This window comes from Tachypleus tridentatus, chromosome 6 (assembly GCF_004210375.1).
Source record: "Tachypleus tridentatus isolate NWPU-2018 chromosome 6, ASM421037v1, whole genome shotgun sequence".
Classification (NCBI taxonomy): domain Eukaryota; kingdom Metazoa; phylum Arthropoda; class Merostomata; order Xiphosura; family Limulidae; genus Tachypleus; species Tachypleus tridentatus.
In genome coordinates this window covers 145,757,692-145,901,870 of record NC_134830.1, presented here as the reverse complement: position 1 = coordinate 145,901,870, position 144,179 = coordinate 145,757,692, and the positions used below count along the sequence as shown (strand labels likewise).

The following is a 144,179-nucleotide window of genomic DNA, read 5'->3' as shown; positions in this document are numbered from 1 at the left end:
GTAATTGCTTCCTTTATGCCACAGAAGAAGTTCATATAACATTCAAGACATGTTTTTTTAAATACAAGTATGAATTTGAAATTTATTATTTAGAAAATTATTCGTATAAGAAGCATTTTATTTTTTAAAGAATATATTATGTAACAAAAATGTTTATAATTAGAATAAATTAAAAAAAAAGAGGAACATTTTTGCGAGTTGTAGTCCAGATTCTTCCCAGCAGCGCCCATATAAGGTGATTACTGATTTCGTACGGTAGAGTAGATAGCTTCCGTATGAATCAATTGCAAGTTAATACGTCATATTTAGCTGATACTTAAAAATTAATTTTTTTGTAAACACATATCTGGAAAGCACTGCTTCCCTTGCTTCCATGGACTGCATGTTTTTATTCTTCTCCCTGTAAAAATGGAGTACCGCTTCAGTACCTTTCAACGTGTAACAGCGTAGCACTGTTCCTATAGCTTAAATATCAATTACAGGGAGGCAAACAATTACAGGGACATGTGCGTAGTTGTCGCCGTATAACATTTTGAAACCATGAGAGTAAATAATTGGAATTTGAGAATAGGTAATTCATTAGCATAAAATAAACGTTTGTGAATTGATGTAACAGTTACTAGAATACATCGTAAGATTAATGAGTTTCAGCATTTGTACACATTGTGAGTTGAGGTGGTAACTAGTTCATATCTTACCCTGATCTAAAGTTATGCAGAATTACTAGCAACTTGAATGAAAAGATAAACTACTACATTTTTTGACATATTTTAAACGCTACTGTAATTTCGCGAGAATGGTTGAAAATGTTTTTGATTATTTTTTATAGAAAACAATTTATAAAAGCTTCCAATGTTTGTCGTGGTAGGTTAATAACTATACAGAGTAAGGCTGTGGTTTGATTTTGTGTAACTACAGTGTCAATGAGAGTGTTGGCGTGTTTTGATGATGGTAAATTTGCTATTGACTTAAACAGATTGTTAATTTAGTAAGGTTGAAATAACTTTTATGATATAAAATTACACTAAAGCTGGTGTTTACTGCAAAGAATGGACGTCATGGTAACTCAAATAGAATAAAAATTGTTATTAAATTGACAAAGGCTAAAAGAGGAAACAATCGTACTATTGCGATATATGATATAGTCGTTGGCAAACATTTTGTTATTTTGTAACGTTCGTCAGTGTTTACAAGATAATGTACAAGTTTTTGAAACGATTTTTATTATATCAATAGATATATGGTGTTTTAAATAAAACAAGTTAGATGACATTGTCAAGTGAAGCCAAATTTAAACTGTAGGTGGTATTAAGAAGAAACGTTTGTATTAATACGATGTCAAAACGTTAGAACGTATAAGGAGTTAGATTCGATGTGTGCTAAATAGCAAGAGAATGCAAGAAATTTGTATTTTAATAAAATCTAAGCTTTTACTCTGTAGTTTATAAACTAGGTAATGTTTTCTTCCAAATAAACCCCTAATCTATTTGAAATCTACTGTTGAAGTGCGAGAAAAATATTGATTATTGATAATGAATTGTTTTTGATGTTGCATTGAAGTAGTAAATTGCTTGTTAGTCACAGAAAATTAGGTAGTGATATTCTCGGCTGCATGATCTGTAACGTAAGGTTTGGTAACATTCAGTTTTCTAGATGTGTAGTAGCTATACTGTGATAATTCATACCTATGAAGGTATATAAGACACAAGTTCTTAATATGATAATAAAAGTAGATATTAAGATTTTGTGATTTCAGATAATACGGCATGAAATGAAGGTATAACATAATGGCGTGAACCAAACGTAATTAGATTTTGTAATTAGTTATAAACGACTCTCATCACAATTCCAGTGAATATGTGGTGTAAGAGTTAGAAACGAAAAAAATAAAATTAGCGATTGCAAATGAAAAACATGAGTGATTTAAAAGAAACTTGTATGATCAGTGGAAAGCATTAGGTATTTTGACTAGAGGTGTCTTTGATTGAATAATATTATAAGGAACGCACGCTCACTTGAGTGAAAATGTACTTTGAGAACGTAGTTATTGAAGATCAGGAATAACGGACAGTACAATTAGTGCTGTGTAAGAGTAATAATTAAAACTTTCTTATGACAAAACATGGTCAGTAGAACGCTTGAGCATTCATAAACCCACTAATTATGAGTTGATGTCCGTTCATAAGTTACTGTGATCGATGTAGTATTGTATAGGTTAGTTATTCATATGATTAAAAAAGGAGAAATTTATAATTGTGAATATCTGGCGTATTATCATGAATACATTAAACAATTGTGTATCAATAGATATATTGTATTTTAAATAAAATAAGTTAGATGACAGTCATATAGAGCCAATTTGAAACTGTAGTTGGTATTTAGAAGAAACATTTGTATTAATACGATATCAAAACGTTAGAACATGTAAGTAGTTAGGTTGGATGTGTGCTAAATAGTAAGGGGATGCAAGATATTTGTATTTTGATACAATCTACGATTTTACTCTTTACAGTTTTTAAGCTAGGTTATGTTTTCTAAATAAACGCCTAATGTATATGAAATGTGTTGAAGTGCTAGAAAAATAATGATTATTGATAATGAATTGTTTTTAATGTTGTTGCATTGAAATAGTAAATTGTTTGTCATTCACAGTAAAATAGGCAATCATATTCTCGACTGCCTGATATTTTACGTTAGGAAAACGATGCTCGTTTGGGTATCATGTAGATTGTTTGTAAAGTTTAATATATGATTGTGTAACTTTTATATGATTTTTAATGATGATGCATCAGATATTTGAAATTTTGCTTTTGTTTTTTCTAGTAATCTGTAAAATATTTTGACCTATATTATATTAAGTTGAATGTAAAGCTTTTGATTTTTTGTTAATAATATGACATTTTGAGATGCGTTTTTTTTTTTTTTTTTTTGTGGGAGGATCGGCTGGCTACAAGGGGTGATGTGGAGGCCAGTGTTAATTTTCCTGGAACTTGAAATAAAATGTTTGAAATATTGGAAAGTTTTAAATGTTTTAATCGTTTCTATTTTTGTAGTTTTTGTGTGGAATTCTATACTCCTTGTTTATAATGACGATTATAATAGTATATTTGAAGTAAAATTGCATCATTGCTAAAATGTTTAAATATTTTGCTGTACATTGTAGTAAAATTGACAATTTTATTTTAATTGATTCTGTTTCTACGTGTTCGTACATTGGTATTACTTTTTATAGATTCTTATAGTTGTAGGAAGTAAACGAAAATTAAACTTATTCTTTGTTTTTTTTCTAAATTGCCTTGGATAAATGTTATACATTGAGTTGATGTAAATCGTACAGTTAGTCCATTTTCACTGCTTTGACGAAAGATTGTTGAGGTTTGTATGGCTGTTGTTTTTTTTAATATGAACTTTTGCCATATTTCTGCATGACCTTTAGTTACACGTTTAAACTTGTACTGATTACAGTTTAGTTATTTGGAAGTGGAACACTGTGTTTAGTATCATTATAAGTCTTAACGACAGAGTTCTGTCGATAATAACTGTTTCTAGAATATTGTATAGCTGTTGTTTTTTTTAGAATCGTCCACTAATATTGTTGTACGAAGTAGTAGTTATATTAACAGGAATTCATATTTTAAAATTATATTAAATTCAATTTTATCTTTTTAAACTTGATGTAGCGGGTAATTTCAAAATTCAAAAAGCTTTAGTTTGAACAGAAAATCTAATAAAAATAATAATTGAAGTTTTCTAACTGTATTGTTTTGATGTTGCTAGAAGAGAGATTAAGGAAGTTAGTAGTCGTTGTTAACAGTGAAGTAAGTTTCCATGCAGTTTGAGGACTAAATGGTAAAATTGAATACTTTATGGTAATAAGTGTAAATGTTATTTTTCGTGTGGAATTTTGATGATGCTTATTATTTTTGTTATTTCTAAATGCAGTTTCGAATGATGAAATGAAATTTATGCGACTGTTAACATTTGGATTAAAGGTTTACACATTGTGGAAGTAATAAGGTATTTGAAGTTTTTAAAAATATTATCCAGACATGGGTAAAACGCTATTAGATATCTCAGTTTGGAATAATAGTTTTGTTTTTACGACTATAACGTCAATGAAACACGAGGACGAACCTCTAAGTCTAAATAAATCCAGTTTGTGCAAAACCGATTTTTGTCGACCTAGAAGCTAAGCTGAATGAATAATAAAGCTTGATGAATATTAGATTAATACAACAAACTAAGCTTTTTCCGTTACTTTCGTCTTTTTTGGCGTTAATGCATTGCTATAAAATAACAAACACTTGGCAATAACAATGCTCTAAAATTATACAAGTATATCACAATATGATGTTGCAACGCATTCATGTGATGTAATGGAGAAAATGGAAAAGTTGTATAAATGCTAGCAGTTATTGTGATATAGTATCGTGTCAGTTGTTTACATTCTTTTGAAGACTACTGCAGTAAAAATGAACTCTGTATTTACACTTTTTGTGACAACTTTTTAGAGGCTCCGAGGTCTTTTATACTGAATACCAAATAAGAGGCGTGCTTTAAGATCTGGGGTAGGAAGCTGTTTATTAAGATGTGTAAACAATTCTGTGAACAATGACTACATAATCTATGAAAAGTAGTATAGGAAATTACTGAATATCAACAAGCCATTATCTTTAGGGTGGTTACTTGTTACGCATGTAAGATATTCCCTTAATGTTCTTACTGGCAAACAAGGCTTAATAAATTTAAAATTATTAATGGAAACGGAAATATTGCTTGTGTTTAGGTTTTAGAAATGTGATGTTCTCGAATAAACTTGTCCCACTTTCTACTGCAGTAAGAAGCTGAGAAACAAAAACCACTGATTTTGATACTTATGTCCAACAATCGATTTTATACGAGACATTTCTTGCATAGATTTTTTATCTATATATCAGGATTGAATAAAGTACTGCCAGTCTTATCAACCATTTTGAACACTATTACTATCATGCATTATAAACCAATAAATTGTGAGGGCAGACAAGTAAAGGTAGACATGTAACTGGTAAACAAGAAGCCCTTTTATGAACTACTGTTTATTTTCATATGTCATCAATAATGATACAAGCTTCAATATCATATTACCTTCACATAAATCAACTTTTGTTTAAACCAAGTAATACAAAACGCACAATACATGCATATTTTTCTTGTATAAATAAAATCACGTTCTGATGCTGCTCATATTTCTACATGTCTACGTACAAGAGCACTATGACTACATGATTGTAATCATATCATTTAATGTGTTACGGTTAAGAAGTACATCTCTTTTGCGAGTGTTTCTGTGAACAACTGTCGGTAAAGTGCAGGTGTTTTGTGGTCAGTAATTATCACTTCACTTTCTGTTCTGATTTATCTCTACTTGACTCTCATAGCGTTGAACATTTGCGTTATGATTGTTTACAACGCTCGTTAAATTAGTTTGCTAGTAAAAAGTGTTTAGGGAAACCGAAAAGTGTTCTGTAAATATTTGATTTTTAACCTAGCTTGTATTGGTTTTAACTAAGGCATTACGACAAACTGACTTTGCTCTTGATTATTTAGAAGGAAATTTTCTTTTGTCAACACAGTTTGTTATTGTGGTCATGGAACAACACTCAAGTCAGATTGGATTTACTCTCCAAGATTATTTACTTTTCGTTTAGAGTACTCTCTCTTAAACTGTTAAGTTATAGAGCATAATTTTTGCTCGAGATAAAATAAGGTCTGTGGACTTTTTGAATGGTATTTCCAGTGAAATGTTTCAATGCTTACGTAATGATGCATCGAGCATGTATTTTGCAAGGTTTGAGTTGAGTTTCATACAGCAAATTGTGGATAATTTTGGAGAATTGTTAACAATTATAAACAATAAATGGAGTAATCATATAAGACCTGCTTTTGGTTTTCGCGTGTGCTAATAACAACAATAATGAAAAACGCACAGTGTGCTGTGATATTACCATTAGTCACTCTTTCTTCTACATGTAATTGTTTGTTATATAATATATATGCACTGCAATTTTTTTTACCATTTGTATCTGTTATTTACTTCAATACTGAGTTTCTGTTTTTTACCTTTACTTTTCATACCAGCAGCAATATTTATTGTTCGTTTAAACCTGTGTTATATTAATACTAATACTATGCTCGTAAATGTAATAATCAGAAGCAACTAACAGTGATAATTATCACCCTTCCAATTTACTGTTCGTAATATAACCATGCACTCTTGTTTTTGTTTTTCTTAGTGCCCACATGGTAACTGTAATTTATATTAATTATCCTTTGTTTTCGTAGTATTTCTTCAAACGGGTTTTTCCTGTGGCTAATTATTATTATTATTATTTGCTCTTATATATATTTTTTACTCATTGAATTTTTTCATCAAGAACAACATACCCAGTTGTACGTCCAGTTTTATTACAATGTTGTATATTTTTTCTGTTTGTGTAGTTTCGAAATCAAACTCCACGAGAGACCGTACTTTGTTGTTACGTGTATTTATCAACTGTTTTTCTGTCTGGAGAAAATAGTAGAAAATATTTAATTATTTGAAAGATAACTTACTATGACCTAGTATTTATTATGGCAGTTTGACAGACTATAGTCACGTTATTGTGTTTTCTATAATAGCTTGTTTGGCGGTTTTTGTTGATGGGAAGTTGGCTACGGATTTCATTAGAGCAATTAAAATTTTATACTACTTAATATACCTGAATAAACTGAGTTGCACCTTGAATATATTACAGTTGCACTAAAATTATTTGTTGTTTTGTACCTGTGACGTTTTTTTTAAAATTTAACGTTCAAGTTTCCTCATGAACATTTTTGCATCAATAAAGTTAAGTCTTGCAGTATACACTGGAGTTGAAAATAAATCTTAACAATGCCAAGTATACTGATTCCAATAGTGGTCTTAACAATACCAAGTATACTATTCCAATAGTGGATGTGACAACAGATATCAAAACAATTCTTGATGACGAGAAACCCACTTGAAATCAAAATGTACAAATTACTATAGGTATAAAGGTGTTCCTTTATACTGATTTAATTCTGGTTTTAGTTGTTGTATAAGTAAGGCTTCTTTGATTTTGTGTTTGTTTATATTTGTTTCCCTACTTAGTATGTGGGTGCTTTCTACGGTTATGCTGTGTTTACTTGATTTACAGTGTTCAAAAACGTGTGAAGGTTTGTTTTTGTTTTCTTTGAATTTAGTTTCAATTTTTCTGCTTGTTTCTCCAATATAAAAACTGTGGCAGTTGTTGCATTGTATTTGATAAATTATGTTGGTGTTATGTTTGTCAGTGTAGTTTTTACGTAGTATGAACTTTAGTTTTGTATCTGGTTTTTGAATAAATTTAGTGTTTACTGGAATGTTGTGTTTTGTTAAGTTTTTTTCCAAATGTTGGTTATTTTTTCGCTGATGTAGGGAACATATGGCATACAGCAGTGTAAGGTTTTGTAGTTTGTTGTATCTTGATTTATTATTGTTTGTTTATTGTTGGTGTAGGTGTGTGCGTATAATTTTTTCCACGATTTTGGAGGAAATTTGTTGATGTTGATGAAGTGTTGTTTTATATTTTTAATTTGATCTTTAATATTCTTGGGTGAGCTTAGTTTTATGGCTGTATTTATTTCGTGTCTTAATATGTTGAGATTTGTTTTGTTTCATGTGCTGAGTCCCAGGGAATGTGTGTATAATCCAGTATGGATGACATTTTTGTGGATTTCTGTTTTGAGTTGTGTATCGGTTCTAGTGATCTTGAAGTTAAGAAATGGTATTTGGTTAGTTTTTCTATTCACAGGTAGCTTAATGTTGTGGTTTATGGAGTTAACGTGGTTAAAAAATCTAAGTGTGTGTTCTGTACATGTGAATTCAGAAACTGTATCATCAACATACCTGTACCAGTATGGTGGTGGGTGTAAAGATGGAATGATCGCTTGTGATTCAAGGATACAGATGTCAAAAAATACTTATGATTTTGAGGAATTTGAACGATCATATAAAACACGGGCCAGGGTTTTAAATTAGCTTCTAAAAAGGATATTTTACGCAAGATGAATGGATGATTGAAATGTAGTAACAAATACAACTTAATTTTTAACATTTCTCGTGTAACTTGTTGGCTAGATTTATAATTTATATATTTATTATTGATAGCTATGTAAAATTTTGATTATTTCCACACAATGACTGTGCATATTGTGAAGCTATATTGAATAATATATATGCCAGTCCGTCAGTAGTACTTCATAGTGGTTAACAATGCTTGCTGTTGCTATTGTTTGTTCAGGAGTCTAGAGTTGTTGAGGTTCAAAGATGTACTGATTATATAGTTGTAAAATGTATTAAGAAATGATATTAATAGCTAATTGTGGAAATATGTGACTAATGATGGAATTGGGAAGCTGTTTGATAACTGAATATTTAACGTTAAAACAACAGATGCTACGAAATGCCAACAGTTACACCTAAAACAATGGCAATGCTAATATTGATGTTCTCGTACTCTTCGTATAAATAAACTTTTATTTAAACTATAAATAATTTGTTTGGCGAAAGCACGAAATGAAATAGTACATTCTCTCTAAATTCGGAAATCGTTAATGCTTGTCTTGACATTAGTGGCGTGCTACTTATTGCTCACAACTTTTTATACATTTGTGGATTGATATTACAGAACTATGTTACGTATTACAATTTCAAATAGCCTAAAACTGAGTTTAGTTGTAATTTAGATGATTGATACACACAGTTTTTTTTTCTAATACAATTATATTTTAATATACAAACCATAATACCATAACGGTTATTACAGATAATGATCTATATACAAATGTTTTACAAACTTACATACAGTATCAAGTCTTCTTTATGGTCTAGAACTTCCTTGATATCTTATCGAGGGCTAACGATTAGCGAGTTGATTTTGAACTTTTAGTTTTTCATTCCTGAAGCTATATAATGTCTTCGTAATAATTATAATGTCCGATGTGAATTCGCTTAGGTTATATGATTTGTAATGTTTGAAATCTATAAATGTGCCTTATCAGATATATGAAGTTTCCGATAAATAAGCGTTTATCACAGTTATAGCTTTCAAGGTTTATAGTACACTAACTACACCAAACTAATAAAATACATATTGTATTTTGGCGCGTCGAGTTGATTACGTTTATAGGCGTGAAAAAACTTTCTAGAAATTTCAGTTTGCACAACAATATAGACGATACAAGTGTTTACGTATACAGAAATTGTTGATTCGTACACTCGAGAACCTTCGAGAATTTTGTGATACAGCTTTAACAGTACAAGTTACCACAGATAATACAATCAATAACATATTCCATAACAATATCCAAGATCGACTCTATTCTAAGAAACATAAGACTGAAGACGTTACTAACACAGTACAATCAGATGTAAGTGCAACACGTTTATATAATAGTTATAGATTTAAACTTAAAGGCTTCTCCGAAATACGAAAAGATTTAAACAGAAATCAAAATAGAGGAATATTTTTATTGTATAAATCTGACCTTAGTCACGTCACAAACGCATGTATGACAGTAGATGTTGTAATCGTAAATAATTCTACAGTAACGGTAGCAGGAATATAAAGTCGTGTTCAATGTCTTATTCTTCAGCGTCATCCTTCCTAAGAATAAGCTCCAGATTTGTTGTTAATTTCTACTAAAATGTTTATTTAATGTAACTGAAGACTATAATGTGACAATTAGTTAAATATTGAAAGTAATTCCTTAGGCTATAAATAAATAACTAGTGGTATCCAATAAATATAGGCGGTTAAAGCGAAAAGGTTGAATTTGTATTTATTTACACTGCAATTAAAAACAAAATTGAGTAGTTTTAGGATTAAGTGTGACGGTTTTTTCTGATGTAATCTTCTTAGAAACTAATGCACATAGTAAGATTAACAGTTTTCTATTTTCACTTCTATGACGCCATCGGGTAGCAAATAACTTACAAAACAAAAACATCACATTTCTTCCTTTGTTTTAAACCAAGGAGTTAATTTTCCTTCTTACTATAAGTGAACTTGTTTCATTAACAGTATATATCCTAAGCACTTTGTGCTTTTGTTTTTAAGAATTCTATACTTTTCACGTCGATTATATCCGTGTTTTTTTCCCTTCGCTAATCATCTAATTATAGCGTAACTTTGTGTTTCTTAAATAATTGTGGTTTTCGTCTCTCCTTTCATAGTTTTCACTGCAAAAACTACTTGCATTGCTATTATTTTGCAAGTTTTTGTTAATATCCTGTAGTTTATATAAATACTATAAATTCCGTACCCTTTATATCTAAACGTTCCCAGCACGTGTATTGAGTAATTACTGGCAGTTAGTTGACATTAGTTTCTCATGATACCATTGAATACAGTATGATCAGTATGCCTTCTCAGGGACATTTATTAAATATAACATAAGTTGCAATATAACAGTATAAAGTATACAATATCCGTGATGGGGAGTTGGAGAATAAATAGAGGGAATAACTTCCATTTTAGTTTTACATATCTTGTGTTGGAAAAGAACGGATCGGCTCCAAGGGAAAGAGGAGGCTGATTTTAAAATTATTTACCAATTTAGAAGTGGTATCTTGATTTGTTTAAGTATGATGTGTATTGTTCCCCTAGCATGTTTTACTGTATTGGAGTTGGAAGTAAATTACTTTTTCGAATGTTGTTAAGTAGTGGCAATATTTGAATAACAAACATAAACTGAAAATAATGCATAAATATCACTACTTTAGGGCATGTTTCATATATTTGAAATTTTGTAATGTTTTAAATCGTTAAAAAATAATTTGCTTATGAAAAAGTAGTTAATTTTGTACTTTTCCCTGTTCTTCTTTCTTTTTTTAACTGCTGCACATAAAGTATTTTATATTTTGAAGGAACCTAAGTATACCAGGAATATTAAACTAAAAATAGAAAATACAAAAATAAAACAAACATTAAAAATAGGAGAGGAAAGGATCAGCTGTGAGGGGAGGAGGAGGCTGATATAACTTAACTTTTGTCTCTGAATTAAAGCTGAGTTTTACATTTAACTGTAAAATAACTAGAAACATCAATTAAAATAAGTGTATGGAAACGGATAAGTAATGTTAACATAATTTTTAAAGTAACACTAAATAATACATGACGATTTTTCTCAGTCATGTAGTTGTGTATTTAACAAGTTTGTAACAAGAAATATAATAAAGAATGGATTTTTTTCTATTCATTTGTGTTTGTCTTGTATTTTAAGATTCCAAGAAATTAACTTTTTTGAAGCAGAAATCCAATAACACGATATTACTCTCCCCCCCAAAAAAAGTTGACAATAAAATATTGTTAGTCTTTGAAAGATCATTTAAATCAGTGATAGACTGAAAAAAGTTCAATTAGTTTTTAATGTCCATGTTAAATCATAGGGTTCAGGTTATTAATTTAAATTTGAAAAGTACGAAATATAAACTAAATATCTTTAATTTCAAGAAATAATTCGCAGTCAAGTTTGTCATTATAAGTTTTGGAGATATTAAAAGTTCTTTATTTCAAACCCTTATGACTGTCAACTACACTTTAAACTTCTAAGTAAAACGCAACTCCTGAAAACACTGTTAAATCAATAAATCCACTGGTGTAAATGTGTTTCCCAAATACCATGATACTTCATAGGATATACAAGGTCCACTCAGCTACTGAATATCATGATACTTCATAGGATATACAAGGCCCACTCAGCTACTGAATCACAGTCACTAGAATGTGCTTTCATTGATTTGTGATTATTATCATAACCGAGTAATCACAATAACAAAAAACTTTAGTATTTAACCTTTATTTGTGTAATTGTACATTACACTTTTAATATTGGTGTTTAAAAAATGGTGAGCGACGCTAACATGGCATCTGATTTGAATTTATTTTGGTAAAGAGTTACAGTACATTTCAAATGTGTTCAGGAAACAGTTGTAAGCGTTATATAGTTGCACGATGTAGAATTTCCAAAATACTTGTAAATAAATGTGTCATGAATGCAAAATAATAGTACACCTCTAATTTTGAGCTATTGACCAAAGGAAGACCAGTCGGTCAGTCACTAGCACCCCACTATTCAACATTCACGCTAAAAAAAGTTGCTTTTCAACCACAAGCTGAGAAATTAAATTATAAATGGATGTGATCTGGAACCACGCATAAACTCAAAGGTCAGCGGAAATATACGACGTTAAAAGGCACGTGAAATAAACACGCAAAAAATGGGGACAACAGTTTTACAATATATATTTTAAACAAGAAAAAAGTGAAAAATACTATTTCACAATATACATTTCAACCAAGCATTGCCTAGGAATTTCTTAAAAATAAAGTATACTCTTCAAAAAAAGAAACGCAAAAGGCAAAATTTGAGACAAATTGCTAACAAGTTTATTCCCGGTAGTTCTGTATGACATGTGTGAAACTTTGCACATTCACTGCTGAACATCCAAAGTCTGCAAAGGCGAAGTCCACGCTCACTAGGTGAAGTTTAACGTCAATAACGTGAGCATCAATATCTGCTTGGCATCTCCTGCCCATGGAAGCGATGAGATGACGAATCACATCCTGTGGAATGGCTGTCCACTCAGCCTGCATAGCTGCTGCAAGCTGAGGTAGAGTCTCAACAACGGTTGAGGTTGTCGCCGTCGCAGACGTCGGTCCAACTCGTTCCAAAGATGTTCGATGGGGCTTAAATCTGGTGATCTGGAGGGCCAGATCAAGTCTCATGTGCAACCCATCATGGGGCCTAAAAATCTCGTCGATGGTTGCGTACGGTCTGATCGGAAATCCTACGCAGCCCTGGTATGGTTGAGGCAGTAGACGTCGCAGTGGTGGTCCTATCCCGAAGGTGACGTAACCGGATGTAGCGATCTTGTGCGGGCGTGGTCACACGAGGTCTGCCAGATCGTGGACGGTCACGAGTTGATCCATGTTGTTGGTGACGATTCCATAGCCTTGTGATGGTGCTTGGGTGGACATTCACAGCTCTGGCAACATCTGATCGAGATTCGACTGCTTCCAAGCAACCAATGGCATTGTTGCGTTGTGCTTCAGTCAGTCTTGGCGTAACTATATTGCGTGTCGGTGACTTAACACTGAGCTATGGAAACCGAGAACCCGTCACTTTTATAGGGATTTTGCACATGTAGCACTTGCAAAACATGCAGATCTCTCAAACAAATTTATTAGACACGAATGAGTTTTGGCGAAAAATCCGATGTTTTCCTCCGTTTTCAAAGTGCACAACTTTTATTGTCATTTTGGTCTGACAATCAGTGCCTTAACACGTGTATCACATACTCTGAGCTTGTAATGTTATTACATATATTTCTCTTTAAAATAAAAAAAATATCCCTTTTGCGTTTCTTTTTTTTTTTTTGAAGAGTATAGTAATATCAGTGGAAAACCACGAAGGGTGCACAGATCGATGTGGGACAGCGGTGAATCTTCGGAGTTACAACTAAAATCAGGGGTTGGATTCCCCTCGGTGAACACAGATCGTCGATGTGACGTTGCTATGAACAAAACGCAAACAAATACACAAATCGATGTATATGATAGACTCTTACTCTCAAGATTAATTACACTACTAAATGTTCATTAAATTTTAACAGGTTTACTTAGATATCTACAAATTAACTTGAGATGTCTTAAGATCGCAAAACCGAATTCACAAAACTTTTCTCATCAAAGATATAGTATCTTATTATACAAAATAGCACCATATCTGAAACCAGTTTAATACTGACAATATTGCTGCTGTCGCTTATGAAATGGCATGCAGTACTGGTCTAAGCTTTATAGGAACACATCTTAAAAACAAATTTTATTCTTTGATCTAGGTAATTTTTGAAAAGAAAGATATTGTTAAACTTCAGATCTAATACAAGATTTCTCACCTTTTTCTCTCAATAATAAGAGCGATATGTGTTTAGACCACAGATTTACTGATGTCTAACGGAAAAACGAAAGGTTCCAATAAAATGCAGCTTCAGAATGGTTTAGGAAATAGTTACAGGATCAAGAACAATAAAGTAAAACAAAAACAAGTGTAGTTTAGAACATCATTAGTTTATTTAACACAAAAACTCGCCAGTGTTCCTTCGTGTCAGTCTGAGTGGTGGGTTAGATAACTGAAGGAGAACAAAATGGAGTCCATTGATTTGCCACTGGTAAATTTACGTACAGATGACACTGAAATCCAGTATTCAATTTTCAATGGTGAACATAATACACATAAATCGTATTATGTAGTGTTGTGGATATGTTAACACCTGAAATTGTAAAATCTAAATGCTTCTACGTGTTTCAGTAGGTTACCAAAATCAAATTAACTCTGTTATTGTATGTAACTTCCTTTACAACTTGAATTTGTCCGGTGATTTTTAATTATACATTCTTTCACTGAAAAACCCTTAGGACAGATGTCTCCATTTTTTTTATTCAGAAGGGTTTAGAAGGGCTTGCTGGCTCACCTAAATCGGTAAAAAATTACAGCCTGGAGACATTTTAGAGGAAACAGCTTCATCACAACATTCCAAACTCCTCTGGAAGAATTCAATGTAGAATGAGGAGTAACCTCAATGGGTATATTCCCAATGGCCTTCGACTTCAAGAACACCAGGGTTTCGTGAGCACTATGCCCAAATACCAGCATCAGACACCATGCCCACAACACCTGTTGAGAACATCCAACGCTGGAACTTAGTTGACCCTAACCCAAGTGGACCAGCTGACTAACCAAAGGGAGAGCCAGCCCCAGGGTTGAGAGGGATTTAAAGACAATTTCTGAGTCAGTGATCTTCACAGGTTCCACCAGCCAAGGCGTTACAACCGTGCGCCGAATTTTTACTTGTAGAGACGGGATTATAGAGCCAAGAAATGTTCTAATATTAAAATTTACCACATCACTTCCTCTTACCATGATCAAAGCAAGATATATGAATTATAAACTAGGCCTTGTATTCCTAACCCTGTTAGATGATTTCATTGTCAACGATTTGGTCACTCAAAAACATCTTGCTGTGGTTCCTTGACATGTGCTTGTTGTGCTGATAAAGACCATGATGCTTTTGAATGCCAACTAGAACCACATCGTATTAACTGTAATGGTCCACATCCTTCCTATTTTACTTCTTGCCCTAAATGCGTGGAAGAGAAAGAAGTACAACATCACAAGACAGCTCATAATATTACTTATTTAGAGGGTCATAAATAACTATTCCCAATTCCATCTCGGACTTATGCTGCTGAAATCCATTCCACTACTAGAGTAGGAGTCCAGACAAATCTTTCTGTGCCTCCTACAGAATCCTTAACAGCGCATCTTAATCTTGTACCCTTCAAAATCAAGAAAGTTAATGAATCAGCATCTACTTCTATATCTGTCGTTACCACATCTTCCAGTCTTTGCCCAACGTCACCTTGTTCATGGAAACACCTGAGTGGTTCTAGTATTGATATGAGGGGTCGTGCTATAGAGCATATGCTCCTGAATCACAACCTGTCTCTCTTCAATACTGGCTCTTACACTTATTTTCATGCACCCAGTCAGTCATTTACTGCTATAGATCTTTCTATCTGCTCCCCTTTGCTTTTCACTTGCTTTTATTGTGAGGTTGACATCAATCTACGAGTGGTTCTAGTATTGATATGAGGGGTCGTGCTATAGAGCATATGCTCCTGAATCACAACCTGTCTCTCTTCAATACTGGCTCTTACACTTATTTTCATGCACCCAGTCAGTCATTTTCCTATCATATTAAGAGATTGGCCGTGGTCAGTTCCACCTGACCCGTGTGTCTCAGTGAAAGATGGACCAGGCCAACTGGCCCCCTTTCACTGCTCTTTTGGAACTTGATCCTGCCATCTTATGTAAATCATTGATAGATTATTGTGCAGCGGCAGCTAACTGTATTGTCCAAGCAGCTGCTCAGTGCGTCCCCAAAACTTAAACATTTTTCCCACTCCATCCCCTTGGTGGAAGTCTGCTTGTTCTATAACACAAAGAGCTCAGAAACGTGTTTGGGATAAATTTCGTGGTTATCCCACGCTTACAAACTGCATTGCATTTTAGCATGCCCATGCACAGGCTCAGGGAGTTAGATGTCAAAGCCAGGAGGAATCTTGGATTAAATATACCTCCAGCATTTCTTTAACCACCAGTTAAAAAGTCATATGGGACAAGACCCAGAAGGTGTATGGACGGTATACTACTGCCTCCTCCATCTTCATATTTAATGGCCATGAAGTTGCTGATGTTCAGAGCATTGCTAATTCTTTTGGTGAATGTTTCTCTCATGTATCTAGCTTTTCAAACTCACCCCTTCCTTCGTAGCTAATAAAACAAGAGTTGAACATCTGCCTCTTTCCTTTTCGACTGATCATCCTTCTGACTACAATCACCCTCTTAAACTGGTGGAACTCAAACTTGTGCTTCATCAGTCTGGCAATACATCATTTGGACCTGATGATGTACATTATGAGATGCTCTGCCACCTTTCTCCTGGCTGTCTTTAACCAGATATGGCAGGAGAATGTCTTTCTTGATGCTTGGCGCTAAGCTATTGTACTCTGTATTCTCAAACCTGGAAAGGATCCAAAGATTTCTTCAAATTACTATCCCGTTGCTTTGACGAGTTATCTCAGTAAGACCATAGGGAGGATGATTAATGCTCATCTTCTTTGGTTTCTTGAATCAAACAACCTTCTCTCACCCACTCAGTGTGGGTTCTAAAGACAATGGTCCATGACAGATCATTTAATTTGCCTTGAAACATCAGTTGGAGAAGCCTTTTTGAAGAAACAACGTCTTGTTTCTATTGTTTATTTAGAGAAAGCTTATGATACAACATGGAGATATGGCATCTTGTGAGGCCTTCACTCATACAGATTGCGTAGCAATTTGCCACTTTTTATTAAGTATTTTTCACTGAACCACCGATTCTAGGTCCATATGGTCCAAACACTTTCCCGTTTTTTCCACAGGAACTTGAAGTCCCCGAGGGCTGTGTTCTGAGTGTTACCCTTTTCATCATAAAGCTTAATGCCAATAGTGAACAGCTACCCCTACAATTGCAAATGGTCTTTTCGTTGATGACTTTCACATCTCATAAATCAATCATATACTTAAGTGGACTACAGCAAATGGTTTTCAACTTTCTCTCTCTTAAACTGTTTATATACATTTCTGCTGCCAACAGGGTGTTCATCCAGATTCAGAACTTTGTATTCATGATGATGTGCTTCCTATCGTCCTTGAGGCAAAGTTCTTGGGTCTTATATTTGACTGTAAATTAAACTTTATTTCCCATATCAAACAACTTCGTGTCAAATGTATAAGAGCACTGAACATCCTCTGTGTCCTCACTTCCACCTCTTGGGGAGTAGATTGATACTCCATGCTTAAAATTTATTGTGCCCTTATCTGATTCAAACTTGACTATGGGTCTATGGTTTATGGTTCTGCCAGAACCTCAGCACTAAAAATTCTGGATCCTACTCACCATCAGAGACTTCGCCTTTGCACTGGGGCCTTTCGTACCTCTCCAGTCCAAAGTTTGTATGTGGAGTCCCATGAATCTTCTCTGTATATATCGCCATTTGCAACTGTCTCTTATGTATGCTTCTAAACTTTGCTCTCTACCACAGCATCCTACTTGGGGTGGTGTTTTCCATTCTCAGTGGGCCACACTTTTCTATGATAGAAAATCTGCTGTTGTTTCTTTTAGCCTTTGTATCCAGGCACAATCAGAAGAACTGGATATATCTTTGAAAAGCATAGCAGTATCAACAGTTCGGCCTCTTCCATCATGGCTAATTACTATCCCCAACTGTGACCTGTTGGAAATATCGCTCTTTATTTGCTGAACATGTTTCAAACAATCCATCCATTCCCATATATACAGATGGTTTAAAATCAAGTGACTCTAGGTTCTGCCATGGTTGGTTACAGTTCGGTTGTAGCACACAGAATTCCCTCTACAATTTTTGTGTTCAGTGCCGAATTGTATTCCATTTCTCTTGCCCTGAATCATATTGAAACTATGCAATATACGAATTATACGATCTATACTGATTCATTCATGCATTCGTAACATTACATCTTGCTCTATGTAATTTATAAAATTGTGTTCTGTGTGTGCTTTATAATATTATATCTAATTTTTACAATTGTGTCATTACATTCTGTGTACTTCAAGAGAGCAGCTCTTGGGTCTAACTTGACAAGAATTCCATTTTAAACATTTTTGGCTTGGAAAAAGAAAAAGTATTTTCTGTCTATTTACACTTCAATACAAGTTTACTTATTGAATTTCATATTTTGTACTCTTGTCTTCCTCTTTTTTATGTTTATGAAGGATAGTATACTTTTAAAATATTTTCATAAAAATGTACACAAGTTGGTTTTGTTTTAAGTTGTTTAGATTTTTTATACACAAGACTTTATTGACTTATAACAATTTAGATCTTTATTACATTCTTTTAATGAAAAAGTGTGTAAAGTGTAACAGTTAATATATAAATTTGGGAAATAAGTACATACACATATATGTAAGTATAAAAGGCATCGTGTACAAAAATGTTTATTTTTGTCTAATTACATGTATGTTCAATATTTAATTGAAATATATTTTGTAAGCATAGTATCAACAACAACATTATTTTGATTTGTAGATAGCAGAGAAGAAGGAAAAAGTTCAAGTGGAACAGGACAGAAAAAAAAAAACAGTGTTTAAAGCTGGTCATCACATTAGTGTAAGTAATATTGTAAAACTGTGTGACTGCCATCATATGATGAGTATTATTAATAAGTTAAAGTTTGTTGACCATCATCATGGTGTAATTATAATAGATGAACTCTACTGGTCACCCCTTAATTCAATGAAATATAAATACATGTTATCATCATAATGTATCATCTATTGTAAATATTGATATTGTTTGATTGACATAAGAAGTAAGTGATCAACAATTTGTAAAATCATTCTTGAAATTACTGATCATTGCTGTGATATAAATAATAATATATTTATTTTCAACATAGCTTCTACTTTGCTTAAGAAGAGGTAAGCTAACCTTAAAAATAGCAAGACAACTTGATGTAGAATTTTAACATTATATAGTACAAAATGCATTATTAATGAGTGTTGTCATTGAGCATATTTAAACTTGTAAAGTTTATTCTTTTCATTGTTAAGTATGTTTATCTGAAGAGTAAACTAGAATCTTCATAGTTATGAGTCTTCAAACAGCTCAGTGGACGAGAGATGTTTACATTCAACCCAGACTTGGCTGTAGAAGGCCGGATGGGTGAGTCTTCAAACAGCTCAGTGGACGAGAGATGTTTACATTCAACCCAGACTTGGCTGTAGAAGGCCGGATGGGTGAGTCTTCAAACAGCTCAGTGGACGAGAGATGTTTACATTCAACTCAGACTTGGCTGTAGAAGGCTGGATGGGTGAAGATGAGGCAGCATATGATCTATTTCCTCGAAGATAGTGAGGTATTAATATTTCATCTATTATCAAAGCATGAGGTCTTGTTTGTATGCTATTTTATCTCTTAAAGATTTTCTTGGAAATGTTATTAAGGAATGTTGCTTAATTAAACAGTATGTGTTTTATCCAGTTCATCAATATCATTTGATGTCATAATTTGTTTCTTCAAACAGAAAAAAAAAAAAAAAAAGTTGTACAGTGAAACATTTATATATTTTTATTTCTGTCTCCACATTACAGGCTGTGGTATCACAAGGATGTTGGAAGAATTCTCTTTATACAAAAAAGACATAATATTCATCTCTCTCTTTTTTGATTAATACCAGCAAACTTGGTTGTTAGTGTTGACACATCAGTAAACAGTTTTGTGTCTTTTTGTAGCTGGGAAATTGAAAATTGATTTTAAAATTCTTTTATAGTTTTGGAGGAAATAAAAAATACACATTTAAACTCAAACCAAAAATTTAAAAAATACATATTAATTTGCTTTCATGGTTAAAAACATGAAATAAATACCTCATTTAAAATATTTTATGAAAAGTGAATGAAATAATGAACAAAACTGCCTATGGATATTGTATTAAAGAAAGGACATTAGGTGTTTAATGAGTCCGTTTACAAGCATTGTAAATAGTGAACTTTCTTCATTGAATGTGAAGTTTCAAGTCAAGTTCTAGAAAAGTTAATTACTTATGAAGAATCAGTCCCAGTTCCAGATTTTTCTTAACTGGAAAGGGGGGCAGTGAGACATATGCTGGGATTAAATCTGAAATTATGGTAAAACTAAATTTGTGGACAATAGTAGCTTTGGGGTTGGAGAACTATTTTAGCCCCCTCCCACTAGTGCTAACTCTGTTATATTAATTCTTCAATTATATTTCTTATATAAATGTTACTTTTAAATTTTGTCTATGTCAATGCTAATGTAGATCAGATGTATTTATCATAAAATTTGAGGGCATTGGAACATATAAAAATTTAATCTTTGTAAACTTTCTTTGCAGTTGCACAACTGTGATTCATATCTGGAACTAACAGCTGAGACCCTTATCCTGCAAGCAAATGTAGGATTAACATTGTTACCTAATCTTCATGAAGTGAACAGAAGAAAAGCAAACCTATATGGTAAGGAGATGTACTGAGTATGTATTACATTAAGAAAGTAACTGTTATAGTTGTGCCTTAAATTTAATTCAAGTGTCTGTTGAAGTAGGAAAGTTATAGTTAAGGTTTAATATGAAGTATCTATTTTAATAAGAGAATTGTTGACAAAATTTTAAAATGTATATGTTATAATAATATGAAGTTGGAACATAATATAAATTAGCTGTTAAAGTGAGATATTGTTAAAAACCATTATTCTTAACTGATAATTTTGTATTTAATGCTTATTAATTTAAAAAAAAGATGTTGTCTTATTTAATGAAACCACAAATATTTCATTTTTAGAAAAAATTGACATTGAAAATGTTAAAAGAAAGGTCTGTCTGTGAAAGGTAGTTTGCAAATTTATTTACAGATACTAAAAAGCCTGAATGAAGCTTATAGCTAATAAGAATTATAAATGTATTGATATATGTAAAAATTATATATTTGCTTTGTCAGTTATTGTCAATGTTTTAAAATGTATTGAGAAAAATCAGGACAGATTGTGTTGATTAAATATCATATAGATAATTATAGCAGTAATTGTTGGTATCGTTGTTAGTGGTATTTTGTACTAACGTGGTGTTCATTATGATTGTTTCATTAAATAAATTTGTAGGAGAGGAGGGGAAGCAGCTGGTTGAGAAGATCATGTTGCTGCTACAGTAGATGGAGAAGCTGTTCCAATCAATGAAAACCTATTTGATGAAGATCTCCAAGAATTAGATGTGGAATAACCAATGCATAATAAGTAGAAATCCTATAAAGTTACAATGTCTGAAACTTAACTGTAGTGTGTGTAACTGTACATTGGCAGTGACTTGTGTCTCCCAGATTCTTCTTAAAGATAATTTCAAGATTGTTTTACAAAGTGCTAATGCTTTACCACAGGTATGATCTGTACCACTAGTAGATGTTTGCTCTTCATTTATTTATTACTTACCTACATATAGCTGAACATTTTTTGTTAATAGTTAAAAAACACATTCTATTGAACCTGATGTTTTACCTTTGTCATTTTGTTCAAAGCAAGTTACCAAGTTTGGTTTAAGCAATTTATTGCTCAATGCAGTGAATAATATAGTGTTTCTAGAATTGAAATGCTAAAGTTACCTTAAAAACAAAAATTTCATAAGATTGATAAAATGTTTTAAGTAAAACAAGATATAACAGGAGTAAATATGATTTTTTAAAGAGCAATAATTTTTCTATCTTTAGGAATTTTGTTGTGAAATGTATATTTTTCATTGAATATCTCATAAATATTCATTATTGCAAAATATATGGTGAAAAAAATGAAGCAGTGTGAGTTTAATTCATTGATTGGCACACATCAAATAGTGTTTTTAATTTTTGTAAATGCATAGTTGTATTTATTGAATACAAAAAATATTTAATCAACTTTCTACCAAATTCACAGAAGGATATAAACAAAAGTAAACATAATGCATTTCTGACAGTTAAATAGAAATAACAAAAAGTAAAAACAGATGTATTGATATTTAACCTACACAGTGTGTCTGCACTGAATTACTAAGCTCAGATTTAGACCTTGACCAAAAAAAGTGAGAGTGAGCAACTGATGAAACTACATTTTAATCATAAAAGTAATGTGGTCTGAACACTATATTTAGTTACCTGTGCTCATAACTAGGAATGTTTTTATTTCTTATCTATGTAAAAGACTTGCTTTGATCATAAGTTAATATTAATTCTATACCAATTTCTCGTGATATCCTGATCAGTTTCTAATTTAATTATATTTATGATAACATCAAGTTAATTCATACATATTTTACAGATAATTGAGTGTTACTAAAAGTTATTTCTGGTCCATGTTCAAGGTTTGAAACTGCACCTAATCCCCAAACTAAGTAATTCAGTTTTTTAAATGTACAAGTAGTTTTTCTGTATATTTTTATTTTAATTATAGAATTTTAAGCACAATTCTAAAATAGTAAACTGTGAAACCTGAATACATTTATTTTAATGGTTTGTCTTATTTTATTGCAAAAAAATAACTACCAGATGAAATAGTTTCAAACTTCAGAATTATTTTTATGAATTGTATAACTTGTCCAAATAAAAGTTAACATTTTTATACTGAAACTGTATTTCAGACAGGTATTTACCTCTTCTCACCTCAAAGCTGTTTCAATCTTGATTTGCTCTCTAAACATTGCCAAACAAACACTTTTCACCTAGCTCATCAGTCTTTTAAAACATGTACTGATCATGCAACTGCCTTCCAACAATCCTACTGTACCATCTGTACCAGCACAACTAATGCAGTCTATTATTCTAGCATAATCCTCACTCTCAAGAACTATCATATTCAAACTAGAAACACTGGCAAATCATTGGGGAAGGAAGTGGTTGAAGTGAGGCAAGTATGTATCAAAATACATTGTCAGGATTAGAAAATGTGAACTTATGAAATGGTCTCACTTCTTCTCACCTCACTTTGAAAAACTAGAGGGGCAGATGAACATGCAAAAAAACAAATTCAAGCAGAAAGTAACCACACTGAAAGAACTGGTGTGCAAGATTAAAAACAGAAGTCACATCTGTGTGGTTTTGAACTATTTCTCAAATGGATATGTTCTTTACTGGGTAAAGAACACTTGCATTGGGGAAAGACATACAGTACCAAATCAGTATAAGTGTTGGAGAACAAGACTTGGATACCATGACAAAGTTGAAAAATCTAATGTGTAAGTGATAGCAACTCATATAAGTGCCAATTGTACATCTTCAGGTTACACTGAATTATGACAAGTGCAATCTATCCAGTTGAAACACCTCATATGAGATACTGTAAGCAACAAGTGCAGCTTATCTTGTCAAAATGCTTTGTATCAGATATTGTGAGCAATAATTGCAGTCCATCCAGGCTAAACAGCCAGAGAAAATACCTTTGACGTGCAGCTGTGTTATGAGGATACATATAAATATAAATACATATATATATATATATATAAGTGTGATCAAGAGACCTGTCATAACTAGCTCATTGTCAGCATACATATCCTACTTATGCAGCAAACCAAAGTACCAAACATAATGACAGTGAAACATAAAGGTACAAGAGAGGCTATGAGTAAAGGACCATGAAGGGTACGTGAACAGACCAAGTACAGTCTGCCCAGGCAGAAAACGTTCAGGGGAAGTGCCTTGGAATACAACAAATAATGCCAAGTGAAGTACATCTGGGCAAAAACATCCAGTGGAAGCACCATGCATGAGAATTATTTGATCAACAAGTGTAGTCTGCCCAGAGAATCACCTTAGATGTACAATACTGTGGTCTACAGGGAAAGGCATCCATGGAAAGCACCTTAATATATGTTGAATTATGCCAAGTGCAGTCCATCCAAGCAAAATTCTTCCAGTGGAAGTGCTTTGCATGAGAACTATTTGATGAACAAGAGTGGTCTTCCCTGGTAACAACCAGGAGGTAGCACCTTTGGTATAAATATGGTCTGGTCAAGTGCTGGTATAAAAACATGCAGGGGAAGTGTCTTGGGTTAAGACAGATTATGTCAAGTGCAGTCCATCTGGACAGAAAATATCCTGTGGAAACACCTTTCATAAGAATTTTGTGAGCAACAAGTGCAATCAGCCTGAGCAAAAATGTTCAGGGGAAGTTTCCTTGGATCCTGATTGTTATATTACAGTGTATCATTGTTCAGTATCACAGTAAGAATAACAATGCTTGCCCTCTTGTTGTTGAGTGGGTACACATAATCTACAAATTCAATTTTAGTTTATTGTACAAAAACTACTCAGGAGGAATCTTCCTTGGTTCACCACTCCAAGAACTGGAAGTGGAAAGGACTCCTCTACTCCACTAGAAGAAAAGGGAATAAAATACATGTTGGGGAGTCCAGAGGAATGACATAGCAGATACAGTGCTATGGGTGTCTGCAATTACCTATACGGAAAAACCCTAATTATAGAAGCCAGGAGTCAGTAGGGATAGGCAAAAATCCTTATCTGCTTTACTCAACAGACCACAGTTTTCCAGAAAAATAACAAACCTATAAACTATGAAAATGGACTTAAAACAAAAAATAATAAGCAACACCTAAAGTACAAAACCACTAAATGAACTGAGAAGGAAAAAGATAAATAAACATCAAATTTGTTAGTCCACTCAAAAAATACCAAGAACACAAAAATAAAACCTATCCTGAAGAACATGAGAAGAAGTTAATAATAATTATTTTTAAAACTCAAATCCAATCACAAATTAGATGCGACTGGTAGTAAGGAAGAAGCAACTTGGAAACATAAACAGTGAAAGGAAGTACAAATAATGAGCCAACACACCCACAAAAGTGGCCAAAGTTATAATTACCCAAACAGCAATGATCCTGCATAACCTGGACATGTATAGAAAACTAAACAAAAACAATGTAAAAGTGAAACAAAACAAATTGAAACTAAAGTATCTGAGATGATAAAAGAACTATAATAATCCAACTTACCAAATACTGAACATATGAAACATGAAAGAGCAAACTAAAAGAGTGGGAAAATTAGACCAATCCTAAAGCTAAAATGACTTTCTCAATGTGGATATACCTACTGGGAGGGAGTAAAACTTACCACAGACCTTTTGGTAAGAATAACAACACCTTACCCAGGAGATTACATGAAGGTATAAAAAGTAGGAAAGAATAACAGAAAAAAATCTCCACACAGTAGTTAGAACCTTTCTACAAAAATCAAAGCCTGTGTTTCCCCAACAGACATCATCAACCCTGAGAACTGGACATTGTGTCAAAACCATGGCTACTATGGATGGAGATTCATCACCTGCCATAATAAATTTCATATTTATATGAAAAATTAGAATTTGGAAAATGGAATTATTTCTAAAACAAATGAGTAGAAACAGCAGAAATTAAACACAGGAAGTTAAAACTGATAAAAATTTGTGATTAAGCATAATCCAAATTTTGTAGTCACATGTACAAATTAAAAACACATCTATACACTACAGGGTGACCCATAAGTCCCTACCCATCCATATGTTATGTTATATTCAATTACGCATGTATTATAAATTTGTTTCTTTTTTTAGAGAAATATGGCCGATGTAAGCCCATTTACACTTGAAGAGTGTATTGTGACAAATACATTGGTACATGAGTGCAGTGAGAATGAGGGACAGCACACAGATACATAAGATATATGGATGGGTAGGGACTTACAGGCCACCCTGTAGAATGCTGATCAAGAAAGTGTAAGTTGTGCTAGAATAATAGAGTGAGCTAGCTGTTCTAGCACAGATGGTGCAGTAGGATTGATAAGGGTAGTCACATGACCACCTCATGTTCTGAAGGTGTGCAAAACTGTTGGGGTATAGAAGACTGCCATGCAAAAAGAAAAGTTTTAGCAATGCTTAGAGGGTAAACTAAGATATCGAGAGAGCTTTATTGGTGAGGAAGTAAGACCATCTAGAATATTTTATTATATATATTATATATTATATATAATATATTATATTATATGTGTGTGTGTATGTAATATTTGTACAAATTTGTAGCTTTGAAATTTCAAAAAGATTTCATTATAATACATTGTTTTAAAGAAACAATTCATCTCCAATCTCTGTCATGAAGGGTAATTACATAACCAGAAGTGTATACTTTATGCTAAATCAGTCTATCATGTATAAGGTTTCACCTTCAGCATAAGGAGCACATAATCCTTCTTTGGCAATACTGTACATATGGTATTATACAATGGTAGCAGGAATTACATGTAGCTAATTGAAAACAATGGTTAACAAATGAGATTTTAACATAAGCTTTAATTTCTTAATATCAAAATGAAATATTTAAATTAATTGTCAACAATACTTTATAACACTTTTTTGCTCCAAATTTCACAAATCAGATAATCTTTTTAACCCTATTTCAACTCTTCAGTTTTAATACTTTTAATGCAGATTAAAAACTTTTATTATAAATACTGCTAAGACAATATATTTTTTATAGCCAGCAATTACCTTGTTTTACTCAGATATAAATAAGTCTAACCTACACCCAACGCCCTCTTTTATTTAAAATATATTAAAATATACATTCAGGAAAGTACTAAAAACAGTCCTATCAAAAATTATGGTCAACTTTTAAAGATACTTCAAGTTTGACTGCAAAATGTACAAGATCCACAAATAGTAAATTACTTCATTTCTTCTGTATTTTTTACTTGTTGTTATAAGAGTGACTAAAATGTAAAAAATAGAAAACTGTTTGGATACAGGAATATCAATGAAAAAAAAAATTGATTAATTTATGCAAGAAGAATGCAAGCAAGAAGCTATTCTGCACCATAATTTGAACTATATATATGTATATACTGACTAGGTGATTTCTAGCTTGTTACACGGGTTTATTGGTTACATATAGTTCAAACAGCAGTAAAATAATAAAATGAAAGAAAATAAGATGCAAAGTGTTACAAGCCTGAGGCTGTTTGTGATAACTAATTTATGCATCATTCTAGAAAGAAAAAAAAAAGGATAATTTATATTTATTTTGCAATTTGTGTGGTAATTACAAGGTCAGTTAACTAAATGAACCCTATTCAGTGTTAGGGTAAACCAAATAACAAAAATATAACGTTTTATGCAAAAAAATACTTCTGATATTCATGTAAGAACTTCTAAAGGTTATGCAAATGAAATGTGAATATTGGTAAGATGAAAACCAACTTTAATCCTGACATAAAATTACTTTTACTCAGACTAGTCTAAGTCATATTCTGACTCTATAAGTTCACACAAATTCCAGTGAAATGTTTCCGTATAGTTTTTTCCTACAAAGGTAACGTTTTCTGTTGGATGTGTATTGCCAAAATATCATCTGTTCTCTAAGTTTGTAGAAGATTCTCGACACCAAGAATCAACTAAGTAAGTGTTGCAGAAGATATAGAGTGTTGTTTAATTGGGTGCTTAAAGTGTGTGTTGCAAAAAATTGTTTCATTTACGTTTGATTTTAAAGTACCTTCTATCATGATGAGATGTGATATTTCTATACTAAAGTAAACGATTATACCTATGCTGTTTTCAGAGTGAGGAATTTTTGGAATTTCGCACAAAGCTACTCGAGGGCTATCTCTGCTAGCCGTCCTAATTTAGCAGTGTAAGACTAGAGGGAAGGCAGCTAGTCATCACCACCCACCGCCAACTCTTGGGCTACTCTTTTACCAACGAATAGTGGGATGGACCGTCACATTATACACCCCCACGGCTGGGAGGGCGAGCATGTTTAGCGCGACGCGAACACACGACCCTCGGATTACGAGTCGCACGCCTTACGCGCTTGGCTATGCCAGGCCCGGAAAGTTAATGATCTTGGAAGGTCTGACGATTAATATAGGCATAACGGTTAATATATTACAGTGAGTGTTGAGAAAAAGTTAAAAATAATCATTTATTTCGTCAAAGGGAGTTCTCAGCATAGATTTATATCTTTGATATTTTAAAAAACAAAGTTTTGAGCTTAATTTCTGTAACACATATCTTGAAAAAGCCAACTAAGCCTAATGTTACCATTAACCGACTTAAGTCTTACCGAAAGAATCTGACTGTTATGGCGAGATAGCAAAGAAAAAAATATTTTATTGCAAAGAAATTGATGAAATTCAAAAAATATGCTGTTAAGTTTAACGTTTCTAAAAATGTTGAAAATGAGAAAAATTGACACCAACCTTCCTTAAGGTAAAAGTAAACCAAAAAAATAAAATATATCATTGAAAAATCCTAAACAAATCGTTTAAAACAAACTATAAAAGAGAATCACAGAGCTGAAATTTCTCTACAAAAATGAAGTGAATTTCCAAAGCAAACTTACAAGTAACTTCTTCTGACGATTAAACTTTCGTCAATACATAAAACCAACTACTATAAAGGCTTAGCTATCAATTGGAGACTAGACAGAGAGCTGGAAAATCTGTCCGTCAATTCAAAAAACAACAAAAAATCCAGACACTGTAACGAACAACACAATCAGTTTACGAACTTTCAACTCAATGAGCCTCACAGTACAGTCCTAAATAAATGTGTAAGCTACGCAGTAACTCATTTCACCATTCCAGTGTTAAATTAAAAAAAAACAGCCTTGAAGACCTCTGCAGAAAAGTAATAATAGAATCAAATCGTAAATCCAATCAACAACAATCAAAGACAAACAGTCAAAGACCACAAAAAGAATCTGCGTCTAATTCATCTGTGGACAAAGAAGAGCCATCAGAAACATTTAACATTCCAAAAAACAAGAGTTATTTAATGAGCAATTTCCATAACAAACCAAAAGCAGGTCTATTAATAAACTTTATTGATTAATACAGTGAAAAACTTCATAAATACCAAACAAAAGTAAACCTATAAAACAAAATTTAACATCAGAAGAAAGAAGAGGCTTAAAACGTTTTAGGAACAAAGAAAATATTGTCATTCAAAGAACCGATAAAGGAAATTCAATCTTTATTTTAACAATCAAACAGTGTTGTTCCTTAATGGAAAATATATTGAATGATACGTATAAGTTTGTTCAGTCAAATACTGACACTAACCCAATACAAAACAAAAGAACCAGAAATCTACTTAAAATGTAATTAAAAGAAAAACTATTAAACTATTATTTTTTGCATACAAACCAAGTTAGAACAAAAGCAACGGTTTACTATACGTTCATAAAACATTACCCCAAATCATGTATTATTATAGCTTTCTAAACTGCAACTTTCCTAAACACTAACTGTATTTTAACAAGTTATTTTTCCAAAATAAGCACCCGATTAAACAACACTTCACGTCTTCTGCAACACTTACGTAGTTTATACAGTAAGGTTATTATGTTTAGCTTTGATGTCTTAAACCTATTTCTTCAAACCTCTTGTCACGAAGCAATGCAACTTTGCTGAAGAAAACATTTCACAAGATTTCAAAAACGAGAATCAATATAAAACATGAACATCTTATTGAAATGTTACGACTAGCCACATTTATTTATTTTCAATACAAAAATTCGTACGTAGTTCAGTCACACGGAGAAGCCGTGGGGAAATACATTGTCCGGTAGTTGACCGTTTCTTTCTTCTATCACATAATTGTATAGCACGAATCAGTCACTTCCAAATAGAAACCTGCAATTTTGTTTAGATATACAGATGAAGTTTTCTTTGATTTTGTTTGTCAAGATGAACAAACATATTTTCTCTAACATAAACAATCTACAAAAAAAAACAAATATTTCACAGAGAAAAACGATACGATTAATACTTCAAACATTAACCTCACACGACCCCCTCAATATTTCACCACTAAAATTAATAGAAAAAACACATACAACGAAAATTACATAAACTGATTTTATAATCATGTAAACCACCAAAATATAGGCACTTTAAAGGTCACTCTAAATTTAGGATACACTATGTACACAACAGAAAAGATCGATAAAGAAATTATACACTAAACTAAATGTTTCATTAACGTTAACTACAGTAGTTATTGAACCTGTTAATACATTAAAAACACACACATACTTGAATGTCAGGCCAAAAGAACAACAATAAACACCTTCCCACGTCCATGAAAATATTACTAAAAATAAACAGTTTTTTTGAACAAAACATCACAGGACTAAAACGTGATCCTGACACTAACAGAAGAAAAATCGAAGAAACTTTATTTATAAAATCAAACAATCTCACTGTTAAAAAGACCCAAACTTGTCTCTATATATCTTTAATAGTTCTTCCTCATATGTTCCTCTGTTTATGTATTTTGCATAAAATATTACACACATTTTATATTGATTCGTCATTCTATTGTTTTTGTTTAACCATACCGAAATAATTTTTAAAATTCATGGGGATTAATATTTATTTGACAAGAAACTCACTTAAAATAAAAATGTATCTCAGGACGGCTGATGTGGGTGTTAACACTTTTACAAAACTGTTCTGAGAGACATTAATATTTACATGAATAAGTAACTACAATCAGTTCTATAATTTAAACACGTTGTTAGATTTTCAGTATTGATTTAAATACTAAAACGTTCTTTACTATAACAACTTGTCTTCTTTATAATGATCGCAGCAGTGATCGAAACATTGTACCTGTTCTAACAATTAATATTACTATGAAAGTTGTACTAAAATATACTTTATCAGTAAGTGAACGTAAAATGAAACTAGTAGTATATTCAAATTCAATGTTTTATTTCAAAATTTGTACTGTATACAGTACACATTTGGATAAAAATTTAGAAAAAACTACATTATACACTTTGTCCTTTACACTTGTCTCCACAACACGCAGTTGTCGTTCATTCTGCAAAGTTTAATCAAAATCTACCTTTATACTCCAGATATATATGTATTATTATTATTAATCGATAGTTTGACGTAACGTGCGTTCTATAGTATATGCACAGAGTAAAAAACAGAGATAGCTCTGATCACGTGACTGTGTGACGACATGGGGAAGTCGCCGCCATTGTCAAAACGGGAAAATACATTCGAATATTACTGATGGTTTGTTTGCTTGTTTTGAATTTTGTGCAAAGCTATTCAAGGGCTATCTGCGCTAGCCGTCCCTAATTTAGCAGTGTAAGACTAGAGGGAAAGCAGCTAGTCATCACCATCCACCGCCAAATCTTGGGTTACTCTTTTACCAACGTATAGTGGGATTGACCGTAACATTACCTCCCCACGATTGAAAATGTGAGCATGTTTGGTGTGACGATTATTCGAACCTGCGACCCTCAGATTACGAGTCTAGCACCCTAATAACTCGACTATGTCGGACGTTCTGTTCTAGAAGTGTTCTCTCTGTCAGTCTGTGAATACAATAAAAATATTTCAAAACGTTTATTTAAAAGATAGCTATAAGTGTTCGCGTTTTCATTTTTTATTTTTCTTTACAGATTACGAGTCGAACGCCTTAACCCACTTGACCATGCCGAGCCATCACTGACGGATAATTGCCAACTTCTCAAACAATGCCCGAGAGCTGTTATTGTTTTAATTGCACAAATAAGTGTAAAAAGGCCTCAGGAATCTCCTTCCATGAGTAAGTATTCATATTTACGAACTTTTCTTTCAAAATGAAAGCTTTGAAGCTCGAGCAGTTGCAAATTGTCGTCTGCTTTGCATCTGTCAAGGCCCAAAGAGCCAAACTGTATTGTAATGTATTAATTTATACTAGATCTACTAGGCTATACACCGTAGGCCTAATTAAGGTATTGGACGTCAGAAATGAATTTGATATAATACTGATGTATACTGAGGTATTACATATACCAGTATTTAGGTATGAATAAGCGATCAGGCAGCCAAATCATGAATCACAATGGCCGCTTGTGAAAATTAGGCGCAGACTAAGCACGTGTTTGGTCCTAATGCTGTTTTCTCTTGTCCAATTTTAAATTTGAAAAGAAGATTTTAAATAGATGTAGCAGAGAGATATCGGAAAGTGTATCCTTAAACTCAATTACAGTACAATTTTATTTTTAGGTTCCCTTCTGATGAAGCAGTTCGTCAACAATTTTTGAAGAATGTAAGTCGTGAAGAATTTCTTCCATCACAGGGTGCGCAGTAAAACCTTTCTGGCAAAATGAGAGGTACAAAACTACTTGGACAACACTGTCAATACTTATTAATATTTTTTAAAAGAAAACTCATATTTTTATTTTTGAAAAATAAGCTCAATGACTTTATAAGATATATAATAATGACTGCCTATGTTTGTTACTTTATAAGATATATAATAATGACTGCCTATGTTTGTTACTTTATAAGATATATAATAATGACTGCCTATGTTTGTTACTTTATAAGATATATAATAATGACTGCCTATGTTTGTTACTTTATAAGATATATAATAATGACTGTCTATGTTTGTTACTTTATAAGATATATAATAATGACTGCCTATGTTTGTTACTTTATAAGATATATAATAATGACTGCCTATGTTTGTTACTTTATAAGATATATAATAATGACTGTCTATGTTTGTTACTTTATAAGATATATAATAATGACTGTCTATGTTTGTTACTTTATAAGATATATAATAATGACTGCCTATGTTTGTTACTTTATAAGATATATAATAATGACTGCCTATGTTTGTTACTTTATAAGATATATAATAATGACTGCCTATGTTTGTTACTGTTTACAGGACACGTATATTTAATTTTCGCTCTGTTTAAAAAATGAGATAACAAACAACCAATGGCCTTCCTTATGAAAACCTGCTTAGCTTAAAAAAATAGTTTTCATCTATTTCCAGGAGTGCACCCAAGAAACATAAAAGAATCATGACATATTGAAGTCTGAACTGAAGCCTCTGGCAGTGCCTACAATCATCCCAGGTCATCCTCGATATAAGCAAGTTGTACAATCACAAAGTAGACCACTTCCAAGAAAACGAGTTCCTGAAATCAAGCTAACATATCCAGTTCCTGCCAAGAAAAAGAAAAAGGCATCATGTGACGAGCATTCATACTGTTCAATTGTCCCAGTGGAAGATCAGCTTGAAGCAGTTAAAGACAAGCTAAAAAAGTACAAAACGATTAAAGAGTATCAAGCAATAAATGAAAAGGAAAACTGATTCTATCGCAAAACTGCTACAAATTCTAACATGATTCAAGTGTTCGTCTGTCTGTCTTCGATGATCTGACTGAACATTGTGCTGATCATGATCCACAGGAGGAAGATTATCACGTCACACAAATTGTCAGGTTGATCAGTGGACTATTTGGCAAAATACTCGTGCATCATCATGGTCGTTCGTTTACAAATCGATTTGTCCATAACAGAGAGGTCTTTCGTCGTCATTAATTGACGAAGACTATTTTATTCTTCCATCAGTGATGAATCTGCATTTTCGACAGGATAATGATTAACAATTGTCTACAGTATTTCATTTGTTATATAGATGTTAAAATCAAAACTGGATGTTGCAATAATTCTTTTTCTATTGTTGAAAAATGTTATAATTCGAAGACCTCCAAAAAGAGCAAATATGAATATTTTGTGTGTGTATACCAAAATAATTACTATTATGTATTATGATCAGTTAAACTGTTAAAAATGCTATACATAATGTATTCCTTTTATGTATGAGGCCCTGAGCTTATCATACATTTACATCTTATTCTATTAATTTATGTAAAAATTGTTAAACCGTGTATGTCTCTTTAAAGTTGTTATATATATATAATACTGCACAATAATGTGACACTGTAACTCAAAGTTATCCCTTGCATCGTTTTACGATATACTAAACATGGCAGGTTTCCAGTCCGGGTAAGATTTCCAGAAAGGATTTCCGGGTCATAACAGCGAGGGCAGAAACAGCACTGGCAGCATATTAGTCTATCATTTTTTTATCTTCTTGTTCATTTAATATCAGCTTCTACAAGATGAATGGGAATTAGCACGCAATGAACGGAAATAACACCCAGTCGCACATTTTGAAGCTAACGAGCCATAGGGCCTAAATTCGCAACTGGATTTATAAAAGTCTGTAGATAGGACATTTCAATGTGGAATTTGAACATTATTGTATTCCAGACTGCCTACAATGCTTTTCAGTCACAAAAGTATGGGAAATTTATATGTTGAAATATATATAAACTCATTGGCGAATTTAGACACTATGGCTCGTACTCATACGTAAATATAGACTGAATTTCCACGGAATCAGGTACGTTATGATGCCCACTGGCCGTTATTCGACAATAAGGCTGGCTATTAACTGCGCAAGTTTACTTCATGCACGCAATTTGCTTCATAATTGCTATAATTGCAGACATGTTAAAACAATTATATAGTTTTCTCAGGTAATTCTCACTCCCTTCGAAACTCACACGTGCTAGTGTGTTGTTGACATTGTTCCTGTTTTAGCGGCCGTTTTGAAACCTCTATTACGTCACAGTCTGTGATTGGTCAATGTGTGAGAGTGCTCTCTCTCTCTCTCTGTGTGTCTGTAACACTATGAATATGCGTATTATATTTGGTTTGTTGTTGTTCTAACATTAAAGCACAATTGTAATACTAACTATATAGTTACACTAACATATTACGTATATAACTATTTTATGAGATACAAAAATAGTGAGGACTACAGTATATTTTATGATGAGCTTTAAAAATAAATAGAATGAAAACAGAAGCTGTCAAGAAACAATAATAATTGAAAATGATAAAAGACAGTGTTAAAAATAAATTGTGAGACTGTGTGATACTCCAGAATATGAAAGTGCAAAATAGTTTCAGGCCTATTGGTATAATATGTTGTTTCTTGAATGGTAGTTTACTTTTAAGTTCCATCCATTGTCTCTGTTCATTTATGAATTTCTTTTTATCCAAGAGTATAGATTATATATATTTTCTCTCTTTAAAATATTTGGTTGTTTGTAAGATAAAAACTTTAAATGTAGGTTAACGTGCACGTGTCACGACGTTTGGAGTGTTATTTTCAAAAGTTTTATTAAATAACATTTTTACCACTGAAGTCAATGAGATTGGCAGCAAAACGTAGTTTATAATTTGAATTTTAAAATTATATACGTTTTAATATCTTAATTTAGAAGAAAATATATAGAAAAAATTATCGGTTATTGTGTCACATTACGCATCCAGTTGTCTTACTGCTCAGTTTCTAGTTATTACGCCCACCGTATAATATTTACAAGTACCGGAGGATTTAGAAACTCGAATATGAGATATATACAAGCTAAATACAAAATAAAAACCTCCCGCCTCAAAAGCGAAAGAAAGAATTTTGCCGAAACTGTAGATGTGTAATGAAAAATTCGTTGCTCTGAATAAGAATGGGATTTTTTCAACCCATATATACTTTACTTAGAGACCGTACTAAATTACAGGGATTTTGAGGATACTAATTCAGTAATTAGATATATTTTTCATTTTTAAAAAGTTAATGTTTGAAGCCTACAAATATGATCTCCACACTCTATCCACAAGGCTAAACAAGGCTTAGAAACGCACGTGCTGTTGTTCTATGCACGAGCACAGTATCTAGAAATAATGTTTTTCAATGCATTTATCACTTGCTTTCTATGTTTTAAGAAATCTAATTAAAATTTAAACATTTATGATTAATTAGTAATATGTATGTTTATACATGTTTTCTACATACGTGACGTACGGTAACCGAAGTATTACTGTAATTTCCAGTATTCTTTTGTAAACTAATTACATAGTTACGCTTACTGCATTTGTGTTATTCTAATTTTATAAACTAAGGTAAATTTAAAACCACGTTCGAAAATTTACAACTTTAAAATAAGAGGATAGCAAATTTTATAAGTACGTGCCCAAATACCATCTTCATACACATGCGCTGCGAAGTTCGACAGACATTAAATAGCTGAGCAGTAGTACTGAAACACCTGCTTAATATTATATAAACTAATTTCTTGAATATTCAAAACCAAAGATATACGTCTTAGACACTATAAGACAAACACAAGAGCATTGACGTCATACCAGTATTTGTAGTTCATAAATTGTAGTCTGTTAGGTTAATCTGAATGAAAAATTTACATTAAAATGCCAAAGCTGGCAAAGCATAAAAAACTACTAACATATTACAAATCGTGTAAATTGCTTACGCTGCTTGTTCACATTCACCTTGATTTGTTCATCCGTTGCAGTTTCAAAATCAGGATTCAGTGGCATGTAAAAATAGTATTTCATGTTCACATGTATCTTTTGCCCGCCACAAATGGGCAATAACTCGCGGAAGACAAAAGAAAATCTTAAATATTACTTTTCTTACAAATCAAGAAAAACATGGGAGCAAAAAAAACCATTTACAGTTACATTATTTTTATCGCTAATCCCAAATTTTACGTCCAATAGAATTAATAAAATTACAAATAGTAATTAATACTACCGATGCCATAATTTCAATTTAACATTATATGTTCTTAATTTTGGCCGTTGAGAACATAACTACAAGATTTGTTCTTGAATTTGTAATTGTTAAGCATTTATTCCATAAAAATGCTTAAACAAATATAAATAATAAACTTTTGATAGAAAATTCTTACCTTCCATTCTCATATTTCCCACCACCCGTTCATCTCGAAGTGTTTTGACATTAAAGGGTGAAAAAAACGTGTCAATGAAAAGGAAAAACATATACACGTACGGCGCTCCCTTTCGGTAATTAAACAAAATTCAAATAATTTGTTTTTCATATATTAAATAATTTTTATGAAAGTACATTTATTTGTTAAAACAATAATTAAGAATCATGACGTTACAATATCAACTAAAGAGGAATCATATTCTATACAGCAAGATCCACACTAACAGAAATCTATTGTGTCTATACCACCCTTACACTTATGATTTGTTACACTGCACTAATGGTCATTATAAAAATTGTGAGTAACAAATATTCAGATTAACATGAAGATTTAAACAATAATCCATATATTGACCAGCTGATAGAAGGAAACGAGGTCCAACAAGATGATTACATTAATTTTGAGCTTCTTAAGAAAAAATTGAGAAGTTTAAATAACGATAAGTTAACAGTGTTATGAAAGAAAGGTATTTTAGTGTAATAGATAATCAGTCTCTGAAGTCTTTCAAGATGTGTACTGCTGCTAGTGGTAGACAAATAAAATTTTGATTGTGTTTACAGAAATATTGAGTACAAGTCTAAAGTGTTTATAATTCCATTGTATAAGTCACTGGTTATGCCACATTTCGAATATTGTGTTCAGTCTTAGGCTCTTTACCTCAAGAATTGTTTGAATAGATTCATAAAAAAGGTTACTAAAATATTGCCTGAAATGGAAGGGTTGTTATGTGATGAAAGGTTGAAATTTCTCAAATTATTTTATCTTTAAAAAAGAGGAGTTCGAAGGGGAGGTTTGAGTGAGGTATTTGAGATTTGAGTGTTGATGCGTCATCATTTTTCATACTTAATAGTGATAATATTAGGACTAGGGGAAACAAGTAAAAATGTTGGCAGAGTAGGAGTCATCTTCAGCTAAGAGAGTTCAATTTTTCTAGCAGGGTGGCTGGTCTTTGAAATAGGTTGTCATTGGATGTTGTAGAATCAATAAATTTAAGTGTGTTTAAGGAAAAGCTTAATAAGTATATGAATGATAAAGGCTGCCTTTAAGACTTTTTAAACCTAGTTATTAATAGTTTTATTTTAGTTTAGAGGATAGAACAGCTGAGTTGAGATGAGCCAATAGGTCCGATATTGTCCCAAAACATTATGTCATGTTATAGTTTTCCATTTACCTTCATTCCAAGTCGGAGAAACCTCTTTCAGGTTTTAATAAATATTTTAAGCATATGTTATATTGCTAAACTAACAGGCACACTTTGTTCCTTTAAGTACCGATTTAGGCTTATTACTAACAATTTTTATTGCAGATTTTTAGATGCGGTTGAACGGTTCATATAACAGTTGAAAGCTTTTCGTGTTTTTTTTCTGGAATACATTTTTAGCTCATAGCCGCATCACATCTTCACCAGTTTGAGATCTAATTATAGTTTTGGACTCAGGACGTCAAACTCTTTCGATTTATGTATTTGACCACACCCACGGTCTCATAGATTTTTTAATTTTAATTCTGCTTAAACAAATCCCAATTTGGGGGTAGGCTGGTAGAGATCCTGCTGAGTAATAAAACAGAATTAGGTGTATATCTATCCCATGTACATCGAGCAAAAATACAGCTGATATAAAGGCAATCAAAGATCTCATAGATTAATTTACTCTAATCCTGCTTAAAGGAACTTCAAGTGCTGCAGCTATTGAATATTTCCTTTTGCTTTTTTAAGAGCTACTCTAATCGTTTGTTTTTTATTTGACTTTTTTCTACTTAATTCACTAGCTCCTTGGAGACTGAGCTATTAGAAAAGCCTAAGTGAATATGGAGTCTGAACTTCACCCTTATACATTTTACTACTGCATACTTCGTCACATAGTATTGCTGGAAAGCTGTGGTTATTATACAGAAATGTAAACAACTTCATAAACTTATTAGTTGGGATGCATTTCCACTCTGTTCCTAACTACTCTTAAGGCCTCAGCTGTTGGTATATTTATGAATAGGCTCACACCATCAAAACTCACAATTTGTATGCCAGATGTTATGTCCTTGAATTGATGAAGTTGCTGGAGTTCTTCATGTTTGACGATAACTTCGTACTCAGGAAATTGATTATCTTGACCAGAAACTGACCTTATGGATAACAAGTTCACTCCCATCAGCTGGCATTTGTTCTTAATGAAATGGCAGTTTTATGTGTTTTACTAGACTATATATGTATGGTAGTTTACTGTAATGTTAATTCAACTCTTGCTGTATCATTCAAGTATCCTTTATCTTTGTTCAGGATCTTGTATATTTTTTCAGTCACATACGTAAGATCTCTCTGCTGGTTCGTGTATGCCGCATCACTCAATAGGGTTTTGATTTTGTGAATATACTCCTCTTTGTTCACGAGAACAGTAGCATTTCCTTTGTCAGCTAGGATATGTGATATGACTGTGTCAACATTTTTTAGTATCTTGACAGCTGCTCATTCTTCTTTGGACAAATTCACCTTTGGAGTTTTTGCCTCTTCTAGTAGTTGCTTTACTTTTCAGCATAGCTACTACCCTTCTTCTCTCCCAACCACGTTGCTGTATCTTCTATAGGAGCTACTATGTCGAGGTAATTAAGTTGTTTGGTGATGGTTGCGAAGTTCAGCCCTTTGTTGAGTATTGGCTCTTCATACCATCTCAGCCACTTAGATTTACCACTGCCTTTATTTTTTGGTATGTTGACTTAGTGATTGCTCAGCTCATGAGTATCTCCAGTTTTTATATGTGGTTCTTCTTCACCCTTTGTATACGATTGTATGATGACGTTTAGCGTATGATCAAAAACTCCATCTAATGTTACTTAGAATCTGAGGGTTGATTCAGGATTTGATGTTGATTTCTTACATACTTTCTTACTTTGACAACGGAAGCCAATACAAGGAGTTAGTACCACTAATGATATAATTATTTGGAGTATTATTATTTTATTTATTATATGTATTATTTTTTCAGTTTTTCGAACAGTGATTTCTTCGGCCATTGTCAAGTATTATATCAGACACTTTTGTGTGCATCAGAAAACTTCCATAAAATAATCAAGATTCAAACCTGCCAACCTATGATCCAAGTACGAGCATTCTAACTATTAAGTATTAGGAGGACACTCTTTGAGATGGTTTGGAAGTACCTCTATATTTTTACCTCTAGGAATTTTTGGTTTTTCTCTCAACCAACTGACATATAGCATAAGTTTTATAAAACTGAGAAACGTCTTGCATAAGTTTTAGGTTAAAGAAATGTCTCATAATTTTATCACATGTCATGGAGTTCGTCTGCAATTTCAGCACGATATGTTTTAGGAACAGAGATATGATAAACTATAGCCTAATCCTCTGAAGCTGACACATTTGGTGGTCTCCATTTCCTCACAAAAACACCAATTTTTTTAAAAAAAAAGTTTAACGTTTTCAACAGCTCATTTTTTGTGAGTGAATATTTAAATAGTTAAAAGATCTGTGGATTCTCTTCTTGCTCAGCGATCAGTTTACTTTTAGCAAATGGAACTTCACCTGGTAAACCAGATACATCATACCCATCATTATCAGTCACCGAGAAATCGTCAGCAGGACAACCATCTACAAGATACTCGCTGGGTCAAAAATATGTAATATCGTGTCTATCGTTTATTTTGGGCTTAATTTCTTACCCTGAGCTCGACTCACAGCACAGTCGGAGCATAACTTAATAAAGAATATATATATACATTGGTTATGTGTTATGATTTACCTCGGATGATCCTCCAATTTTTTTATGTTACGTATTATGGTTTCATATATCCTGAACCTGAATTTAATTTTAATTTAGAGCTTAATTACATGACGAGATGTATCAAATTTATGATGTTTCACAACAAGATTGATGCACACAGTTTAATACAAATATATTTCAATATACAAATAATAATAATACAATTTATAATAACGATTTAATAAAAGTTTTTATTGCGTTATTGCATTTAGCTATCTAAGATATATTTACTTCACAATATATAGTAAAAGTAGCAAAGCTAGATACTGCCCTTGATGTCTGTGGGACTGTCGGAGAAAAAAGGCCATAAGTGTTTAGGCGAAAACATACTACATGATTTAAAATAACCCTCGAAAGCCATCTATCAAAATCTCAACACACTACCCTATATTGCAGTAAAACCAACTTCTTTACATAAACGTATGTGAAGTCTAAAAATGGGTACTTTCTCTCGAATGGGGCTTACGAGCTTTGATGGAACACTTCCCATCATGCTTACATTTGGGAAACCGAAAGAACGTTAACACAAAGACAGGAGGACATATTTACTCTAGTTATGAAAAATAACTTAAAAGAAACGTAAATGCAGATAACTTTTAATTACTTATGAACAAATAACACCTTACATTGGTAGCTCCCCAGTGGCTCAGCGGTATGTCTGCGGACTTACAACGCTAAAAAAAACCGGGTTTCGATACCCGTGGTGGGCAAAGCACATATAGGTCATACTTTGTGCTTAATTCAAAACAACAACAGTTTACATGAATCCTACATTCTAAGTACAAAGCTTTACCAACTGCACACACTTTAGATTTAAAGACACTTTTTTCACCAAACAACTACAATCATAGATAACTAGGGACAAAGAATGGCGCCTATAGTACTAATTATTTTAACTTTCGTTACTTCGATCTGTAACATAGATAGTACTTTTAATACTTACATATAGTAGTTTACTATTTCAGTAATAAGATCTACTAATTATTATGTCAAATGCACTCTGTAAAAATGGACGATATAAATTTGATTATAATTTATCATTTAAACCAGATGAAGATTTGTACTGTCAGTTGTGGTTTGTGTTTTAGACCACACTCGGCTAAGCGAAACGTTTAGTGTACAGTAAAAGAAAAATAAGAAATTTGATGTTGCAAGGTCGTTTATTACTCGTATTAAAATATATTTTATAAAACATTATGCACTACAGAAATTAAATAATCAAATTAAGTTTTTGTTGCCATTCAAAATTTGGGTATTTACATATTTTGATAAAACAGAAGTCATATCCAGGATGTTTGACCAACTGTTTGAATCAGGTTTAAAGTATATTTCAAATACTAAAAATCTATTAGAAAGATACACTATTGGAGCAAACAATATGCGCTGACTCCATTTGATTTTCATCAGGCGGAGACGACTTTTACCCATACATACGTATAGAAGAAGGCATAGATAGTATCTTTAACTTCACTTCCTCGCTTGACCAACACATTTCTGCAGCAAACATCACGTTAAAAAACACCCGCACAATGCTCAATTTTGCCCTATACAACATTTATTTTAAATCTGATGACACTTTATAAAAGAAAAAGAGAGAGAATGGCAAAGGGTAACAGAATAGCAATCACATTCACTAAAAATATTCACGAATACTTTAGAAACCAAAGCCCGAAAACATGTGAATAAAAAAAGGTTTAATACCAGAATTGTGGTACAGATACATCGATGGCATATTTAATATATGGAATCACGGAAAATAAACATTACATATTTATACGCCTATAATTCGGGTTTATATTCCCTGCGGCGGACACAGCAATGATTTCAATATGGCTTTAAATTAAGCCAACACACTCTTTAGGAATTGTACAAATAAAATGAAATTTTATTTTAAGAAACACAGTTTCAAACTCTAATCAGCAGTTATAAAGAATAATGTTTAAAAATTTAAACACGGGTTTTTTTCACAATTATAAAAGCAACGTAATATACTTTCAATGTAAGATATTAATGGATACTAATTTTCCCAATAACAGAAATTTACAAAAAACTGTGTTATTAATTAATTAATATAGTTGCTACATTGTGAAATAAAAAGTCCTTAGAAAGACTTGTGTTAGTCACTTCTTGTATTATTTAACATAGCGATAAATTCTACTTGTTGATAAAATGTTTTAATTATTTTTTTTTATAAAACAAACACAAGTGAATTGATAAGAGAAGTTTACAGAACGTAATCAACAAAAACAGAAGAAGGCTTATCAAAAACAAGTGAGATCAACGTTTTAAATTTTCAGTTTAAATACTTTTACTCCAATTTTCGAATATATATATATTGTACTCCGAGATGTTCAACTTGCAACCTAAGTAGCCGCTGGGGATGTGACCACAATGAATTTTGAGACCGCTCGTGTGAGGAAAATCCGTCTATTAAGCATTACTGACCAGTCTGTAATGCCAAAGGAAATCCTGAGATTAAAGAGAACCTACGAACGTATTGAAACTAGTTTCTTTAATATCAAAAATTTTGACAGCTTTTTCCATTTCCTGGGGTTTTACCTGAATGAAGCTTTACATATATATGCCAAGGTCAAAACCTTAGAAAAACCCTAAATAAAATCTGCCTAATAGGGGAAAGCTTCAGCTTGAATTCGGAAATTCAATAACAAAAATAAACCCAAGCTGTTCACCTTTTGTACCTTGTACGCATGATTTTTGTATCACTTACACTCGAACACAGGGATGGGAAATCCCTGGGTTATTACACGAGTCACTGAGAGAAAAGATATCTATATTTTTTATCAGTGACTCGTGTAAAAAAACAACAACAACAAATTCTTTAAGACACAGCGGTATGTCTGAAGACTCACACCACTAGAAACCGAGTTTCAATACCCATGGTTGACAGAGTATAGATAACCCATTGTGTACCTTTGTGTTTAATTCTAAAAAAGCTTTCAGAAATCACATATGAACTTGTGGTTTTTCTGTGAATATTTTGCAAGAAAACACGCTTAATAGACAATTAAAGGATCTAGTCCCGTGTGTAGATAAAGTAACAAAAAAAAAAAAGATATGTTGTTTACTTGAGCGACTCTCTGCGTCCAAATTTAACTGAAAGAAAATTAAGATTTTAAAATAGGGGTTAGCGAACACCTGTTACCGTTCTATAGTACAGCACTCTAAATATAATTGAGATCGCGTGCAAATTTTAATCGCAGCTGTTGCTTTTTGCAGTTTTAACAGACGACAAATTCATCTACTGTGTCATGATCAATTACATTATATTCTTCTTAGATTCGTGTTTTGAGGACGTCTTAGAGAGTCACATAGAGAAAAGATGCTTCCATAATTTGTCACCCATTTTTCCTGACCAGCTAGCTGCAGAAAGAAATATATGTACTGTGAGTTTTAGCGAACTTGGGACAGATTAACTTTGAATTTCGAGGAAAGAAGTTCGTCCAGATCTGATACTGCCAAGATTCACTTGTAGAAATATTATATTTGTCTCAGCGCATTTACACCTGCTAATCATTCGTTTCGTCTGCGTTAGTCCTACTATTTAACTAATCATATATGTCCAGTACATCGAGGCCCGGCATGGCAAGGTAGGTTAAGGGGTTCGAATAGTAATCTGAGGGTCGCGGGTGCGAATCCCCGTCGCACCAAACATGCTCGCTCTTTCAGCCGTGAGGGCATTATAATGTGACGGTCAATCCCACTATTTGTTGGTAAAAGAGTAGCCCGAGAGTTGGGGGTGGGTAGTGATGACTAGCTGCCTTCCCTCTAGTCTTACACTCCTAAATTAGGGACGGCTAGCACAGATAGCCCTTGAGTAGCTTTGCGCGAAATTCAGAACAATTTTTTTTTTTTTTTTAAATGTTTTTTTTAAAAGACTCCTTCTTGAACAATTCGGTCTTCGAACATATTGTTTGAGAAAAAAATGTCTCGGTTGTCGAACATAAACTCGGTTTCCGAACCAAGCTGTCGTTCGTGGCCCGAACCCCCGAAATAACTCGACTGTTGACCCGAACGACCCTTCGACCATTTTCGGCCCAAAACATTTTACCTGCATCTGTCACTCAGTCCACATCCCCGCTAAAATCTGCTGTGAACGTTCTCGTTTTTCTTTCTTTCTTTTTTGTTTTTCTAAATATTCTGATTAAATAAGCCACCATGGGGTCAAAGAAGGATAATGAAAGTAGCAAACCAAAACGAAAAGTTGTTAGAGCCACAATAGAGGTGAAAAAAGATCTCATAGCGAAGTATGAGAGTGGTGTTCGCGTGTCTGACCTTGCTACACAGTTTGGTATGGCGAAGTCTACAGTCTGCACCATACTGAAAAATAAAGAGGTCATCAAAGGAGCTGATGTGCAAAAGGAATGACAGTGTTTACGAAACAAAGATCACAAACAATGAAAGAGGTAGAAAAACTTTGTTGATTTGGGTAAACGAAAAACAGTTAGCTGGTGATAGCAATTCTGAGACTATCATTTGTGAGAAAGCAAAGCAGTTGCATGCTGATCTCCTGAAAGACACCCCTGGAACGAGTGCCGATACAAGTGATGCCTTTAAGGCTAGTAGGGGGTGGTTTGAAAAATTTAGGAAGAAAAGTGGCATACATAGTGTGGTGAGACATGAGGAAGGTGTCAGTTCTAACTACATTTTAAAATGCAGGCAGAAACAAACCTCAATAGACAAGTTTTTAGTAAGAAATAGGTCCAGTGAGTCTCAAGCAAGTTGTAGCAGTGCAAAGAGACAGAAAAGAGAAAGAACCCCAGAAGGAGAGTTACCTGACGTTTTTATGGAAGGTGACTCTCCTTCCAAACAATAATAACCCTCCTACTCTCTACGTTCCTCACCACCTTTTACTTACCTTATCAGCTCTCCTTAGCACAGATAAAGTGCAGTTAAATTTTCATTTATTGTTTTTTATTGTGTTTATAGTTTTAGTGGTTGACTATATGCATCTAAGTATTATTATACAGGTATAAATAAGCAATATTTTTGCTTAAAATGCTTCATAATGCTTAATTTTTGGAGGTCTGTAACGGATTAATTTAATTTCCATTATTTCTTATAGGAAAAATTGATTCGGTTTTCGAATAGCCTTCTGGAACGGATTAAGTTCGAGAACCGAGGTACCACTCTATTACATATATAATGTATGAAACGATCCAGCCATAATCTCACGCAGAATTTGGAGCCACGTGTTCAGTGAAGCACTGCCTCATAGTAAAGTCATTTTGTTCACTTTGATGGTCTTTGTTGTAAATTAAGATTACTTTTAATTTTGTTCACATTTTCTTTAGTCTTTTTCTTTCATCAAAGTAAAAACAAAAATGCTGTTTGCTTTTAACATTTTAATAAGTTTTCAATTGAACCTAAAAATAGTTGAGGTTACTACAGATATGACTGGAAACCAGTAACTTTTGAAGTACTACAATTTCGCTTTATAAGTTTAATTAATTTTCTAATATGTTTTATTGTTGAATATGAAAATAAATTGTGTAAAATTAATAACAGTTAACCATCGCCAAAACTTTAACTTGTAATGCCTTCTAAGCCTAAAAATTTTAAATACATTCATTTACCTTTTATTTCACCATTATTGACATTGACAAAACTTATTACACTCATTATTTCAGTATTGTAGTGATTGCCTTGTGTCTTGATATAAAAGACTATTTAGTGTAAATATTGATAATTAGTTTATTTTGTGAATGAATATTTTATTATTGTTTACTTTTTATTATAAAAGAGTTAAAAGCAGATGATTATTTAAAGTTCTATTTGTAACTTACTGATGTTGAAAATATGTTGCAAAAAGACAGTTAAGTAATAAACATATAAACAGTATGAGATGACCGATAAAGAGCAGACAGACATAGCCAATAGCAGAAAAGAGTAAATTCACTGCTCAGGAAATGTTCGACATGAAATTAAATTCGGTGGAAATGATAGGCTTAACGCTTAAGGTATTGGAGTAAGACTAACAGTAGAAAAAAGAATATGAAGAATTTGATTCCGTCAGAGCGTAATTCTGAAGTAATTAAACCTACCTAAAAACATTTTGACAAAAGGAAAAGATAATTTTTTTGAAGTACTAAGACAAAATTATTGCTGGAAGAGCTGTACATGACTGAGGTAACTGGCGTTACAATTGTCAGAAAATTACACAAGGAATATTAGTACGATAGAAATAGAGAAATATAGTTTGGTTTATCAACTGAAATTATAAAGCAATTGAAAAGACCTGGGTGGACTTGTGGCAAGAAGAAGAAAACTTATGTAATGTTTAGGATATGTTCTCTATAGTATAAAGAACGTGTTGTACACACACTTAAATATTTCGAATATATCTACACTCAGTGGCCACTTTATTAGGTACACCTGCTCTTTAACGCAAATAGCCAAACAGTAAATTGTGTGGCTGCAACTCAATATATAAAACGTGCAGACATGGTCAAGGGGCTCAGTTGTTGTTCGATCACACATTAGAATGGGAAAGATGCGTGATCTAAGAGAATTTGACCGTGGAATGATTGTTTGTGCCAGACGTGGTGGTTCCAGCATCTCAGAAACTGCTGACTTCCTGGGATTTTCACGCACCACTGTCTCTAGAGTTTACAGAGAATGGTGCGAAAAACAAAACAAAAAACAGAATTCAGTGAGCGAAAATGTTTTGATAATGAGAGAGGTCAGCGGAAAATGGCCAGACTCGTTCAACCTGACAAGAAGGCCACAAATACTTTAATAACCACTCCATTCAACAATGGTGTGCAAAAGAGCATATCTAACACACAATGCATTAAACATTGAAGCAGATGGAATACAGTAGCATAAGATCACGCCAAGCTCCACTTCTGTCAGCTAAGAACGAAAAGATGAAGCTACAGTGGGCACAGAATTACTAAAACTGGACGATTGAAGGTTCTAAAAACGTCGCCTGGTCTGACAAATCTCGATTTCTGCTGCAACAGGCAGATGATAGGGTCAGAATTTGGCGTCAATAGCATGAATCCATGAATCCTTCCTGCCTTGTGTCAACAGTACAAAATTATGGTGTTAGTGTAATGGTGTGAATAATGCTTTCTTGGTGCACACGAGGCCCCTTAATACCAATTGAGCACCATTTGAATGCCACAGCGTACCTGAGCGTTTTGCTGATCACGTGCATCCATTTATGGTCACATTCTGTCCATTTTCCAATGGCTACTTCCAGCAGGATAATGCGCCTTGTCACAAAGCATATCAAGATGATCCACGAACATGACAGTGACTTCAGTGTACTCAAATAACTTAGTAATTCTTCTCTAAACCCAATAATTTAAGGTCTTTCCTAAGGTAAGAAGCTCAAGACTGAACATAATATTCTAAATGTAGCCTAACCAGTAACCTATGCAATAAAATTATACTTTTTTGGACCTCTATTCAATACTTCTGAAGATATAACCCAAAATGCTATTTGCCCTGCCACTAGCAACAGAACAATGTTTGCGTGACTTTAGAGACTGATCTGGCGTTACCTCACAATAATTTGTTGTGACACTATTAAGGTTATTTCCATTCAAATTATACTTGTACTTCAAACTATGATAAAAACTGAAGAAAAATGGAAGACTTTCGAAATGCCATTCTTACACTTTTGTTTCTACAACAGGCAGTTATCGTCCACTCATCTTAGTTTCATAATTATGACAACCCACATACATTATCTTGCATTTGCCATTTATTTTCCCAACTCACTAAATGATATAAATCCTTTTGTAAAGCAGCTGTATCCTCTTCATGGGTAGCAATACCCAAAACTTTAATACCATCTGCAAATGTAAGTAGCTTTTTAATCATTCCTTAATGTATATTATTGATGTAAGTCAAAAAGAGCAAAGGTCCTACGATTGAGCTCAGAGGCATCCCACTTGTGACATTAATTCAATTTGCCTGAACTTTATTTGTGACGAAACTCTGCTTTCTTTCATCAAGCTACTTTTCTATCCAATCAGCTAACTTATCTTCCACACCTATAGAGACTGTTTTTTACGAACCTTTTATGTGGCGCCTTGTCAAATGCTTTCATAAAATCTAAATATACCAAATCTACACCCTTTCTCTCAACTACATAACTAGCAATGTTTTCAAATAATATCAAAAGATTTGTAAAGCAATATTTCACCTTAATGAAATCTCCCACTGGGACAGCGGTAAGTCTACGAATTTACAATGCTAAAATCAGGGGTTCAGTTCCCCTCGGTGGACACAACAGGTAGCCTGATGTGGCTTTGCTATAAAAACACACACACACATACACCCTTAATAAAACCATAATGATTATCCAAAAAATTCTAAACTTTCTTAAATGACTTTGAAAGTAATCTTTTATTAAACTTTCCACACAACATATGTAAGATTAATGGGTCTATAATTACTAGGACAATTTTTATCACCTACCCAAAAAAGAGGAAATACATCAACCAACTTTCAATCCTCTGGTACCTACCCATTATTCAAGAACTGAGAGAAAATAGTAGCAATTGGATCACGTATCCAATTCTTCACCTCCTTCAAAACTAATTGAGAAATATTATCTGGCCTAGGAATCTTATCTTTCAGATTTAATGCAGTCATCTTGTTCGATCTCATTTCCATCTATTATCTGGTCAAGATGTACAATACAGTTTAAATCTTTGTTAGTAAAAACAAAAAAAAGCAATATTTAATAACCCAGCCATCTCTTAATCATTGGATACGACTATTACTTTATCATTTCTCAAGGGTTCTACAACCATACTAACATTTTGTTTACCCTTAATGTATCTAAAAAAATCCATACTGATAACGTTTACATTTTGAGTCAACTTTCCTCATACATTCTTTTTGATGCCCTAATTTCTCGTTTAACCAACTTTCTTGATCTTATGTAATCTTATAAATCTCCTGTCATACCAGTCAATTTAAATTTCTTAAGCTTGTGATGCTTTTCTTGGATTTTATTTCTTATATTCTTTGTGAGTCAACCTGGTTTTTACTTGTAGCTATTCTTTTCTTCCCATAAGGCATATGTTTAGCTTAAATATTTAAAAATTTTCCACATTTGATCAGTGTCTCCAAGTAATTCAGCTGCCATGTTCACTATTGTCTCATCCGTTTAAAATCTGCTTTATTGAAATTTATATCCAAAATATCATTATTTCTTATTTCTATATGCAGCAAAATCTTGAACACCATTGATCACTTGCGCCCAGATGCTTGCCAGTTTCCATGTTCTCGATCATTTCTATATTTCAAGTTAACAATAAATCTAAAATAGCGTCGTTCTAGTAGATTCCTTGACTAATTGCTAAAGAGAGCCATTTTGAACAGTTCCAACAACCTTTCTCCTTCATGGTCTGACTCTAGCATTTCCAAATCTACATGCTTGAAATTAAGATTACCCATAATTATAACCTCATTAACCGATGAAATCAGACGAAATTATTGAAATAAAATCATCATCGCGTTTATCCATAGATGACTAGAGATTTTCAAAGTAACTAAAGGCCATTCTGTTTTTATTGCTGGCCAGGTGGTTAAGGCACTCGACTCATAATCCGACGTTTGCGAGTTCGAATCCCCGTCACACCAAATATGCTCGCCCTTTCTCCGTGGGGATGTTATAATATGATCGGCAATCCTACTATTTGTTCTGTAAAAGAGTTGCCCAAAAGAGTTGGCGGTGGGTGGTGATGACTAGCTGTCTTCCCTCTAGTCTTACACTGATAAATTAGGGATGGCTAGCGTAGTTAGCTCTCGTGTTGCATTGCGCGAAATTCAAAACAAACCAATTCGAGCTCCCATTTTAAAATTAGTAGGAAATCTAATAAGGTTTTCCAGGGCTTTTTACTTTTAAATTTGTCTGATAATATTTAAGTCATGTTTTTATGTGTATGAACACTGTTTTATGGAAAAATTAATGATAATAGGAAATTTATTAATTATTAGTAATTAATATTTTTTGATAAATCATAATAATTGTATGTTGTGCTAGGTTGGTGGCGTGACTGATAAATCATTGATTGATATTAAAAAAATTGTCCCGAGATTTTATTAATAATAATATTTGTTAAATTATTAGGCCTTTTAATAATGTGCTATTTAATATATTTAAATACAATTGTTATGACTATCCATTATAAACGGGATGAGTGTAATTCAGAATCAAAAATTTAAATACTTAAGTAAATATCGTAAAGACTGGGAAAGTTTAAACTTCTTAAACTTACAAGATTGTGGAGTTCATAACTCTTTTCGGGCATTTGATTGTCAGCGTTATTAGACTTTTAGCTCTAATAGTTTATCTGTTTTAGCACAATTTAGTACATTAATAGCATAATATTAATAGTATTATTTACTATTATTTACAGTATGCATGATAATTAACACTTGGCGATAGTACCGACACTAGCAACAGTTCGTATTACGTTGAATGTTTGTTGTGTAGGTCTTGGGACGTAAATTTTTACTTGCTGTCTACCACGATATTTGATGCTAAGGCTGAACTGTGTTTAACGTTAAACTTAATACTGTGACTTTTGGGTCTTTACATTTTCTTGCTTGACACAGAATGTTGAAAAGGTGTAACTGTAAAAATCACATTCAATGTCCAGATTCTAACGATAGTTTAAACTTTTGATGTGATTGTGTCTTAGTATCACTGCCACTACAGTTATGTGCAGTAGTTAACTAGTTTGTTTCTTCATTGGTTCTCAAGAACAGGATTATTGTGTTCACAGAAAATTATGGGTGATAACTCTCTCAAAGGACCTCTGAAAGGTAAGCATGTTAGATTTTCATTGAAACAAGCATGCTTAAGTTTAGTGTTAATACTTGCAAGTAGTTTACTATGATTTATGTTTAACATCCACATTAGATATATTAGTAATACTGCAAATGAAAGCTGGATTGGAAAACAAACAGATAAGGTGATGAAAAGCTACTTAGCCCATTGAACATCACCCCCAGTCACAAAACTAGCTAACCAGAACATCATTCTTAAATGAATTGTAGCTTGGCTTCATGTCTGTACACCCAAATTGATTAACAAACAACATATGTAAGGTCATCAAGCAAAATTTTCCACAGTCTTATAATTAATCAAATGTATTTGTTTAAGGAACATCCAAAACTTTCTTACTTAATATTTAATTTTCCAGCCTTTTCATTTATCACTGGACATAACCATCTATAGGAACACTTTTAAACTCCTTAACACCTGAATCAACTCTCTTAAACCTATAATTCTTGAAAATTGAGCTCAAAGATACAAGACTATCTATGTAGCTTGAGCCTTTTAAATCATACTTTAATGGTATATGTCAACATGTCTTACTGTTATTCTTCCTGTTGTAAGGAGATTGTGTCTAATAAACATCAGTTGAAATTTATAAAAAAATTGTCCTGGATTTCCAGGATTGGAGTACAAGAAACATAATTATGAATTATTATGTTCATTTTTCTACTAATTTAAAATTTACTCAACAGTTTAGAAAATAAAGTTGGGAAATATTTTATTTTTAAGCACTTGTCTTCCTACCTGTAAAACTTGGAATAAAATAATGTACAGACGTTTCTGATTCATACGTTAGTTTTAGACTTGTGTTTATATGGTGATTAAATTGAACAAGTGTTGAGTGCTGATGTTTTTATGTGGAAATTTTTATATGTATAATTGTTTCTTGAATTAAAGCACAACTCCTGAAATAACATTTAGAGTTATGACTCTTAGTTTCTTACCTTGATGAAAGTTGCTTTTCATAGTTTGAACAATATTAAAAATTTGGGAAAGTGTGATGATCATGATTTAACTCAAAATTGAAATGGGAAAATGGCCATTAACTTAGAGGTGAAATAGTAGTAAAATATCACACTTGAAAGCAGTCACAATATGAAACCTCCCTCGCTCTGTAAAGAGAAATCAGAACTGGGTTGAAAAAAATCATCCTTGGTACACGTTAGATATAATCATCATTTAAGTAAATTGTAACTTATAATTATTTTAATTTGACCAAGTATATGTGAAACTTCTAGCAATTTCACATAGATACTTCCAATTTCTAGTATTAAAGTACAAACATTTAAGGTTTTTGATATTCAGTCTCCCAGGTGTGCTGATTTGACACTTGTTTGAGGTGTTTTATTAACTTAAAAAAGTACTGTATGAAATTTTTTTAAACTAAATATTCAGTTCAGTAAAAATTATATGGATTTAAAAAAAAACCTTTTATATGTGATATTTGTATGAACTTGTGGCTTTGGAGTGTCAGAAAGATTTTAATTGGATTGTTAATGTATGATTTAATAATATTAGTTGTACCATGAATTTTTCTGCCTAGAGACAGTTTATTATTTTATTTTTAATGCAGGGTAGCAGTAAAACAGAATTATTAAATGTGTAATTTTAAAATAAAATTTTGCAAGTGTATATCAGTGGTTCTCAACCTTTTTTAATCTACAGAACTCTTCTGGAGTCAGATTTGTGTTGCAGAACCCTTTAAAGTGTTAATTATAAAAAACATTACTGCCATACTATATCAACAATTTCAGACGTTGTATAGATGTTTAATGCAGCTATATATCCACACACATACATGCAAAGCAGTAAAATTTTATTGAGCTGGTTACTCAGGTATACATACATAATGAGAAACAAGCTCTTTCAAATAATGAAAGTTTACATGGCTAGAACACCTCTTTGTACCTGGTGTTGCTCACTTATTTAAGACAGTGCAGTGACTTACTGTTGTGTTCTTATGAAAACTACTATACTAATAAAGAAATATGATGCAATCAGATTGCAATTATGTGACTTGTAAGCTTTAATGCATTAGAATATGTGGAACTCTTGCATTTTGAGGAACATTTAGATGTGTCAAGGAATCTGTTTCACAGGATCCTGGTTGAGAAGCACTGGTTATATGAACTATAATTTCTTTGAAACAATGCTTCATTTAAATAATGGCATATCCAAGATATGCATTTATATATTTTTTTATTAATAAAATAATTATCAGTATATAAATAGCTTGATTACTAATGTTTCTTACTTTTAATTTGAATATATTTCAAAATAAGCTGTTAATATGATTTGTATTTACTTTCATTTGGTATAAGTAATGAGATAAAATAATATCAAAGACAAAATAATGGTAAAACATTTTCCACAGCAGTGATGCTGCTGCTAAAGGGTTGCTACTCTTGTTTGAAAATGGGGTACTAAAATGTAAAAAAAGAAAATTGAAATAAATTACCTTGTACGTTAAAGTCAGACAATACAGTAGGCATATGTATATATATTGTGTAATATCTTTGTACAATTGCCCATAGCAGTGAAAGGGAAATTTCTTAAGTTTAAATTTATGATTAAAAGTCACATAAACTAGAATTTTTAAACAGTCTTGTAGGTTATGTGCTAGTAGTGTGCTGTTTTTTCTGCTGCAATTGAAGAAGAAGGGTTGTTTTTGTATTTTTCTGTTTGCTATCAGAACTTGTTTTCTGAGTTTGGCCTACATGTAATTGTCAGAAGCCAGTAAGAAATGTTACATTAATTATTATAGGTGTGTGTCTATTATTCAGCAGTGCTTAATATCAAGGTTACAATAATGTTTTTTTTACATATATCATATAAATATCAGATATAAATTGAATCAAATACAAAATTAAGAATGATGTATTTACTAACTTGTATGGGAGGGAAAAAAGGAGTTAATATTAAGATTTCTAATGAGAAACATTCAATGCTTCTTATATGGATGGAATATATCCAGCTTAATTGCAATAAAATTAGATATAATATTTGCTAACTTTCTTTGTACAATGTTTTTTACTATTTGATTTTGTTTTTTGTAGTTTTACCCTGGCACTACATTTTATCAAATAGTTCTCTGGAAATACCATGGAATTTTAAAATTATTTCCTCGTAAAATTGTGGAAAATTTTTCATTTGGAAATGTGGGAATGTTGTGTACATTGCCTCAGTAAAATATATTTGAACATTCATTGAATGTGTGTCATTGTCCACCTATTATATTCCAAAAAGAAAAAAACTTTGCAAGTATTAATAGAAGAAAGGTGTATTGCAAGAACATTAATAAATATCAAGAGACAATAGTTCAGAAAGAATCATTACTGACAGAAAAAAATAAGTATCAAAAAGAATGGTTTGAAAACTAGTAGTAACACCAAAGGGTTTACTATGCACATTCCTTGATACATTCAAGAGAATTATATCAAAAAGTGTAATGGAAACAACTCAATAATTTAAAAGTGATTAGCATGCAAAAGTTACAATGATATCTTCAATCAAATTATATTATGTTACTTCATATATTTATATAAGACTAACACTACTTGAAAACAAAAGTTTGAGTGAAAAACACTTCAAATTTACTGGGCATGCATGATTTTATGTACCAGTGGACTCTTTTTTTCTATTCATTAACATAAGTAATTCTAAAAACAGAAACAATTGAACAGTTTAAATGTGATGATTAACACACACAGTTAGTTCAAGGACTGTTTATATGAATTGCTACAGTGGACAGAAAGTTGCGATACTAGTGTTGACCATATCATGTCAGAATAATCTGTTAGTTGAATACAACCTACTAATAAGTCTTATTACTAAATTACTTGGTTACTTTGTAACCATGATTTGAGAAACCTCACTGGCTAAACTAAATCAATAGCTTGCATTAAAAATGCTAGTTGTAGTTTTCCTTTGACATTGTTTAGCTAATATAATAACATTTGTATAATTTTATAAGTCATTATGCTTTTATATCCCAAGTAACTTTATTTATAGAAAGTTTAATGAAACAGTATTATAATTTTTCAGAATTTACTGTCCAACATTAGGAAGAATTCATATAGATGTGCAAAATCTGAAACAAATTAAAAAGGTAATAAAGGAAATATTTTCCTTTTATCACATACAGAAAAAGAAGGTTGATAAGATAGAAGAATCTTTTTGAATATATTAGTATTTGCAAAAGAAAAAACTAGAAAGAGATTTATTGGATTTTTTTACTTCTTTGTGACCCTTTTGGTACCTCTCCTAACCACCTAAAAGTCATAACTCTCTATTTGAGGAAAAGCTGTTCTGAAACATAATTTCTTCAATAGGCTTTATTAATTTTGTACTTTAAGATCAATCTCTTTATAAATATTTTATTTGTTAACATGTAATTTAAGAGTATCAGCTATTAGTACTTATCAAGTTACATTAAAATCTTGTTTGATATCTATTTGTAAATACAATATTTACAAGATCAAGTTTAATATCAGAATCAATAATAGTGCATGAATTTCATTTACAGTTAATAAAGTTATAACAAATATAAACGGTCACCTTTTGTATATTTGGCTAATTTATAAGTTTGCACAAATGGGTAGGAAAGAAATTTAATGAAGGTCTGCAAAATCAATACTTGTAGATCAGTATAATGATTCATACATTTAAAATGTTTTAAGTTTGACAGACTCCACCCTATGCAATTAGGAACATTGATTTTTATAATACTTGCTAATTTTATATACTTTTCTATATTTTGGTAAACTTGTTTTGATTTGTTTTGTACAGACTATCCTTATCTACGTGAAGTATATTTATTTGGGAATCAATGTTTTAAGGGTACAAAGTGGTTAAAAGCTGCTGTGGTCTTTCAGCCATAAATATATGTATTGATATTTTGTTATGGTAGTATGTGTGTGTGTATATATATAAAAGCGTAGTGTGTGTTATTTATTATGTAGTACTGAAACTACTGCAATTTACTGTTTGCTTTCCAAGAATCATTCAAGGAAGCAGATTTACAGACAGCCTGCTTTATTTGCCCTCACATGCCAGCTTTCACCAATTCAAGGGACTTCTGTCATCATCTTCAAAACTGTCATTGCATAAAGAACGGGGGATCATTTATCTGCCAGTATGGTAAAAGTGGAGTTTGTGCTTTTCTACCAGCTGAAGGAGTTTGTAGCCAGGATTACATCGAGCATGTCATCAAACATCATTTGATTCAAAAGGGTTAGTGAATGGAAAATATTATTTATTTTGGAATTTATTATCTTCAATAAAGCATGAAATGTAGTGGAAGAAAAATATATACATATAGAAGCCAGGTGTGAGAAGATGTCACTCAACTTTTTCATCATTTACTGGCAAACTAAAGTAGGCAAACAATTAACCAATTTTGATATATATCTAAAGTGTAGATTCTGGTTAGTTATCTCTATTGTTAAAACTCTTCCCTAGTTAGGTTATTTGAATTTAATCATATATTTTAAAAGACACATGGTATAAACACTACATACTGTTAGCAAAACATTAAGATTTAAAAATCAATTTAAGACAAAAAATATTAAACCTTATTTATAACCCAAGCTCCTTCAAAATTCCTTCTATATTAGGGGCAAGCTGGAAATGCATACATAACCAGTGGCTACAGTTATTACTGAATTAAAATATATTTGTAATTGTTCATAATGTACTTGGAATACTATTTTTTTTATTAATTTTTTACATCTTTTTTTAATGGATTTTTTTTCTTTATAAGCATTCTGTCAAATTATGTTGGATAAAAATTTGTTGATTATTTTGTCACATTATGACCAATTTTTCTGTAATTTTTATATTACCTGATCAATTGAGGACTTAAACCTATTTATATTATGACCTATTTTTACCACATTATTGTAAATTCTTTTAAATGAAATCTGATCAATTGAGGACTTAAAGCTATTTATATTATGACCTATTTTTACCACATTATTGTAAATTCTTTTAAATGAAATAGTGACAGCAGACTGTTAATGGAGTTACTCGTAAACCTTAACTTCTGAAAAGGTTCAGTAATTGAAACTGAGGTTTCTGATATGGTGTATTACTTCCACTCACATAACCCCAACTTTATCTTATCCTGTTGACTCTCCTATTGTACTTGTCTACTACCCACCTCCTTTCTGAGGTAATCCACAGAGATTTTGAGGGTTTTTTTAAGAGATTGCCTCTCCCCAGTTACTTCCATGTTGGCATTTTTGTCTCCTTCATCTCTAGCCTTACACATGTAGTTTCTCAGTTCTTGGAATCTCCTGGGGAGGAGTGCAGCTTTGGTCCAGGTTTGTTTACTCCCTCCTTATCTCTGAGACTTTCATATGGCCTCTTTTCTTCAGCAAATTTTTTTTTTTGTAATACTCTTGAAACTTTGCAATTTTCTTTGGAATTGGTGTGACATCATAGCACCCTTTCATCTTTGTTGAGAAAATAATTTGTCGCTTTTTGAGCTTAGACATGCCTGTATTACTGTTTCCCACCCAGCTCCTTCTCAACTGTGTTCCTCATCTCATCATTTTATTTGATGCAAATGGACATGCCACCCACAGTACTATTAGGGTTTCCCTTGTTCAATTTTGTTTCCGTTTGACAACCTTTCACCACAGATTTGTGGGTGATTTTGGTTTTATTTGAGGGACTCGTCATCCACTTTCTTTTCCATTATCTGAGATACCCATTTCCTTTTCATTGCCATGTTACCCCACCACCAGTCAGTATCTGTCTGAAGCACAATATGTTCTCTTCCAGCATGCCATCCAATCTGTCAATTATTCTTCTCCAGGATTTTTTCCTGGGTGTTTGAAAACTGGAGACTTATGGCATGTGATATATTTGACCCACCTCAATTTATGGTTTTACCCTGATTTATTATGGAGTCTTTTCTCCTCCTCAGGTGGGCTTTTTCTCTAGGTTTACTTGCCTTCATATTCCAATATCTCATCACTCTAGACAGTACCTTTGGTTTGTTCATCATAGGGTATATTACCAATTTTGCACACTGTCATTGGGACTTGCTATTGTCCTGTATATTTTGTGTCAGGCAGTCAAGGCATTAAGCTGACATTTACATGCTTCCATCATTACATAAATGACTGGCTTCTGTTAGCTCCTTCCAATCAGGAGTCTTTCCATCACATTCATTAGCTGCTCCTGGAAGCAGCTCATATAGCTTGGTTGATCAAATTGGAAAAATAATTCCTTATACCTACCCAATATCTCGTTCATTTGTATATTTTGTTCAACACTCATTTCTGGCAGGCCTAACATTCTCCTCTTTGACTTTGTTCAATGGAGCTTTCAGTTCTCCATGCCCTTACTGTTCCCTCTTTTACACTTTGTAAAATGCCCAGCAGGGTCAGGTGGTTAAGGTGCTCGACTTGCAATCTGAGGGTGGCAGGTTCCAATCCCTGTCACACCAAACATGCTTGCCCTTTCATTCATGGAGTGTTTTAATGTGACAGTCAATCCCACTATTTGTTGGTAAAAAGAGTAACCTAAGAATTGGCAGTGGGTGGTGATGACTAGTTGCCTTCCCTCTAGTCTTACACTGCCAACTTCGGGATAGCTAGCATAGATAGCCCTCATGTAGCTTTGCACGAAATTCAAAAACAAACAAACAAACACTTTGTAATGTTCTGTAGCTTTTGGGGATGTAGTCTTCCATGAAAGCCCTTATCCCTCTGGGTAAGACACATATGTGGTCCCTTCAGTGGGCTCTGCATGACCAATGGAATTTTGTATAGGAACCATTTGAGGCTCCGATTTCACCTCCTCCTTCTCTTGTAGATAATTTGTATTGGTGGTTTGACAAAACTTACACTTTGGTGGGTGTTTCACTTCCTTCCATTCATTAGGATTTACATATTACAGATGCTTCCTTTCAGGGCTGGAGGGCATGAGTTGATTAGCAGGGAGCTTCTTGTCAGTAGTCTCTGACTGAAAGATCTTACCATATAACCTATTATAACTTCTGGCTATATGTCGTGCTTTGGATCATTTTCTTCATCTTGTCAGGAATTATCTGATTATGATCCATTCTGTCAATTCTATAGTCATGGCTTATCTCAATCAACAAGGCAAGATCCATTCTCCTTCCCTTTGTGGTCAGACCTTGGATTTTTTTTGGTCCCATGTACTTGGTATTTTTGTCATTGTGTGTCATGTACCAGGTGAATTCAATCTTTTTGTGGATCATTTTTTCCCCTTCAGAAAAAAATGTATCAAACAGAGTAGTCTCTCAATCCTTTTGTTTTCCACTAGCTGTTTTCAGTGTGGTTCTTTTTACTTAAATGCATCTACCACATCTCTCAGTACTAACTTACCTTTGATTTGGTCCATAGTTCCTCATACTCTTGCTCTGGTTGTCAGTGCTTTCAGACAAGTTTGGACCAACAATACCTTTATGTGTATCTTCCCATCCTTCTTCATAGGATAATCTTGATTATCCATGCTGCACTGTGTTAAGTCCTTCTGAATGTTTCTTACTGGTTGACACAACTGTGGTTCCCATGATTGCTTCAGTTCCAATATGCCCCACCACTATCTCTTCCTCATTTCATACGTTACATGGCAGCCTTGGTCAACTGGCATTTTGTCCAGTTCTTTCTATCATACATCCTCACATCTGTTTTTTTTTATCCAATTCTTGGCAAGCAGATTCAGTTTGTTCTGAAGGGTAACTTCTTTTTTTAGCTTCTTCCATTTGCCCCTTTATCGAGGGATGTTTGTCATGTAAGTGGAATGTTTTCCACCATTGGTTTTTGGGTCGGGTGTTCACCCACTTGACCCATGGTTCCTCATATTATGGACTTCTTCACTTGACTCTTTGATCAGGGATCTTCTGTGTCCTTAGTTGAATGTTATTGGACTGCCTTATCTCACACTTTTTCTTATTACCATGAAGTTCTTACCTTTCCTAACCTTTGTGTTTTTTCTGAATTAGTTGTCCATCTTGGCATGATGTCCTTTTGGATTGAGATGTTAATGTGGTTCATCACCGCCTCTGTTTGAACTGCTGTCCTTGTGCTTGATTTTTCCTTAAGATCAATTTCCTTCTCTTCACATCATAGGTCACATTTATTTGCCATTGACATTTAACATGTTCTGTATTATTCCATTTATGTTCTCTTTTATATCAAGATTAATATTTCTTTCCCAAAACTTCAGCTGTTCGGAAAACTAATTCCTCCTTTTTACAGATTTCCCTTCTTTCTATTTCCCACCTTTGTTCTTAGTTGGATTTGGATAGGCTACTGTGCCCTGCTCATGCTTTTCAGTAAGTTGCTTGTAAGGTTTCTTTTCATGGTGCTTGTTTCTAACTGCTCATTTCTTGGCAAACATCCTTTGTTCTTGACCTTTCTTCTTCCACTCTGTCCAATTGGATTTGGCTTTTAAATCTCTTGGCTTATTATTCCTTATTGTCTTCTTCCCATACTTCCTTCCAGGTGTCTGCTCATGAGATCAGGTACTTTATCCCCTGACATCTCATCTCCATTGTCTCTAAGAGGAAGTTCTTCATCCAGGCATGTGGACCTTAAGAACATCCTTTAACTCTCATTAAAATGATGTGCTCTAAGGGATTTAGATTCCAATATTATATGACTCAAATCTCTATTCAACCATTGTTCTCTTCCTTTTGGATGTGCTCCTTCCATTTTCTGGGCAAAGAGTACATGTGGTACAGAAGTTGTGCAGTTTTCTACACATATGATCCTTCACTGTAGGTATCCTTTGGATGCTTTTGAAGGATGCATTTTTCTTTCCATTGCACCAGTTCCTCCACCTATTTAATATGGAATTCTAACTATTTATATGAGGGGGAAGTAATGTACCATATTGGAAGCTATAATTTTCCTATGCTGAAAATATATTTCTGACAGCTACTTGTCTCTCACACTTGCCATCCTTCCTTCCCACTAAAAACTGGTGATTACATTTTCTGCCAAACATTTACGTAATAGTTAGGTAGAATTAAATAGAGAGAGCCACATGCATTAGAAAAGTGTGTTGCACTCTTATTGGTATAGGGTTTATGCATGATAATTTACATGCAAGATGCATTCAAATCAGATATGTGGGTGCTTTAGGCTTGTGACGTGCAGAGCATTTTGAGCATAGAAAGGGCAGCACCGAATGATAATGGCTATTTATGAGACAAATACCTACCAGAAATGTATTTTCAGTGTAGGAAAATTATAACTTTAAAGACTTCAAGAAATACAGATGACTTCAAGTGTTTAAGATTGTCAAGAGTGTGCATAACTTGCCCATGTGTATGCTGTATGAGTAGTCCATAGGAAATGTTTGAATGAATAGGTTGAACATTAAAAAATGAATATTAGGGTTAGTAAATTGAAACTTCAAAAATTTTGATTCAATTAAATTTATGGAGGAAATTTAATGATGGTGTTAGAGTGTGTTGTAATTTTAAAATGTTTTCAGTGTTGGTTAAATAGACCTACATTTTAGTGTTGGATCTGGTAAAGATAAGAATAACCTTCATAGAATGGTTGTTGTGTAATTAATATCTTTAGAGGGTGCACAAATGATTATTGTAAAGATTACTATTGTTATTTTGAATAGAAACCATAAACTATTGTCTTAAGTTAGCACCATTATCAGAACATTTTGTTCAACTCACCTTTGATCACAATGAAAATTGACCATGTTTGTTAAAGTGAGTTTTGGTTAAACTATACCAATATCTTTTTAGAAAGATACAAGTGAAAAGTATTGCTTTCAATCAGACTGTTTCCTCATGTAACTGTCTTTAGTATATTTTATGTTTTCTTTAAAAAGTGATGTCTTTTGCATTTGATTTTAACGAAAATTATTTAATGAGCTTTCACATGTACAATGTAGACTTGGCTTAGCTATGTCTTTAGCTCCAGCTTTGTCAGTACCCTCATGACAGATCATAGAAACTATATCCTATGAACCAGATTGTGAACCATTTGGGTGTTTCTTGTGATTATCAAAACATTACATTGAAATTTGTATTAGTATTTGTATTAGCCACTTTTGTTAAAATTCATGGAAGTATGCAATTGACAACATGAATTGATATTTCACAGAACATTCAACTTGAAATGTGTAACCTTTCCTTTATTTAGTGGGAGTTTTTAAGCACTTCTGTTCTACAACATAACTTTTGTAAGAGTGTCACAAATAAAGAAATGTCTGATTGAAAGTAACTGCAATGTCCATCCACATCTGATTTAAACAAAATCATTATTTCCAGATCTACATAATCTTAAATTTTTGCATTGAACATAATTACATAAACTTACAAGATATAATTTAACAAATTCTAGCAACACTACATTCGTATGTTGATGATCATTAGTTTAAACTTATGGATTGAAATCCATCAGTATTAAACTGTACAATGCCTTGATTTGCACATCTAAGTTATAGGTACTATATTTACAGAAAAATTTCAATTTTGAAATCTTCTATATTCTTTGTTTCTGCAATTTAAAAAAAAAAGGAAAGAATAATATATTGAGATTGTTGTATTTACATCTCCACAGATCAAATAGTGAACTACTCAACACTAAGCTGAAAAGTTGTTGAACATGTACCAAGCCTTGGACCCTCTGCACATAACATTTATTGTACTCATTTATGATGCACTCATTATTAAGTTAAACCATTCCATCAATAGGAAGCTGACCCAACCTTCTTATGCAATATTCTCATGAAACCTTTGTGTAAATTAAAAGTTAATATTTTTCCTTGGCACTTCAGTGTGTAGGTGTGTTATTTTTCAAGCTTTTGTGAAACAAATTTTTGTGTTGCACCTGACTTAAATTTAAAATAATTTGTTAGACCTTTAATGAGAACTGTTATTTTTCTTGTATTACTTTTGTTTCTTCACATAACTGAATCACTAGACTTGACAGAAATGTTCAAGATGCTGAATATGGTTTCCTTGAAAGTAATATTGACCTTGATAATTAACCCTCTGATAAGGTTTGGACAGGAGCTTTTAACAATAATTCCAATTAATTCAGTTTTGTAGATATTATTTAATAAGGATTTTTATATACCACATTTCTGAAGTGTCCTGAGATTCAGAAATGTATTAAAAGGGGTTTTTGTTATTTTACTTTGCTTGCAGTTGGAGTTACTTTAGCATTGAACAATGTTACTGCCTTTATACATAATTTCGTAAAGTGGTTGGTTTTATCCCACATTCTTTTTCTTGGGCCCAAGATTCTGTAGTTCCTGCTGAGTCTGCCATCTCTTTGGATGATTATCTGCTCTTTCCTTTTTTGCTTTGCTTTTTTCTTTTTTAAATCTCTTATTTGGATCAGTTAACCCATCCTTTATCTTATCTTTACATCTCTTATGTGGATCAGTTAACCCATCCTTTATCTTTTGCCATTCCAGTAATTCAGTTATATGAAATTTATTCTATCACTCCACTTGTCTCTCATATTTCATGGGTGAACTTATTACAAACATCCCCAAACTAGGAATTGCTGTTTCAACTCTCTTCCTCCCACCTTAAGCTTCCTTTTGTGCAGATCTTTTCTTCCTCAGCTTTGTGTTGATTATCTGTTGTTAAATTCTGCTTGATCTCAAGACTTCACTGTAGTGTATGGTAAGGAACCTCTTTTTTTTTCAGAAATTCTATTCACCTTTTCATACCACAGATAACTAATATTTTGTGTCACTGAAAGAAGGCTTTGAGCAAAAGTCCTACCACTCTTTGTTAAAACATGTATCACACCAATGTATGATGGGAAAACATCTTACATGCACAGTAAGTTTTAGTTTTATAGATTTTAATTAATATGATTTATCATATTTTCTTGGTCTCTGAAATTAGAGAAGTCCAAAGTCTCCTCCATAGAAATTTTTATTTTCCTTAAATAATAACTGATTTTACTTTATTGGTAAACATTGTACCTGCTATTGTATATCACATGGCTGTTTCTATTCTGTATTTTTCATTTTGGATCCAAGACCCATGCCCTCCTGCTTTTATTACTTTTTCTGAGCCTGTTTTGTCTTTGAATGACTTTGACTAACACTTTCCACAACCTGCTATTGCTTCTGGTTCTTCTATCCCTGACAAGTACTAAGTAATGCCTGTCTTTGATCTCCACTATGATATTTTACATATGTTTCTGCTGGTTCTCAGTTGAACTTGTTACATACACCCCAACTTTCTCATTTACCTGGTTGTTGCATTACTTCAGATTTTTTGTGTTGACTTTCAGTTGTCTTGACCTCTTTGGCCTTAAGTCTCTATTTCTGTTGTTTGTGATTGGAACTTTTCATCTTTTCTAGTGTCCTTATTCCTGATATCTGTTTTACCAGCTTGGGTATTGTTTCTCCTACTTTGACTCTCTTACCTTCAGTTTGCTCATCTTTGTGTTTTTCTCACTCACCTTAACTTTTTATCTAAAACTCTGCATTACTACCTTAACAGCTTTACTAGAGAAAGTCATACTAACCTGTTTTTCAAGTTTCTTATATCTTTAGTCAGTGTTTGCTGTTAACTTGCTTTTTTATTTCTTAGACTTGCTTTATTGAGTATTGGGATGCCTTATTTTTTGAAGTTAGACTCCCTCTCTTGTATCTGTTCTTCCTATGGAAATGTGCTTTTTGTATATTCTTCACTGGATCCCATCTGGGCAGTATTATATACCTGTTGATCCATTGTCTTCTTTCTTTTCTGTACCTTAATCTCTTTATCTCTAAATGTTGTAGTGGTTCATACATTTCTACACTACTCTTACCATCCATATTCCTTAGCTCATTACTTCTATCAAGAATGTCTTTTTAGCCGAGTGGTATGTAGTTCTGGATATTTTCAGTGTTTGGTCTTTTGTGGAGTGGTCTTTCCACATTAGTGCCTCTGAGATCTGGAAAGTTCAGTGAGCATGACACCATTTTTTTTTCTTCTTAAAACTGTCTGGAAACCTATTTTAAGCTATTTAAACTCCAATGTCATTTTTTATATTGCATAACAAAGAGATACTTCGTATCAAAATCTCAGTTTTCTCATTTTGAAGCTCTACTTTTGGTCTCTTAACTTTAACAACCATTTGTTGAATGCACATTATTAGAGCTGTGAATTTAATAGTAGATTGGTTGTCTTGCTCAGACTGTCTTTCAGACAAAGTCTTTCTTGCATTTCTTAATGTTTCTGTTTTTTCTCATTTTGGGAATTCTCTTTTTTTAGTGCATTTGTGATTATCCACTGCATCAAGCTACCTCCTTTTTGCCCTTCACTCTGAGACTTCATGGCTCTGGTGTTATTCCATCTGAGTCTGTGTTGAATTCACCATCTTTTTGTATGTTTGTTCTCTTCTTTGACTTTTTCTAAGGTACTGCTTTTAATTTACAGCTCCTTGTCACCATATTCTTCTCATCACCCAGATTCAACCAGCAAAACTGTGGTTTACATTCAATCACCTCTTGGTAATCCTAGGACTTCTGTATCATCTGCCTCAAATGTCCATCTACTACTATGATGGTTTATGATCTTTTGTTCAGTTCTTTATAAATGGATGGTTTGTCGATGTTGATCCATTCATTACTTCCTTTAAGTTGTCTAATTGTTCTTCATCTCAGTTCTTTTTTAACCTAGCTTCTGAGAGTGGTCTATCCATTTCTATGATTGCTGGTTACAGAATGGCTTTGTCTGTGTCTTCTTTTACCTAACCACTCTCATCATCTTTTTCCAGTCTCAGTGGACATATTTTGAATTTTTATTATCTGTCATCCACTTAATTTTCACCACATCTGAGTAAAGTAGGGAAGCTGTAATTTTGTTTGTTAGTATATATAGTTGTTCATTAAGAAATGCTAGTTTATTCCATTTTTTATGTATTTTATATTTATGTGTGTATTTGTAAATAGTGCTTTTTTTTTATAATTTCACTCAAAAGGATGCCCTAGTGATGGATTACCAAACATGAAGTCAGATTATGAGCATCATGATCTTCAGAAAGGTGAGCGTCTGTCCAATATTGTAAATGATTACAACAAATGGACTGTCCACAACAGTAGCCAGAATCTTCCAGCTGTGCTTAATGATCTTAGATGAAGCAAACGTGAATTAGATTTTTTTATAAAGACATGGGGAGACTCTTTTGTTGAACAAGGTCCAATTCCTTCATCTCCATACATTCCAGAAGTAACAAGAAAACATTTTGATACCTACTTGAGAAGAATTAACAAGGTAAATATATTACTAGAAGATGTAACAGAATTTATGGAAAATATTCTAATTTTATATGCATTTCAAAAGATTCATATGATTTTGTATAACCACAAATGATAAAGGCATGATATTTTGATTCTTTTGACTTCTAATGGACATTGATCCTTATTTAAATAAAAAATGGAGTAGTTAAATAGTTGATATTTTCTGGATGTTCAGATTATGAGTGTAACAGTTTTTCTATAACCATTAAAAGGCTAAGTAATTCAAAACAGCTGGGCTAAAATGTAAACGCTGAATTATATATGTATGTACATAAGCACATCTAATTTTGTACATAGGTAAATTTGTTAAGTACACCACGTTTCCAAATGATTAAATGTTTAGTTTAATTTCAACATGTTTATAATTTTTATAGGTAAACATCTGACCCAAATAAATAATATATTGTCTTGAAGAAAACATGAATTATCTGAAATGGAAAATCAGTCCAGAAACTCAAAATTAAATTTCATGTAATATACATGTAAACCTAGAAATGTGTTGGGAAATATTCATACATCTTACATTAAATCCATCGTCATTTTTTTTCACAGGAAATTAATGTGTGTGTATGTGTGTTTATAAGATACTAAAATGTAATCCAAATAAAAAAAAATACAGAAATAAAATCAATGTCAAAAATCTGAGTCACTTCATTGTTATGTGGTTGCTGAAAACTTTTGTTTTCTAACACATGATGTTAAGTTCTTATTTTGTATGATTATTAGTATATACACACACACATCTATTAATTATTTTTGAGGAAAAAGTATATGTGATAGTTTGCTGCTTGCATCTGGTCAATATGTCTTCCAGGGTCTTCATGGACACCAAATATTTTATAAACATTTGCACAGACAGTTTGTTGTTCTCAGAAGTTTCAGCTAGTTTGTGTTAAATTATTACACTTAGTGTAGGTGATAAAAAAGAAACAAGTTGTACCCTGGAAGAGTGACTGGAAAATATTAACAGAAGGTTAAAATAATGAGATTTTGTTGTGAGAATTTATGTAATTTTTACATGTTTAAATGTTAATGAGAAAACTGCCCAGTAAAATGGTAAGGAGTGTTTACTATTTCACGCATGAGCAAGTTAACCTCTTGCTAGAGGTAAGTTGGAGTGCTCATGCCATGACTTTTTACAGTTTCATGCAAAGCTTGAATCAACTTAACTTAAAAACATAGTTATTAATCTTAACAGTATACAAGTTTTTATTTTTTAATTTTAAAAGGAAATAATTCAATGAATATTCAAACTTACCATGTTTGAAAATCTTGATTTTTGTTCCCTTGCCTATTCTCTAATATTGTTACTACCCATCTGAAGTTACAAAGTTGAATGTAAAGTTCTCATTACCATACAGGTATTACTAAGGCAGAGTCAAATTTTTATTGCATTCAATCTTCTTTGTTTACAAAGACATACTAGAATGTCATATCCACTTGCCATACTCATCTGTATTGTCTGTTTCATCTTCAGTTTGAAAGTTTTTCACACACTGTTCAGACCAAGAAGCTTAGAAAATTGTTTAAGACTCTTGTGCATTAGTTAGAAAGCCAGTTAAATTATAATAGTTATAGAACATTGTTTTGTGAATACTATTAGTTTGTGTTTTTAGATGAATTGTTTAAATAAATAAATGATCAGTGTACTAGTACCATCAGTATAAAAAAAAAGATCAAAGGTAAGTACTATATTTGATGTTTTTTTTATCTACATTTGTTATTTATATTAACTAAAATATAAAAATTAGATAAATTATTAAATTAGATTAACTTTTAAACAGCAGGAATGTTGTAGGTAGCAGCATCAGTTGATGATTGCTGCTATATAAGGGTTAAGTAAGAAAATGAAAACTAGTAACAGCAATAATTATACACAAAATATTCTTGTGAGTACCTCAGAAGTTATGCCATTCAGCAAGGTAACTAGAACTGTTCGTTTACCAAGTGATTTAGGACTTGTATACAAGATTATTAGATAGGCATGAACCAAAGGGCAATAGAATAATAAAAGTAGAAACATAAACAGATGAAAACAGTTACAATGCTTCAGATATTTAGGATAAACAAATATAGTTTTCTGTTGCAATCTGCAGTCATTCTAGAAAGTGAAGAGGGGAAATATAGATTTATTTTATAATGTTTTTTTATGGTGGTGGAGTTTGGTAAAATCAACTGGCCCTGTTCTGACATATGGTAGAAAAGTAAGAGAAAAAAGATAAAGTTTAGCAGAAAGATAAAAAGTTTTACATTTATTTAGGAGGTTTCAGAGGTTACAGAAATGAAATTTGAAAATTTTCAGATGAAGAATTTTTTTAAAATCATAATGTGAATATTACTCACTTGGAGCAGTCAACACGGTGACTCCATATATTCACCTACAAATCTTTAGTAAAAACAATTAAAAATTGATTTTTTTTGTGTACAGAAGATTTGTGATGTTTAAAAGTTATAAAATAGGAAATTCTAATGGTTACATTGTATTATAAGATTGGTTGGTGTAATATGCCAACTCTGTATGGAAAGAGCTAAGGAATTAGAGAAGAAAATTACAAAATTTAATTGGTAGATGATCATTACACTGTTTTTATTAAACTAATAAAAAAGGATTAAATACCAAATAAAATTTACAGTGAAACCGAAAACAAAAGAATGGGCAGAGAACAAACATTTGGAAAATTACTAGAGTTCATGAAAACTGTTTTTCTATTAATTATACAAATATAAAGGAAAAGGAAGAGCAAAATAAAGTTACTTATTAAAAATATATTTTATAGAAAGTATTACTTCAAAACTTTTGAAGTTTTTATTGTATGTTATTTTTCATTCAAAGTTTATATGTGCTTTTAACCTTCTTACCATGGGTATCCTTTACTGCTTATGACACAAAGTTTTAGTGTCTTACATTACAAATTTTAGTAAATTTCTTTTTGTTTATATTACACAAATTAGTATAGAAAAATATATTAGCAAATAATCCACATTTTAATAACATATGAGTTTCAAGTTCTTAGTTGTACAAGGCAATATTAAAAAACAATCCTGAATTTACCGTAAAGTGTCACAAATGACATATTTTCTGTAAACGTCTTGTCTTCCCTATTTCATCCATCACCTCTTAAGAAAGTACAAAACTGAGTTTCAGTTACTAACTATAAAATATTCATTGCCCAGACAAATCATATTTTTTAGCTTTTAATATTGTTTGATTATAGAGTTATCAAATAGAAAATTAGATCCCCTCCTACCAACTCACTTGTCACATACTCTCAGAATTTGGTAATAGTTCTCTCTTACACTTAATTATATCTTACATATAAGGAACAGATAATCAAGGTTTTCATCTATCAAATCATGCATTGTATAATGTAGTGTTCTGAAAAGAAAATCATTAACTTCACTCAGAATACGACCTTTGTTCCCAAGAGAAAGTTAATGACTATGTTTATTCTTTATTTGTTAATATAAAAGTAACTAAAATGTGAAAAAGGGATCTTTTTTTTAAGTTAGTTAAGATTGGATTAGGTGAAACAAGTAATTCCTGAACATGGTGAGAGAACCTTCCAGAGAAAGTTCTATAATTTCAATTTACCTTCTTTGGGATCTGAACATCCACCCATGTGTTTGCCATCTGTGGTGGCCTGTGAAGGGGAGTAGAGGATCCTGGTGGTTGAGGGTCTAACCCTAACACACCACTTTGGCCTTGAATTCCTGTAGATGAGCAGCCTTGGAGTGGCCTCTTCAGGGTCAGTTATCTGGATCACTTGAGCTAGGATCAACCAAGTTCCAGTGTTGGACATACTCAACAGGTGTTGTGGACATTGTGCTTGATGTTGGTGTTTGTATACATTGCTCACGAAACCCTAGCATTGCTGCATAGTTTTTGTTTGGCAATGCATTGTGCCTTCTATCCATTGTGTGGACACTGAGCACTGAAATATTCTTATTTTATTATGGATATCTCTATTTATAACAAAAAATAAAAAATGAAAAACAGATTATTGGAAAATAACCATCTATGGATGACTTATACAATCACTATCAAAGTCAGACTCAACACCTCATTTTCTCATGCTGCATTCATTATCCAAGAAATCTTTAGGGAGATGTCCCCTTTTCATTCAAAAGGGATTAGCGTGGCTTACTGGTTCCTCCAAGTTAGCAAAAAAGTTATGCTCTGGAGACATTTTCACTACAACACACTAAAGTCCTCCTGAATTCAAAGAGCATTGGGAATATACCCATTGAGGTTACTCCCCATGCTACCCTGAATTGTTCAAGAGGAGTTATTGTTGAGAGGGACGTGAAGAATATTTCCAAGGCAGAGATCTTTGCTGGTTTTGTCAGCCAAGGCATTTCTGTGGTTTGCTATATTTATGCCTGTAAAGACAGTATTTATATGTCTACTGATGTTCTAATTTTGACATTTACATCACCACGTCTACCTGCCACAGTCAAGGCATATTATTTCAACTGTAAGGAATGGCCATACATTCCCAACTTTCTCAGATGTTTTAGTGTCAGCTGTTCAGCCACTTGAAGACAACTGCCATGTTTTTTAACATGTGCTCTTTGTGGTGGCAAAGACCATAATGCCAGTGAATGTAAACTGGAATCACACAGAGTTAACTGTAATGGTTCACACCCCTCTTACTCTAGTTCTTGCCCTAAGTGGATGGAGGAAAAAGAGGTGCAATGCTTGAAGATTGTGATCAATATCTCCTTGTCAGAGGCTCAGAAGTTTTTTGTCCTCCACTCTGTTTCAGACATATGTTGATGCACTCCCTTCCACTGCCATAGTGGGAGTGCAGACAGATCTCTCTGTGCCTCCAACAGAGTCATTTGCAAAACATCTGAGGAGTCTTTTGCTCTCCATGATTAAAAGAGTTGACGATTCTACGCCCACTCTTATCTCTGTCCCCACCACTGCTTTCAGTGTCTGCCCAGGTCCATCTCCTTCGGCTTTGGGTTCTGGCACTTCCTCAGTTCCATCTTCTTTTCCAGCCCCTGAGATACAAAACGATTATTCATTCATTCCCTCAATCGCTGGAATCTTCGTTTACAGACAGAGAGCTGCATACTCGACCCAGGCAGGGTTCATGGAGATGGATAGACCTCTGTCCAGTAAAAACAAAAATGTCTAAGACAAAAGAGCTCACCATCCCATTCTCCTCCACATGAATGAAAATGGCCATTTTGATATAGTGGGACTATCAGAGTTTTATTCAAATATAGATGACATTAAGGATTTGATTGATTCTTATCATCCTGTGTGTCTCTCCTTACAGGATATCTTTCTGAAACCTGCCAACAGGACATTCACTCTGACCTTGAGTGCTGTCTCCATTAAGTTGTGTTTCCTATAGTCCCAGAGGCAAAGTTCTTGGGGCTTATATTTGACCGTAAGCTGACTTTTATTCCACACATGAAGCAGCTGAACATTAAGTGTACAAGGGCACTGTATGCTTCTAAATTTCAATCCTTACCACAGCATCCCACCTTGGATTGTGTTTACCTTCCTCAGTTGGCCATGCATTTTCAGAATAGATGGTCTGCCATTGCTCCTTTTGCCTTTTTATACAGGCACAATTGGCTGAGTTTGGTCTGTCCTTGGATGATATTGTTCTTTCCACAGGTCAGCCCATTCCACCATGGCTTATTACCATCTCCAAGTGAGACCTTTCTTTAAGTTGTCTAAAGAAGGAAGATACTCTCAATTGGAAGCACCGCTTCTATTTGCCAAACATCTTTCGAACCATCCTTTCATTCCCAATTTATACAGATGGTTCAAAATCAGATGACTCTGTGGGCTCTGATATTTTTTGTTGTAATTCAGTTGTTGCACTCCGAATCCTCTCTACAGTTTCTCTGTTCACTTCTGAATTGTATGCCATTTCTCTTAAACTGGATCACATAGAAACTATGCAGTACATGAACTGTACTATTTATACTGATTCACTTATCTCTCTGTTAGGCCTGGAGTTGCTTCACATCAGTTCTCACCCTATTCTTATCAATATTCAAAACTGACTGGCCCATTTCTCTTTAACATCTACTTCTACCCAGCTCTTCTGGATACCAGGCCATGTTGGTATTCATGGGAATAAGCTCACTGACACTGCAGCTAAGTCTGTCTGCTCTGGCTCTATCACTGCTGTGCCTGTTCCATTTATGGAATATAGTCCTGTATTCAAGGCTCTGCTCCATACCAGTGGGCAGTCAACTTTAAGTGAGCAACATAACGATAAGTTTTTCCTGATAAAACCCTCTGTTGGATTTTGGCCATCTTGTTTTCATAAGTATTGGAAGGAGGAAGTCATCCTAACTCGGCTACGCTTTGGTCACAGTTTTTTTTAACTCATTTTCTTATCTGGGACTGATGCACCTATGTGTAGTCTGTGTGACACTCAAGTCACAATAGCCCACATTTTATTATCATGCCATCATTATGACTGTGAACAATAGCAGCATTTAAGACTTGCTTTTAATATCAGTTTACCCCTTACAAATGTTTTTAATTTTTTAAGGACCATTGGCTTTTTTTAATTCTGTTTAGTTTTTATCTGATGTCGTCTTATTCTTTTTGTTTTAACTTAATTTCTCTTTACACTCTATAATACTTTCACCGTTATTTTTTTTACTAGTTGCTTGGCCCATATAGCATAGTTGCTTTGTGCCATAAAACACCAAACAGCAACAACTTCATGAAGCATATATGCTAACAGTTTGTATTAGCTTGTGATCAATATAACTTGATAGTATAATATGAGCTGCATATGCCCTGAGTGATTTACAATTTATTATGGCATTTGTAGTAGGCAGACAGTTCCAAGGGAAATGAAACAATAAATTTTAATTAGAAGTAGGTGTATACTATTATGACCTTAAAGCTACTTAGGATAAAAAAATATAGTTTCGTGTTACAATATGAAGATATTCTAGAAAGAAGAAATGGGTAATGTATGTTTATTTTGATTCATTTTTGGTTGTTACAAGGTCATTTAAATTAACTGATTTCATTTTGAGATAGGATTGAGAAAATAACATATTGAATATAAAGTTTTACTGAAAACACGTGAAGTGTATTTATGAGGTTTTAGAGCTCACAGAAAGGAAATTTGAAATTTTTGAGATAAGGAAAAGTATTTTTAATCTTAATATCAAAATTACTTTGCACACAGACTATTCCAAACAAATATTTAGTATATTCATGAACAAATCTTTGTTTTAGTTTATTAAAAAATACTTCAAGAGACTTTTAGCAAGTACAAAGATGTCATGGTTGGTGAGATTAACCGAGCCCATGTTGAAGGAGTTAAAAGTGCATGTCAACTGTTTGTATTATTAGTAATACATGTATATTATAAAGTTTGTTGTATGACATTAAGGTTACAACCAAGTGAGTTGTTTTTAGAAAAGCTTAAATGGTTTTTAATAAATTTTCTTACATGAATCTGGAAATGTAGTCAACATATTTTTTTATAATAAGAAAACTCTTAAGTGTTTTTACTCAACCTAATTTTCTATATCAGAGATACCGTCAACATTTGAAACAAACAACTAGATCTTCCATTTCAAGTACTGAATAAGCTAGAAGTGATCTGAAGTTACTTCCTGCTGCTAGGTGGCAAGGTTAGTGTTATTTACTTTAATGTATAGGTTATTGTGAGCTATTTTCAGTGTCTGAAACAAGAAGAAAGCAACTAAAACCTCTGATGAAAATATGTACTCAAATTGTATTACTATGCAAAGAAGGAAATACCTAAATCTTTGAATATCCAAGCAAAATTTAAGACAGAAAAATGATAGAGTATTTCTCTTTTATTCTCTATATTCTTTAGATTTGAAAAAATGATAGACATATGCAAAATGTGATTTCCTTACTTTATATTTACTTTCAGCAAAATCTTTTTTTTAAAGTTTTTTTCTGTTTCAGTTTCTGAGCCAAGCATGGTCTACAACAGGGTTCCCAACCTTTTGGCACTCTCGACCCCTTACCTAAAAGTTTGAAACCCATGTGACCTCCTACTTAGGGCTTACTATCAGCAGCTTAATTTTTATTTTATTTTCTGTGAAGGAGAGGGAAAGAAACATCTAAAAAAAATATTTAAAAATTCTGTAATTATTTATTAGCAAATTAAATCACATTGGTCCAACCTGAATTCACAAAAAGAACATATATTTCTCAAAATAATATTAACATAGGTTTGAACAGCTATCCAACCCAGCTAACGAGATGCCTGATGTTGCATTTCAGCAGCAAGCTTTGAAATTCGTGGCCGAGCGTTTGTTAGAGCCAGTCTCATGTCATCTCCAATATCCAATCTGTTCCTATTCTTTGTTTTTATATTGACAAGAGTGGAAAATCCTGCCTCACACAAGTAAGTAGAAGCAAATGGAACAAGGACATGTAAAGCTATGGTGCTGACTTTGGAGTATGACTGATACATAGCGCACCAGAACTGAGTCACGATTACACCTTGAAGAGATCACGAGCTGAAGAGTCGTTCCTTAGATCCAGAAATTCATCTTGGATATCATCTGGGATGCTGGGTACATCAAGTTCAGTACAAAATGGGTTCCTTACCAGGGCCTCATGTTCCTGTGATAGCTCAGGGAAGTAACGCTCGACTTCCTTTTCTAGAGACTGAAGATGTTCGGTAATCTCATCCTTGAGGAACTGATCCAGTTGGATATGAGACTCGTCCGTCACTCCACAAAGTTTTTCAAACATAGCGATGTTTCCAAGATTGGTTTTCTGATGCCAGTTCTGCAGTTTGGAAACAAAGGCCCGAAGACTATCTTGAAAAAGGAGAACATGTGTTTCCCTTCCTTGAAGCTTCAAATTGAGCTTGTTCAGCTGGTCAAAATGTCGGCTAAGCACGCAACCCTTTTATTCCATGCTTCATCTTTGAAGTGAGCTACAAGATCTTTCCTTTCTTGAGTCTCCAGGAATAGCTTTATTTCATCTTTTATTTCAAAGACACGATTAATAACGTTTCCTTTCGACAACCAATGTACTGCTGTGTAGAAGAGAAGGACTTCGTGGTCAGCATTCATGTCTTTGCATAGTTCTCTGAATAGGCGAGTGTTGAGTGCTTGAGTCTTCACATAATTTACAATTTTGATTACAGATTCAAGCACTTCCTGCAGAGAGGCAGGGAGAGTCTTACTGGCAAGAGCATATCGGTGAATCATGCAGTGGATGCCCTTTGCTTGAGGTGCTAGCTTCTTCACTCTCGACTGGAATCCTGATTTCGATCCCAGCATAGCCGGTGCCCCATCTGTACAAACCCCACACACTTTTCCCATTGAAGATTTTCATCTTGAAAAAAAGTTGAAACTTTTCCATGACATCATCAGCTTTTGTTGTGGTTTCAAGTGCACTGCAGAATAAGAATTGTCTTTGATGTCACCTGAATTAATGTATCTCACGAAGACAAGCAACTGAGAACATGAACTTACATCTGTTGACTCGTCGAGCTGAAAGGAGAACAAAGGGGAACCCTTGATTTCAGTCAAAACCTGTTCCTTCACATCCATAGACATTTTAGAAATGTGCCTCTGTATAGTATTATTTGACAGGGATATTTGCTGCATCTTCTTTGCACTGGCTTCTCCAAGAATAAGATTTACTGCTTTCATCATGCAGGGTTTAAGAAGTGTTTCTCCAATCGTGTGAGGCTTTTTTTGTTTAGCAATTTTGAATGCAATCTCATATGAAGCTACCACTACGGCTGCACTCTGCTGCTGAAACAACCCACTTCTATTGATTCTTTGGCTTTTAAGACACCGTTCATGCCACTTGAAGAAATCCAAACCCTTCTTTGCGTGTTTTGGATGTTTCATCTCGAGATGACGCTTGAGTTTTGATGGTTTCATTGACTCTGCACTCAGGACAGCATGGTACAAAACACACTGTGGTTTCTCGATGCCGTCGTTGGTGAGCACAGTGGTGAAGCCAATGTTGAGGTAGCATTCTGAGTATCTGCGCCGTTTAGCCATGGACACACCTCTACTGCTTACTTATCTCCTTGTTAAAATAAAATAAAAATGTTGAATAATGAACGCTTTGGCAACTGTAGATCTTACACTGACTACTTGTGGGGGGTGCAGGTAGTGTAATGATGGGGTAAGTATTGGGAGGGAAGGAGCGTGGCCAGTCGTGCGATTCGTCATCCACCAATCAGCAACGGACATGTGACTCACGTATCAACAGCGAGCACACACACACTTAATCACAGCTAAACATACACACAAGCATACGTACATGCGCGTGCACTCACATACTTGCTACTCACTAGTACACACATACATACAGTTGCAGACACATACACATTCACACAGGCACGCATACATACACCCATAATATCACCTAATGACATTGAACTAACGTAGCACACGTTTTGCTTTGCACCGAAACAAAAAAAAATGTAAGAGCATGAAAATGTAATTGATGAAATAAAATGTTATCCCAAGCTACTTCTAACAAGGCTACGCGACTCCCCTGCCAAGGCTTCGCGACCCATCTGTTGGAAACCCCTGGTCTGCAACCTGCCACAATCACAAATTATCAATTGTAATAGTGTTTCACATTTAGCCCAATTCTGATTATTTATAGTAACGTTGACAATGATATTGTGTAGTATTGTTGATAGTTTAATCTTAATAAGTGTATTGACTACAAACAGTGTACTTTGAAGCTTCTTTGAATTTGAAACGATTGAAGTTATCAAAAAGTGTGGAAAATGAAATGAGAACTGACATTGTTATGTGATCATGGTGAGAGACAAATTGTTGAACCTGATTCCTAATCCCAATACAGTACTTCTATCTTTTCACAAGATTAGCTATTCTCATTCAGTGTTACTTTTTAAATGTTTACTGTTTCTTTACACATGTCACAAGTCTCCTACCTACCCATTAGAATCAGATGATTCCAACACATCTCATATAAATTATCATGCATCACTTCTCCACCAATGGCAGCATGACATATTCATGTAACTCCATCTAAATATCTCTACTAAACCATCACTTTGTATTTGGCAGCACTTCTGTTTGGACAACTTACTTCATTTGTTTCAATTTTCACATTTGTATTTAATATTTTTGCAAACTGGTTTTCATTTATATTACTTCCAAGTTTCTTCAGATTGTTTCTTCATCTTAATTTAAACCCACTTTATTGCAGTTGTATTGTTATTTATACTTTCAGTTGACTCTTCCTACTTATGAATTGTGAAGTCATATTACATTGTGGGTCATACCTGCAACTTGCACTTTGTCACAGGTTTGGAAGATTTATTGGCATTTGCTAGGAAATCAATTGAATGTTACATGGGTAAATCTCTATCACCAGAACTTTGCACCACTTCCTCCCAAACATACTGTGCCTGTCCAGGCAGATAAGGACTTAGACCACTTATTTTTCATCTTCTGATTTTACTGTGCCTTTCCATGCCCTATCTGAGGAGGCTCTTAGGCCTTCCATTATGTTTTTGGATTTTGTTTCTCAGGTGTGAGAAGTTACCTTGCCCCTATTTCTTGTGAACCACATCCTTTCTTATTAACTTTTTTTATTATGAGTTCAGTCTATGTGACTTACCACATGACCTCTTAGTACATCTTTCAAGTCTTTTTAGATTTAATACTTCAAACTTTGAAATTTGACCATCTTTCAGTTACCATTACCTACTCTTTCACATACAAAAAATATTTTTATTGAAGTATTTTTAATAAACTAAAATAAAAACTTGTTCATGAATGTATAGTGTATTTATTTTAAATAGTCTGTGTGCAAAGTGATTTTCATGCTGAGATTAAAAATACTTTTACTTATATTAAAAACCTCAAATTTACATTGTGTAATCCTTAAAACCTCCTGAATACATTTCAAACTTTTTTCAATAAAACTCAGTTTACCTGTTAATTTCTCTACCCTATCTCAAAACAGAAGCAGATAATTTGACTTACCTCATAACCATCAAAAGCATAAATTGAAATAAATCTAAATTACCCATTTTTCTTTCTAGAAGGACTTCAAATTTTAATATGAAACCATATTAATTTATCCAAAGTAGCTCTAAGTTCATAACAGTATATATCTATCTATAATTAAATGTTATTGTTTTATTGCCCTATGAACAGTGTCTGACTACTATCTGCTTCATTAGAAGTTGTAAATCATGTGGGACATATGCACATTACATTATAAAATTACATTTTTCACAAGCTACTACATTTGTTCATGTGTGTGCCTCAAAACATGTTTATTATTATTATCTGTTTTATTTAATCTAATCATAATTAACCTTAAAAAGATCCATATTTTTACATTTTAGTTACTTTTATATATATGTGTATATATATAAAGAATAAACATAAAAAACAAGAAATAAAATACTTGACCTATCTTCTTTTTTGTTGCTCTCAATTATCTTAGACAGTTGACCCTAATTTTTATACTAATGGTAGTAATGCACTGAATAATTTTTATTGAATTAAATAATACATCAAACCATTTACCCTAATAATAGGCAAAAAATAGACACATTCCCTTATCTTTGAAAATTTTTGTGGCTTTCTAACTGTGTGATAAACGTTGTTGCAAGTTCATCCAAGTTAGTCATTAACTTCCCACAAGAATAATGATGGTACTTTGAGTGAAACTGACATTTAACTGTTCAGGACATAATGTTACACAATAAATAATTTGATAGATAAAATCCTTGACTTTCTATTGGTTATAAGTAAATTATAATTAAACATAAGAGAGAACTGTTAACAAATTATGAAATAGAGGATGTAACAGGTAGGTGTGGCAGGAATGGTCTGATTTTCTATTCAATATTTCTATAACCAAACAAAACTGAAGACTATAGTAAATGATTTTGTCTGAGCAATGATGATTTTACATTTAATATTTCATAATTTTTCGAGGCATGATGGATAAAATAGGGAAGATGACATGCTAAGAGAAAATGTGTTGTGTCACTAGGAGAAATTTAGGATTTTTTAAAAGATTGCCTTGTAGAATTAAGAACTTAAAACTTGTATATTTTTAAAATATGAATTATTTGTTAAGATTTTGTTCTGTTCTAATTGATATAACATAAACAAAAAGTAGTTTAATAACGTTTTTAAAGTAAGACACTTAAACTTTGTGTCATGCACAGTAAGAGATACCTGTGGCAATAGGGCTAAATGACCTATCCTCCAATCCCTGTTTGACCATTTTTTGACCTGGCTCTTTGACAAGGGTTTAGCTTCTTCTATAATCACGTTATGTAAGGCAGCTTTATCAACTACCTGTACATACTTGAAAAGATGGAATTTACTTGAGTCCTCAGTGCTCTCCAGTCTTCTCAAGTTGTGCTAAAAGACCATTTTCGATACGTAAATGGGATATTAAGGTGGTATTGCATGCTCTTTCTTAATATCTGTTTTATCCTTTAGCCTCATGTACTGTGATTACCTTTTCCTTAAAGGTTTTTTTTTGTTGTCATTGCTGGCCTTTGAACATTACTGGTTGGAATTGTTTGTGTTATATGTGCACAGAATGTTTTATCATTCCATCTACATCTTTCTATGCCCAGACAGGTCATTCTCATCTAACACACTGGCAACCAGGGAAGGGGTTAAATTCTTCTCACCAATTCATCAGATTTCTATTTCTCACTGTGATATCAGGTTGGATCCTGATTGTTTGCTCTGTCCAGTTAAAACCATGAAGTGCTATGTGGCTCACACTAACCACTTTAGAGGTAATGGACAATGACTTTTTATTCATTGAGATCCTTCACTTTCCTGGGATTTATCCCAGGTTACCTTGATGAGGTAGGTATGAAAAGTTATCTACATTGCTTATAATGGGCTATCTTTGAAGGCCAGGAGACTTCTGTGAGTTACATCTCATAAGATGTTTCACATTGTTTGTTGGTGGCAGTTGGATTGAATTGTCTTTTGCAAGACATTGTGCAGGCTGGTATCTGAACCTGTCCCAGCACTTGTGTCTTGCATTATTTGGCAGTATCTTCCCCTGAGGGTTTTTGACTACCCCTGTAACTATTTTAGCCATGTCCACTATATTATAAGGACAGGTGAGTATTTTTATTGATAATGTTCTCTCTTCTTTACTTTCCAGGGTCTCTTACCTCTTTTACAGGATCCCACTCCATAGAGAGTGTTACCCAGGCAGGTGTGCTTTATCAAACCAATTCTGCACTATCAATAACTAACTCAGTATCCTTTATCTAGGTTGCAGTGGGTTCTGTAGAAATGAGGTGTTCCATAAGACCACCTAGAGGCTGACCATGTGGTTTTACTGTACCAAAGTGGACTTCCATTCATGAACTATCACAAGTTAAGCATATGGAGATCCTGCCCATCCCTACCAATCTTTGAATTGAATAATATTAGGATCTGTTTGCTTTTAAATATTTCAGGAACTTGGTTCACTTATTGCATTGTTTCCAGAGCACTGTTTCTCAGGACTCCCCAATGTGCATGACCCCTCAAATTCTACTGGGAGAGCTAGTGAATCTTTACCACATGTAGTTACCAGTAAGTAGGATGGTGGAAAGAGATTATTCCTTCAGAGTTTTATTAGAGTGAATTTTCTCAACTCTTAGAAAAGAGGATGAATTTTGGGGCTCCTTCTACCTAAGACCATGAATTTTCTTTCCTAGATACTGATAGGAGAGGTACCATTCTATGTGGGAGCCAAATCATAATATCATTTGAGATTTGATGCTCAGCTAATCAGTTGTGTTAAGCATGTCCCTTCTTTTTGATTAATATTAGTTCAGTACATTGTTCATGAAAGAGGGTCAATTGTCTCTTTGCTATTCCAAATGCAAAGTGGTTGTATCCCAGGTCCTTGGTTAAGCAGTGCTATTTGTTTCATATTCTTCCCATAATAGACAAATAGAATTTTATTTTCTCACTTGGCTGTGGAGTGACAGTGTGTGTTTATAATTCCAGATCAGATGAGTTCTGTTTCCTCAGGTTGATTATGGCATACAGGATACTATCATTGCAAGTTTGGAATGTTGCCTTCTGGATTTCTTACCCTCTTGTCGTGATTCTGGTGGCTTGGAACGCATCATTCTCACTATAGGTCGGTATCCACTCACAAGTATAGATGTATATTGTTATCCAAATGCTTTAACCACTAATGTGGGATATAGGGACCATGGCCCTATAATTCAATCCTGACTAAAGGAACCCTGGCTATCTGGTTAACAGATGACAAATCATATAAAATTCCACCCACAGTACATGAATTAAGTTCTGGGTGAAAAGCATACCTGTTCTGGGTGTAATGTACAAGGGTGCTAATATTCTTTGGCACAATCATGATCTGTGCAGATGCCTTTTGTATGGATAATGCCCTCACCTGTTTTCCAACCTTTTAAAAAAAGGGTTCTAGCTATATTGTGAGTGCAGATAAGTATATTTTGGAACTTTATATTTTCTAAAATCAAAAATGTATTTACATAATATTTAGCTCCTTTTATGCTCTCCTGCCCCTCCTCTCCTCTAAGAGCCAGTGTTAGAGACTGCAGATTGAGTTCATTCAAAAAAGTGATAACATAATCTGAATGAAGTGCCTATATTACAGTACCAGGACAGAGGGTGATATGTTGACATAAGTGGAGAGTGTCACGAGACAGATATCTCTACAGGTAGTTAAGAAAATAAAAAAATTGAAGCAAATAAGAAAAAAAATCAGATCATTGCTTAGATGTGCATAGGATGGAAACCATTGCATTAGAATAATAGTTGTAGTGTTGTTGTTTTTGTATTTTGTGCAAAACTACCTGAGGGCTATCTGCACTAGCCATCCCTAATTTAGCAGTGTAAGACTAGAGGGAAGGCAGCTAGTCATCACCACCCACCACCAACTCTTGGGCTACTCTCTTACTAACGAATAGTGGGATTGACCGTTACATTATAATGCCCCCTCAGCTGAAAGGGTGAGCATGTTTGGTGCAACGTGGATTCAAACTCATGACCCTCAGGTTATGAGGCGAACAACTTAACCCACCTGGCCATGCTGGGTCTAGTTGTAGTGTGAGGAGAGGTAGGTATTATTGAAAATACATTTTCAATTTTAGAAAATCTTATCTTTTAATAACTAGTTATTGTGTAATGATTTAAATAGTATATTCCTTCTAATTATAAAATAGTGTAATTTTAAATCATTTCATGTATATTTACATTTGTCAAAATTATATGTTAAGTTTTTGTACATTTAGTAATTGATAAAAAAACAAACCCTGAAAGTGTTTGAGATGCAATATCGTTAAGCAGAGAATTAAGAACTATTTATAGATTTTTTATTTGTGTGTAGATGCAAACATGTTTAATCAGTTTGAAGTTTCTCATTTTTACTGATCCAAAAAACAACAGAAGATTATTCTATTTTTTTCAGATAAAAGACTCCCAGACATAGACACTGTGCCAAAAGTAAGTTTAAGCATATTAAGAAAAGTGTGTAGGTTATATTTTACATTTTTAGAGGTAAACAGTACAAACCAAAATATTTAATGTTTCTATTTCACTAGAACTATGTAGAAATATCAAGAATATTGTAGGATGTTTTATTATGTTTGTAACATCTCAAAATCTAATCAAGTAAGTTTAAATAAATATTACTATGAGGTGGATTCTTGGTGCCAGATTACTTACTTTAGTAAACTACATTTTTTTATTATTTTTTGCTTCTGACTTACAAGATTTTAATCTTCTCAAACAAAAGCATCCAACACATAGTATGTTTTGAATTGTTTAATGCTTTTTTTATTGGGACACCTTCTTTATAATTAAACATGTGATATTGGACTTACTTTTTGCATCTAACTATATATACTAGGCTGAACCTGGTCTGATGGTTAACTTGACAATTGTGTATCTGTGTTTTGTTTCATATTCTGTAACTGTCTTCAGTTACAACAACAAAAAATTGTGCACCATTTGGTCTGACAGAAATAGCCTAAAATTTGACTGTTGGTGGTGTTAACTATTTGACTTTTGTCTAATCCATCACTTCAAAGTTAGAGATAACTAGTGCATAGTTCTTTATGAAACTCAATAAAGAAACAAAGTGATAACTGTTTGAGACAGTAGAAGTTTTACATAGAAGAATATGCCTAGTACCTCTCATTCCTTGAACCAGTTTCACTCAGGGTGATATTGTCATTGGAACGCATGCCTTCTTTAGAACATGGATTGTTGAGTCACTCTTCTGTGTGGATTGAACTTGTTTGACATGCTAAATGTCTGATTTAACATGTTCCGACATTAGAAGTTTACAAATATTTTTTTAACCTTCTTATGTGCCAGGCAAGAGAATGTCCTTCAGTTGCATTAATTTCTTTAAGAAAGGTGTTTATTTTGGAATGTTTTTAACAAGAAATATCATTTTATGTTAGGTCTTAATAGACCACTTGAATATATGGAGCTTCAGGGATTTCATTTGAAATTCATATACTCTGAGTTCATAGCTTTATTGTTCTGATGTTTGACAACATATATCATGTTGCTTATCACATGATACAGTGATTACAAAGATAATATAGTTTTATGGGATTTTTCACATACCTTCGACTGTTCTTTCCCTGGAGTGAAAGACACCACGGCTTTCTCCAGTTGCATTGCCATATAAGTGTAGAGATTCTAACTAACAATTAAGTTAAAGGTACATATGGGCTAATATATTTGAAACTGACATTATTAATTTAAAATGAAATATATATATTTAAGTGTACCATATGTTTATACTCTTTGTAATGCTAAAGAAATATGATAAAACTAAAGGAGGACCAAATAAGGTTCTTTAGGTGGGACATAAACTTAGAGGTAGGAAATACATAAGGTTGGACCCGATTGTACTTGGATGTTTTTATATAAGGTATTACACATGTGGATGATTATTCCATTTTGATGTAAAGGAGATTTGACAAATGTGCAAATATAGAACATTAAGAATGAGGTGGGAGTAGAAATGTCAAAAAAAACAACAGGAAGGTATTATTTTCTTGGCTCTTGTGTATAATGTGTCTTGACAAATAGTCAAGAAAATATGTAAATGTTATGTGGTAAAGATAACTTTTTGTTTGTACCATAGGCATACTTTGCATTTGAAAAAAATAAATTGTGAATTATTCTTGTGTATACTTCATGTTTTATATTGCTAATGTAAAGTTAACATTTATTCTTTCTTTGTTTTAGGTATTCCTTCAGTCAGAATTTTCTCTGCATAGTCCAGAAACCTATAAAACTGTGTTACCATGGGCTTGTATACAATCTGACCACATTATTGTAGAGGATTTTAATACATGTTCATCCTCTAAGCTATTACAGGAAAAGGTAATTTATGCTGTTATTTGAACTGCTTTTAACCAGTCTTGAGACAATTATTGCTTCCATTCTTTTGATGTTGTACAACTTTCTTAGAAAGAATGTTTTTTATTATTTCTAGGCTATATGTCTAACCCCTATTGAGTTTAATCAACCAGTTATGTTGTTTGGAATAAATATACTTTTTAGGAATTGTAATATCCTATTATAATACAAATATTTTGAAACTGTTTCTTATGCTTTTGATATTGTAAAAAATATGAAAAATTAATAATTCATTGAAACAAAAGTATTGCTTGTAAACATCCCAAAATAACTTTTTATAAGTTGTAATAGCTGTGGATGTGTTTGATTTGGGAAAACAAGAACAAATTTTTCTACAAATCTTCTTTGTCAAACATTTTTTAATATTTTTTGGTTGTTTAGACCAAGCTGTTGTATTTCATGTAGTATGATTATTTAACATTTAGTTTCAGGTCAGCTTATATTAATATATCATTCAGGCCATTTGCAGTAGTGGGGTATGGGTTTATTTGGTCTTGGACATAAATTTTTCAAAAAAATTAGGTTCTAGTATTCAAAAATTCTACAATTGAATTTGACCACTAAACACTTAATGCTGAAATTAATTGTTAAAAAGACTTAATTACTTCCAAAAGGCAATTTTAACTTTCAGAAGTGTTTAAGATTTCAGAATCATTCACATTGCTGATTGGATTTCAAATTTCCTGAAAAACTTTAGTAACATTTGAGCATATTAGAACACTACCGTAATTGTCATACTGTGAACTTTACACACAAAATAGTCATTGATTTGCCATCAAAATTAATTTGCGCTTCTTGCAAGTTAATATTACATGAAATTATTACAAAAATAGAAGAAAAATAATGTCTCTAACTTTACTTAATGCTAATATTTAGTGTATACGCCTTTGACATCAGTAATATCTTTGGTACATTGAATATCTATTTATTTCTCAAAGTCACTGCATAATTTAATTTTTTTTTTTTTTAAATCTGTGTCCATAGGCTTTCTTTAGTATAGTTGGTACTCTTGTTGTATTTGTTCTGTGTTTTAATATCTGGACCTTTTGGAAGCTATTCCATTTGATAAAGTTATCTTAAGTTGTTTTTTTTAATATGTTTCACGTATTGTGGAAGAGTTTGAGTGCAATTTAAAATATTGTCTGATTAGTTTGTCTCGGAGGGTATAACATGATGGACTGATATACTGTTGAATGTATACTGATCTATGGTTCCATCAATTTTGTGGAGAAGGTCAACACCATTTGTAGGTATTGTGCTTCATGTATGATTGACTGTTGACATGTGGTTGTCCTTCTGCAACATTTCATTGAGTTTTTATCAAATATATACACAGCAGTTGTAATCAAACAATTCAAATTCAAACTTCTCTGTCCTAAGTATCTTGTACTACTGCTAGTCTCTTTTTGCAGTAAAGACTTTCTTGCTGCTAATATTCCACAAAAGCCACATTTCTGCAGTTTACATGAGACTGTACTCTTTTTTTTTTTTTTTTAAATTTTATAAGTGTACGACATTGACTTTTCAGATATCGAGTTTTACATATCTCACATCTCTCTCAGTGAGGGTTTTTTTTTGTTTTTGTTTTGTCTACTCTTACAGGATAGGAGTTTTCTTGTAATAGTGCAATGTTTACTTCACAGTATATTGTGAAAACCAATCTCTTTTTATTAAATTTCAACCAGCATTATGTGAGAATTTGACACTGATTGTATCAAAGGGTGGATAATACTCTGTTTTTGCATTTTAAAGCCAACATCACACCATATTAGCTGTATGATTATGTATACTAAATCAATTCAATAGATGATTTAGAAAAACTCTAACATCTCGTATATACCTACACTAACCTGTACAAGAAACTCAGAATGTGAAAATTTGAAACCTTTTTGTCACTGCAGAAATTATAAGAAATCACGTTTCAACATTGCAGTTATTTGTATTTGATTAAAAATGCAGAACAATTTGTACAAAAAATCTGTGCAACTAATTGTTGTGACTATGTGGTTATTTGTTCTTAAAATTTTAAATTAATTAAAGGGGTAGCATATTAAATTCATGGATAAAGTGAAAAAATCAATAACTTGTTTAGTATGTTGTTTTTCTTCCAACATTTTAAACAGTTATAGTCTTATATCATAAACAAAACAAATTGAAAGCACAGAAACCATGAGGTGTTCTTGTAGAATTACGTTTTACTATTTTCATGTCAGGTAATTAATCTTCATAAATGATCATCCATCATATTGATTGTATTCTAATTGAAACCGATTTGTCTGCTCTGTAAGGCATATATAACTTTTCTCTTTTTCTTGTCTTCTTTTCTTGATTAATTAAGACATTATTATAAATCATCAGTGTCTGTTGACTTACACTCAGAATTTCTTCTTATGAAATAATTTTGTAGATACCATCTGTGTATATTTCTTGATTTGATACAGGTAGATTTAACACATATTGAATATATGTAGTAACACCTTAGAAACATTGACAGCAGTTTTATTCATTGTGCTAAATCAATTAATTTTCATATTTTTTTCAGCTAAAAATTAAATGTTCATTTTATGTTCTGTGTTGATGTTTTGAGGAAATACAGGAGTTACTCAACTTTTTTATGCATTTTAATGGAAATTGCTGTATATTTCTTGTCCCTGACTTTCAGGTGGCATTTGTGTTTGTCAGCATAGGAGGCCTTATGGTCTTCATATGTGGATGACACTTTTATTTTTTCATAATGAAGATCACTGTTCAAACTTTTTAGAATATCTGCACTTATAACATCTTACTGTTAAACTGACATGCAAGTTCATGAAGCATAATAACATACTTTTTAGACTTTTTCGGTAATCATAACATTGATGGAGTCTATTATATGTATATATACAGAATTATTCACATTTCAACAGCATTATCTCTCTTGTTATGCTGTATAAAAGAAATATTGTAATAGACCTATTAATAAACAGAGCTTATAAGCCATACTTCATATATTTTAATCTACATTCTCAAATTTCATTTTTGCATATCCTAAAATGTAATGGTGTCCTCAACATTTATCAGAAAAAAACTATCAACACTTTTTTAACTTTGAAACTCAGAAATCCACCTAAGCTACCAATTGTACCCAAACTAACCATATGCTCTTGTCTCCTATACATAACAAAGCTTTCCTTTTTGAAAAATCAATTTTAATGCATAATTCATTATCAATGCCCTCAAATTAATTTCAGATTAATTTTCAAGTTCTCATCATATATATAAACTTTTTTCTGTTAGCTTTCTCTCTGTTTCTCTTATTTTCACACCCACCTGACAATAGTTTTGTCTGATTTTTATATTTTATCATTTATAACCAATAGAAAACCAAAGTTTTAATGCATCAAATGACATTATATTGCAGAGAATTGTCTATTTTGTTTCCAGTTCAAATTTTATTGCCATGTGAAGTACATTGGCAGTATTAGTTCAATATTTATTTAATGGCTCTTGTTACACAGTTAGAAAGCCAGAAAACGTTTGGTATTCATAGCACATTATCTGATTTTTTAACTGTTATTAATCTGTGTTCTTTGGTGCTTTATTTAAATAAATAATTATTTAGTGGATTATTACTGTTAGTATAAAAAAGTAGGATTAAGTGTCCTGGACAATCAACTGCAAGAAAAAGATTGTGTAAAAATTATGCCATTAGTATGAGAAAGTAAGGTTAAATGTCATGAAGAGTTGACAGAAAAAAAGACCCATGTAAATACACTATTTCTTGTTTTTCAGGTGTATTCTTTGTTTATTATTAGAAAAGTAACTAAAATATAAAAAATCAGAAACTTACATTATATTACTTAAAATAAAGAATAATAACGAATTTTCATGAAGGATACTCACAAACATCTCCCAAGTTGTCTATGCATTGTGTAATTTGATAGGGTAACTTGAGCACCTCATTCACCACTTAATTTTGTAATTTTATGGCAGGAATATTGATTTATATACAGTTGAAAGGGCAATGAAACAATAGAATTTAAATATAAACAGATGTATACTGTTTCAAGTTTGATGCTATTTAGAATAAACACTTAGTTTTATGTTACAACTTGAAGTCATTCTAGAAAGAAAAAAGGGTAATTCGAATATAGTACTTTTCTCTTTTCACAAGAGTAACTATTCTAATTCATCTCTGCCTCCTATATGGGAACATTTGCTTTATGCATGCCACAAGCCTTCCACTCCCAGATTTCAATGTCTCTCTTATGTAAATTATTATGCATCACATCTCTATCAGTAGGAACACAGTATACTCATATGATGCAAGTGATCCTCTAGGAGTTGCTATGGAACTATCACTTCTCACTTGGCAGTGCTTGTGCATGTATGTGTTTCTTTTCTGACCTGATTTTGGTTTGGGATGCAGTTTCTTAACAAAGTGGTTATATTTTATGAACTACCCAGTTTTCTTTAGAATTACCTTAATTCTACCTTGTTGTAGTCACCTTTTTTGTCAACTCTTCAAACATGAATTCCTAAGATAATCTCACCATTTCGTGTCTCCTGCCTCAGGTGCAAGCAACCCAGTGGGAGGCTTATCAGTATGTATTCGAAGAGTCCGTATCTTCGATTTGTCCATTGCTGGGTGGTGTACCAGTTTCATGCCTTACCATTTAGGTTTGCTTCTGCACCTTTTATTTTCTGTCAGATGGTCAGGGATTTTGCTCTTCATCTTCTTCTAGGACTGCATTTCCATTATTATGTGGATGATTGTGTTCTTCAGGTCCATTCTGAACTGGAGTCGGTCAGTCATACTCTTCAGCTCTTTCATGTAGCTGCTTGGAGAGGCTGGTTAATCAAAGTGTAGAAGTCCTGCCTCCATCCTTCACAATTCCTTGTCCATTTGGGTGTTTTTTAAACATTCACATTGGGCTCAAACCTTTTCTCTGACTTTGTTCTATGGAATTGTTAGTTCACCTCACTTTCTGCTTGCAAGGCTCTTTTGCTTTTGGGGATGTGGTCCTCCATGACACCATCAGTCCACCTATGCCATGCACATATGTGTCCCTTACAATGGCTCTGCCTGATCAATGGAATTTTGCTCAGAATTCCTTGGCTTTTCCTATTACACTTCCTCTTTCTTAGTGGATGATCTGCCTTGGTGGTTGGACAAGACTCGTACATTTGTTGGCATCCCAATTCATCCTCCTTGTCCATGTATACTTCTGTTTACAGATGAATTCCTTCTGTGTTGAGATGCATGGGTCAGTCACCAGGAAACTTCAGGTTATTGGTCTGTTGATGAGCAGTCTTTATATATCAATATCTTCAAGCTTCTAGTTATCCATTGGGCTTTGGATAATGACCTACTTCTAATCAGACATTTTCTGGTGATGATCAATTTCAAAAATTCAACAGTTGTGGTATATATCAATCACCAAGGTGGCACCTGGTCGAGATCCATCTGTTTTCGTATGTTGGATCTCCTCTATTGGGGCCACATGCACCACATTTATTTAATTACATGCGATGTTCCTGGTGTTTTACGTCTTGTGATGAATCATCTTTCCTGCTCCAACAAGATGTATCCAACAAAGTGTTCCCTTGATCCTCTTATTTTCTGGTGGCTTTGCACTGAGTTGCATTTTCCTCACATTGCAAATTACCTCTCTTTTGGTCTCCAGTGCATCATCCTCAGGTTTTGATTTTCGATGCCTCCAGTCAAGATTTTTCACATAAATTCCTATATGTTTATTTCCTGTCTTATTGCTTCATTGGGTGGTTTCCTTAATCCTTAACACTTCATCCAGGGTTTTATGATAGCTCCTTTTTGGTTTCCTTGAATGCAGCAACTCCAGTTATTTCCTTTTGTACCCTTTCCCTTGTTCCCCACTCACTTTTGTTAACCACGGTTACTAGTTCTACATCCCACAGTTCATATCCCCCATCTTCATGCTTGGCATGGTTGGTCCTTAGCAAGAATTCTGGATTTTACCTGTTGAGTAGTTTGCTATTTATCTCAAGCCATACGTCTTACTTCCATGAAGGTATGTCAATGAAAATAGAAAATCTTTTACATATGCTCCAAATGTTGGAGATTTTTATATGCTCAGTCTATTGTGACAGATATCTGTAAGTTTCTTACATGGGTTTTTGACTGGGGGTTTTCGGTCTTCTTGATTTCAAGTTGTAAGGCAGCCTTGTCTCGTGCCTTTCATCTATCCCATTACTGTAGAATCTTTGCTTTACCTGTCTTTGCCACGTTAATTCATTCCTTCTGTATTCATTGCCATTTCAGTCAGCCTACTCTTCTGGTCTGAGATGTTGATGTGGTCTGCTGTTCTCTTACTTTACTTCCATTCAATCCTTATTCTTTTTGTATATGTTTCAACTTTACCTTAAAACATAATTCTTTCTCCTTTTGGCTTATCCCACCTGTTTATCATCAATGTCACATGCACACTTTACCACCATACCTATCTTCTCTTTTATCTGGATCATTCCTTCCTCTCATCATGGCTATTTGGTTATGACAGTTGGCTCACAATCTAAGGGTTTCAGTTTTGAATTCCCATTTTACCAAACATGCTTATCCTTTCAGCCATGGGGGTATTATAATATAATGGTCAATCACACTATTCTTAGTAAAAAAAAAAAACAACCAAAGTTTGGCAGTAAGTGGTGATGTGATGACTAATTCCTTTCCCTTTAGTTTTCATCACTAAATTACGGTTGGCTAGTGGAGATAGCCCTAATGTAATGGAACAAATGCAAACCTTTTTCCTGTAAACATCAACAGTACATGAGAATAACTCCTCATTTTTGCCTATTTCCCTTCATTCTGTCTCTGGTATCTATCCTCATCCCAATCTGGATATACTTTTATGTTTAGGGCATGCCTTTCATTGCTATAATGCCTCCAATGCTTTCTTTTGTAATTCCCATTCTTGACGTTTCATCTTTTGACAGTTTTCTTCATCTAGAGATCCATTCCCTTCTACACTGAACAGTTTGATTTGTTGTTTAATTCAGTCGGCATGTTTATCATTGTCCCCTTCCCACAGGAATTTGTTTAGAGTAACTTCTCATCAAATTCAGCACTTTGCCTTTTCTCTTGCTTCTTCTCTTTTTTGACCACTTGAGGAAATCTTGCAATCGGGCATGTGGATCATGCCTAACACAGTCATCTCCCATTATTTACATCATATTGCAGTTCCTGCTTATTTGAGTTTTACTTTACATCTGTGGCTGTTCTTCACATTTCAGTGCAACTCTAAGACTGGGTTTGTCTGTATTAATGCTTTCTTTTGTTCCAGGGATCTGTTCTCCACACCTTCATTACATGGATCCTTTCCTTTGGCAAGTGGTACCTGACCAGGTATTCTACATTCCAAAACCCACACTGCACAGCCATGTAGAGTTGTGCTGTTCATTTCATGGCTTCACAGTGCTCACCATTGAGATGTAACATTTTACAAGATCTCTTGAAAGTGAATATCCTTGTAATATTGTGTCACAAACTTGCCCATTTCAGACCATGGTACCTGTGGACTTCATGGGTAAAGCTGAGGGACACAGCAGCTCATCTCTGTTATACCTAAACTAACTAAATTGGGATAGTCTGCTATTCAGAATTGGGCTTCATCATCACCTTTTGCACCGTCTCAAGTACTGAGGTTTCTCTGAACTCTCCAATGCATTTTAAACCTCTTTCTTCAAGTGGAAGATGAAGTTCTTATAACTTACCAGTTCCAAGCTTCTGGGGTGGTTGACTGTAGAGGAATCCTGCTGAATGTGTTCCGAAAGAAAAAGAAAGAAAAAGCATTCAATACAAAGTAGAGTAATGGTGCTCTGCAGGTGTAGACAATGTGCTATCCTCCAATGTGCATTATAAAATTTCTTCAAAGTGAGAAAGAAGTTGAACTGCAGTTCACCTCTTTGACGGGAGGAAACCCTATCCTACCTTCATACAGATACCCCATGGTTGGATTTTGGATTTAGAGTGAATCAATAAACATGAATCTTCATGTATGTTCAAGGTTGTTTATCTTCTTCCCTTGATTGTGCTTCCTTTGTGTTGTGGGTCACAGAGGTGTAAGGAGAATTTTTCTGGTTCTATCTTTTTGCTATCCTTTGTATACCTTTCTCTAAGGATGTTATTGCCCATTTCATTAATCTGGCTGGGTTTGCTGTGGGGTGAGTAGATTTTGTTTACATAGACATCCTTTTGATACTGAATGTTGGGTTCCCAGATTACAATATTCTTCAAGTAACACATGTCATGCCCTGAGGTTGGAGTTATTCCAGATGGTTTAAATTTTGTAATGGTATAATCCACATCCTATCCCTGAATGGATGTTGGTTCCTAGCATCATGGGTTTTGGATGCAGTTGACTTTCCTGGTACTGTCTGTTGCAACCTAATCACTCTACATCATGGTGCTCCTCATTTGTTTACCTACTTTTCTCCTTTGTAAGACTGACTTGTGTATATCTGTTCAAGGGTTCAGATACTTATCCTCCCTCAAGTTTCTCCCACTTGAAAGTGCTCATATCCTTCTTCCATCCTTTTTATCAACTCTTTTCAGATGGGTGGAGAGTATATCTGGTCCAAAGTGGTGCAGTTCCCCTTTACAAGTATTCCAGTACAACTCTTTTTATCTATGGAGGTATCCTTCAGATGCTTTTGTGGAGTACATCTGTTCTTCCCTCCTCCTAATTAATGTGGGGTTCAAGCTATAATATTATTACCCTGAAGATGTATTTCTGATTGGTGCTTCCCTCTTCTCACACTTCTTATCTTTTCTTCAAACACACATGTTTTAGTACTTACATCTTCTCCCAAACTTTGAAGTAATAGTTTGGTAAAGGCATGTAGAGGGAGTCACATGAGTAGACTATATTCTTATTAATGGAGAGATGACACAAGATGATTCACATAGACTTGTTGGTGAAAACATTTGATTTCAATAGAAGAGAAACAGAAGACTTGTGGCATATGTAAAGAAAAATTTCCCATATAGGAAGCAGCAGTGTATGAGAATAACTGTTCTTGTGAGTGGTGAGAAGTATCCATCTGAAATACATTTTCAGTATACAGGAAAATTATAACCTTAGCTTTATTTCAAATTGTTTTTGGTAGTTACAAGGTCAGTCACATTGTAGAGAAAAATAAATAAAATATAAAATTTTCCTGATAAATAATTTTCTATAATTATTTAGGATGTTTTTAGAGATTACATGAATGAAATTTTTCTGATGAATAAAAGTTTTTTTTATCTTAAGATTGGAATCACTTTGTGCTCAGACAAGTAAACAGAACTAGCTAATGTTTAGAAATATTTAATTAAAAAATTAATATTTTGTGTACGAAGTCTTATAATGTCAGTCAAATGTTGTTAAAAAAAACCACATTGTATTAAAAGTTGTAGTAGGGAAATTGTAATAAGTACAAAATCATTAGAAACTTGATTCATTCATTCAGGCCTGTGTGGAAAGAGTTAAATAATATATCTTATTTATATCCTACTCTTCAACAAATTACTTCTTTCCTTATGTATTGATTTATAAACATGGTGTATAAGTTACTTTCATGGTCAGTTAAAGTGCTGCCTCGTGTACCACCTTTTCATCCATGAGAGCCATTAGTCTTTTCTCTTAATGATCTCAAGTTTCTACAGATCTTCCTAATTGTGGTTGGGTTTATTCTTATGTATCTTACCTTTTCCTACATTTATATACCTATTAACATTTTTTGCTCTATCATCTCTCCCTTTAAATAATATTAATTGCATCAGGTACATTATTTTGTGGTATCTATACCCTTGATACTTCACAGACTTAATTTACCTAGCAGGTCTTTCACTTAAAGGCAGATAAAATCTGATCTTAATTCTTATTCAGAGGAATGTTTTGACATCCTATTAGGACTGTTTGTTTTTATCTTGTATGTATTGAGTGTTTAATGAGTCGTGCATAAAGGCTGTTTATACTGTACAATAAATCATGATCCTCATACCTTGCTCATTTTACAAAACAAATGAGCTTTGCATTTGATCTGTGTTATTAACAGTGATTTTCCTGAATGCCTTACAAGTGAATTTTGAGTTGTATCTTGCCAAATTTGCTATCTGGCATTTTGATCACAGTATTCTTCAGAGGATAATTTACAGGCCAGCATCATAATGCTGTATGGCCTAACACTCCTTTTAATAACTGTAAGGGTATCTGGGGCTGTGAAATTATTTGACTAACAAAAACATTATCTTTTAATATGAAAGTATTTAAATGGCTTTTTCACATGCTACGTATACCTCTGTGACTGTTCTCAATGAACTTCCACTGGTAGTGAACAGGAGATATCATTGTGTGGTTAATAATCCATCAATAGATACTTTTCCTACCTCTTGATGCATGTTCTTATGTAGCATTGGAAACATTGGAGATGGGACAACTGTTCTCTGTGTAATGTTTTATAACTCCAACTAGGATGGGGTATATCTTATAGCTTTATTTTTACCTTTCTTAACCTATTTGGTTGTTCCCATTGTACTTTCCTACTGTTGTTCAGTCCATTCAAGTGTCTTTTTCTATCTTTTTTCTTTATTTTTCCTGAATGTCCACTGACTGGACAAGTTTCTTTACTTGGCCATTTTTGTTAAATGTGGATTTAAAGTTCCTTAGTCTCAGGAGCATGTCCAGTCAATAATTATTTTTGGTATATTGAGATCTTTTCACTAAAGTTACAGGACAGTGCATTGCAGTCTGACACTGACCTATTATGTCACTTCCATTAACCACTTCTGAAAATGTGAAGGTCTTGCAGATTATTCAATACCAACATCAATACAGTCATTTTTTATGTATTATTTAATGGCAATGAAAGAAAAGAGAAAAATGTATTTTCTGAATGACCTTGTTTGTTTTAGTTTCTTATGAATCTTAGTTCACTCTGCTCATTTTTGTTTTTTTCTAGGTTGTTTCCTTCTTGCCTAAATTAACTCTTTCCATTTAGGGTTAGTTGAAGTGAGTGACTTTGTAACTGCAACAGTTATTCACACGATAACTTTTTAACATGTTTTTGTATCTTCACAATATTTGACAAGCTTTTAGTAAACATTACAAAGCTTTTGTATCTGAAAATTCAGAATTTTTAATTAAATATTTGTACTTGGGATTTGGAAGTGAATACAGAATCAGAGTGTTGACTGTTCTGACTGCAAAGTGATTTGCATATTAAGATTAAAAATAATTCTTTACATGTAAAGGCTTTCAAATTTAATTTACATAAATTCTCAAACCTTCTGAATAAATATGCAACGTATTTTTTTTATGAAGAACCATATGTTTTACCTGTTATTTTCTCTAACTAAACTATCAGTTTGACTGACCTTGTAACCACCATAGAAAGATAGTTAATAATTCCAAATTGTTCTCCCCCCCTTTTTTTTTATAACTTGTTTGCTGATTGTCACAGAAAACTTGCACATCTTTATACTTTATTTTATTGTTTTATTGCCCTTTGAACCATGTCTAACTAATAATCCCACCACACAAGTTTTAACTCGCTTGGCAGATGGGTAGCTCAGATTACCATGAGGAATAGTGTAATGTACAAATTGCTCACGAAAATACTTCATGAACGATTTTTTATTTTATTTTTCATTATTTTACGTAGTCTTTTCTAATTTGTTAGTTATTTTTAACTTTAAATAAGGAATATACGTCAGAAACAAAATATAATACCTACCTTTGACCTCTCTTCCTTTCCTTTTGGTTGCTGATGAACTTCAGGCCTACTTTTTGTTATAATGATGGTACTAAATAATTTTTAGTTATTTACATAATGCACTTAAGAACACAGAAAAATAACATAAACACTAACCAGCAACCGTTATGATTTAACTTGCTTTCTAATCAGGACAAGATTGGCCTAATCTAATTCATTTTCCTTTTCAATCTGAACAATACAAGATAAATTCCTCCATCCCAAAATGGTTATTTTGGCCTTTTGTATTTCAGATGAAAACCTGCTTGTTTGTGATATTGTGTTTGTAGAATTAAAATGAATTTCAAGGAGATACTCTCCTCTGAAATACATTCCTACTCATATCTTAGCTACTGGGAGATAATGTAGTAAAAGAAATAAAATGTGTATAGGAATAACTTTTTGTAATGAGAAGTGTAGATTGAATCACTACAAATTTAAAATTAACTACAGAAGCTTTATTTAAACACTTCCAGATATTTGACCTAATAAAATGCTATGTGGTTAGAATTTGCAACTAATTTTTGTATATTTTTGTTCAGCTTGGACACTACTTGGATATAGTAGAAGTACAAATTGCAAGGCAGATTTCATTAAAGTCCAAAGCTTTTTTCCATGCAATGACTTCTCATGATGCTTTAATGGACCAGTTGACACATACAATAAAAGCAGTTGAGGACCTAAGGTAAGTACTTTGAACACCTATCTTAGTTTTGCGTGTAATGAGGCTTGTAGGTAAAAATGTTTTGTTCTTTACACTTGTAATAAGAATTATTAAATGTTTCAGGTGGCACAGCATTCTTTAAGCGAACTATAAAGTGGTGTTAAAAGTTAAGAAAATATTTTTGTGATTATTGCATTGTCAACTTTTTTGTGTAATTCTGGCAACAAAGGACAGTAAATAGTTTTAACTTAGTAAAATATAACTGAATATATTATCTCTCAGAAATTATCTGAGAATCTTATAAAATCTAGAAGTAGTATTACTTTGTAAACATTTCAAATTTGGAATATTGTAACATTCTTAATGTTGAGTCTCTATTCTGATGTATTTGTATTGAATTTATAAGACCAATTTAAAGTATATTTCATATTGCCATGATTTTTAATATCTCTTCATATTTAGTTGTCTTGGCACTTTAATAATTAACATTCATTACTTTATTCAGTTTATTTGATGCATTTCTGCTGAAAAAAGTGCTTGTTATCACATGTATGTTTATTTTGTATATAATCTTATAATAAGTATTCTTCACTACTTTTATCCACTAAGAGAGTGTTATATAATTAGAATAACTACTATTATTCCTTACTAAAATAAACTCATTTGCTTTTCAGTTTTTTATGGTGTTAAAAGTTCCATCAATATATTTTTTCAAAAATTAAATTACTAAAAATAACTTCTTTTTCACTTTCTATTAATAGATTGACTATAATCATGGATATAAATTTTTATTTTTATACTTGCTTTCTATTTGGCTCATTTGAAAAAGATTGAAACAATGTAGTTTATATATATTTTAAATACTTCTACACATTTTTTAATAGGCTTGTTTAAATTTCTTTTGCTAGCTTCACATTTTGTTGAATGTGTCATAAGATATAAAATCATAGAGGGTCACAACATGTAGTTCGTGATTTGAAGTTATATCTGTGATTGTGTTTTACTTAACTTTAGTGAGTGTGTTTTTGGCAGAAGTTTTGATAAAGAACCTAAAATGCCAGTGTACAAATCTATTAATCTTAAATGAAAGGTATAGAAAATAATCTGATGAGCATTTTCGTACAAAAATTCAATCTATCTGTTTGTCCGTTGGGTAGCTGTGTTATCATACTAACAGTGGATGTAATAACATTGGAAGTTACTTAGAAAGATGTATTTTGTGCTTATGTAGAGACGTTTTACATTATTGAACCCCGAGTTATCACTATAACCATCTCGAGACGGTTCACAGGTCAAATGCCATGTCATCATGGTTGTTTACTTGCATTCAAAATTTTTATTTAACTGCTATTTTATAATTTATCTCCTAGAGTTTGGTATCAAACTGTAGATTATAATTTTAGTTTTCATATTGTACATTATTTAATTGTTTCATGTGGTATGTTGAATGCAGCATTGATTCGTATTAGATGTTTGTGATATCAAACTACAAAGTCTTTAGTTTTGTATGAATTATTAATTCAAATTACCAATATTGTTAAGCTAGAATATAAAACAAAAACCTTTTATCTTTTCCATTTTGTGATATAACACTATATTTAGTGAATCAGACACAGTGCCCCCCCACACACTTACCCCTTCCCATTCTTTGAAATGAGCCCTTATATATAATTGCTTCTATGTATAACATATGAATTAGCAATCAGAAGCTCAATGTTTCCTCAGTGATTTTCTTAGTCATTTTCAAATATAACAGCATCCTCTTTTTCTTTCAAGACAAACCTTTGAACTGGTAGATTGAACCTTTAGTCTGTTCATGATTTCATATATTTTTAGGTATAAATACAACTTAGTTATTAAACTTGATAAATTATAATGGAATGCTATGGTATTAATGAAGTAATTTATGGTTTTTTGGTTATTCATATGTATATAAAAAAACCTAAAAAGAATTTTGTTTTATATTGTCCACATGTGAAAATTTAAAAAGCTTAGCAACTGGGTTCAAAGGTTGTAAATTGAGGAGATAATTGATTACTTTACTTCTTTTTTTACTGTTGTATATTTTCAGAAAAAATATGTTTAAGAACTCGTTTGTAAATACTTATAAGCTATATAAATATATAATTTATAATAATTGAAATGAGACTGTATTTAAGAAATACTAGTCCACTGAAATACAGCCAAGATAGATCACTTTGTTAAAACTAAAGGTTGGTTTTATATTACTGGATATGGTAACGTCAGTGCATGTGCATCTCATCATTATAACTTCTGTATTGTTGTCAGGCATAGCTGAAAGCTCAATATAATGAAAATATTAAGTTTTTATATAAATATATAACATTGTGAAATTTAAGCCATTTAGTCTAAACATGTATGTTTTTGTTTTATAATCTCTAGTCATTCTGGAATGAAAAATGCATATTTTATAGTGATTTCTTAATTTTATATAGTGGTTACAAGATTGGTAAAATGGACTGAACTCATACAGAGATTTTTAGTGAAAATAACATAAAATATGGTTTTTTTTTAAGAATCGTTTGACAAAACTATCTGGACATTAAAAGGATTTTGCATGTGATATTTGACAATTTTCTGATGCATAAAAGTATTTTTAATCTTGAAAATTATTTTGCGCATTGGAGAGGTAACATAAAATAAAAATAGACAAGAAAAAAACATTGCTTAACAAACCTTAAGATGTGTTTAAAAAATTTAATATTTTGGATATGAAAGCCTAGTAGTATTTAATGATACTTTACCAACTTTTGTGAACATATGCTTACTGATTTAAAAGTAATAGATTGAAAACAACAACAAGCAAAACATTATTACAAAGTCAGTCTCTGGAACTGAGCCTGTACTGAAAGAGGTAATACGGCTGCTTTTACTTGCCATAAAATGGACATTTTGTGAAAAAAAATAAACCTTTTGCACTACCTTAAGAACCCAAAATAATACTGTTAATTCTTTGTATGCCTGTTGCAAAATTCTTTTGTAATATTCTGTAAACATGGTAGATGTGATGTCTTATTTTAAATGTGTTTATAAAATACCTTGTACTTATGTTTAAAGGAGCTCTTCAAGTTATTCACCTTCAAAAGCAATGTTTAAGGCTACATGTACTATTTAACAAGATATGTGCATGAACTTTTAAAATTTAAATTATTTAATGTAAGTTACTTGAATGATATATAAAATTATCATATAATAACACATAAGTATTCTGAGAACACAGTAGTTGTTCAGAGTCAAAGTACAGAACCTATGTTTTTAGTTTCTTTTAATATATATCAGTCAGTCTATCTGCCTGTCTGTCAACTTTGTTTTTCAACTCTGCATAACTGCAGTATGAAAAGAAGATCTAGAGTACCTAATAATCATGTTGTGTATGTAATTTCTGTGTAGAAAACCACTATTGTTTATCCAGACATCTTTAGGAAAAACTAATGCAAAGTTCAATCCATGCAAAGTTCCTATGAGAAAAAGCTGAAGGTTGCTTTTTCATGTGTATTTCTATATCCAGTATAGAATCTGGATGATAAAATAGAACATCACATCTAAAGACAGAACTACTGAAGTTATTGTCTTTAAACAATATCATAATGTGTAATGAAAAAATCTATGTGCAATTTACCAAACCTGGAAATGTACTTTTATTATAAGCCATTGTTTTACTAGAAGGTATACTGATAGAAGAGCCTCAGGATGGAGTTATCTCATCTGGTACATTTTGATGTCTTAGGTAAACAATTTGCTTTTGATGTGAGGGAGCCAAAAATTGCTCTAAACTCCTGTCTCTCTTTTTAGTCTTCCACTAGTGCCTGGTGATTGTGTATTGTTTAACCCTATTGTAAGTAAAGTTTAATTTTATCATCCTTTTTGTTTGTTAAATACATTATCTTTTACTTAGATTATTTATTGAAATGCAGTTTAACCCTGTTGGTTTATTTCAAAATTTTCATTATGGTATTCCACAGCAGTCCTACCATTTTTTTCTGTCTTGTTGTAATAAGGCTGGCTTGGCCAGGTGGTTAAAGCACTCAACTCGTAATCTGAGGGTCACAGGTTAGAATCCCTGTTACACTAAACATGCTCATCCTTTCAGCCATGGGGGCATTATAAGTGATGGTCAGTCCCACTATTCATTGGTAAAAGAGTAGCCCAAAAGTTGGCAGTGGGTGGTGATGACTAGCTGGCTTCCCACTAGTCTTACACTGCTAATTTAAGGACAGTTAGTGCAGACAGCCCTCGAGTAGCTTTGCACGAAATTCAAGACAAACTAAATCTGTAGTAATAAAGTGTTTTATTTTAATTCTTCTTCACATCATGTCTTTTCTTTTGTATGTAATTGTTACTTATTACTACACTTGTTTTTCTGATTATTAGGTCACAAATTTCTATCTTTTGCAGAGATCACATTATGGTATGCTGGTATCAATTAGCATAACTTAATCCACTCAGTGTTACTTAATCTATCCCAATCTAACTTAAAGTATTCCAGTATTTACACATAAACTTATATTGTTAATGTTTATCACAGTGCAGGAAGTCATCAACCAATTTCCGTTTCTGCTTGAACTATGAAAAGGACTACAATGTATATTTGATGATTATTCCAAATGTTTGTGCAAGTTTGTGGCAGTATTATAAATTATATGTAATAAGTATATTTAGTTATGTGTTTTGATGTATATTTTTTATTTACAGGCCAAAGTGATGGCCGCAGTCCACCAAACTCAACCAACTATACAACTACTTCTCTCAACTTCTGATTTTGTTGGTGCAATTGACCTTATCTATACAACCCAGAAAGTGTTAACAGAAGAACTGGCTGGTATTCACTGTTTTAGGTAATAATAAAAACAGTAGTGATGAAGGAGTATGTATATTAACTCTCTTCATGTGAGCTTGGTCAATTTGACCAACCACGTGACCTCTTTGAACTCATTTGAAGTCTTTATACATTTAATACTTCTAACTTTTAATATAGTGTGTATATCTTCAAACATATTGGCAGTTTTTCAGTTATCATTATAACTCATACAAAAGTTGTATTTGTTAGTGAAGTATTTTTAATAAATTAAAGCAGAGATTTGTTTGTATATATATCGAGTATTTGTTTAGAGTAGTCCATGTACAAAGTAATTTTGAATTTGAGCAACTGTATCACAACAACAAAAAGTTTGAAATAATTCTAAATTAACCTTTTTCTCTTTCTAGAATAACTTCAAATTGTAACCTCAAACTGCCTTAATTTAGTCTAAGTAGCTTTAAAAGTCTTAACAGTATACATCTATTTCTAATTAAATTTGATTGTTTAATTGCCCATTGAACTGTGTCTAACTATTTGACTGTACACACCATTAAAAGTTGTAAACCACTTAGGGCATGTTCAGCTTATCTTACGCTGTTGAGTGAAATTACCCACAACCTACTCTAAGCTGCTTGAAAACATGCCTCGTGAAACATATTTATTATCTTATTATTTGTGTTACCTAAGATAATATTAACTTAAAAAAAGAACCCTATTTTTACATTTTAATTACTTGTTTAATAATAAATAAGGAATAAACATGAAAAGCAAGAAATAAAGTATTAACCCAATTTTCTCTTTCCTTGCTCTTGATTGTCAAGGACACTTAACCTTACTTTTTTTATACTAATGGTAGTAATACACTAATTAATTTATAGTTAATTAAATAATACACCAAAGAACACAAACTAATGACATGCAAAAAGTGGACCATTTCCCATAACTATCAAAATCTTTCTGGCTTTTTAACTGAGTGATAAGAGCATTTACAAATTCACTCAGGCCCAGCGTGGCCGGGTGGTTAAGGTACTTGACATGTAATCTGATGGTCGCGGGTTTGAATCCCAGTCCCACCAAACATGCATGCCCTTTCAGCTGTTGGGATGTTATAATGTGACAGTCAATCCTACTATTTGTTGGTAAAAGAGTGGCCCAAGAGTTGGCAGTGGGGAGTGATGACTGCCTGCCTTCCCTCTAGTCTTTCACTGCAAAATTAGGGATGGCTAGCCTAGACAGCTCTTGAGTAGCTTTGCACGAAATTCAAAACAAACCAAACAAATTCATGCACAGTAGTCATTAACTTTCTCATGAAAATGTAGGTTGTACTCCAAGTGAAAATGATGATTTTGTTTTCTAGAAAACTATGTTATATAATACATCATTTTATAGATGAAAACCTTCACTTTATATTGGTTATAAGTAACATATAATTAAGCATACAGGAGAACTATTAACAAATTCTGAAAGAGACTATGTGGCAGGAGGACCTGACTTTCTATTTGATAGCTTTATAATCAAGCAAAATTGAAGGCTATAAAAGTTATGGTTCATCTGAGGAATGTCAATTTTATAGTGAGTAATTTACAGTTAGTTTTTTACTTTTTGAAGGGTTGGTGGATAAAAGAGAGAAGACAAAATACTTAGAGAAAATGTCTCGTGTCACCCAAGGGAAAATTCAGGATTGCTTTTAATGTTGCCTTGTAAAATAAAAAAACTTCAAACTTTTATGCTATTAAAATGGATTATTAGCTATGATTTTATGCTATACTAATTGGTAAAACATAAATAAGAAGTAGTTTCATAATATAGATTTGAGATAATAGCAATGACCTGTTTGATTTTATTCCAAATTTTCAAACCCATGTAAAATATTTTAACAAGTAATTGTTTGTGAAGTAAGATTATTGGCAGCTTAATTTCACATTGACATTGTTTTATCCTCCATAGGCCTAATGTTAGATTCCAAACTTATGAGCAGTTATTACTGATTAGCTTCTATATGAAAGCTAGGCCTGACATTACATTGACTCAGGGATATGGAGTGAACAGTCTCAATAGCCCTACCACCTTCTTTTTTGAGGATATGGGCTTCCTTGGAGGCTATCATTTCCTTGGATCCAGTTCACATGTGTTTGCTTTAATGAATGCTTTCTGATCAATGAAATTTCTCCCACATGCCCTTGAACCATTCCATTACCCTGTTTCCTGTGATCAGGGTCAACCTTTCTTGGTTGCTCCTCAGGGAATTGGTTATGGTGTGGACTTCCAGTCATCCACCATCTCTGCAGTCTCATTTGTTTACAGATATTTTCTTGGTGGGTTGGGAGCTTTCCTTGAATCCCAAAAGATTTCCAGTTGATAGTCTGTCAAGGATATTACTCTCTGTTTTCAAAATCCTGAAACATTTAGCTGTTTGTCAGGCTCTGTATAATTTCGTTCCACTCCTGAGATGAGGGAGGGATTTATGGTTCATTCCAACTATTCCATTGTCTTTGGCTATATCACCAAGCAAATCCATAGCTGTATGTTTTTGGACTCTTCAAGTCTTCTTCAATATAACTATGGCCACTACATGACAGTCTTAGCATGTCTTGTTCCTGGTATTATGAATTTGGTAGCTGATTACTTATCTTGATTTTCCAAAGTTTTCACCAGGCAGTGGTCCCTACTCCTATAGGTATTTTGGTGAATGTGTGCTCAACTGGGAACACCACATATAAATGTGTTTGTGACTTGCTGGAATGCCAAAATTCCTTCTTTTGGACTCTGATTCCACACCTTTCTCTTCTGAAAGTAGATGCATTCATTCAGGATTGGAGGTATCTTTACCCATATGCCTGTCTAGGACTCCAGAATCTTTACCTTATTCAGACTGTTGTGTCCAGCTGGTTGCTTTGTATTGGCCTGCTTAGACATATTTCCTTTTCTCTGACCTTTACTGAAGTGTTACACCTCTGTACCAGTTTCTCCTGCAACAACCATGATTGTACATAGTTCATTGCAATGTCACCAAACACCACCATCTTGCATAGCTTTTGCTCAGTTCCTTGCCTTAACTCAGGAACTCACCCCTCATGTAGCATTTTTCCTTTCCTGTACAAGAGACAATAGTTTACCTTCATACCTTCATCCATGGAAGGTCAATATGTGTACAGTGTTTATTTGCAACCAAGTTGTCATCTAACTGTGTCTTCAGCTGCTCACTTTCACCGTATTGAAGACACGTATTGTCTTCCTTATGTGACAGTTCAATGTACTTCTGTTTGCTTTTGACTGGAATAAGTTGATGTATTACTTTTTCCCTACCTTTTTAGTTGATACATATCATATTTTAAGATCCCACTTGGTGATATGTGTTACCTAAGGTGTTACCCTTGGTACATAATTATATGGGCTCATTGCTGTTTCTCCCCTAAACGTTTCTTATTTTTTAACACCATGCTATTTCAGTTTGTGATTATACAGCACTTTTCAAACAATTCAGTGCTGTATATCTCTTTTTCTAAATGTATTGGTGCTTGCCAACTCAGTTATGCCCTCTTTTTTTTGTCTCTGTATTAATTACTGGATGAAGAGCATATTTCTTCCAAAGGTACTGCTATACCCAGAGGTACACCTAATTTTCGTATTCTTGCATTTCTCTTATGTCAGTGTGGTCACTTTCTGCTTGATTGGATATTGATGCACCTTCGCCAGACCCTCTATTTTTACAATGTGATATTTCAGCTTTGAGTGGGTGGAAGTAAGACCATTTAGGAAGTTAAACTGAAAATTATTTCCAACAGGTACTTACCCTCAACTTATCACCCACTTCACACTCTTCACCCCACTGATATGCCATGTTTCTAATTTTTTTACCTGCCAATTCTTGAAAATGAGGATTGCTAAAGAATAGTTGAGAGGACTAGCTGAAATGGCATGCAACTGATGGGGTATAAAAGTTATGCTGTTAGCAAACATTTCTATCAGTACTTAGAGGGCAGTCAATACCTACCAGAAATGCATTTTTTGTGTAAGGAAATGTTAACTTAAAATATTTAAAATCAGTTTTATCTCTACGTGTCTATCCTATCTTATTCATCTCATACCTTATTCCATATTTCCTCCCATCTGCTCTGTCTTCTCACATTTTACCTCGCTTCTTGTCTTTGTTGTTAGATATTACTCTCTAACAATATTTCACTTTGTTAGAGTGAATTTCTAACAAAAATTCACTGAATTTTTCCAATTCCATTCTCTTCAATTGGAAGAGATTTTCCACACTGGCATGTGGCCACACCCAGTATGTTCATCTTCCATCATGTTCAGTAAATTTCACTTGTGATTTCTTCTTTCACCTGTGACCATACTACAGACATTGATATGACTCTAACTGGTAAGTACTGTTTATTTTTCTCTTTTTCAGGGGCCTTTCTTTCTTCCCTTTTACCACAGTGGTGAGTGGTGACTAACTAGGTATTGCTCTTCAGATCTGCATTGCAAGCCATGTAAACTCACATTCTATCATTCATGTCTCTACACACTTGCTGTAGAGATGGAGTGTTCCACAGGGTCACTGGAAGGTTATCTATTTTACAATAATTGCTTTACAGTCTGTTCCAGACTGTACTATCCATGGACTGCATGGGTAAAGTAGAAGAGGATAGGTGCCCCCTGCCAATCGTTGTCATGCCTAGAGTGAATAATTCGGTATGTCTGGTTTTCAAAATAATGTTACCCATTGCTCTGTTTCTGGTGATGATGCTCCTCTGGGCTCTCCAAGAAATTCTCACCCCTCTTCTTCAAGTGGAGTATGGGAGTCTTTACCACTTTTCATTTCCAAGCTGCTGGGGTGGTTGACCATGGAGGCAATCTCCTGAATGGGTTACACAGAAAAGTTTGCTATAACCATTCAGTTGAGAGAAGAGCAGTGTTCTACTGATGTATGTGAGATCTGGCTGACATAGAAGTTGACTTGCCCTTTTTCTGGTGGACATGACTTTTTTCTTTTTTCCATGTTCAACAATTTTCACAATCACTGGAGTTGATCTATCACCTAACTGGTTGACATGGTCTCCTGTTACACATTCCATACCAACTGGAGTTGATCTATCACCTAACTGGTTGACATGGTCTCCTGTTACACATTCCATACCAACTGGAGTTAATTCATCACAAATGCTGTTTACCCCTTTTGATTGGGAGCAATTATCCTGCCTTCATTTGGATGTTGGTTTTCAACATTGAAGTGTTAGATTTGAGTGAACCAATCAACATAAATCCTCATGCAAGTTGAATCCATCTTAATGACAGATGGCCTGTCCTGGATTTGCTGTAGTACCAAATAATTAGAGCAGGTCTTAATCCATGATTACTGGGTTAAGGGTAAAGATAGTATGATCCTCATCCAACCCTTATATGGATGTTGGTACCCAATAGAGGAGGTTTTTTATGTAGTTGGCTTACCAAGTATGGTCCATTATGCCCCAGAAACTATACATCTTGTGATATTGACCTTGTGTTTTACAAATTATACACACAGGTGAAGAATGTTCCTGGTTCAAAAGTGATGCAGCTTCTCTACTGTGTTCTCCAAATCTCTCTTTCTCATGGTCTGGGGTATCCTTTGGACACATTTTGAGATGCTTCTGTTACTCACTCACATTGGCTCTCCTCTTTCTTAGTGTGGGATTCTAGCAAATTTTGTGATGTAAGTACAGTATTGGAAGTTATAATTTTTCCTGTACTGAAAGTGTATTCTGTTAGGTACTTACCCATTCTCACACTTCTCATAACTTCTCCAGTGCTTACACCTTTTATCAAACTTTGAAGTGAAGATTCAGTAGAGGAATATAGAGGGAGTTGCATATCATGTGAGCATGCTCTGCTCCTGTATAGGAAAATTATAACTTACTTATAGCAAAGCCATGCCAAACTATCTGCTGTGTCCACCTAGGGGGGTCAACCACCTGATTTTAGTGCTATAAATCTACAGACTTACTGCAGTCCCACTAGGGTACAGACAATTTGGTAAAGTTTTTTTTTTGTTGTTGTTTGGTGTTAAAATGTAACACTATAAATATATATATATATAAATGTAGTTAACATTAATTTATGTCAAAGATAATAAGGAGGGTGTATGAGGTTGTGAACCTTTCAGTAACATGTCCGTTGTTCCAGATTATTATTTCATAAAGTGTGTTTCAGATTGGCCCAGCAACCTAGGAATAACTAAATAAGTAACAGACAGACACTTTTTTGTGCTTTATATATATAGATGTATATAGGAATACGTGGCACTCAAAACATAGTTAATACATCAAATATTAATGTTATATAAGACTTAATTTATTAATTCAAAAGTAAATATTAAAATTAATTGCTGAGTACTCACTTTTGTATTTCAAGTAACACATCTGCATTTTAATTTGTTCAGTTTGCATTTTATCATTTCTATCACACAGACTCAACACTTCTAAACCAAGTTAAACTTTACATATTGACAAGCTAGAATATAATGTAAGAACTTCCTGCTTTCTTTATTTGCAGAAATATTAATCCAATTAATAAACCTACCAGAAAAAGCCCCTTCCATTCAATCATTCTTTTGGTGCCACTTACTTGCACCTACCTGTCTTAAGTACATGTTTATAACTAAAAGAAATAGTAGCTTCTGAAACTTATGAATATGATGGTTGTTTGTCAGCTTTATGATGGCCATTTTTTTGTTATTATATGTAAATGATATCTCTAAAGACTCTGTAAACAAATATGCTGTTTGTGTAGAGAAATCTGAAAATAAGTTATACAGCATTGCCAAAAAAAATTTTGATATTCATTTAGGAGGTTCCAAAGGTGGTTTCCCTCTTTGGCTCAGCCATAAGTTCACAAGTTTATGATGTTAAAATTTGGGTTTTGGTACTTGTGTTGAAATTAAAAAAGCTCCCTAAAGGCTCATCAGTAACTCTGAAGGTTTATAATGCTACTAATAGTTTTGATATCACTGTATAACTCTTGCTTAACAACAGACAAAACAGAGGTTTTGCAAGTGAAATGTGAACACTTTAAAATTAAAATAAGTATTTTTATTTCTATAATAAAATTCACCTTTCTTAGTAAATTCTTAGCTAATTCTTTCATAGAAATATTTTATTAGAAAATCTCATTTTTCTGTATTAAACATAATTTTAATATTTACTGAAAGATTGCCGAATTTTGTGAAGATATATACAAAGTAATTTTGAAATTACATCAGTTTTTAATTCCCCAGTATGAACTAGATCCAGTGATCTGAGTCTGTGTACCTGGAGTTAAACTCATGCTTTTATATAATTTTAGAATTATTAAATTGTTTGGTCTTATGGTAGAATAAGTAAATTCTAATTAAGCAACAGGTTTAGGAAATTATCTTCTAACAGTTTTTACTCTGTTATCACTGTTGGTATAGTCAGCACTGACTAGATAAACCAAATTTTATTTTAAGAAGAATTCCCTTTGTGCATTTCTTGGACTTTGAAGTAGAGAACACTATTTTTAGTGATTGTACATGACCCAAATTTAAAATTTGCTGAGGATCAAACTTGTTGTTAGACCTTATTTCTTTCTGGCATTTTCAATAAAAACCTATTTAAATTATTTCACACCAAAACATTCCTCACTTGTGAATTTTTCTGGACATGGTGGAAGTTGGAAAGGACATTTTTATTATATTGACCTTCCAGTCGTGTCTGGCTAATATTACATTGACGTGGTGCACATGCACTCAGGTCACCTATTCAGTAATATAAAACTGACTAGAATGTTATAATATACAGTCACATTTAAATTATTTTATATTTATATATATATACGAATATAGAGTTACTATTTAGAATTACCATATTTTTTGGTGTATAAGACACATTTTTTCCAAATAAAAGTGGTCTCAAAACCCCCTTGTGTTCTGTACACCAGAGGTCAAAACTTTTATGCCTTCTTGCAGTGAGAAAGTAGTTTTTTGTTTCCTTAATGTTTAAAAGTACCAAACGTTTTTTCTTCCTCAGTATGGAAACTGTAATAAAGGTATTTAACAAATGTGATGTGAGCAGTTGCCTTAATGGCATCAAAGATTATATTGTCTGAGGACAAGTGAGAGTGAACTTTCAGAACTTGTTTACAATGATGCAAAAGAAGATTTTGAAAGTTTTCATAATGAATGTTTTGATGTAAATGTATGAAACAACCATATTTTATTTTATTATGAACATCACGTTTGAAGTATTCTAAAGAATAATAAAAGATTATGCTGAAGTTGAACAAATAAATAAATGATAAGTGTGAAAAATATTTTTTTCTCTGAAGATGGCCTTGAAAATATGGGTGCATCTTATATGCTGAAAAATACAGCATTAAACCTATTTTTCTTAAAGTATAGGACAATAAATCAAGAAGTAAAGCAAACAGTCATCTCTTCTTATTATGACCTTTTGTATTCGATGGTAGGCTGCTAAGCCTTTAAAAATTTCACATGAAGAGAATATCAAACAAAAATTATTTTTAGGTCTTAAACACAGTTGATAATCAAAAATTCATAAATAACTACACTGATACCATAAATTAAACTATAATTTATTAAGCTTCCTAACAAAGATTTAAATTTTGTAAAATACGAAACATTGAGCAGACTAAAGACACAGCCTACCTCATTGAGATCTTAGATTAAAAGGACGTGGAAGTTTTTTCAGAGATTGTAATGGTGGGGAAACTACTGTGAGACATTCTAAGCTGTTGATGGGTTATTCACTTGTCATATATTGAAGTAAGTGTATATAAAGGACCATTTTCAAAAATGGAAGAGATGAATGTGGCCAACATGTTTGATTCAGTACATAAGCCATATCTCAGCAGAATAAAAAGATATGAGGTTTTTATTTTATATTCTAGCTTATTGATATCAGCAATTTGATTTTCTAATTTGTACAAAACTATAGACTTAGTGTTGACACCAAACTTCTAATTTTAAACAGTGCTGCATTCAATATCCCATGTAACTCGCTAAAATCTATATTTAGATATGTTCTTTTAATATTTGCTTTTAAATGAAGAATTTAACTCATATATAATTATTGAAGTTTTAATTATAATTAGAATTTTATTCCAAGCTTATTAACGTAAATTTATAAAATAGTAGTTCAATAAAACTTTGAATGCAAGTCAACAAATGTAATGACATGGCTTCTTAACCCCCTGACCTGTTGAGAAAGGGTTAATACATTATTTATTCTTATTTAAAAATTTAACTGTGAGAATTTGATCCTTTAGATTAGCTTGGTGCAATTAAAATTAATTTGTCTCATATTTTAAGTAGTTTTTATTTTTACAAGTGATTTTTGATTAGTTACTTTTACCTATTTTTTGTGATATATTTTTGTACTTTACATGTCTTTTGACTCAAATTAGTAATGCTGTGCAAATACTTTGCTGTATTTATAGACTATTTCTTGTAGTGAACATATAATACTTCTTTGTTATTAGGAAAGGCTAGTGGCAGTTGTGTTTGGGATGCTTCGAATCCGACGATGTGATTTTGTGGAAGTTTACAAGAAAGAATCCTGCACTGCCATTAAAGCTGTTGTTAAGCAGGTAAATGCTAATATTAATGTTTAGTTTTAGGCTTTTACACATTTTAACTGGCCTTTTGCATGTTATGTCGTATATAACATACATTGTAAATGTTCATGAAGTAGCATAGATGTTTATAATTTATCATAATTAATTTCATGAATTTATGAACAAAGGCAGTGTTCTCCTGAAAGTAGGCTGAGAGTTTTAAGAAGTTGCAGTTGTTAAGCCTTGAGGTTTTTTGGAAACTGAACATTGTCTGTAAATCATAAACATGTCTATATTTCCCTGATGTATTCTGTTATATATAAGTAAAATTATGATTGATGTATTAAATATTATTAAGGTTTATTAGGAATATTAACAAACGTTGTAATGAGTAACTGTGCCCTTGTTGTTGAAAGTCTTTACTTACACATAGTCACAATTTCATTTAGAAGCTATGGATAAGAAGTGTTAAAGGAAAACTTTATTTTGAAGTCAGAACTTTGTTCAAATTGTAAAACAGCTAAAACTTAAGTATGTATCTAAACTATAAGTCAGTGAAAAGTTAGCATTTAGAATAAGAGCAGTTTCACTTTATAACTAGTTAAAAAAGAGTTCCCATACAGTAATTAGTTAATATAAAAAGTTTTTCTCACTTTTGTGGCTCAGCATAGCCAGGTGGTTAAGGCACTCGACTCGTAATCTGAAGGTCACGGGTTTGAATTCCCGTCACACCGAACATGCTCCTCCTTTCTGCCATGGGGGCATTATAATGTGTTGGTCAATCCCACTACTTGTTGGTAAAAGAGTAGCCCAAGAGGTGGTGATGACTAGCTGCCTTCCTTCTAGTCTTACACTGCTAAATTAGGGATAGCTAGCACAGATAGTCATCTAGTAGCTTTGTGCAAAATTAAAAACAAAAACAAAACTCACTTTTGTAGAATTATTCGTAGAATAAACAATTCAACATGATTCACATTATATACACCACTGGTATAATACAGTTGTGACAGAAAATGTTCGTACCCCTGCATCCCAAGTGGTTTTTTGCTCATAACTTAAAAAGTATCATGAGTAGGCTAATAGAAGTAAAATATATTATAAATATTACACTAACACACATCTATATTAATTTTTTTATAAATTGAATGACAAATAAACTGTTCATAAACAAATAACCAAACATAGGAGGGGCAGAAAGTGTTCATGCATCTAATTTAATGGTCAGTTGTGTAGCCTTTCAGGTGAATTACTTAGCACAATCTCTCCTCATAGCTTTTCATGATCGTTTGACAGTACTCGACTGGTATTTTCTTCCATTCTTCTTTACAGAAGGCCTCCAACTTTTGCAAGTATTTCAGATGACACTGATGAACCCTGGTCTTCACTCATGCCAAACATTTTCAATTGGGTTGAGATTGGGTGACTGCAGTGGCTACTCCAGAACGCTTATATGGTTCCTCTGCAACCAAGATTGCACATGTTCCGATGTGTGCTTAGGGTCATTGTCGTGCTGGAAGATCCAACGACGCCCAAGCCGCAAGTTCTGAGCATCGTTCTTGATATAAGTGCCTAATATATCAACGTACTCTTCTTTTTTCATGATTCCATTGACGCTGTGAAGGCTACCTACATCAGAAGAGCTGAAGGAACCCCATTGCATGATCGAGCCACCTCTGTGTTTAACTGTAGGGACGGTGTTCTTTGGAAGATTTCCTTCTCCCTTCTAACGGAAAATATAGCGAATATCATTGTGGCTGAAAAGCTTGATTTTAGTCTCGTCTGACCAAAGAATACTCTTCCAATAAGTAAAGGGTTTATCTACATGCTTTCTTGCATACCTCAATCGTGCTTCAAAATGAACAGGCTTTAAATATTGAGTTCTACGAAACGGCATGCTTTGAACCCAGAAGAGCGTAACATGTTTGTAACTGTAGAGGTGCTTATTTCAACCCCAGTTTCCCTTACCAGTTTCTGTAGGTCATTACATGTTAAATGAGGGTTCCTACTAACTTCTCTGAGAACTTTCCTCTTGGTTCTCTCTAGAATTTTTGTGGGGCGTCCTGAACAATGGAGGTTAGCAGTAGATTTTGGCACATTAAGTTGTGTAGCAATACCAGAAAGAGACACACGATACTTGTATTTTACAATAATTCATTTTTTTTTAAATCACTGGACAGTTGTTTCCTGTTTGCCATGATGACCAAGCAGATAATGACTGAGATGGCGTTAAATTGCCGGAAGTACATTTTTTGCTGGCTAAATTCCAATAATTATGAACCCAGTGTCTAGTTCTGGAATGGTATAATATAGTTTATTTGCCAAACAAAACAAATTTTTACGGGAATATCAGTTTTGTCACACATTATGAGCTGTATGAACACTTTCTGCTCCTTGTATTTTTGGTTATTTGTTTATAAACAGTTTATTTGTCGTTTAAGTTACATAAAAATTTATGTAGGTGTGATACTTTTTATGTTATGAGCAAAAAACCACTCGGGACGCAGGGGTACGAACACTTTCTGTCGTAACTGTATGTTGGTCGAACATGAATCGAAATTTCTACATTTATTAATAATATGAGCACACTTTGATTTTTCTAGAATTATTTATTGCAACTTATTAGAGTATGCATACACAAATTTTCCTTTATATCAACAGTGCTTTTTCATATTGGGAAAATAAAACTGTTTTGAGATACAACTTGTGATGTATCGACGGACAACTAGCACATCACAAATAGATGTTTTGATAAGGATAAAATATTTTAAATAATCTAATTTTTCAAGCAATTCAGTAATGGTTTATTTCTTTTTGACTCAAAAAAAATCTTAGATTTCAGTATGGCTGTCATAGAAGGCATTTCAACAATCTCAATACTGCTTTGAATGTTTATTATATCATCAAAATTTATTCTAGTTGCTTTGTGTTTGCAACACATCAAAATAGCCATAAAATAGGTGCTAGTATTTGTAGCACCAAGGCTCATAGGGTTCAATCTATATTACCACTCATCTAATCTTTGTGTGCCATTTACTGTCATATAAGATGTGATGACCTTCATGTAGTATATATAGTTAATATTCTAGCAAAATTAATGTAAAATATGAAAAATATGACACTAATAAGTTAATATAATGCATCCTTATTGAATCATATGATATGAAGACACTCAAATGAACTCTATGAATGGGAGTGAATTAGAAGAAGTGGAAAGAAAATTTTCAGTAGACAAACTTTTAGTGCTAATACTGTACAAAACCAGTAAAAATCTATTTTTACATCCACCTTGTAATAGAAATATATATTTTTTGAAATTATCAGACTTTGGCATATATTGCAATTGGTCTATCATTTTTGTTAAATTTCAGAAAAAAATATATGTGATTTTTGTAATATGTATTAATACTTGGCCCTTTTAAATTCCTTAAACAGAATAAGTGAACTGAAATCCTCAAGTCATTTAATTTGTCTGGAGCTACATGTAATATAATTTTTATTATGAAAACCTCCATTAGGCTTATTAATCAGTTACATTCAGTTCAAGAGAAAACTGTGAAGAAAAATTTAATTTCACAGTTTTTTAACAATAGAGATTTAATGATGTAATTTTTGGTTCTTCAAAAGTTTAAAAGAAAGCACAATTATAGACTTTCTAGAGCAGTTTTAAAATTATGGTCCTTAGAGAATACAGCAAAAACAAATGCTTGAGGTCTGCATGCTTATTTTTAATTTGTTTTGTTATTGTCAATCAAAATTTTGAGAACAGTTAAATCAAAAACTCAGTTTATGTGTAGGTTTTTAAACACTATTGTAGAATAAATACAATACAAAGCAATTGTGTTGGAGTTCTGAAATTTATTATTTGATTATTGAGCAAAACGAGCAAGTCTGTTTTATAGTTTTTCTTTGACTTTTTCAATAATTTGTACATTTCATAACAATTTGAAATTAAGAGCGAGTCAATAATTTTGGGAATCCTTGTTTGGGTAAAATTGAAAGTCAAAATATATTTTTATGTTTTAAAATAAATATAATTATTCATTTTTAGGTATTGCATACATTGGCACATTGTGCATAATGTTTTATTTTGGTCAGTGCCAAGAAAGGTTGTATGCACATTTTGTTTAATATTGCTTTGGATTAACCAAACAAGAAAATATTCATTTTAAAAATCCAAAGATAGTGCTCATTCTAAAATCTCCTTTTTTTTGTGTAATTTTTATTCTGTACAACTATATCAAAAGCTACTTGGTTTAAAGGCATTTGAGTGGTGAACATGAGTTCATTTAAAATATTTCTGTTTAGTAGCAGTTTGGTTTGTTTTGAATTTTGTGCAGTGTAAGCAAAATATGTCTTGAACTTTTGTCATTATAATGGATTTTTCTTATTTGTTTATAAAATGAAAGCAAATTGAAATGTAGTTTTCAGTAAAGGTGGATAAATTATTTGTTTTTCAGACAAAAATAGAAGTTGTTGCTAAAGAAGATTTTGAAAACAAAGAGAACACAGCAAGGTAAGTGAAACTTCTGTACACTAATCAAGTTAAAAAAGTTAACGTATAAATAATAAAGAAAACAATGGTATCATACATATTTTCTTATAAGATTCAGACTGTTAGTTAATTACAGTTATGCTTGTTACCATAATACCTGAGAAACAACATTCTGTTTCTAAGGGTAGTTGGCAGTCAAGTTGGTTGTTCATTTTGTGAAATTTTCCTTTAAACTACATGCTTGACTAGGGTAAGTAAATTTTGTTAAAGTAATTGCTTTGTTTCTTTATTATAATGTATAAGCTAAACATTAACCCTCTTGCTAGTGTCAAAGTGTACATGTCATGACTTTTTAATGTTCAAAATGTAATTTAACTACTTTTTCATCATTGTATATGAATAAACTTGGCAAAACATGTAGTTAATAAATCAAATTATACTATTATATAAGTTTTAAGTTGTTAATTAAATAAGCAAGTATTTAAAAAAACAACTTCCATCTTTCCCTAATATGAGAACTGTGACATCTGCTCTCTTGGTCTTCTGTCTTGCAAATTTCCTGTAGTTCTGTCTGACATTTTATACTATACAATATGTAACTAATAGAAAGCTAAAGTTTTAATATATCAAATGATATTATATTACATTGCTTTCTCTATAAAGAATTGTCTATTCCAATGCAGAACATTACCTTCTCCTGCATAAATAGCCATTCTTTTTTAGTGGGCCCAGCATGGCCAGGTGGTTAAAGTGCTCAACTCATAATCTAAGAGTCACAGGTTTGAATCCCTGTCAAGCCAAACATGCTTGCCCTTTCAGCTATGGGTGTGTGATAGTGTGACAGCCAATCCCACTATTCATTGGTAAAAAGAGTTGCCCAAAAGTTGGTGATGACTAGCTGCTTTCCCTCTAGTCTTGCATTGCCAAATTAGTGACAGCTAATGCAGATAACCCTTGTCTACCTTTGCACGAAATTCAAAAACAAACAAAGCAGTTTAGTGTTGCCCTCTATATGCAAAAATTATACGTGCCAAACCTTCTAACTCTCCTCTGTTGGAATTGGCTGATTCCATTATGTTTCTCGTGCAAATCGTCATGCATCTACTCTCCACCAAAGTGTGATATACTCTCATGATGTATGTGACTTCCTCAATTCAGTTCTACCAACCTGTCACATCTTGTTTGGCAGTACTTGTGCTCAGAAGTTTTTTCTTTTGGTGCTCTTCGTGTGAATCATTATTTTAATAGTTTAGTTTCTGAAGTTGAATTTCTTCATTATTATTATTTTTCTTTATATTGATGAAATATTTTAATTGAAATTAATTTCCCAGTCATAAATTTTTTCTTACACTCAAATATTTACATCAATCTCTTGTTTGTTTTAAGTATTTCTACAGTGAATTCTGAGATTCACTTACCTACTTTGGGTGTTATTTCTCTAACACAGGCTGTAGGTTTAGGAGGCCCATTGTTGGATTTCTCTGCTGTTATCCATTGTGAGATTTATTGTTGTGTGGGTCAACCCTTTTTAACTTTCTCATTTGTCCCATTTCTCTGATTCCCTGTTACCTCCATATTAGGTTGTTTTTGTTTTGCTCTCACTTTACACATTTGGTTTTGATGGGATTTTCTGTTTATATTCTTCAGTGATCTTTTCGATCATGTATCTGGAATCTCAGGTGTAATCTGTGCACAAATATTGGAGCCATGAAACACCTATATTTCTTTCTTGTTCTGGTCATTTTACCTCCCTGTCTCCCTTTGGGTTTCTCATCTCATCATTTATTCAACAATGATGGACATTTGCCAACAGTACTGGAGACTAACCAGAGACCAGTCCAGTCCTTCTATCCTTTTGTGATCTTTTATTATGTTTCCATGGGTTATTTGGGTTTCATCGAGAGACCTGTCCTTCTATTTCTTTTCCTACCTTCTTAACCCTGGTACCCTTTTTCCTCCCCAAGACTTGGGTTCCTGGCACCAGCCAGCATCTATGTAAGGGAGTACAGGCTATTCTACCTGTTATTATCTTTCTCTAGGCTGTTTGTTGTCTTTGCAACAAATTGGAAATGGGTAGCATGTACTAGGTTTGTTTCACTTCATTCTAATTCTCAATTTGTTTTGTTTTACTTTGGAATTGTATCTCACCATTATTCCTCTTTTCTCCAGGTTTATCTAAAAAAAAGAGGAATAATTCAGTGGGGCCTTGTGCCAAAGTTAAATATTTTTGTGTGAATTCATTTAGATCTTGTTTTTCTTTCTTGGGAATAAGAATTTTTTTTTATTGCTGAACAGAATATTCATATTTTTTTCTATTCCTTTTGAAGCACCCACTCTTTGGTATTATCTTTTTATAGATGCCTTTTCCTTGATAGTTCTCATGGGTCATTCTATTTAATATAGTAGTTTCTGGAAAAAATATAAAATAATGTCTCATCAATTTTCTAAAGCTATGTGAGAGACCCTGTGGTGGTGGATCACTGAGACAACACCACTTTGGGAAGTGAACATCAAAAAATAAATGGCACACCTTCATGACTTATCTGTTAAAAGATAACAGATATCTTGTTCTAGACCCAAAATATTTACATTACAATGAGATCTTACTATGACTTGGGATGATAAACTGGTTTTCACATTCATATAAGATTCTTCCTTCTAAGTTGTTCTTTTCATCGTGTGATGTTCTTTTTTTTATCTCAAGTGTTTGGTGCATTCATTTTGGATGTTTTGCCACTGCCTTTAATTATAGGCTTTCTCACAATAAATTAGCAACTTGTAATATAAATATTGTCTTTGATTTATATCAGCTTTTTTCTGTACATATGTCCTCAAGTTTAATATTTGACTCATAGTGAAATTATATACACATGTAATTTGAAAAAAAAAAAAAGAATGTTTCAAAGTAGAATAAATACATCATAAATTATATATATATTATCTGACATTTTTATATAACATTTTCAATATATGGAAACCTTATGTATAGAGACACTTCAGTTAATTTTTACACTGTTATGAATCAGTTTATAAATTACATTGTCTTTTTTATAAGTTCATAGTTGATAATTATAAATGTTGGTCGCAACATTTTCCATATGTTGTATCATGTACTTCTAGAAGATAATAACACTGAGCTTTGCTTTGCAGGCAATGCATGGAATATTACAAGATGCAATAACATTAGCTGCCAGGAATAGTACTACTGCCTCTTCAGATTTGACAATTGATCCAGAGGCAACAAACCTGACTGTTCCTGTGTAAGTTTTATTTTCATATGTGATGGATAAATTTTAATCTTGTGGTTCCAATTTCATATTATTATAAATTTACATATTGTGTATAATGAATTTCAGGCCCTCTTATTTACATATTTTATAGGCTTTGTAGGTGTAGGACAGTACTTCATAAAATTGATATTTTTATGATATACATAAATTTTTTTATCAATAAATATATTACAGTATGTTCTATGTGAGCAAATGATAGAAACTATGTAACTGTTCTAGAGTTTACTGTACAGTTATGTGACATTTAATACTTCAATTGTAGCAGTATGCTCTGCCTTTCAAGTGAAAACTATCATAAGAAAGTTTGCAGTTACACATACTTCTTCAAATACTTGTATAAATTTGATCCCCTGTATCTATTGTTATCTCGATTACAAACTTTATAAAGTTTTAAATGCTAGAAGTTACATCAGTAATGGATAATGAAACATATAAAACATTTTTTATATGTATCTGGTATTATATGTAAACACTATTTTATGTTGTTTGCTGTTAAGCACAAAGCTACACAAAGTGCTGTGTTCTGACAACCATGAGTATCAAAACCCAGTTCTTAATGGTATAAATCTACAGATGCCACTGGAGTGGGCAAGACCATTTCAACAGATTTTTCTGTTTACTGTACTTTGATTTATCCAAAGACTTTGAAAATTAGGTGATAACAGTATTCATTAGAGCATTAAATAGAAGAAAAAAATTAAAATTCACATAGAAAGATTCCTGAAACAAATTAAAATTAATAAATGACCACTTATCAGGAATGATGAACCAAGGAGGAGTAAGGGAATAGTTAACTAATGCACACATTAAACAATAATACAGTTTCTTTGTTTTTTAATATTTTTACTGCAGTGTATATATCCATTTTTGTTATTTTTTATTGTTATATATTTTTATTACAGGAATAACTCTGTGTGTTAGCTTAGTATATGGATTAAAGACTAACCTATATTTCCTAAGCTGAATAAGCCTCTTGGGATTACAACTAAAAATATCATGAACAGCAGCTACTCAACTGATGAAATAAAGCATTGTAATGATTATTAATAAGAATGTAAAATAAGTGTAAAATTATTTGTTTTCATTATAGAGCTGATTCTGAGTTTTGATCTGTGTAGTCAGCTTGGTTTTATCAGACATTGTTAATTAATATAAGCTTACTTATTATAGCTACAATTGATACTGACTCACCAATATATTTACTTGCATTACTTTAGTTATATACAGCTGTGTTTGTGTAACATGCATATTTTTTACAAAGTTTCATGTAGAATAAGAGAAGAAATCACACATACACACATTAAGTAAAAGTAAAATTCAACTTAAAATATCATGTTTTCTTCTTTCTAATAATATGTTTAGTGTTCCCAGTGTATTCATTAGTCTTTCTATTTATTATTTGTGAGTTATAGATAAGATAGATTTATTGGACCTTCTCAAAGTGAATAGGATAAGCTAACTTCAGCTATTTCTTGCATTTAAAGCCAAACATTGCAGGTATTATCTTAGTGCAACTTTGGTCTTCCTTGTAGACACCTGTGTGTGTAAAAAGAAATTGTGTTTCCAACAGTAAGTGGTGGCTTGTGAAAAAACTTGCATGCTTTGCTAGGCCACTAATAGTTTTAAACTATTGAAACTTGCTTAATAGTTTTCCAGTTTCATTTATTGTTGGCATTACTTCATGTGTCATTTGGAAACATGATAACAAATAGTTGTTTTCCTTGAAAGCAGAAAAACTATCATAGCACAGTACTTTTGTGACCTTTGTTTGTGTGAGACTGTATAAGACATAGGTCACAAAAGTTCATCATTGACACTTGTATGTAGAAATTATCATTTTCAGAAACTGTGTTTGATCTTTCTTATCCATATTACTATTCTCTGATAATTGTATTTGTTTGGTTAATTCAGTGTTATGTTTTTAACAAAGGTTTAAAAATGTTACCATTCTGAATGAAAAATGGAATTTTTGTACAATTGAATGGTACATGAAAACACTATATTGGTTAAAAAGCTACATGTAATTATGATTAATATTTTTGTTTTGTGTTTTGTTTGTGTTATGTTAAACAAGAATACAAAATTTAGTATTTTTATTACCTTGTTTCACATTTTATCTCATAAACATTGTGAAAATGCATTTTTAAAAATTTTCTGTTTGTAGAAGCAGTGATCTGGAGGTAACAATATCAGAAAGTGAATACAATAAGCTTACAGCCTCTCTGAAAGATTTGCTCTGTTCTGTATGTGATAATGCACATGAACAGTGTGCAAAATTCATTACTGCCCGAGCTGAGGTAAACAAGAATTTGTTGTTGTTTTTCTGTTTATTCATAACTTGTTTATTGTTTTTTTATAATGACAACTTTAAGATTATTAAAATGTAGCACTGAAGTATTGAATATGAATTTGTAACTATGAGAAAAGTGACAATTTTGTAAACTTTTCCAGGATGGTTTAATACTAAAATGTTCTGTAAGTGTGAAATATAATGTTTAATGTGAAATATATATGGTTGGAGTATAGCAAGCACTCTTTAGGCTAAAGCTTTACTTGCAGCAACCATATATACAATACTTATTAGTTTAAAACCTTACTTAAAACTCAGTAAATGTTGTAGTTAATATAATGTTGCATAATTTTTCCTTCCTCTTATTAATTATATTATTTTTCTGTGTGTTAAGCTACTTATTCAAAGCTGTGTGTTTAAATTGTCTTCAGATGAAATGTAGTTGTCATACAGGTTGTCTGAGACAAATATATTATGAAATAAAAATGAAACAAAAAATTGCTCTAAATCACATTTTTTAAAATCTTTTAGGAAAAGTTTCACTCAATGTAAAAGAACCTCAGATTAATTATTCATTTTGCTAATGTACATCAGGAATATGCAGAGATGAAACTTTATATCCATTCAATAACTAAATAGTTTCCTTAATTAAAATACAACTTTTCAAACAATATGTACTTCTTTTCATACATTGGCTGTTCTTAATCTTCCACTGCGCTCTAATGCATTGAAAAGAAATATTTTTGCATGATGCACTAGGTTTTCTATCCCATAAATTTGAACTGCTAAGTCAGCATGTGTAAAGCATGCAACAACCCTCCACCAATAGGAGCACAACACACTCCACTAGAGCAGCTGGCTTCCTCTGTGCTATGTGAGGTAAGCCTCGCTTTCTCAATTTGCTCAGAACCTACTTTGGTGAGGCCTCTTCTTTGGCCATTTACTTACTTACCTGGCTACTTTGTTGTTGGGACTGAGAAGAGACGTGCTGCTTACAGTGGTTTGGCTCCCCCCCCATCTCCCCTTGAGGACTTCAGGATGGCTTTATTTTTGTATAACCCCGTTTTTTCTAACTATTTTGCACAAACTCCACTTCTATGGCTTCTTATGTGTTTTGTTGGGTTTCATCACTCCTACAGTTGAGCTTGGGAGACTTCATCCCCCTAGTAATACCAGGTATGCAATGTTTCTTCCCTGCTCTTGCAATTGAGTGAGATTGTTATTTTCCTTCTTGTAATACTTGTTACAGGATGACTCCTTACACTTAAGTTGAGGCTTAGACACAGCCCTATAAGTCTGTATTAGGTTGTTGTACTTCCTGTCTCCATCAGTTGATTTGAGAGTTTGTGCAGTGGATGTTGTTTGTGCTTGCAGTATGGCACTCTGTTTACTTACTAGAGTGGTTGATGTATATTTTAGTAATGGTCTGCTTGCCCTTGACACCATACACTGTATATATTGGTTTCAATAGTTTTATTTTTTTTTTATGTGAGGTACTTTTCCTTGTATAACTAAGGATGGAATCTGAAACCTCATATATACTGTTGGGGTTGAGTAAATATCTCAAGTTCTCTACCTTCATAATTTTGTGAACTGGCTGTTTGCTTTCCATGTGGGTTTCAATTACCATTTTTTTTCTTTATAATACTTGTGACCCTTCCTACTAGAGTCAGTTTGTTTCAAATCACATTTGTACAGTTGATTGAAGATAGAATGGGACTGGCGTTGATTATTTACACATGATACTTTATTTTCCAAGGTCATTATTTTACTGGCTCAAGACTGCAATGCTATCTATTTGATGATACTCTACTTCTTCAAGGGCAAAGAATATATCTGTTTCAGAAGTGGGGTGGACTCCCTCATGTGTGCTTCCATTTTATTACAGAACACATCTCTATGATTCTCTGTGGATTTTTTCACAGGATGTCTCATTTTATTTTACACAGATCCCTCAACCTCCTCAAGGTAGGATTTCAGTTATTGTGTGTGAAGAGGTACGTATTGTTTAACAAGGTGTTTTCTTACATTGAAATTAGGTTTCTGATAGATTCTTACCTACTCTTTTTCCCCACTTTGAATGTTCTTCTATTTCTTGTGAGTCTAGTCTCAAAAGTGAGGTTCACATCAAGTAGATAGAGGGAGACAGCTGTTCTCGCTAAGTGTATTGTACTCCTGTTGGTGGAAAGTTGTCACATGTTTTATACACAATAAATGAGCAACTTAAACCTATGGATTGTAAAGGCTAGTGCATCAAGCCAGAAAACTTCTTTTCAATGCATTAAAGGGCAATGAAAGATTGTGAAAAGTTATTTTTTGAGAAGATGTAGTCTTGAAGTCTGTTTCCAATAAATAAAATGATATCTTTTAGTTAATTTAATTTGGCACATAAAAGTAAGATCAACAGTTGACAAGTTGCTATATTATAGATCCTTACTAAAACATAATAATGAGTTTGAAACTATTATTTTTCATCATCCTGAGAACCATTGATATTAAATGATGCAAAAGTATAATTTTAAAATTGTACCATACTTGTGGGACATTATATCAGAAGTTAAGATTCACAGGATTAAAAGTAGGTTAAATAAGTTATTTTATGATGTGATGTGGCATCAGTTATAGGTTTATTGTTGATAAAGTACCATCACTAATAAAGGTAGTCATCTAATTACTTAATGCCTGTAATCACCATGAATTGTATAAATTTTCACTTAAATCCAACTTTATACTGTTATTGATAACTCCTTGCTCATGTCATAATGTTTTGCAACATTTCATTCAAAATCTAATTCATTTTATTACCAAAATAAGTCAGTAAACTTAGCATGGAAACATAATTTATGATTCAGGTTTTTATATTATCTAAGATTTCTTAAGTTCAAAAGGAAAAGTTAAAACAGTTTTTTAGTCTCTATTATTTGTGTCATATAACACATCTGCACTATCCTCTCCCACATAATGTTATATTTTTTAACATCATTTTCAGTGTCCAAGCATCTAGAAACACAAATTATATATAATTACAAGCTCAAATTTTCAACTTCTTACTTTCTTGATTTTCTGAGATATCAATAAATTTGTCAATTCATCAAAGAATCCCTCTCCTCTTTGTTTGTATTTTTATATTCTTTGCTAATAGTTCTTTATAAGACTGATGAACATGTTTATAACCCATATAAAGAGCATTTTCTCTTTCCTAAAATATGTAGGAGCTGTCATATATATTTTAGAATTAAAATAGTGAAAAGAAAAAAGAAAAAAAGGTGAATCTAGCAGAATTATGGCTTACATTCTTGATGGTCAGAAGGATCACATACTTTGATTGTGGTGTTTATGACGTGTAATTAGCTCTTGCTGAGAATTGTCTCTTTTGATGGAAGATGTTAGTATAGGCAATGAAACTTTAAACTTAAAAGATGTTAAGAAGGTTAACAGTTGAAATAGTGAATATAATAAGAATTGATAATATTACATTCAAAACAGAAGAAAAAATTATTTATTTTGTGTTTTGTTTTTAACTTTTCAATTCAGTGCACAATGACAATTTGATTATATATGTGTTATAAAATAAAAAAATAACAGATTATTAATTCCTCAATTCTTATGAAAATTCTTAGCATAAAAATTACTCATCATTTTGACTGACTCAATAAAGGCTTCAAAAATTCACAGACAAAGCTTTAGTAAAAATACTTGTTAAAACATCTGTTTATGTACAGTGGACTTATAGTGTTTGCTAAAAGTTTGCTAGATTTGGTGAAGATGCATTTATGTCATTCATCGTCATATTATGTGTCATTTCACACATCCAATGTATCTTGGTTGTTACAACTGATCTTGGATAAGCCTCAAATTTATTATGTTGAGTATTATGATTTATCCCAGATGAGCCCCTAATTTATTATGTTACCTGAAACTGAGTTAGATTATAATTTAAATTAAAAGTTAATTAAATGTAAAGATGTTTCAAATTTATGATGTTTTCCAACAATACTGATACACAGGGCATAGATACTGGGGGAGGTGGGTGGGTGGGATACATCCCCCCTTCATTTTAGGTGGGGGATATGGTGCATACAATCACCCCCCCCTACAGTTTGGTCTGTACAATTGTTTTATTGCATCACAGGCCTTCAAATTGTGTGTTTGTTCTTGTGATTCTCATGTTCTTACCAATCAAATTACATAATTAGGCCTAGATGTAGGCTTTTTCAGTAGCCAAAATGTACATCTTTAATATAGGTGGTGGTGCATACAATCATCCCCCCCTACAGTTCAGTCTGTTGAATTGTTTTATTGCATCATAGGCCTACAAATTGTGTGTTTGTTCTTGTGATTCTCGTGTTCTTACCAATCAAATTACATAATTAGGCCTAGATGTAGGCTTTTTCAGTAGCCGAAATGTACATCTTTAATATAGGCATGCTTCTAAGTTTTTCAATATAAGCAATAGTTCGTAAGTATCAGTCAGTAGGCCTAAGTATACATGCTAGGCTTGCAAGCACAATCACAGAATCTACCTACGTCTTCTACGTAGTGTAAGATTAAGTAATATTTTAATCACAACAGATTGAACAGAGCATGAAATTCGAAAATATTACTCCCAAACATAAACTCCTGTGATCTAGATCTGGCAGGCCATTTGTAGCTTGTAGCTGCATCAATCTTGTGTGTATATTGTGTGGTTTTCCTATGCCATTTGTTCTTATGAATGTCCAGTCGGTTTTATTTTCAAACACTTTACTCTCCTTAGCTGCCAAAGCCACTGACCATAGTGTACGTTTTGTGTACAGTTAACAACAGGTTCGGGCTGCTCGGATCCAGACGTGCCCTACATCACACCCCTCTGCTCCGCTCCCTTAAGTCTGAGTCTCGATTTTACAACAGGGCTCATTAGATCTGTGTTTGTGGCCCTCATTAATCCATGAAATTTCTGATTATCACCACCCTCTAATAAAGTGCTGGTGCTTTATGGTAAAAGAACAATATATTCTCTTATCATAGATAGTAAAAAATGTTGTATTTTCTTGTATAATTAGAACACAAAAGGAGCGATTTCAACAGCCTGAAGCCTCTACTCAAATTGTATTGCTAGTATAAGTGTTTTTATTTAATAGACGTGCTTATAGACATTATATCACAACGTGTTTGCCTTTTGATGAGCTTTAACAGGAATATAATATATTTATGATTGTTTAAGTATTTTTCAAGAAACATGCAATTACTTGCGTTATAACTAGCACACATTATTGTCCCAGTGATGCCCAGATGGTCAGTCGGCTTGGTAGTCACTGTGAGGTTCGCGCGTTTGACTTAATTACATTGTACAGTTCAGTTCCACTTCCATTCTGTTCTATCTTCATTCGTTGTACGTTAGAGTTTTCCAATAAAGACTGTATTTTAGCCTGTTGAGTCATCTGGGAAACAGATTCCAATTATGACAATCAAGCATCTGAAACTTTCCAACATTAGACAGTTCTGCAAGCCAGTTACTAGTACTACAAGTGACAATGCAGATGCAGATAATCCAACAACCTCAAGCAAAGGAATAGTAACTTGCCATACAGAGGAAATACCATGTTCATCAGAGGACGAGTCTGAAAATGCTTGTGCAACTATTGCACATCATGAACCACCAGATAGTTATGAAACAAATTTGTGCAGTAATGAAAAATCTGACACTCCACAGATACAGTGTGGAAAGCCATATCATCCAGATGCACAATTAATACCATGACAGAAAGCAAAATTGCAAAATATTAACTTCCAGGGCAAGTGGTTTGATGAATTCCCATGGCTGCACTTAGACAATCAGACTCAAAATGTCATATGCTTTCATTGTGCCAAGGCGGCAAATAGAGGCCTTTTTACAGAGAAGTTGGAGAGGCCAGTGGAGTATACCTTCATATCCACCGGTTTTTGCAACTGGAAAAAGGCAAAACAGAAATTCAACGAACACCAATCCTCCTCTTAGCACAGATTTGCTATATCTCCAGAAGGCTCACTTGATGTAACTCCAGTGACTGTCCAGCTACATGATGGAAAAAAGAAGCAGCAGGAAGAATGCAAAAGAAGTATAGCCAAAATATTCAGAAGTTTACCTTTCTTACTGCGTCAAGGTTTAGCATTACGTGGACATACTGATACGGAGGGGAACTTTCTGCAATTAATGAAGCTCCTGAAAGAGGAAGATCCTGAGTTGACGGCCTACTTGTCAAAGAAAACCACATTCACGTCACCCCAGGCTCAGAATGAAATAATGGAGATGTTCAGCCATCAAATACTGAGGAACATAGCACACGAAGTGCAGCAAAGTAAAATATTTGCATTAATGGTTGATGGCACTCAGGATGTTACAGGTGATTAACAGGAAGCAATATGTGTACGATATGTAGATGAGAACCTTGACGTCCATGAGACATTTCTTGGTTTGTACAGTGTTTCCAATACAACTGGTGAAACAATATCCTCGACTATACTTGATGTGCTGACTAGACTCAATTTACCACTGTCAGGATTAAGAGCACAAACTTATGATAGAGCTGCTAACCTGAGTGGTGTGTACAGTAGATGCCAGGCAAAAATAAAAGAGAAGCAACCGTCAGCTTTGTTTTTTCACTGCGAAGTACACAAGGCTAATTTAATAATGCAACATGCAGTTGAAGCTTGTGAATGTGTTCGAGATTCTATCCAGTGGGCACATGACTTGCTGTCTTGCTTCAGAGGTCGGGCAAATACAAAACAATCTTTAAAAATATTGTATCGTCAGACAGCCACAATGGTCCAGTTAAATACATCCACCCACTGTGTTCAACACGCTGGTTGTGCCGTCTATCTGTAATTGCATGTGCTAATGATCACTACAGTAACATTGTTGATTCTTTGTGTGAATTAGCACATGAAAAATCAGATGTACATTGAAAGCATGAGGTCTGCTGGACAGATTTGACAAAAGAAAGACAATTTTAGGATTGTTGATAGCTCAGCATCCATTAGCTGCATCAGAGGAACTAAACCGTGCATTCCAAGCAAAATCAGCGACAGTATCTGGCATGATAGAAGCATCTGCAATGACAGTTGAGCAATTGTGGGTATTGAGAACAGAGGAAAATTACAACAAGATATTTGATGAAGCTGAGAAAAAGGTAACTTCCATAGATCTGGTGCCTGTTGAACTACCACGCATTTGCAGACCCCCCTAAAAGGGTCACAAGTGATGGCTCAGCACACCATTCTGCAACAGCTAGAAATTACTACAGAAGCCAATATTTTGAAATTGTGGACACAGTTATAGAACATCTGACCACTAGATTCAATGCAGACAACAGTGACTTGAGGCAATATCTGGCATTTGAGAATATGATCACATCTGGCAAGATTGACAACTCGCTTATAAACTTCTATCCAGAAATTTCTGCACAACAGCTTGAGTTTTAGTTGCCCATGTTCAAAGGATCAACAAAAGCAGTATCTCTGAAAGGTGCAAAGGATGCTTACTTTAAAATGCATGAAACAAGCCAGTAGATGTTTAGTGAAGTGTTTCTTCTCATGAAAATTTTGCTTGTATGTCCAGTATCCAGCTGCGAATGTGAACGCAGCTTTTCTGCATTAAGACAGATGAAGACGTGGTTAAGGTCAACTATGTCTCAGTGCCGCCTCAACCATGTGGCAGTTTGTCACACTCACAAAGATGAGGTCGACAAGATAAATATAGAAGAGCTTATGAAAGAATTCATAAACAAATCATCACAAAGGAGGTCTACATTTGGGAACATGTAGACTAGAGGACTAAATGAATCTTACTTCAGTGAAAAGTATGAATAATTATGTGCTACATTGTATTGATGTGTAATTTTCAAGAGTTTGCAAAGACATTTTAATTATTTTTATCAAACAACATGAACAGTTTTCCAGTAGATATAAACTTATCAAGGGTACTTATTAATTTTATTAATATTTGAAAACGCAATTCATGTAATGAAAGTTATTAGTAATTTTGTCAAGTATAATGGCCATCTTTTATACTGTACAATGTGCAGAAATAAATTCATGTGGCAGTTAATTTGTAACACATTTGTCTTTATTCTATTAACATCTTGAAAACTGTTCACAACACCTCACTTATACAAACCTACGTGGAAACCTTGAAGTATCGTGGCAACAAGATTACTCTGTGACTGCATGTTTACAGCTTTCAGGTTCACGTAATCAGAGATTACCAATTTGCAAATTGAACAGTCCACATAAGTGGTTGCAAAAATCATACCCCCCCATCGGGTGTAACAAATCTACACCCCTACTGATACACACAGTTTTAATTCTTAAGACATGTAAGTTTTAATATACAAATAATAATACAATTTATAATAATGGTTATTACAAATAAATATTTGTATACAAAAGTTTTACAAACTTGTATGCAGTATCGAGTCTTCTTCCCAATCTGGAACTTCCTTTATCTCATTGAGGGCTCACAATTAGTGATTTAATTCAGAGTTGATATAGGTATGTTTAATTAACAGGGAGTTAGCTAGCTTTTTGCTGATTGCACACAGATTACAAGTCTAGTTTTTCACTGACTAAGGTGTGTTATGTTTTCAAAAAGTACTATTGTCCAATGTTAATCTACCAAAGTTAAATGGTTTGTAATGTTCCTGGTAAAATATCTGATGTTCCTGATTAATAAGCATTAATCACAGTTATAGCCTCCAAGGTTTATGGTATATCAACTGTCGCAAAACAGTAATAGTGAATTCTTTTGGTTTCATTTTATAAGCATTAGGTGAATTTTTAGAAATTTTGGCTGGCCCAATAATACTGACGATACAGTAGTGCTTTCATAAAGCATGTTGTTGATTCTTACACTCAAGAATTCTCTGCATATTTGGTGAATAGGCAGGAATTTCACAACATAAATTCAACTGAAACATCAGTATTAAAATAAATATATAATAGTAAATCTGTCGCAGATTGACCAGTTTTATACAGAAAGAGTTAACAGGTTTAAACGTATGCTGTCAGATCAGTGTTTTTGTGGTTAATCATATTATTTTTATATTGTTACATGTATATATTTAATTGTAAATTAATTTGGACCTTATAAGCACAATTTTTTTGATCTACTACTAACATCAGGCTTCATTTGATTAGCTAGGTTGGGATTTTACTTGTATTTGAAGTAAAATAAGATTTGCGTTTGTAAATATTCATATCTTACATTTGTGTATTTTGATATTTATATGTGCATAATCTTGTCAGAAGGCATCAAGAGTTGTACTATCATAAATATTGTGCAGTATATGGTTTTATTATTAAGTCTATGTTCAAATCATTATATAGAAAAATTTAGATTGTTTAAATAAAATTTCCAAATTTTCAACTAACTCATGCCAGCTTAAGTTACTGCAACTGTTATAACTTATATATTATGTATTCTTGATAGATTATGTATTCATATCTTACATTTGTGTATTTTGATATTTATATGTGCATAATCTTGTCAGAAGGCATCAAGAGTTGTACTATCATAAATATTGTGCAGTATATGGTTTTATTATTAAGTCTATGTTCAAATCATTATATAGAAAAATTTAGATTGTTTAAATAAAATTTCCAAATTTTCAACTAACTCATGCCAGCTTAAGTTACTGCAACTGTTATAACTTATATATTATGTATTCTTGATAGATTATGTATTACATATATTTGCTCCTGTTGTCATTTATTGATAGTTGATGTATTGCTTAATGTTACAACAGTTACACAATAATAATCTACCAATGTCTATAATGAAACAAAAAATGTGTGTAATTGTTCAAATTAAGTAACTGTTCAAAAATTTAAAAATCAGTGCCAGATTTTTTTCCCCTGGCATCTTTACTTAATAACTGCCCATGTATGACACAAATGTATCTTCCACAATCTTCATTCTGCTTGGCATTGTACATGAATGTCTCTGCTCCATAGTGACTCTTTCTATAGCCAGTGGCAGAGGTGCCAGTGAATACCTCTCAAGTCTTGACTTGTAGTTTTCTTGAACAACTGTTTTATTATCTAATTTTATAACTACTTGAAATTATCAGTGCAAGAACTGATATAATACACTTATACCCTTCTGTAGGCATTTAACTATCAAAAACCCAAAACAAAATCCAGAGAAATTTAATTCGTACACATAGACAGCAGTTTTTACAACTGTCAAACACTACAGTAACTAGCATCAATAACTTAAACATCATACACAAAACTAAAAAGAAAAAAAAACACTTCTCCTTGGTTCAGTTGGCCTTTTCATACTTTACAGGGAAGACCGGAAGTGTCATGCTTTGTATCACCATTGTAATGTATAATAAGATGATGTCATATTACAGCAAGCTAAATTACTCAGTACATTACAATTGAAACAAAATTTTGTAAATTTTTACTCTGAGAAGAAAATACACAAAAGACATCAGTGATAATTCACCAGTTCAGAAATGGTTAGGTGATAGATAACAAAATATATGTATTTATTTTACTACATGTTCTCTTAATGAATGTTTGCTGATAGGCCTAAGTGTACAGTACATGCTAATATTACAGTTTAACATACATACTAACATCTTGCCTGCTACATAACATATGTTGTATCTCTCTTTGTTTTACCCACTAGTGGCTCTGAAATAAGTCTCAAGGTTTATATTACTAGCAAAGTAAAATAATAATACACTCAATGTTACTTACCTGCAAAATTCAAAAATCAATAATTATCATCTGTTGTAGCGTAACTTCAGTTTTGTACTTCTCAAACTGTTGTAAAAATGTAGAACAAGTTCCAAATGTTAAGCCACATGATCATAACATCAAATCTCCATCTGACCAAACAGCAGTAAAATTGTCTAAATTAAAAACAGCCTTCAACAATATTATTAAGCTTTTTCTAAGTAGTTATGAATATTAGTGTCACATATTATACACTTGTGTCAAATATAGACAGAGGACTCTAGATATTTCCACAATTGTAATACTGTTCAAGTACAACTTGTAACAGCCAGCTTGTAAGTAGCATGAGAACAGTTAAGCTAGCTAACTTGAGCAAGGTGTGAGAGTATTAACTCAGGATTAATTTACTTGTAGACCTGAATTTTTAATGAAAATATTAAGTTCTAAACTGGTTATAAGTCTCAATATTGTCTGTAAGGTTGTAAAACTGTTGTACATAGATCATTATTTGTGATAAGCATTATTATAAATTATATTGTTGTTTGTATACTATAATATATTTCTATTAAAAAAGTTGTATGTATCAATCATGTTGGCAAATATCATAAATTTGATACATATTGAAATTTAATTAACTGCTAAATTCGACTTAAAATTTCCAAGTTATTTGAAATTCATAATATATAACACACGTAAAATGATAAATTGGAAACTTGTCCAAAATAAATTATAATACATAACACCAAATATTTATTGGTAAACTTGTTACAATGAAGAACAAAATTGTCTAAGGTTGCTTTCATATTGCAATTTTTAATGAAGTCCATAGTTGTATTTTTTCGACAGATATTGCAGAGTTTGTTTGAACACATATAGATAATTATGAAATGTCTGTCCTTGCACTTTTGATAGATAATTTAAATTTCTAAGTTATATAGTATTCACAGAAAAATAGTTCTTTTCATGATGAATATTTTTTAAACTATGTGTAAGTGAATTACCAAAGAAAAATTGTATTAATTAGCTTAAGCTTAGGATTGTAAAAGGACTTTACTATTTAATTGTTTGTTGTTGTTGTTTTAGAATTTTAATTCCCAGACTTGCCAGTTAGTGCTTGGAGCTGGAGCAATACAGTTAACAGGACTGAAAACAATAACAACTAGAAATTTAGGTGAATGAAGTTTAGTGCTTATTTTGTTTACTGTGAAAAGTTTCAGCAGTTTCTAGAGTATGTCATTAAAAATAATTAGAAAGTAACACCTAGGTTTAAGGTACCTTTTCAATATTTAATTCTTTACATAATATTAGAGGGTTCAAAAAGTAACTTATCTTTCATTTTGCATGTAGAGAATTTTGACGGCAGTGTGATTAAGACTTTTCCATTGAATGAATGAAGTAACATTAGAAATACTGTGAATCCACAGCAGATTATGAAAAAAAAGAACAAAAACTGTTAGTAAAACATTCTTAGGGTGTATGTGAGAGGTAATGCTTTTGGATCAAAGTGGCCTGTTTAAACTTGATCATTTTGAACCTTTTGGGAGAATTATTGAATATTTTCCATCTAGATATTTTAAATGTTATGCATATATATGTTCTGCTCCACAAGGTACCACACAAGAACATGTTTTATCATTTTGCTCAAATTTAAAAACAGATAATCTAAATATAGCTGAATTTTGTCACACATCACAAATTAAGCAAATCTGTGAGAAAAGATAACATTTGTTGCAGAAAGTGTGAAAAGTTTTTAAGTGAAACCGTGTTGATGCCTGGTCGTGCATTTTGTGTGAATGCATTCATTAGCATCAGGAATTTAATAATAATATAGCAACAGTTAAACAATGGAAACAGGGTTTCAGTTCAAAATAACTTCAAGTTTTCTTGAAGAAGGGGCTGAAAAGCATCAGAAAAGGTTATTTTTATTTATTCATTCTCTATTTCTTCTTAATTTTCTGAGTATGCTGAGAAAGTACTTTTTACCAGAGTTAACACATTGTTATTCATTAAATGAAACACCCAAGACAAAACAAAATAGCTCTAATAGAAAGGTTTACATTAAATTAAAGTAATTATTTTGAAAATATCTAATTCCATACATATTGTATAATTACCTATTCAGGTAATACATTTACGCAGTTCATTTTAGGCTGTTTGCCTTTGAAGAAAATAATAAAGGGTTCAAATGTTAAATATATAAAAATAGACATGTTTTAATTTTAAAATATTTAATTTAGAGTGAAAGTAAGGTAAGTGAAGTGAGATGAAAGTAAAAGAGTGATTTATGGTATGGTAACTCTTTTCAAGCAAAATTTAAGTAGGTGAAACAGAATAATTTGTCTATATAGGGTCAGTAAGATTCTGATTCTTTTTCATTTCTTAAAGTTTTTCCTTTCATGTCACCTTTCTTGCTTTGTTAATTTTTGTGTATAATAGTGAGTAAACTCAAATCAGTTGTTAATGATAAGATGAAGTAAACAACCTTATCTATGTCTTATTGCTGCTTGTATAAACAAATCACAAACAAAACCTTTTCTGCCACTTTATTACTAAAAATTGTATCCAAAGTCTGAATTAAAATAAATGATCTATAGTAATGAAAGAGCATCTTTGTGTGTGTGACCACCATTACTCCAAGAACAAAGAACACAGAAATCTAAACTTTTGCTCCCATACTAAATAGACACTAAGGGGTGCACCTGGGTATTATTACTTATCCACACCTGTGCATGAATGCATCTTTTTGTGAGGCAACCTAGCAAAAAACCATGTGGCAAACAATAAGTTACCACCATAACACCAAGAAAAAAAAATCTAGAAATCTGAAATTTTGCACCAATAGTAAGTAGACCCTGAGGTTATGCATCTGGGTATTATTACTTATCTGTGTGCATGCATAAATATGCACTTCGTTTTACACACAAAATCACATAGGAAAGAAATGTCATCACCATAGCTCCAAGAGGAGAAAACCTGAAATTTTGCACTTGTAGCATGTGAATCCTTAGGGTTTGCACATGTGTATTATTTATTACTTATGTGTTTGCATGCACATCTTTTTGTGTAAAAAAATACACAGAAATATTCTTGCACTTGCTCATCTTTTTAATGAGGCAAACTAGCGAGAAACTATGTAGAAAAAAGGTGTTTCCTTGTATATAACAACTTCTAATTTATAGAAAAGCCAGTGCATTTTGGTAACAGTATATTCCAACAATAAGTTTTATATCATGTTGCTTAGCAATTAAATGTATAAACTACAAAATTGGAAAAATATTTGTTGTCTTGTACAGATGCTCAATTAATTAAAATATCTTATTATTATTTACATTAAAAATTGGAGGACAAGTCAGAGGGAAGGTTATCTCTATATCTTCCTGTAAAGAAGCAACAAAACATATAGATTATACTTTTATGCTAAAATGGGGTCAGAATGCACACACTGACATGGTAATCTAGAATAAATCAACCTAATAAACATAGCAAAGCCAGGTGCTTTTGTTAATTATTAAATATTTTATTCTGTTATTATAACTAAAATGTGCTGAGGGAATATAAAGTTATATGTAGAATTGAAACAGTTTGGGAATAATTTTTCTGTGTTGAGATAAACCAGTCTATTCAGTATTCCTCTATCTGCATGACTGGTTTGAATGTTTTCAACTGTAATGTGTGTGTGTGTGTACGTGTTTTAAGAATTATAATAAGAACTTAGTGCATATTTTAAACACGTAGGTTGAACGACTGCTAATATTTAGAGGTCAGGAAAATGTTTATTTCAGAAAAATAAAAAGTTTGCTGGTTTTTTAATAATATGTAATTATTACTATGAATGTGCAGGTGGTTGTAATAGTTTCACATGGTGTTATATAAATAATGTTTTTTCACATGGTTTTTAAAGTATTGTTCATACTTTTCCAGCCTTAGCTTCTAGGTGCCTACAATTTGTGGCTTATTTTATACCCATGGTAAAGAATCATTTCACACATCTTCTGCCCACCAAGCAACAATTCATGAGCAAACACTTTGACCAGATCCTTAAAGTAAGTACTTTAACAGAAAAACTTCATTTTCAGTGAAGGTTGACAGAATATGTAATAAAGGATGGGTTACAAGTGGCATGAATTAACTTTAAATCAAGTTACTTTGGAGCTAATGAGCTTTAGAAGTTGAATTTCAAAGTAGTTTTCAGATACAATAATCCTGATTTTGTTTAAAACTTAAGAACGTATTCTAACACTTTATAGGTTACAATTTGCATGTTACTTAAGTAAATAGTCTTATAATAGAGTTCTTTAACAATTTATATTAAATGATCTGTTTTACAGTCATGACAGAAGAAAGGCCTCAACCAAGCATTTTGAAGGAGTCTTTATAAGTTAACTTTATCAAGCTTTTTTAATTACTTCAGTTTTCTTTGTCAGTGCATTTGTTGAGTTACTTGTATAGTAGGTTCCATATCTTAAATTTATTTTAATGTGACAAAAGATGAGAAAAGAGATGAAGTTCTGTTATTTTTTTACCTAAAGTGGTTAAATTTGTAAGAATATTCATTGTTTTAATGAAAGTTTGAGCAAGGCTTAGTGGTCAGTATGCTTGGTCATGGCTTGGAATATCTAAGATTCTTATTGCTAAACATTTGATATTTTCAGCCATGGTAGTTGGTCTTGTTATTTTGTTAAGGGTACCTGCTGGCTGGTTACCTTCCCTCTGACCAGTATTTTATAAATGTAGGTTGTCTATACTTGAACTTTGAGTCTTTGACTTTGCCATTTAGTCCATTTTAGTATAAGGTGCTGTTTGGGTTGAAAATACCAAATTCTATTTCAGTGAAATACCTGAAAACTAAGAACTATTTGAAGCATATATAAAATAGTCAGCTTTCTCTTTTGAAAGTTATATTTCAGAAATATGTGTTGCTTTACACATGAAATTAAAAATTTGTTTTTATTGAACAAAACCTAATACCATGTTTCTCCGAAAATAAGACAGGGCTTATATTAATTTTCACTCCAAAATATGACACTAGGGCTTATTTTTGGGGGATGTCTTATTTTGATACATTAAAAAAATGAAGTTACAAAGTAAAAATTATAAGATCTCTAAATAAATAGAAATTACGAAAAACATTTAGAAACTCAATTTGATCAATACTTAAACAAACTAATTAACTAACTATTAAACTAATTAATAAATTAATTTTTTTTATTTCTTTCCTCTTCCTGCCACTCTTAACTAGGGCTTATTTTAAGGGTAGGGCTTATATTAAAACTATCCCCAAAAATCACACTAGGTCTTATTATCGGGAGAAACACGGTATTGAGAAGAAAGCAATCACTTTCAATTACATTTTTTTTAATTTCAAAATGTTTTAAAATCATACATAAAAAAACTTCTATATAAATAAGAAGTACGTATATTGTTATATAATAGCTTGTATGGATTGTGTACATCATTAAAAAACTGATGAAACTTTGTAAAATGGACGTCAACTGCCTGTTGTGGAGACACAAGTGTAGAGGAAGACAAAAGGCGGAAGACTCTCAAAACATCGTCTTCGACACTTTTGTCTCCATAACAGGCAGTTGTCATTCATTCTACAAAGTTTCATCATGAATACTGTGCCTAAACAATCTATCAAAGAATTAAAAAAAAAACTGTTCTCATAATGTGTGTTTGTGTGTTTTTCTTATAGCAAAGCCACATCGGGCTATCTGCTGAGCCCACTGAGGGGAATCGAACCCCTGATTTTAGCGTTGTAAATCCGTATACATACCATTGTAGTAGTGGGGGGCTGTTCTCATAAGAGTGGAGCTATGAACAATTTTGATTAGCTTTTGCAAATTTGTGACATGGACTGCAACACTGAATTTTCAGTTACATATGTGGAACTTCCACTTAATGTCACCACTGAGTTTAAAACATGGGCATTCATGGTGTGCATCCAATGAAAGAAACTTGCAAGGAAATGATGATGATTGTTTTATCATACCTGTATAATATGGTTATGAATTCAGAGAAACAATCTCTGTTTACTGGCATTGTAAGAGCAAATATGTTCTAGAAGATACAAGGAAAAATCTGTGTATGATTATGTAAAATTCGTGTGATATGACTATTGTTAATAAATTTATATCTTTTAATACTATTTCAACTTATAGTCTTAAAGTGATACTAAAAGATATGTAATTCATCAAGTCTTTAATCTTGAAATACTAGAAAAATATATTTCCGGAAATAGAGTCCTTGTTTTGATTGCGTATTAAAATTATATTGAGGTATAGCACAAGTATTGTGATGACAGTGACAACTAAAACTTCACAAGGACAACATAAAATTGCTCATTTTTCCATGTTTTGTTCCACATAAGCACACACTTCTATGAAATAAATGTAAAATTAATTAAAAACTAAATAACCAGTGATGAATCAGGGCATACATTTTTGTAGAATTTGACTTCTTATGAAAGCATACTTATGAGTAGTGAATACAAACTTACACAGTGTGTGAATGTTAATTAACGTTGTATCTTTCATCCCCTTAGAGACCTCTTTTGATGGATTGTTTTCATATAATTACAGTGTGAATTAACAGTTTATATCCACAAAATTTAAGGAAGTTATATGGGAATGTTCCATGCAATCATTAATTTATGATATACATTTTTTTCTTTTAAGTATAGATAATAGCTGCTCTTGAAAGAAGAGAATGATTGTCTACTTGAGTGTGACATGGCTCGTTTGTGTGTAATATAACGTCTTACATTATCATTATGGGTTTCAAAATAAGTATAGTATATAACTTGGAAAGTTTGATGTGTTACTTGTAAATATGAAAACAAAATCTATAATATACTGGATTACCTGTACTAGGTCTGTTTCTATATTATCATTTGTTTATTAATTTGTTAATTCAAATATGAAAAAACTAAGTAATTTTTTTTAATTCCCCAGATTTTGTTTTTGAGGATTTTAACTGTAACAAACTCTAGATAACATTTAATTTGGAATTTGATACTATTTTTTTGCTTCTATTATTCAAACCTTGTTATCTCAACTAATATGTGCTTTTAACAGTGGGAAGTTAAAGCACCTGTTCCTTCACCTTGTTTTCGAGTAATTTCAAAACAACTCAATAAACTTCACGAAGCAGTTGCAGACCTTTTACCTCCTGACCAGTTACAAGATATTTTCTATGAAGCTAACTTGAAGTTTAGAGTTGCTCTGCAGGGTCATCTCAACAGGTTACAGATAAGGATAAAGATTATTCAGAAAATAATGATGGAGGGCCACAACAAGGGTAGGTGACATTGAAAGTAATTTGGATACGGTTTGTATAATAAGAGTAATTGTCACCAGTGTGGGTTAATATTACAGACTTAGTAGGATACAGAGATTATAAAAGTGACACTACATAGAGCAGTAAAAAACACATTTTCAAAGTTTAGTAACCTTATGCTCAAACAGCATAAAGTTAAATAATGGTATGAAGTATGTAAGAAATAATGACTTTGAAAATAGATATCATTGCCTGTTTTATTACCTAAAGCTATTTATTTTAATGTTATCAATATTTTGACCTTTATTACTTTTTCCTGAACCTTCACCTTATTTTATGACTAATGCACATTAACAGAGGGTTAAATAAACACTTTGTTTGGATGATTTGAATATATTATTGTAACTTTGCTTAAAAAATGTTTCAGAAAGTCTTTCTGAAGAGAAATATTCATACAGCAAGAGTATTATATGATTCAGTACAGATGAACATGGTATACATAGGGTTTTAAAGAAAAGAACCTTCAGTGAACTTCATGTAAATGGAAAAGCTCACACATTAGAACATTTTGGACAACTCTGAGCTCCAGAAACCACATTCCAAACAAATCCAGAGCAACATCTTCATTTTCCAAGTCAGACTATATTTACAAAATAGACTTCCAACCTAAAAATTAATTTTGATGAAGGCAGGATATTTCCTGATGTTTTTACCAAGATAATAAGAAATAATTTTAAATTATGAAAATTCACAAGTCAAAAATCCACCAACTTCAAAATCAGCAATTGTTTACATCAGAAAGATATTCAAAGAAACTAGATTCACATTCAACCATATACATCTGATGTAACTTCAATGGTCTTGTGTATCACAGAAGCCAATTTCAACTTATAGTAAAGAGATGAGAAAATTTGTAAGGATTTTTTTGTCTCACCTTTTTTTGGCAGCAACTTGTTACAACAGAAATTACAGAGTGTGACAGTTATGACCATCAAACTAAGTGTGGTTGGCAATGAGTAAAACAGATCCAAGGGCAGCCTTGGATAGTGAATTATCATGCTGAATATTTCTTTTGCACTGTTTATCCTGAAGATATCTTTATAGGTTTTTTAATCTTAAAATTTTCAAGGTGTGGGAAGAATAAGCATTTTCACATTCACTGTTTTGTTTAGGTTTATACTTGAGAACTGTAACTTGCTAAATTACTTACTTTACTTTTGCATGTTTTTAAAATATAATATTTGTTGTTGTTTATTTTCTATACCAGTGTTGAGTTACTTTCCAGTTATTTTCTATATAAGTTAACTAAAATGTTTATCTACTATTACCTTGAAGTGTGTGGTCAAAGTTTATTTGTACCAGGCTTGTTATTTTGTTGTGTTTTTAACTTTGGCCACAGTGATATCTTCCACAGAAGTTCTTTGATCTTCTCTCTAAGTGATATTATTTATATCTACTGTTGGTTTCTTAGTATTGCCCTCTCGACTCTAAACTTATGAGTGCATTATAAATTTTTGTATTCTATCTCTCTCTCTCTATGTGATTCTTTTTGTAGTGTTTAAATTGTTATCCAAAGTTTTGTTTTCAACTAACATGCATACTGGGTAGAAAATAAAGTATTAGTGAAAGTTGTGCTAAATAGTAGTAAATGGGAAATGGTGAACTGTATTGCAACCTGGAACATTTGTAAAGTTACAGCTGATTACTTTATGTATACTCCTATGAGGAGTATAACTTTCGAATAGTACTTTCTTTATACAGTAATGAAATAAAAATTGCCAATAGGTTTCAAACATGGTTCATACAGAATGTGTACTTTATTTTAATATATACAAGTAGAAGTTTTGTAAAATATTATTATGTTTCAAAGGTTTTGTGAACTAATTATAAACTATATAGCACTGTAGAAGTAGTGTTCTCTAAATAATATCTGTTTCTGTTTGTGCTCCTACATGTTGAACAAAACCCAAGCAGAAAAGTTAAATAATAACAAGTACACTTCTGCTGTAAATATCAAAAAAAATGTTGTTATGAACAAAATCTGCAACTTGAATTATTTATTTTTCTGTGTAAACATTTTACATGCTCAGTAGCAAATTATGTATATTACTTGCTTATAAATGTTTAATTTCTATTATAATCATATAAGAAAAAAATCTTAAGTAAACAGAAGTTGATCCAAGATTACACATTGTGTATTTTATGATTCAGTGTTTTCTGTATGGTTGTATTGATAAATATTATTTTCAAACTTTACTACAACAATAATTGTGTGTAAACTGATGCAAACTACTTGTTTTTGTTTCTTTCATTACAGGATAGTCACTCAGGAGTTGACATTTTATGTGGAAAGCTTGAAAAACTTGGATGTACTACGAGATGTCAATAATAGCATAGAAGATCTTTGGGCATCTACGTGATAAATGTTATTTTAGTTATGATTATAAAACTAAAAGTCATTTTTTTATATAACCAAGAATATATTGATATGTGTACAAATGTAAAAAATATAAAATCAAGAAACTTAGATTTTTTGTAGTGTCATGTGAGAAGGTGCCATGTAAATTAAATCACAGGTTCAAAATGGATTTCTGAAATGTATTAATTCAGTGCAGACATCACTCAATGATTTTAAACAATTTTATAGGGATAACTTTATATACATATATTTCACTTTCAAGTTGTCTTCTGGTTAGAAATTTTAGGAATGTCTTTTTTTTTCTGCTGTACCAAGACTGGTAACTCAAGTTTTTTGTTTTAGTAAAGTCATAAAGCATTTAGTGAAAGAAAGTTTGTAATGTTTTATATGATTGATGGTGTACTCTTCAGTAAAACTTTGTCTGTGTTTATTTTTTTATTGAACTTGGTTTATTTATGGTTTTCAAAATAAAAAACATTAATGCAAAACAATGAAGACACTTCTTTGTTGCAATGCTACACATATTAGTGTAAACCTTGAATCCCTTGTGTCTGTTCCAGAGGAAAAACGTTATAGAAAGTAATCTGGACAGGCCTTTCTCATTTCATAATATTTGTAAAATGTTGTGAAAATACCAGAGATGTCATGAAATTATTTTAACTTTGCCTAGTTTTATGCATAAACACACTGTCTATTAGTTAAGGTAATGGTTCACCATCTAATAATGGGACTATGGATATATATATATTGAGTGCATCGATATGAAACAATATTTCATAAGAGATGTAAGAATAGTTTACAAAACATAAATATTACAAGCATTTTGTTTGATAATTTTAATTAAATCATTTAAATTGTGAAAGTAAAATGTTGAAGTATCAAGTCTTTTTACAATGAGACAGAAATAGGATCGTCTAACATATAAAGGAATCAAGGTGAAGACACAGACACTGGTTAATAGATTAGAGTCCTCATTATTACTCAAGACTAATGTCAAAATTGATAGGCAAATTGAAGATAGTGAGTTTCAAATTATATTATTATAGCTCTATATCATACTCAAACTGGAAGAAAGTAATGTATGAAAGTACTTTCTAAAGTGTTTGTAATATGAGAACATTCTTAACTAATATGTTCAATAAATTTAGTAACAAATGTATTTAGAATATAGAGTTTTACCTTGTATAAAACACTTAGTTATTAGTATATGTTGATTTATCTTCTTTCTTTGTTATATGTACTTTTCATATATCATAAACTGTAAATGCTAATGGAGTTTTAAGATTAACAGATTTAAAAAATGAATAATAACCTTGATAAGCTAATATTCTATTTGATAAAATCTATATCCAATAAGTTTTTCATTGCTAGGATAACTTTAATTGAAGCAAACATGAAAGTATATATAATTATTGTAGTTGACTAAAAATAGAATACTCATAATATTAGAGTGCTACGAAAAATAGTAATAATGCTCTAAACCTTTAATAACATCAAAAGGGTAAAGCAGCCAAAGTTTCAAAACTTTATGAAATAATTTAATATTGCTTCTAATATGTGAGACGTGGCATAGGGATTTGTTAAAATTCCACAGTTGTTGCTGAGAAAGAGAAAAAATGGTATTTGGAAAAACTTTAAAGTGATGTAGTACTATTGTTTATGTAAGATTGTCATGGATTGTTTAAGTATCAGTAAAAAGAAATATTGTTTTCTTCCATTATTTTGTTTTTAAATATTG

General features: G+C 32.5%; 1 long non-coding RNA gene and 1 pseudogene across 4 annotated transcripts in view; both read left to right on the top strand.

The window, feature by feature from the left end:
• The window catches only part of LOC143253966 (uncharacterized), a 109,902-nt gene extending 88,001 nt beyond the window's left edge, over positions 1-21,901 (top strand). Inside the window, exons 1-3 of one of the 3 annotated variants that reach the window (XR_013029918.1) lie at positions 19,346-19,590; positions 20,590-20,710; positions 21,356-21,901. This is a non-coding gene — a long non-coding RNA (uncharacterized LOC143253966). Of the gene's footprint in view, positions 1-19,345; positions 19,591-20,589; positions 20,711-21,350 lie in introns of those variants that run through there. The other 2 variants (XR_013029917.1, XR_013029919.1) reach the window with 2 other exon arrangements.
• A 28,805-nt stretch (positions 21,902-50,706) lies between these two features.
• Positions 50,707-143,451, top strand: LOC143251755 (vacuolar protein sorting-associated protein 54-like; annotated as a pseudogene). The gene is made up of 22 exons (XR_013028649.1): positions 50,707-51,479; positions 56,494-56,727; positions 66,441-66,733; positions 74,292-74,337; positions 80,358-80,525; positions 80,906-81,003; positions 81,207-81,324; positions 83,198-83,232; positions 84,997-85,134; positions 97,461-97,603; positions 101,396-101,438; positions 102,296-102,438; positions 106,807-106,837; positions 107,004-107,090; positions 111,894-112,001; positions 116,426-116,481; positions 121,915-122,047; positions 123,800-123,940; positions 133,828-133,915; positions 136,666-136,787; positions 139,821-140,043; positions 142,340-143,451. The product of XR_013028649.1 is annotated as a vacuolar protein sorting-associated protein 54-like (transcript).
• Positions 143,452-144,179: the final 728 nt, after the last annotated feature.